The 141,611-nt window shown below is 55.4% G+C and overlaps 1 protein-coding gene across 7 annotated transcripts; it reads right to left on the bottom strand.

The window, feature by feature from the left end:
- Nucleotides 1-56,783: 56,783 nt before the first annotated feature.
- On the bottom strand, nt 56,784-132,314 carry MEF2D (myocyte enhancer factor 2D). 7 transcript variants are annotated; one of them, XM_082298849.1, is made up of 12 exons: nt 132,235-132,314; nt 106,605-106,673; nt 89,099-89,393; nt 82,813-83,016; nt 75,902-76,039; nt 72,121-72,331; nt 69,380-69,436; nt 65,668-65,858; nt 65,298-65,318; nt 62,011-62,140; nt 58,672-58,918; nt 56,784-57,164 (listed from the first exon to the last, which is right to left on the bottom strand). In XM_082298849.1, the coding sequence occupies exons 3-12, from the start codon at nt 89,150-89,152 to the stop codon at nt 56,834-56,836; spliced, it is 1,584 nt and encodes a 527-aa protein (XP_082154975.1). In that variant the 5' UTR covers nt 89,153-89,393; nt 106,605-106,673; nt 132,235-132,314; the 3' UTR covers nt 56,784-56,833. The 7 variants fall into 7 exon arrangements, with proteins under 7 accessions (XP_082154975.1, XP_082154980.1, XP_082154976.1 ...); XM_082298854.1 differs by lacking the exon at nt 75,902-76,039 and adding an exon at nt 75,634-75,768; XM_082298850.1 differs by lacking the exon at nt 132,235-132,314 and adding an exon at nt 131,792-131,895.
- Between the last annotated feature and the right edge of the window lie 9,297 nt (nt 132,315-141,611).

The following is a 141,611-nucleotide window of genomic DNA, read 5'->3' as shown; positions in this document are numbered from 1 at the left end:
CGTTACCCGTCTGGCACCGGTGCCCCTCGCCACAAATGCCATTGGCACAGCTCTGCACAAACAGCTTTTCAGGGCTTGCCTGGTTCTCCCGGCTGCCATAGAAACCCCTGTTCAGCTGAAAGTATATTAAAGGGTGGCGCTGGCCCTCGCGCTGAATTCATCACATTGTATTCCACCAGGGAAAAAAAGAGAAGAAAGCCCACCCCTTTGTGCCTCTGCCTTCGCTTTCTCTGTCCGAGGGAGATGGTCCCTCTCCGGTTCGTTTCGTGTTTGCAGTTGCATCCCCCCTCCCCAGGCATGGCACAGCCCTGGGAAGCACCACTCCACCCCACCAGCTCTCACCATTGGGTCTCCTCACCCTCCATCTCCCCAAACACCACCGAGGAAGCTCCTTAGAATAATTTTTAGGCTCCTTAGAATAATTTTTAAAAGCAGACATGAGAAAATGTGGGAGTAAATCCCTCCCTACTCCTCCAGCCTGCTCCTCCCTGTCGTTCCTCCCCAGTGCTGCAGACAGCCATAGGATAGAGGTGGAGCTGCAGCCAATGGGTCCCAACAGGGGTTTTCGGGAGGCAGAGACAGATTTGGGCGCACACATCCCTATCCTTACAGAACCAGGTTGGACAGGAAGTTTCCAGCTTGAACAGCAGCAAAAATGCCATGGAATACACCTCAAATATAGACAGAATTCTATGTGAGGCACGATTTGAAGAGGAATAAACTCGATTTTCCCCAACTGCTGAGCGAGCTCAGCCCCTCAACACAGGCAAGGCCCCGGCTCCAAAGCCTCTCCGAGCTGTGCAGAGCAGCTCTGCCCGCCCTCCCCAGCCCAGGGGGAGCTCGGGGCAGCACAGAGGTAATTTAGTCATTTCAGGCACATCGGCCGGCGCGAGCTGGGAGTCACCAATTCAAGCAGATTTCATGCCCTGCCACTGCCCGTATCTCTCTATCAGGGCGGCCAGCAGAGATCCTGCAACAGCATCCGTGGTAGATCTTCAGCCTGCCCTGCACAACTGAGCCCTTGTTCCACCACAGCCAAGACCCAGTGAACTCCACGTTCACACCAACAAGTCAAAAGTCCAACTGTGTTAGTCCAAACCCAGCACTTTGGGGTTATAACCTGAGCTTTCCCTCCCAGAAAGGGAAAACCTCCCTGTTTCTTGCAGAATTTGCTCATGTTTTTTAACAAATTCTCCTCCAGTGTCGTCATGTCCCATTCCGCCCCCACCCCCCACCCTGAGGATTTAATTTTGTTGGATAATTCCTCCCAAGGCTTTCCATTCCAGCAAAGAGGAATCAGTTTTGCTCAAATTGATTAGCTTTTGTTTTTAGCCAGAGCAGTCCTCAACCCTAAACTGACCTCACTCCTCATTGCTTACGCCAGCACCCACAGAGGTGCCTGAGCGCAGTCGCTGCCTCAAATCTGCCATGAAAGTATTGCTTAAATTTAAAAAAACCCTTGCACCAATTTAATTTTTAAACCATTTATTTTACCTCCACTGACAATAAAAGCAGAAAGGATCAAAGCCAAGCCCTTTTGTGGCTCGGGGTGCCCCTTCCATCAGCGCGCTTTGTTCGAAACACCCTCAAAGAAACTCTCATTTTGGTCAAGAGCCAATTATAAAAATTGGGTTGGGGGTTTGCTTAGCTTTAGAGGTGCAAAATTGTCATCACATCTGTAAAGCTACCAAATGGCCCTGCACAGGCGGTGCATGAGCAGAGGGAGGGGAGGGTGTGGGTGGAGGGGGTGCTCAGAGGCCGGTGCAGGAAGGCAGTTTCTCAGCTCAGGAATGAGCCCTCCATCCCCATCCCTCCTACGCAGCAGCATTTCCCCTTCCCCTGCCACATGCAGCAGCTCCAGGAGCACAGCACGGGCTTTGCTTGCCTCCGGCAGCTCAGCTGATCCCCACAGACACCCTGGGGGTCTCGAGGTGGAAAGAGGTTCCACGTAGCCCCACAGAGCCCCGCAGATGCCAGCAGCGGCACCAGCACTGCAGGAATCGCCTGGACCAAGCTGACACTGCAGCAGTGCTGGGAAGAGAGACTCAACGACCCCCCACCCCCCGCTTCAGACCCGCACGTGGGCAGCGGGAGCCAAGGGCCCATGCCATGGCCAGCCTCGCTGCCAGGACACCCCAGTGGTTTGCTAACCTCGTCCTTGTGCTGCAGGAGCACCCGCACCCACAACAGCCACGCCGTGAACCGGCACCGGGCAGCCCCCGGGGTCCCCCCGTGCCCCGGGGGGCACCGGAGCCCCCACTCGGGCCCATGCCGGCACACCGGCCCCGCTCGACGTCACTGTGGGGGGACCCTGCCACGCTCGTCTGGCCGCTCTCTGCCGATCTGCATCACAAAAGCCCCATTCTTGTGAACTTGGGCGACCTCCCGACCTCGCCAGCTCGGGGAGTGAATGGCTTTAGTCTGCCACGACCATCATGTCACTTTGATTAGTGCGTGAATAAACTCTCAATCCCGGGCTGGGGGAGGCAGGGCTGGCGGCAGCCGCCCCGCTCGCGGCCGCGGCATCGGCACCCGCAGTCCCGCACCCCGGGGCGGCCCCGGGCATCCCGCACCCGGAGCGCCTCTGCCAGCTGAACCACACCGCGGAACCCCGCACCCTGCCCTGCCTACACCCATCCCCACCTCACCCCAACCTCTCCCAGCACTGTCACCTGCCCACAGGACCTTCACGGTGAGCAGAGCGGCCAAAATTAAATGTTTAAGGATGCACAGGGAAATCCTGTCAGTGTTCCTTGTTACCTCAGTGCTCAAAACTCAGGCAGAAGCTCCAAAAGCATCGAGGGAAGGTCCCTGTGCAAGCATTGCTGGAGCAGACTGGGCTGGGTCCACCCGAGTGTCCCATCAGCAGCTGAAGGGGGTTGCAAAGGAGCCTCTGAAACATCCGACTCTCCCCAAATTGCCCAGGGAAAGGGCAGCAGGGGCAGCCACCTCTGCTCAGCCCAGGGCAGGATCTCCTGAGCACACAGATGCTCTGGGTCTGGGTGAGGCTCAGCCACGTTTCTGTGACAACAGGCAGCCAGTGCCACTCACCCAGAGGAGGGATGGGTGCTGTGGGGACACCTGGGTGCCCCAAGGATGCTTCCAGCTCATTCAGATCCAGCAGCCACAACAGCTCCACGGGAGTGGCTAAAAATCCCCCCTCCACCAGCTTCATCTAAAAAATCAAGCATCATCTGGGGGATCAAAAATTCCACAGGAGCTGATAGCAAGCTTTTGGGCAGGCAGACATTTGTGCTTCCGGGGGAAAACCTGGGAAATCTCATCTTTCAGGAGGCCCTGAAGTGCACCTCAATCCATAAGCCAACCCGCAGTACGAAACGAGCCTCAAACATCTGCTTTTGAGGAAAAGCTGAACTCCTGCACGTCCCTCCCACTCGCTGCACACACCACAATATCTAATAAACCCCGAGTTGCTCAACACCCATCAGACCTGCCAAAATATCACCATTTTAAGTCTAAAAATGCAAGATCTGTAGAAAAGGGTGAGGAAGACAGTAAATTAGGCCCTGCACGAAGGGTTCTACATGGGAAGCTAATGACCTTTTGTCTCTCCTGTCTGCAGACGGGCCTCATTTGCATGTATGCAGTTGGAATAATCTCGTCCATATTTCAAGCGTGTGGCTGCATCCCCGCGTCCTCCTCCAGAGAGGTTCCCTCCCGCTGTGCATGCCATTATCTGAGTGCAGCCACTTCAGGCTGCCTTTAAAGCCACCTAGACACCAGGCAGCCTTCTCCAGCCCCACAGGAGCCTCTCCCCGTGGAAGAGAAAGAGAGGTTTGAGGCCCCATATGTGGCAAAACGGAGAAACCCTGACATGGCACGGCTGGGGGACACCCCGAGCTGCGAGACCCCGACAGCAGTGCCCACACCTCCCCTCTGGGGAGCATCCCTGGGCTTTGGGGGAGCTGCTCCAACTAACAGCCACCCCTCTCCTCCTCTGGGGACCAAGGCTTTAGGCTGATCTCAGGTTTATGGAGCCCAAACATTTTACCGGATCCCTTTGCTGCAAACTGAAGTCCTGGCATGCCCTTTATTTGGTGTTTTGAGGATAATTTTGATGCAATTCCCAAAGGCCAGGTTTAAAATGTTGGAAGTGGAAAATCTGGGTGCCATTTGAGGTCTCTCCCCACCTCTCCCTCCTCATGTTGCTCCTCCTCGAAGCCTGGAGGCCTCTCAGACGAGGTTTAACAGCGCAAGGGGAAGCTGTGGCCCTGGCTGGGGGCAGCTGATGTTTACTGGGGCCAACGCAGCTCCTTGCAAAGTCCACAAATCCAGTGCCCACTCATGGTGAAGGGCAGCCAGGTGGCTGCGTTGGCAGGGGACACCTTGCCCAGCAGAGCCAGTGGCAGTTCTTGGCCTCCCCCAGCCTCAGCCGCCGGCCCCAGAGAAGGTTCAGCCCCAGCTCAGAGCAACCTGGGCAGCAAGAGCCAGAGGAACGCAGCGAGGGTCCCCGGGAGCACCCTCCGTGCCAGGGCCCTGGAACACTGAGCATCGGGGTCTCCCCACTTCCTTCCCAGCCCTTTCCAAGGCTTCCAGCAACGAAGATTAAATCTGTCCCGTTTATGCCAGGATGCCCCTCCACCGAGCCCCGAGAGCCGGGCTCAGCCCCTGCGGCTGTGCCAGCCCGGGCCGTGCGGGCACAGAGCGCTGCGCTGACAATGGCTCCTGGCGCTGGGAAGGCAGCGCCGTGGCAAACACAAGCCCTCAGACAGGCAGAGCTGTCAATCCGGCCCCGATCTCTCAAAAGATTGATTAAGGACAAAAAAAAACAAACAAAAGAGAAAAGAGAACTTATGGACATGAGCTGAGAGGCGGGGAAAGAGGGGAGGGGAAATGAGCCGGGCCAAGTTAAAATTCCGACAGAGAAGTTGCAGCTGAACTATAGAGTCTAGACAAGCATTCACAGCCCCGGCCCCGATTGTTATAGAGCCTCTATTGTCTTAATTAACCATTTTAGCTGCAATGGAAGCAGACAAACCTTTTCTTCTCCATCGCACCCCTCCTCTGCTGCACACTCATGCAGACAAACACCACCAAGTCAAGTGCTTTGATTTAAAAACCCCTCGGCATATCCACACACACCTTCTTTCGGGGCAGAGCTTTGCAAGGTTCGTTGAGAAAATCACTCGCCAAACAAGCAAGGGGAGAGGGGCGAGCTGGAGGTGGGGAAAAAAGAAATGCAAATCCTGACGCAACATGAATGGGAACAAATGGGTTGATTCTTTTAATCTCCTAATGTGCTTAATAAAGCATTATTGCAATGCAAATTTTATTTTAATGCTGTACATATTTTATTTGACATGCTGGTAATTTTAGTTGGCTGAACAATCCATTGCTTTGTTTTACCGAGTTATTTCTGTTTGGGGGGATATTTTTGAGGGTATCATGGGACCTCTGCCAACCGATACCCCCTGGGAATCTCTGCAGCACTCTCTTCAGAGGCTTAAGCTTAAAAAAATAAATAAATAAGAGGGCCAAATTCTCCTCTCATGACCCTGACAGAAATGCAGGAGCAATCCAGGAGCACATCTCGCCCCCCTCTCTGAACCCTCACGAGCTCCACAGCCACATTTCACTCATCCCACCTTGCCCTCCTCCCATCCCATCCCATCCCATCCCATCCCATCCCATCCCATCCCATCCCATCCCATCCCGTTTGGGCTCATTTAATGGGTTTAGTGGGAAAAGCCTGACCAGCAAAAGGTTCCCCTTGCCAAGGACACCAACGTGAGGGTCTGCCCAGGCAAGGCACATCTACACAGAGCCCTGGGATGCTCCAGCCCAAACCAAGGGCAGGGAAGAGCTTTCCATTCCTGAACCCAGCTTCCTCTAGGGTGGGTTTGGGATTTGTCTGCTCATGAGGGTTTCTGCCCCTTGGGAAGGGGTTTGCACGAGGCATTCCCAGTCCCTGGTCAAAGTGTTATTAATATTGCCCCTTTCCCACTGTAAACCAAAACTTGGCCTCTCTGCAGAGACACAGCAAAGCAGCAGCAGCTTCCCTGAAAGAAATCAGGGGGAACAAACATTTCGAAAGCGAACCTAGCCTTGAGTGGGGGGAATCTGCCTCATTTTATGCCACTGTGTCAAGGTACAAACCTGATTGCTAAAGAAAGAAATTAGTGACAATTATAATCATCGTGCTGGGCTGCAGCTCTCTAATAGAAAACTGTCACTTTGGAGGATAAATACAGCTCAGGAGCTCTGGGGGTGTGTGTGTGTGCCTGGGAGTGCTCCCGAGTCCACTCAGAACCGGGCTTTTTTTCAGGACAGCTGAGCCTGAAACAGCTTCCCACATGTCAGAAGAACTTTATCTTTTATATAAGGACAGAGGTCTTTACAATGAGGGTGCTGAGGCCCTGGCACAGGCTGCCCAGAGCAGCTGTGGCTGCCCCATCCCTGGCAGTGTCCAAGGCCTCGTTGGACAGGGTTTGAAGCAACCTGGGATAGTGGAAGGGTCCCTGCCCATGCCAGGGGGTGGGATGAGATGGGTTTTAAGGCACCTTCCAACCCACACCATGCCATGATTCTTTGTAGTGAGCCCAGGGATCTCTCTTCTCCCCCACGAGATGAGCTGAAGGTCAGAGAAAAACCACAGGAAGCACTTTAGGAGACACGAGGTACAGGTGGAGAAGCACAGAAAAGGGATGAAAAAGCACTTGTGGGGTCCCGGAGCTGGAGATCCTCACAGCAGAACCTGCAACCCCTCCCTGTGTCCCTGAACTCCCCCGGCCACATCGTCAGGGATGCATCCAGCGTCTCGTCAGGGCAGGCAGAGGCACAGCTCCCATGGTGGGGGCAGGGGAGAGAAAGGAGCCAAATCTTTTGCGAAGAGCTTGAGCGCAGAGGGAGAATTCCTTGCTGCAAGCCTGGAAATCCAGACCCCCAAATCTGTGTGGCAGATTTGGGAGCAGCCAGGAAGATCTCCCTGTCCTCCACTCAGGCCTACAAGTGCCCAAGCCTTTGCAGGGGAAGGTGTGGAAACCAGAGGCACAAAGGGGATCAGTGTTCGTCCCCTCACTCTGAGGAGCTGGGATCCCTCTTCAGCCAACTGCAGCAGTTCAGAGATGTGTCAGGAAGCCTTTCAGTGCCTGATCACCAGCAGGGAATGGCTGCAGGAAGGATTAAGGGGATTAATGTGGTCCAGGAGCTACTTCCAAGGGATTTGCCACATCGGAGGAAGCTGGGCTGCAGTGCAGGAGGGCCAAGCAGGGACCCTTGCCCTCACTGAGGGAGCAGGGAGTTTGTGAGTCAAAAGGGATCCAAAATACCTCCTGCCCCATAATGGTCCTCCCTCAAGACTTGCCACAGCTGTTCAAACCCACTGAGCTGCCACTAGTGCCCCCAGGATGCAAAGAGCAGCATTTCTGGGGAGAAAAAGCCAGTTCTGTCTACCCACATTCACAGCCAGGTCTGCAAACTGCTGAATTCCCACACACTTCATTCCTACAGGAGCAAGGACCACAGAGACTCCTCACTCTGAGCCGTGCTGGGGATGCCTGAGGGGCATGAGCCCAATGGTGTGAGCTTGGCCTGCAGCCACCCCACAAAGGGCTGCCAACAAGCCCAGCTGGCACATCCCTTCCCACCCACACCTTCTCCAGGCCGCTCCGACCAGAGCAAAAGAATTTCCTGATGGTCTTCCAGATGTGGAAATCCTACAGAAATGAGCAGGGTCACCAGCACCCTCAGTAAAACCTTTACTGCCATCCTCATCACCAGCCCGAGCCTTCACACAAAGAGCCTGGGCAGAGCTGCGAGCTGCAGTGCAGGACTGGCCATGGCGTGGACACCCACCACCCCCTGGACACCCCCCACCACCTGCAGCATGGCCAGAGACCCTCCATGCCCTCCTGGCTACCAGGCTGGCCCCTGCCCTGATGGCTCATGGGTCCCAGGTGGCATCTCCTCAGGCCCACGGGTGGTAACACGGCTTTTTTCTGCCACCCAGCTGTTGGCACTGTGCTCAGTGATGACCCAGAGGGGTGCAGGAGCGGCCTGGAGCAAGTGGACCAGCCATCATACCAAGGTCCAGCCATCACACCCAAGGTCCAGCTATTACACCAAGGTCCAGCTATCACACCCAAGGTCCAGCCATCACACCAAGGTCCAGTCATCACACCCAAGGTCCAGCCATCATACCAAGGTCCAGCTATCACACCCAAGGTCCAGCCATCACACCAAGGTCCAGCCATCACACCAAGGTCCATCATGTGCGTGTCCAACCACCACGTGTGTTCCACCCGTCCCGTGTGCACTCCAACCATCACGTGTGTGCTCCATCCATCACACACATGCTTGATCACGTTCATGCTCCACCCATGACGTGTTCTGCAGTCACCAGGAGCCTCCTCCACCCGTTACACACGCGTTCCACCCCGCACACACACGCTCCATCCATCGCCTGCACTCCCCATTAATCACAAGCATCCTCCAGCCATCACGTGCATCCTCCAACCACCCAGACCTGGCCACAGACAAGTCCTGTGCCCTGGGAAGGGGCTGGAGGGGCCCAGAGGATGGCAAGGCTGTTGTTGGCCCTGCACAGTGCACAAGAGACTTCATCTTTGTTAAAGCCTCCAGGCGTGCTCTTAATGTTACCCCTCTAATAATAATATTTCATCTGCCTTATCTGATTAGGTTAGGCTCATTTGATTTTTGCAAAACACCTTTAATCACCTTGCAAATTCCCCATCATTACAAACAGAGCCACCACAAACATTATCGGCAATCTGAGTTTTATTTTCAGCAATCTTTTTTTTTCTCATGTGCAAGAAAGACAGTTGTAAAAAAAAATAATTTTAAAAATATGAACAAGACAGAGGCTGAGAAAACATTAACAAGGCCCTGTGCTTTCTGCTAAAGTGCCTTCATTTCATTATCATTAAATTTGCCTAGTAATTAGATTTCGGTGCATGAATATTTTAAAAAAATGTAACAGACAGGCTGTCAAAAAAAAGCACGACAACATCAATTCGATAATTTTTTAGACAGAGACATTCATAAGCAATTAACACAGATTTCCTGGGGTTGGAGACTCTTTTTCTTTCTTTTCTTCTTTTTTTATTTTTTAATTTTTCCTATTCTTCCAGCCTTATGTTCTTCACCTGAAATTAAAAGAAAAATAAAATCACTGTAAACATCAGCACTTTCTGCCATTTTTCCCTGTTTGCTAACATGATTCCAGTGCCATTTTCCCCTCGCTTAGCATGCTCCAGCACTCCTCCCCCCGCCTCCCACCCCAGCCTTGCTAAACACGGGCAGGCACAAGGTTGGGTCATCCATCAGACCTCCCCACTCCTGCAGGACCAGATTAAATTAAGGTTGCATGAAGCTTCTGTCTTGATCTTCAGGCATTTCTGCTGAAAACAGTGATTTTGATCACTATTTGCATAATGTACAGTTACGTATTCACCGGGTCCCTAATTATACGATCTGTGTTCGACACCGCTCCAGACGCGGGGAGGCTTGTGCAGGGCATACCAACCACTGCTCGCAGCATTCCTGCTCCTGCTCCGGCTCCAGGTGAGCCCAGGACGATCCATCCCCGCCCCACGGCTCCCCCCTGCAGGCTGGTGCCACCGGACAGGGCTGGGCACGGCCCCGTTCGCCCTTCCCACCTTGTTTGTGGCTGACGCATCGGAGCGATGCCACTCCCTGCCCTATAGCTGCCAAAACAGAGCCACTGTCCTCCCATTTTCGCCCTCGGGGATGCACACGAGGCCCACAAGCCTCTCTCTTGCCCATCCTGCACATTTCCGACAGGATCAAAAGGTGGATGGAAAGCAGCATAGTCCCAATTTCCCCCCTTTTTCATCTCCTCGGCAGTCCCAGAAGAACATCACATGCCAGAAGGAAATCCAGCCAGGGGCTGTTTGCTGGGGTGATGCAAGATCTGAGCTGCTCTGGAGGGGGGAGTAGCACATGGGAGGTTTAGTCCATGCCTGGAACCAGCACAGAGCCCAGACCACATTTCCCACCCGACTGATGCCCAGGAAGATGCTGGTTGCCCACCCATGGAGATGCCCAGGAAGGAGCTGGTTGCTCACCACCAGCTTCCTGCACTTGCAGGGGGCGAGTTCCCGCTCCCTCCTGAGCTCTTCATTTGGAAAACAGCAACATTTGCAGGGATTTTCATAGAATCATGGAATGGCTGGGATTGGAAGGGACCTTAAAGCTCGTTTCATTCCACCCCCTGCCATGAGCCAGGTTGCTCCAAGACCTGTCCAGCCTGGCCTTGGACACTCCCAGGGGTGGGGCAGCCACCACCACCCGTTTCATTTCAGACAGAGCTTCCCAAGTTCCTGTGTTTGGTACTAATTCAGGTCCAACACCTGAAATACTCTGAAGATGCTGCACAGACCAAGCCCTAACTTCAGTGGAGCCCTTGGAACGCCGACAGCCTGGCCAGAGCCCGGTGTTATGTGTGTGCCCTCACAAGAGCAACATTTTGCAGTGAGCCGCACCCAGGTCAGCTCACCTGCAGACAGGCAGCCAAAATGACCTTTTCAGGTGTAAAAAAGCATAAGCCAGAGCTAAGAGGTGTGCTGAGAAGACAATAACCAAAACCCCAAACCCCAATTATCTGACCTAAACATAGGTGGATGTTTAAAACCTGTGTCTATGTTATTTTTTATTATTGTTATCATCAAGATCATCATCTCTGGCAAATTAGGAATACACAAAACAGCCACACACAAAGAAAATCCTGGACCTCGACTCAGGTCATGCCTTCCTAAAATCTCCTTTGCAATGTTTTATCGGCAAGAGCAGGGAGTAGAAGCAGTTGGTACAAGCAGCTGAAAGACCAAATCAAAAGCATGTGAGCAGATTAAAGAATCAATCTCTCCGTTTGATGCAGAGGAAATCCCACTAATTATAAAGAAGGGGCTTATTTCCTGGAGTCACTCTGTTTGAAGTCATCAAAACTAGTAATACTTAATTACTCTACTTTATGGAATATATAACATCGAGGCCCTTCGCCACTCGCCAGCCCACTGCTGCCATCGCTGGCACTGGGTTTCCAGGGGGCTGTGGTCATGTTCCTCCTCTACCTATGGCCTAATTTATTCAAATGAAGCCCTTAACAGCCCTCGCATGAGCCTGCGGGGAAGCATTTAAACGTGCTTTAAAAGGAGGTTATAACGAAAAAAACCCAGAGTGATTTAGCCCTGTGAGTTACCTGGCTATTACTGAGATGTGTGTGCGCTACGTGTGTGCCAGCAAACTCCTGCAGAATCAGGTATTGAGGATTAAACCAAACTGAAGGTATTTGCCTCATCCTAATCCTTCAAAAGGGAAGGGAGCTGACAGTGGTGTGACTGAAACATGGCCCTTCGGACCTTGCTGAGCCATCTCTGAAGGTCCAAAAGGGAGCTGCCACCTTCTGGTTCATGGACACATCCCAATGACATGCATGGATAGGTGAAAAAGCACAGTCAGGTGTCTTGAGGAAATGAAAGGAGGCACAGGATCTTCTCAGAACAGGTATGAAGATGTTTAAAATGGAGGACTCCCTGATTCGCCTCATCTCTCCAGGTGGCCGTAGGGCAAATCTGGTCAGGATGTGCTTTGCTCAAGGGCCAACCACCCCCGGTCTCCTCAAACACCGTGGTAAAGCTTGAGTTTCTGGCACTGGATGATTCACATGGAGGGGAATCACAGATTCCATTAAAAAGCAGCGGTAATCCCTTTTTTACAGGTTGAGAGAAACCTTGGAAAATGTTACCCAAGAGGTTCAGGCAGGGAAAGGCAAGTAAGTTCCTTTTTGCCATTCCTGGTGTGGTCCCAAGCGGATCTGAGTATTCCCAACTGCATTCCTGGCCCCGATGCTGCTCCCAGCACCTGAGTCTTCAAGCAAAGACATTCCTGGCAAGGGAGCAAAACCCACGGGATCAAAGCCCTCTCCCGGGATACCACGAGGTTCCCTAAGCCCAAAACTCTTCTAAAGGCAACCTCCAGGGAGCAGGTATGGCAAAGAGCTGCCCATTTCCATGGCTGGGGAGCACCAGGACAACCCAGGTGTGGGTTTGGCTTGCTCAAGTCTGGCTGGTTAGGAGACTTTTTCAATGTGCTCTTTTTCCAGCTAAGCTGGTAAATGTTGCAGGGGAGGGACAGGAACATGGCTCTTCCTTCATCACCACCTACACACACCCACCTGGGTCTGTGGGAGCTGCACAGACACCACCGTTACTAATGGCAATGATGAATCTCCTGCTCCATCCTGGAGTTTCTCCCAAATAATAGAGTCCAGCTGGGAGAGCACATGGAGATGTGCCTCTGTTTGAAATTCTGCACATACCATGGCATCAGGAATGTCCCAGGAATGCTGCTTTGGAGTCATGAGGCCTCACAGCCAGGAACTGTGGGTGAAAAGGGTTTGTTTCCCCTAAGACAGAAGGGAAAGAAATCTGCTAAGCCTAGGTTTGACCTGACTGGGTAGTGCAGCTGGGCTCAAGACTAGCTTGGCTGGCCTGAAAAATCCCTTTTAAGATGTCTGAGCTTTGTAGAAGCCCCAAGCAGAGCGTGTCTCTAAAAAACCCTCTGCCTGCATGAGGGCCCTTGCAACTCTGCTGCTGGTGGGGGAACAGGTGGGTGCTGAAGAGCAGCCGCAGGGCAGGGATCGGCATCTTGCTGCTCCCCCTGCTCTTGGCTGTGCCCTTCCTTGGTGAAGATCAGGCTCCAGAAAGGCCCCAGCACTGCTGGGCTCCGTGGGAGGATGGCATCCACACAGGTCTGGGGGATGAGAGCTCAGTGTCCAGCCTGGTCACATGTCTGCTCTGGGTCCCAAGGACTGCACGGCCCCACCAGGACCTTCCCTGCTCAGTGCTCTCCTTTGGAGAGCAAGAATCCACCTGGAGGGGCACAGCTCAGAGCTGTCTTTGCTCCATCTTTTACATGCTTGGGGGCTGTGAATCAAAATATTTCCCAAGCAACACAGAGAATTCCAGCATTTCACCCATTGCAGGTGGTGGGAATAGTTCAAGCAGGACCTGAAATAAAACTCTCACATTTCAGTCCCTCTGGAACTGAGAAACACCCACGACAAGCCTAGAGCTGATTTTTTTGCCTCATTTCTTCAGCTCTAAGATATCAAAGGAGAAAAAGGAACTGCTGCAAGGCGAACGTCCCTATCTTTGCTGGCTGGCAAGAGATCAGCCAGGAAGGAACTGTATTTTATCCAAAGAGGCTTTCTAGGGCTGGACACGTCCTCCCCTGTGATCTGTCATGGCCCAGGCATCAGTGAGGAGCAGACCCAGACTGCTCAGACCTGGGACTCAGCTCTGCATCTCCATCTCAGCCATGAGAGTGATGACCTGCTGCAGGTGGGAAGGAGCCTGGGCTGCGTCCCTCAGGGCTCTGGGCAGAAAGATGGATTTAAATCCCCTGGTCCTAGTTGTGTCCTAGGTCAGAGCTCTGAGCTGTTCTAACAGCAGAGCACAAACTCAAGTTTGGGGGCTGCTGCTTTGCACGCTGCCCTGAGGCCACAGGCGATGGACCTTTTCCCTACAACCTCAAAATGTGGGCTCAGGCAGAGGTGGGTGCTGGGCCTGAAAAATAAACACACCCACAAGACCTAAACCTTCCTGTAAGTCAAGAACAAGGGCTTAAATGCTCTGCTCAGAGGGGTGTGGAAGGGGGTCCCTCTCCTTGCTGGCTCTCCCTGAGGAAGGGGCGAGTTGGTCCCCACTGCCATCACAGAGCGAAGACCTCGCCGCAGCCTGGCCGAGGTCTGTTTGTCACTTTTCCTTCATTATTTGCAGTTTGTACACAGGCGTCATTAGGGATTCATTCGGTTTCCCTAGCAGCAGGCATTAGTCTGGCTTCCCTTTCCCCCTTCTCTCGCCAGCGCCCTTTATTTTTAGTGTCTTATTTACAGTTTGACAGAGTAACTGTAACCCTTGCAAGCTACTCCAGCGGCTTTAATCGGGGGAATAATGAGTCCTGTCTGGCGATGAATAGAATTTAGGGGACAGATTGTTCCACACTCGCCCGGTGGGGTAATTTATTTATGTGCGCACTTGTCAGGAGGAGAAAGGGACGGGGGATCTGTATGCACCGAGGACACTGCCGGCGCTGAAAGGGAAGGGAGAATGGAGCCAAACGCCCCAGATCCCGCTGCCCCCCCCCCGCCCCTCCGGCAGCTGAATGCCTCCGGTGGCCGTGAACTTGGATGGGCCGAAAGCCCCATTCCCAGGCCCTCGGCACGTCAGCGGGGCCGCCGGGCGGCTGGGCCGCGGCAGCGGGCTCGGGGCTCCAGATGGGTCCGGCCGCGGCGGGCAGCCCTCCCCGGCACTGCCCGCATAGCCGCGGCACGGGGAGCAGCCCCATAGCAACCGTACAGTAGCGGGAGCACAGCGGGGGTCTGGGAAGAGAGGCAAAGCCCTCGGAAAAATACAGGATGGGTCCAGACAATAGCTCTCTCTCATATCATAAATTACACGGCAGCAACAAAAAGCAACGGATCCTGCCCTCTCCCCCGCTCCCACAGCCCGGGCGCTCGCTGGATGCCGCTGGGCATCCCCGGGCATGGGGACAGCGGCACGAGGGGTTTCCGAAGGAGGGAGGTGGAGGCATTGCACCTCCCAGCCCACAACATCCCCTTCACCCTTTCCGTGTCCCCTCAATGCACATTTCCTTTGCTCCACAGCTTTTCTGCTTTCTGCCTCCCTGAGTATCCTCAGCACCAGAGCCGCCTGTTGCACCATCACTGTGGTCCTTCGGCCAGTGCTGACCGTGCCCAGGATCGGAGACAAGCAGCTGCTGGTCCACAAGCAGGACGCTTTCTCCTTCTTCTGCTCTCGAGGGGAAAGGCCCTTTCACTCCCTTCTTCCTCTCCCTGGCTCAAGGCCGGGAGCATTTTGCATCTAGAGTGGACAGCAGCAACGTCTCAGCTCGGTGTCTTCCAGGAGATGGTTGGAGCTGGACCAAGCTGCATCGCAGCCATCCCTGGGCTCCTGTGCAAAGCAGGACAGTGGGATCCACCAAGCTCCAAGGTCACCTCAGCCAGGAGATGGTGCCCATTAGCAGAGAGGATCCACCTTGCAGAGACACTGAGAAGAGGCAGGACAGGTGTGCAGGGGGTCCCTTTGCACCCCCAATGGCCAGGCAGCATCAGGCTAAAAGAGAGGGGGGGCTCAGGCTGCTCAGCCCCACTCAGATGTGGAGGTGCTCAAGCTCCACCTGAGTTTGTTGCTGATGTCCCTTAAACCACTCCCTGCTTGGCCCAGCTCCCACCTACACTTGGCAACTTTCCTTTACAAAATAGCCTCAAAGTTAGTCTAGAATTACATTTTCTACCTAAGTGAGGACAAGTTTTAAGTAGCCAGTGTGGCATCAGGACATTCCTGCTCTGGCAACACCCTTTTCACACCAGTGCAGCCATTTTGGCTGCAGCGTATTTGCCTTCACTGCTCTGTCAGTAGAGCAAGGAATGAAACGGCCGCAGCCACAGACTGATTCCCATTACCATGATGGTACAGAGCATCTTCCTGTTCCTGAAGTTTTGCCAGTTTACTGGCACACTGGGAGAGAGCTGGGTGAGCCACACGACTCTGAGTCCAAGCAAGCACCCAGACACACCTCACCCAGCCCAGGTTCCTCTCACAGGTGAGAGGGCTATATGGACCACGGGTTCTGGCTACCTTAGACTTCAAACCGTGGAAGCAGCAAGTTAGTGGGCAGCATAGAGGACCAAACCAAGCAGAGAGCACTGACATGACGTCTCCAGGCCACAGAGCACAGAAGAACTAATCTTCTCTGGACATCCACTGCCCAGAGGAGAACTCGTGTGATGGTCCTGGCACTTTGCCACCACGGCCTGGGACCAAAAGTGATGTGCTGGCTGCTTTGGAGCAGAGGTCTGACCAAGGGTCCTGCAGCTGGAGAGAGCCACCCAGCCAGCACAAGCACCTGAGCTGCACGTGGGGGTCTGGCAAGATGGGGACAGTGTCTGCTGAGACCCCCAGACAGGATCTCACCGCAGGGACCCTCCACCAGCCCCCAGCCAAGGGATGCTCTCAGCCCAAGAGCCGACCAAGGGCAGACCTTCCCCTTGGCAGAGAGGTTGAAACCTCTCCTTGCTCAGCTGAACTCAAGGCGAGACAAGAGTCCTTGCACACACTTCAGGAATGCAAGAAACGGTCTTTGCACCAGGAACCCGTCTCCTCCCTGCCGAGTGCTCTGGTGGGTGCACAGCCCAGCCCCGGGGCCCAGGGGCAGCCCCTGCCCCGCTCCGTTCTGCCGAGGGAGCAGCGCGGTGCCGATCCCAGCGAAACCTGCGGCACCACTGCGTCGGGCCTGGGGAGGGGGAAACCTCCTCCCGGGTACAATGACTGTCTATTCTGCTGATCACAAGCCTAATCCTCTTTGGTTTTTAATTGGCATTTGGGCTAAGCTGATTTAAACCTCTTCACCTTGTTGGGTCCCCCCTCCCCACTTCTTTCTTTTCTTTTTTTTTTTTTTTTTTTTGACCAAATAACAACGCTGCCATCACCAAGTCCCCGGCACAATGACAGCTTTGTGCAAGGGCGAGAGGAGAGGAAAGGGAAAGGGAGGGGGAGAAGGGAAATGTGCTGAACACACTCGGAAACAATGCGGAGTTTGTGATTCAGGCTTGACCACTGGCAAAGGAGCTGCTTCAGCTGCGCCTCGATAATAAACGCACTGTCCCTTCCCAGCACCTCTCCCCCTGGCCAGCACCTCTGCCTCAGGCCAGCTGCCCACCGGTGTGGGCTCTACCTGCCATCCCCATCCCTCAAGGGATGCAGTTTCCCCACGCCCCAGTGTGACCCACCATAGTGGTACCTCATCCCCAGTCTCACCAGTGAGTGGCCCACAGGGCGATGTGCAGTGGCAGGATGGGGATGTCCTGGTGTCCTCTGCACCCTGTTTGTGCCTGAGCTGGTGCTGTGTCCCCACGCCGAGGTCTGGTGCTGGTCAGCAGCCTTGGTCAGCCTGGATGGACGCTGGTGTAAATCAGGATCCACATCACGCTCCAGGCCAGGGCCTGCCAGCAGGAGCAGGGAGAGAAGGAGGCTGCAGTGGGATCAGCCGTGGTGAGGGGCTTCTGCTGAGGGTCCCTCAAGACAAGGTCCTGCTGGCAGCTCCTCACGGCTCATGGCTTTTGGAGGGTGGGGTTTTCCATACAACCCCCACTCCTGGGTTCATGTAATAATGAGCCAATCTGAGCTAAAACCAAACACAACAGAAACACCTTTATTACCCCCTTTCCATTTAACAGGCACCCCTGTCCCCAAAGAACCCCAAAGGAGCCTTTTGTTCCTGTGGATGAGACAGACACCTCTCCCAGGGCTTGGGGATTATGAGTTAACAAACCCATGAGAACAGATGTTAAACACAGAATAAAATCGAGATGTTTCAGACTTTGGGCCAAGTGGTCAGCAAGGAAGGTGCTGGTGACCATAAAGATTTTGGGTCCTCTTTTTCCCCACCACGGGGTCACCATGAGCTCTCACCTGTCTCCAAGAATTTGCCATAGAGACACTCAGCCCATCCTGGCAGCCTGGTGCCACACCCAGTGTAAGAGCTTAGGGAAAGTCTTTTTAAAAAAATTCAAGATTTTTAAAAATCCACTTACCAGGATATTCCCAGTGAACTCTCGCCAGGGCCAGATTTGTCAGCCAGAAAACGAGCATCACGTAGGGTGAACCCACATCCAGCCTGGCAAGAGAGAGAAAAGAGGATGGGAACACATTAAATGTCAGCCCCGTGTTCCCTGGCTGGATTACACCAGAACAGGGAGATCACAGCCACGCTTCTGACACGGAACAGAAATAAGGAAGAGAGAAGTCATCTGGAAAACTCTCAGCATCTTTGAAACTGGGCTGGTTTCCTAACCTGAGATGTGTCTGTGGGGCCTTGTAGGGAGCAAGAGGAGCTGGGGTCTGCTCTGGGGGAATTTGAAATGGGGGAAAGCTCTCGTTGCACCATTCCCTGCCCCTGCCAAGTGTGGTGCCAGCCAGCATCTCACTGCAGCCGTGTGGCAAAGCCAACTCCAAGTACTCAAAAACTACAAGCAGGACCAAAAACTATAAATCTAAGTCAAAAAAACACCTTCTTTATTCTTTCTTTGTCTTCTGGGAAGCTGTGTTCTCCAGGTTTCCCTCCCTGCCCAGGGCAGTGACTGCTCCACCAAGGCCCAAAGCCAAACCCAAGCCGAGAGCACCCTGTGGCCACAGGGATTTATCCCGGCTGTCCTGAGCACTCACTGTGGCCAAGCACAGGGAGACCCAGCAGCAGAAAGAGCCTCAGTGAGGGGAGAGTCTTGGCTCAAAGGAGGAGCCTGACGGGATGCACCCTGTGACCGCCACCCTCGATGCAGTAGGAACCAAGTGGCAAAGCTGATGATCATCAGCTGATCACTGATCATCCCTGCTTGAAAATACCAAAACCGAGCAGCCCTGACCCTTTGCAGCATCCTTACAGGGTTGTTTTATGTTTTAATAATATATTAATGTTCACTTTATGTACTTTCCATCTGTATCAATTCTGCCTCCAGATATGGCTACTCCCAGGCTACACTTGGATTTAGACACCCAGCGCAGAACTGACGTGGCTTAACCGAGGAAGGGCCGGAGAAAGAGCTTGTTCTCCTGTCCATTAGTCCCATAAATCACCTCTAACACTACAGAAATCAGAGACAATCTGATCCTGTGAAAATGCAGTGGTGCAAAGCCAGTGAGTGGCACTGGTGGGAAGAGAGCAGCAATGCCCAGACCCATCCTCTCCTTCCAGCTCTGACCATTCCTGCGCCCCATCCCAGGGAAAGAAACAGAAAAAAGGAAGAAAAAAAATCCCCCAGCACGGACTGAAGTTTATAAATAAAAGCAGTGAGAAATGGACTAAGTAGCTGCAGCTTAGCCCAAGAGCTAAGAGCCTTAGCGCATTTTTGCAAGTTTTAGGGAAGTATTTCCCATTCCTGACTAAGCACGTTTGGCAGGCAGAGTGGAGCGCGTGGCCGCACACCCTTCACAGCTCCAGCTAAAGGGCTACAGTGGTGACAGTCACCCCTTCCCCAGTCCTTTCCCACCTCACAGACCCCACCAGAGACCAGGATAGAGCCAAGCCAAGCCATGTTCCCCATGGGGCTGCCCCCAGCCGGGCGTGTCTGGGGCTCTGGAATCAGCCCACAAGCAAAAAATGGGATTTATTTTTCTTCTAGGGATAAATTTTGAGTTGGTTTTAATCTGCTTTCAAAATTCCTGTCACACCAGGGTTAAACTCACTCAGCATATTTAGGCTTTTAAGTTTCCAGGTCTCATGGCAACAGAGGGATGGGGAGAAATTAAAAAGAACAACAAACGTGGCCTCATAGAACACCAAGATTTTCACCTAAACCACAAACCTCTTGCAATGGGTCTTCAGAAAACACCCCAACATATTTCAAGTACTGCAGTAAAATTAATTGCTTCCCACCCCACCAGTTGTGTGAAGAGATTTTTCCCCTCTCTCAGATTAACCTGAGCACAATAACTTTGTGCCCAGAGATCACCTAGACCAGGGGAAGGCACTCATGCCTCAGCCCATCGCGCACAGGAGGGGATGAAGTCACTCTTGTTTCACATTGATTCTTCTCCCCTTTCTTAAACAGCCATGAAATGGTTTCAGCAACAGAAAAAATGAGGCTATTGAATTTTTCTAGTCCAAAAGAGGGAGGAGGGGTAAAAAAAATAATTAAACAGCTGTTTCACTAATGTTATCACAGTACACAAAGAATGAGACGTCATCGAGTGCATCTAGGAAAAAATTCTGCAGCCAAGCCTCAACCCCCACAATGTCCCCACGAGGCACGGAGGGCATTTTGAACAATAATTTTTAAAAAATACGGTCAAAAAAGATGATAGAGCTGCCTTTGGTGCCATTCCCACTGCAAACCCGGGAGACGAGATGAAAAGAGGCTGATTTTGGGGTGTGGGTTGGTGCCTCGCGCGCGGCCGGGGGGGTCTCGTGGCTGCGACGCCCCAGCGCCGGCGGGGAAAGGGAAATCCCAAATCCCCAGGGCCGAGGCCGGGATGAGCCCCGGGGAGCCGAGCGCCCTGCGGTGAGGCCGTGGCAGCCGGAGCACCGCGAGCAGGGCCCATCCCGAGCCATCGACGCTGCCGGAACGCTGCCGCCCGCGTGGCGAGGGCCAGGCCCAGGCAATCGGCCATTTTACACGTCAGCTGCCTAAAATGGTGGCTCCCACCTTGCGTTCCCCCTCCTGCTCCCGCCTCAGCACGCATGCACCCACAGGGAGGGGAGGGACAGGGCCGCAGCCCCCTGCACGCGAGGGCGCCGGGAACGGGAGCCAAGATGGAATTAGAGGGAGAAATTAAAGGAGGGGAAGGGGGGGAAGCGGGAAGGATGCGCCTCGCCTGGCGCGGCCTAGCCAGCGATGGTTGGCTTTGTGCGTCCTGCGGAAGGGAGAGGCAGGAAGGCCTCGAGGGGGGAAAAATGGGGGGAAAGAAGGGGAAGAAAAGGAGCATTTGGGTGAGGATGGCGAGGGGCAGGGATGCGCGGGGGTGCGGGGAAAAATCTTCCCTTCTTTCTTCACCGACCCCCCTTCACCCTCCCCGCAATCCCGCTTTGACTTTTCCCACAGAAGTAGCCAACCTCCAAGAATGCAAATGACATTCATTATGCAAATGCATGCAAATCAGGTTTAACTATCGGAAGAAGGGCTCGGAATTTCTAATGGGTTAACTCTTTCCTGCGCGGCCCGGATAACAAGAGCCCTCATGTCTTCCTTGGGGCTTTGTGCTTCCCCATCCATCCCGGGCACCCCGACCCACACCCCTCGATGGGCACCACGGGCCCTGGGGAGGAACAAAGCATCGGGAAAATACCAACAACAACAATAAAAACCCCACTGGCGTGGGAGCGGCTGCCCCTTCGTTGTGGCAGGAGACAAGACAAAGCAGGCTTAAGCGAGGAATTGGGGGGAAAAAATGGAAATGAAAATGGGGAAAGAAAACAAAGAAAGAAAGAAAAAAGAAAATAGAAAAACAACAACAAAGACAACAACAAAAAGGAACTATAAAATGAAAGAAAAATGGAACATTAAAAAGGAAAATAAAAAGGAAAATAAAGAAAAAAGGGAGATTTAAAAATAAATAGAAAAATAAAATGTAATAAAATAAATATTAGGTAAGCAAAAAAAGGAAAGAAAAGAAAAGGAAGGGAAGGGAAAGAAGAGAAGCAGGCCGCTCTTGGCAGAAGGTGAAACCCTCCGGTGGTGCAGCAGCGAAGGGTCCTGGCAGCCACAAGGGTCTGGCTGCTCACACTGAACCCGCTCACTGGGATGGCCTTGCAGCCACTGCCTCTTCTTTTGCTGAAAACAAAGTCACAAAATGCACCAAGATCCCCTTCTTCTTCTTCTTTTTTTTTTTCAATGTTTTCATTGAGGAAAAAAATTAAATTACAATTTCCCCCAGCGCTGGGTGAGCCCATGGGCCTCCGGGGAGGGAGGGAGGGAGGGAGGAGCAGAGGGATGGCAGTGGTGGCACTGGGGCCCCAATCCACATCCCTGTGTCCAGCATCCAGGGATGCTCCGGGCGTGTTGGAAACGTGCACGGCCTCAGTGTGGGACCACGGCCCCACTCCTCCAGACCTTTGTAAAATCCTGATTCCTGATCCCAGCCCCAAAAATGAGAAGGCCCCAGCACTGGGAACTGAAAAAGGAAATTCCGGGTGGTGACCTGGTGCTCACTGAATGTTGGGATTGCAGGAATTATGAATATTACAATGGGCTGTAAAGAGAAGAAATAGATGCATGGCAGAATTCTATATATTTTATAGCAAGTTTGTATTGATTCACGATAATAAAGCACTTTAGGATTATTGCTGTGTTTTGCCCAAGAATTATTCCTCATCTGTTCCAAAACCTTCTGATTTTTCTGTTATTTTCTATACCTCGTTTTACATTTGATATTTTTTTCCCAATCTACTCAAAATGTCTTGTTATTTGAGCTGTGAAGTGCAGCAGCAATAATCTGTGCAAGAGCAAAAATTTCCAAAATTTTAGGGCTTTGGTTTGAGACACCATAAAAATTATTGGTTTAGAGTCAGTTTGCTGTGCTCTGAAATGTACGAGCCCAGAACTACTGGTCAGTTAAAAAAAATAAACCCTTTTATTTCATTAAGCTGATTCCAGACTAATAAGGCCTCTGCAGAGGGTAAAATATACTTGAGGTGTGCAGTTTGGCAAACCCCTTTCCCTACTTAAAAAAAGAAAAAAAACAAAAAGAGGAAAAATTACTGAATAATGAATAATAGGAATAATATTAAAAAAAAAAAAAAAGCACCAGTGATTTGGATTTCTTTATGTTTTCTGGCCTCCAGCCCGTAGGAGCAGGAGCCTTGCTGCGCTCCCCTCATCCTGTTTTGACTCCAAGCCCCAATTTCCAAGTTCACACATCATTCCGAAACTGGAATTGGCTGATTTTTTCTTTTTTAATTCGTTATTGGAAAATATATTTTAAAAAAACCAAACAAACAACCAAAACACATACACACAAAAAAAGCCCACCCTCCCCCCCTAAAAAAAAACCCAAACAAAAAAGTAGGAAAAAAGCCAAGTGCTGTGCAGGAGAGGGGCTGGAGGGTGCTGGTGGGTGCAGCCGTGCCCAAGCATGGCCGGGAGCTGCTCATCACTGGTGACCAATACACAACTGCATTATCCTGGCGTGAGGCTGACAGGACAAACCCCTCAGACGCTGCCTCACGAGCACCCAAAGAGCACAGAAATTGTCTTTTCCCGGGACAGTAAGGAGTCAGGATGCATTAACAAATACCTGGCGTCACGGGCATCCCCGGAGCTGCGGCAGGACGGGCCTCGGGCTGCAGGACACAAAACCAAGGTTGGGTTTTAGCACAATGTTGGCAAAGAGCGGTGCAGAAATCGCTGGTTTTAAAAACTCCAAGTGGAGTCACGTGAAAAGGGGTTTGGCTCCATCTCCAAAAGTGATTTTAACATTTTTGATGGGTTTTCTTTATTTAGAAGGCCTCCTGTTCATTCACCTCTCTTTGCCTTCACCTCCCTTCTCTATCAAGTTTCACTGCTCATGTCCACATCTGTTTCAAACCCGTTTGTTCTGGTTTCCCCCCATCCTTGATGCACCTCTTTGGCCCTGGAAAACTCCTGACGACACCCAAATGCAGCCTTTGGGCACAGGGTGGGAAAAGAGCTGCTGTGGGCATTTGCAGCTTCTACATCACCCCATGAAAAATGCAACTTTCCACATGTTTGAATCCCTTGTCATTAGAAACCAATAACACACCCTGGGAGTGTTTATCCACGCAGGGGATGGAATGGACCCTGGCGGCTTCCACAGTAATTTCTTGTGTGGAGGGACCTGCAAGCTCTCTGGAATGAGGGAAAAATGGAGGGGTTGAGAAATTACAGTGGAAATACATTTATTGAAAATATACTGTGGACAATAATTTCAAGCGGCTTCTCAACCAGGTGCAGGGGCTGCACATCCCATGGGAAATAAGCAACAGGAACAAAGTGACCCCATACAGCCACTTTCTTCCCCGTTTCTCCCACCAGCCACTTAAAAAGCCACTGCCCAGTCTTTGCCAGATGCCAAGAAGTTTTCTGCCTCAAAAGCTGTGTTTTCCTCCCAAACCCCACGTTCCCTCCTTGGCTGAGGGTGTTTTCCAGGCGAGACACTCAGCAGTAGGCTTTGCATGGCCATGCCACGGGGAAAAGATGGGTTGGAGGAGGTGCTGCTGGTCTTTGAATGAATCCAGTACCAGATCATGAAAAATTAGCAAAGGCAGCAAGAAAACATCCTGGACAGAGACACATGGAAACACCACATTCCTGTGATGGCCACAAAAGCGCAGCAGAAGATACCACCGGGGATGAGAGTCCAGGTGCCCCAAACCAACCTTCCCAATGGAAAAGAGCCTTTAAAGTCCCAAAGCGCTACGGCAAAACCTCTTGGTTGCCCTACCAAGCAGGATGTGGGGTGTTTTAAGGAAGCTGTGGGGTTTGGGAATGTTACAGGTAGCAGAAGGATTCCCTCCTGCACGCCCACACCGGCACCGGTGCTGCCAGGAGTCACCTGGGGATTGCCTGACACCAAGCAGCAATTAAAGCGCTTTTAGGGAGAATCCCAACTTTTCATCACTCATATGAAAGCCAAGAGGAAAAGAGGAATTTTGCAGGAGCCACTTAAACAGTCTTGTGGCAGTCGGTGCTCGTCATCTCTCAGGATGCAATGGGATGTGAAAGCATCCTTGGACCGCCAAACAATTTCCCATGGAATCACAGAGAGCATTTGGCTTTTGATTATCAGGCCTTAAAAATGCAGGAGGCAGAGGCTCTCGATACTGTTATTTTTGGAGGGCTCCTGATACTGTTATTTTTAGCCGGTTTTAACTCATCTCACAAGCCCTTTTTTTACAGCCAGCTCACCAACCTTCCAGGGCCAGATTTTTTTTTTTTCCAGACTCCGCCTGGGGCTGCCAACATTGCTCAAAAAAAATCACCCCCAAAAAACCCCACACACAACACAAAAAATTCAATCCCACCACCCTTTTTTTCTAATTTTCCCAAAGAACTGGGAGGCGTGAGCACTCGAGAGTCAAATTTGCCCAGGACCCGCGTTCCCTAAGAAAGCAGGGCTCATTCGCCTTCCACAAACTCCGCAGTGGCAACAAAAGTCCCTTTCAAGCCCTTCCAGACGCAAGTCCTTCAGCTCAATTAGTCAGGCACACAGAGACACAAAAAAGCCTCCCATTCAGGCTAGTGGCTGGCTGTGGAGGACAAGGGCGAAGAAAGGATCTTTCTCCCACGCTTTCACTGGGTGTCATAACAAGCAGAAAGCCCTCTTACGGGGGGATTATTGGAGATAAGAGTCCGATGGAGGGGCTGGGGCAGGAGCTAGGGCTGCAGGAGGAGGGGAGGAGGGGATGGGGCTGGGGTTGGAGGTTGCAGCTCCCAAGGTCGGCTGAGCACGGCCGCTGACGGCATCGCGCTCCATCAAAAATGTTTTTAAAAAAATTACAATATTCCCCCCACCCTGTACACACACGCGCAGAATAATCCCGGTTCTCCATGGCAACCTGCTCCGTGGCCATCCCTCGCACCAGAGGAGGGAGGCAGCTTGCTTTCACTCCGGCATCTCCGCCAGCTTGTCCCAGTGCTGGCACAGCCTCAGCCGAGCTGGGCAGAGGGGCTGGGCAGGCTTCCTCCCGCTCCCTCTTCTCCAAAAATCAGTGGTTTTCTAGAGCAAAGAGCATCAAGGAGATGCACAGCTCCATGAGAAAGCTCTGCCTCCAGAAACGCAGCCAGCCCTGCTGATGCTCCTGCAGATGGGTGGGTTTAATGGTGAAAAGACCTTTTTTCATTAAAAAGACGAAGAAGAAATAAAAGCTGTGTGTGCGTGTTAGTGGGTTTTGTTGTTCAAAGGCAAAACAAAGGGGAAAAAGAGAGAAGAATCTCCAGGGAGTGGAGTTTGTCTGCAGAATTGTGGGGTGGGGCAGTGGCCCAGGGCCACCCGTCCTCCATGGTCCCTCTCCAGTCCAGCGTCGCATCCCGAACCCTCAAACCTCCCCCAGGCCAAAGAGGTCAATTGCTGCACCTTCTGGCCAGGCCCCAGCAGGGAGAAAACTCCTCTGGATACTGACAGTGCCCTGCAGGATTAGTTGAAGTTCCTGAGTGAATTACGTGCCTAATTCCCTTGAACAATCCAAGTTATATTGTTAATTCCCCATCGCTTTTCCATTGACTCTATATGTGACTGTGCAAGCCAGTGCCCCTCCAGATCTTTTCAAAGATATGATTCCTCTCCCAAAAGCAGGATGACAGAGGCAAATTCAAAGCAAATGCCAGAAAATTTGGCTTTTTTCCCTCCTGCCCAGACCCAAGCCCCTGCCAATTGTGGCTGTGGGACTGTCCCCACTCCCAGCACCATGGAGGAGCAGGTGACAAGAACATCCAAGTTCAGCGACATTTTACAAGGATCAGGGAGGGAATAGAAACTCTCCAGCTCAGGAACGGAAAGCCAAGAAACTCTCTTGGAATACATTATCCCATAATTGTAGGGTTTCAAGCACTTTCCTCCCAAGCAGCTGGTGCCTGCTGATGCCAGAGGAAGGTTATTTGGCTCAGACACATTCCTGCCTGGTTCAGCCCGGGAATCCCTAAAACAATCCACTCCTATGAAATACTGTAAAAGCTGAATATTTCACTCAACCAAAACAGCAGAAATTTACTAAAAGACGGAGGGGGAGAGACAGATGAAACAAAGCAGACTCCTTAGGGACAACCCTTCCTCCTTCCCAAAGAGCACTCTGAGCCTCCAAAAGGGTGAAGAGGATCTGGGGGACCCCCTTTCCCTTTCCCAGAGCTCGTACACTGATCCAGAAAAGCTTTTGTGTTTTGGAGGTTTTTTTCAATAAAAGATGAGCTTCCAGCAGGCAGGAACTTGCTGAAGGTCGAATTAAACCTGGTTTACCTGCCTTGACCTGAACAATGCAAGGCCACAAGATGAGCCAACAGCCACCTGGAGCCACACAGGGCTCGAAACCAGGCCACCCCACCACCAGTGAGTATCCAGTCTTTTTCATTCCCGACACTTATTAATCAGCGCTTTTTTTTCCTCTGAGAACCTGCATTTTCTCCCTATCCCAGAGCAAGCTCCACCTCATGTCCTCCACTTGCCTGTAAAAATGCATCACACGAGACCAAGCAGTTAAAGCTAGCAGATGCACCCAATATGGATGCTCCCTCCTCCTGCACCAGCATCCTGGCACTACCCCTTTTGTCCCTGCTCCAGCAATATGAAAACCCCTGAAAGTGGAATTACAATTATTTTTACACCTAGCCTGGGCTGTCAAAGTCAAAGCTCAAGCCATGGCCGTCGATGCTGGGTGGGGATTACACAGCTTTAGCTGTACAGTTACAGATGCCAGGTCCAAGTCTGCTCGCAGCTGTAGCAGGATAAATCCTGGAGTTATACAGTGAGCGAGAGATTGTGATCCACTGATAACCAGAGATGGACTCAGCCAGGAGTGTCGGTCCAAGACCTCCCCATCAGCCTTGCAGACTTCAGTACATACGGACACTCCCCAGCCAGAATCCCAGGATTCGGGGCATCCCCCTCCACAGCTGGCACGGGACCCCTAAAACAAAATTTCCCATCTCTTTTCCTGCAGACCTACCCAGGCCATCACAGCCCTGCGGACAGCAGATCCTGCCCGCGCCCAGAGGCCGCCACCCCTTCCCCAGCTCTTACAGCGAGCGGGAGCGAGCGGAGAAGTGCCGGGACTCACGCACACGTCCCTTTCTATATCTGTCCCTGAAAATCCCGCCGGGGGAGCCGGAATGCGGCCCCAGGACTATATTTAGGGCCCCCCCCCCGTCATGCTGGCACCACTGTCACACAAGCCTGGGCCAGCACAGCCTCCCGCCGCCGCGGCGGGCAGTGGGGAGAGCGAAGCTGCCAGCGCGGGCGGCGAGAACCGCGGCTCCGCTTTCACATCCAATCACCCCGGCTGCATCTGAGCGACCTGCCCGCTGGCGCCCGTCTCCTCCCAGCAGCCTGAAGACCACAGAGCTCATCATTTTCCTTCCAGCTGTACCCCCTCGGGGCACTGTCACCCGCTCCCCCCGGGCAGGGTGCGGGAGAGCCATCCGGTCCCGTTTGCTGGGCACCCAGCACCGCGTTTGCACCCTGGGATGGGCGGGGTAATTCAACAAATCCCCTCTCCTGCCATACAGAGATCGGCACTGGCCACCCCAAAATCATCCCAGGGTGCTGCAGAGCACCTTGCGAAGTGCCGTGCAACGGTGGCCAGAGCCCATGGGCAAAGCCACGGTGGGGACAAGGACAACGGGATCCTGCCTGCACCCCTCCTCCAGTCTGTGCTCCGAGACGGGGGGCACCGGGGCCCAGCGCCCACACGGTTAATTCCGAGCATCACCCCAGCCTCCGTTCCCACACAGCCGCCACTTGCTGAAATTAAAGCAGGGCCTGATCTGATTCCTATGGCGGCTTAGCGCGCCCACTCAGCCGGTTTATCATAATCCCGACATAAAAATCGCTCCCTTGAAAACGCTCAGGGGTTTGAAGCCCTGATTGTTTGAAGAGGAAAGACTCTGTTCTCAGCACAAAGATGTGCTCCCCTCTCAGCCCCAGTCCGGCAGCTGGAGGCTTCAATCAGCGTTTCTGACCCCATGGGTACCCATGGCAGGAACTCTCACGCTTTCCTTGGCACAGAGATCCCCCCAAACCCAGCCTGACCAGCTGGGCCACGCGGCACCCCAAGAAGAGCAGAGCTTTGAGGACTGGTGCTGGGAACAAGTCACCGCTGGCTGCCAGCCCTGCTGCGAGAGTTTCTCTAAAAACCATCCCCTCTCCCTCCAAATCCAGCTGCAATTGCTTGTAGGATGGAATTATATCCCTGTATTTCAAAATTCTACCGATCCACACAAATTTCTCTCATATCAGTGTGATTTCTTTGTGGTGGCACTGCAGTGCTATTCCACACCTGCCCAACGCAGGGTGCATGGGGCCATGCCGAGAGGACAAGGGGCACTCCATGGACTAGGGAGACCTTGAAGGGCTTGAGCCATCAGGGCCTCCTTTTGTTTTCAGTTTAAAACTGTAAAAGGCTGGCAAAAAAATTCCTTCAATGGGGAAATGTCAGTTTTCCTCAAACACCACAAAATCATGATTTTTAAAAAACATTTTTTAACTACTTTTCATCATTTGGGGCTGAGAATTTTCAAATATGAAATGTAAAAAAATATACATATTTTATCCATCACAAAATAAAAGTTCTCATCCCCTGGCAGTACTGACCAGCACAAGTATTTCTGCCCTTTTGCCAGTCCCCCGACCCACAGCGCGTCGCTCGTACGATGAGAGTGGTGCAAAAGGGCTTTGGCCTCAGCAACAAACTGTTCTGCTGCATTTCTGCACTGCCAACGTAAGCATCAAAGACAGAAGCTAAAGGGGATCTGCTGAGTGAAATTAATAATTTTCAACAATTATATTTGTATAGGCTCGTTGTCCTCAATGGCTCACTGAATCAGGGAAAAATTAGTATTGCATTTGCTCCCTTTTTTTTTTCCCCAACTCCAAACTGCTGCTAAGCAAGAGAAGGGATGTGGAGAGCTGACACCTCGCTTCCAAACATGCGAGTGTGTCTCCTATTAATGTCTCCAGCAGTTATGTGGCCAGAAGGGAGAACAGAGTAGACAGTGCTGAGTGTTAACCAGTCAAATCATAGTGTCCAAGTAAGCTTAAATGGCCACATGTAAACTGCAATTTGGATCAATGTCACGCAAACACACAGGGCTTACTGCTACTGCACTCCAGGAGTAAACCAGGGAGAAAAGGAAAAAAAAATTAAAAATCAGCTGTTCACAAGACTATTCCAAAACCCTTGGAGAGAGCCAAGCTTGCAGTCACACGGACAGTCCCGCTGCTGGAAATGGTCACCCCCCACAACAAAAACTCAAATTAAAAAGAAATTCCACCCAGCCGAAGAGCGACGTGCTCCGAGAGCACCCACAGACCCCAGGGACTACAGCAAAGCTTGTGGCACCAGGAACCCCAAGGGACCCATCCAACGGCAGAGAGGCAATGAGTGGCTGGAACTGGTTCCCATTTCCCTCCCAGGCTGGGAGCACAAAGGGATGGGTGATGAACATGGAGGTGCTTTAGCCCCACAGTGTCACCATGTCCCTGAATGGTGGTGGGAGTCACAAGCGTTCTAAAAGGAGCTTGTTGCAGCTGGGAATGAGGTGCACAAGCTCCAGAGAGCCAGGTTGGGCCTGGTGGGCTTTAAACCCACCCTCTCCATCACCGACCAGCACAGGCACCTCCTGCCCCTGGCTCCAGGCCCTCCACACATGGTTTGCTAAATTCTTGGACGAGTTTCGTCCTTGTCCCAGTTTACATCCCCCCACTCCTGCTCATGCCTTTGTTATAGCCAAGAAGTGACACCATCAAAATCAGCCTATGGCAGTGCCGCACGGAGCAGGATTGGTCACCCAGGAACACCAAAAGATGCTCACATAGCACCGCTCCCAGCCCCTGATTGGAGAAAAGGCACTTTTCCCCCTCCTTGAGGGAAGCCAGCGGCCAATGGTGGATGGCACATGGCAGCTTCCCAGTGCTCACCCAGAATAAGAGTCCCTCGTCCCCCTGGGGAGCCACCGCACCCCTTCACACCCGGACTTTGGGCCACTGCTCGGTGCCAACGTCTGCCCACAGACACATCCTGGTCCATCAGCCTGGCCGGAGTGGCAACCACCCAGCTGGACTAGCAAGAGTTCTCCTGGCTCAGTCTGCCTGGGAAGGATGAATGAGGAGAGCTCCATGCGGTGACATCCCGCTTTGTCACCGCTTTGTCACCAAAGCCAAGGGTGTCCAGCTTCATCCTACGAGATGCTCAGGGTGTGAGCATCCATGGAGGATCTCTCCCCTTCCTTGGCGGGTGCTCCCCCTGTCCATGGAGCAAAGCTCCTGGAGCTGGTTCTCTGTTGCCCTGTCCTCTGCAATGTCCCTCTCTTACCGGGGTCAAACCACCTGGCCAGGAGAGCAGCACTTCACTCCCCCCAGGGAGCAGCAGCAGGACGGCAACAGAGAACAGGGAATCAAAGAAGAGCTTGTAAAAACTTCCCTAAATCCCTGTCACTGTCAGCATGGGCTGCGGGAACAGCACCAGGAACAATGGCAGCACCCAGGTGAACCTCAATGGGAAGATGGAAAGAAGGTTTTCCCTAAGCTTTCCCCAAGCAGATCATTACAAGAACTCCCAGTTAACACATGCACTAAATTATTCTGAATTACAGGGCCACGGGTGAGGGGGAAAAATATCTTGTTTATTAATTTCATGCAATCATATGAGCAGGATAAATCTTTCACGTCACACCCAGCACTACAGCCCTTCCCTGAATGAAGTGCCGGGGACAGCTCCTTCTGCCCTCTGGGTTTTTTTAAAGATCCCAATGAGCACATGAGCGCAACGAGCGGGTCCAGCACAGGTCAAAAGTCAGCTCATTTCTACATCTCTCACAAGAGGATTTTCATAAAGTCACAAAGCTATAATTGCTCCTTTCCAAAATTAGTTCAGGTGCCGTCACCCACATTAGCTCTTTATTATTATAAAGTCTTTTTTGGTTTGGTTTTTTTTTTTTTTTCCTCCTTGGAATCACTGTTTTGATATTATTTTATCTTAATCCGCCATGAGATCTTTGTGTTCTTCTAAGCAAGATCAAGACACCTTTTCAAATAGGTTGCTGTGTTTTGCAGGTGGCATCTCGGGCACCCAGTCTGACTATTAAAAGCAAGTGGGAAGCACCTAGTTCACCTTTTTGACCCAAAATTCCCTTCTACGGTAGAGCAGATTAAAAAATCCCAGTTTCCATAAGGAAGAGGTTGATGCATAATCCATTAAAGAGGGATAAGAACCAGCATCAATTTGCAGAGAAGATAAATTAAGCAAAATCAAGTTCCCCAATGAGTCTCGTGTGGTTCCACACACAAGTGTTTTATATATATATATATATATATATATATATATATATATATATATATACCTTCTGTAAATCCCCAAATTAGAATCTTGAGTCCATTCAAAGAAACGTTCATAGACAAAGGGTTAAAAGAAGAAAGAAAGCGTTTGGATAGAGACACAAGGGAAGAAAAACAAAGAAAACTGCAAGAAACCATTTTCCAAATCACCATATCCTTCTTTCTAATACTGATATCAAGTTATAGCTGTCAGGGAGGAAAATATACGTATCTGTATAACAGATAGGGAAGAGGGGGGAGGGAAGGTAGAAAAAAGGAAAAAGAATCCAGCACTCATATTTGCAAAACAACCATTAATAAACATTGCTCTGTTGCTGCTTTATTAAACAGATAATCCAACACAGTAATCTGTATTGATTTATGGATTCTCTGATGCTCTACGACTGGTTATGCAATGAAAGTTCATCCTTGATCTGTAGTCTGGGTCCTGGACTTAACTAATTCATAATCTGATTGGAAGTTTTACTTTGTTAATTCAATTACAGTTAACGGCCGAGGAGAGAGCGGCAACATCTTTGTCTTTCTCAACACAGACGGTTTCTTCCCATGCCCAGAATCAGTAACTCTTAAAATCACAGGAGGCAAATAGGTTCTTAAAAAAAAAAAAAAAAAAAAAAAAAAATCCTACCTCGGGTTTTAATTCCAGTCTCTGAAAGTTGTCTTTTCCCCCATTTTTTCCGCCTCTCATTTCCTTTCTCTTCTTTTTATTTTTTTTTCTTTTAATTTTTTCTTTTCCTTCTCTTCCTTTTGATGAATTTCCTTTCTTCTCCACATCCTCCTCAGGCGTGTAATGGGGTTATTTTTACTTTCGGTTATCTAGCTTTATGAAGAATCGACACCACTCATACAGCTAGATAACCAAAGATAACAACCAACCCCTGGAGTCTACAGCATCAGCAGGAAAAAGCCAACCTCCTCTTCTCCAGGGGTCCGGGGGCACGTGGCTTTTAAGGAAGGAACGAAGGAGGAAAACGAATAAAAAGAGATGCAAATATTAGCTGCCAGATCCGTAATATCCTCGCACAGCTACAGCCCTGGCCCTGTTCCCGCAGCCCAACCAGCCCAGGGCACAGAGTCCTGAGCATCACTGGGACAAGCAGGATCAGGCCCCTTGGAAACACAATTTGGAGCAGAATTACAGGATAACCATGCAAAGGCTGCCTATTTTCTGCCGAGTTTCAATTTATTTCATTTGCAAACCAAATGATATTCTGCAGGTGCCGAGAATTAAGCCCACATTATTTTTAATAACTATCAAATTAATGCATTCAAACTGGTAATAATCAAAGCAAATATAATTTGCGCCCACAACTTAAAATATGCATAAAAGACCAAAAGGACATTTCCCCACCCACAAATGCATTTAACGCTCTCTAAACAAAATGACTGCAAGAAAAACCTGCCGGTTAATATAAATAGTAACTTGTAATGCTTTGGATTCAGCCAAGATCTGGGGGAATAGCGATGAATAAACACGGAAAACACAGAGGAAATGATGAAAGGGATGGAAGGGAGGAAAGAAGGAAGGCAGCGACTCGTGCTCGCGGCTCAGGACCCCGGCCCTGAGCGAGGACCGCGCATCTCGGGCAGGGACCGGGACCCGCATCCCTCCGTTCGTTCAGGGGGAGAGCGCAGCTTTCCCCCAGCAGGGAACCGCATCCCTCGCTTTCCTCTCCCCGTATCCCTCCGTCCTTTCTTCTTTCGCGGGGAACACGCATCCCTCCGTCCTTCCTTCGGGGGCTCTGCTTCCCTCTATCCTTCCTTTCTCCGGGGGTTGGGGGGGAACCCTCATTCTCCTTCGCCAGAGTGACCTGGGTCCCTCCACCCTTCCTTCCTCTGGGGTGGAACGTGCATCCCCCCGCCGTTCCTCCGCTCCAGGGCAGCCCGCATCCCTCCATTCTTCAGGGAAGGAACCCGCATCCCTCTCCCTCCCCGTGGCGCCCCGCATCCTTCCCTCCTGCCTCCACCCGCGTCCCTCCCCTCGCCGAGTGACCTGCTCCGCTCCATCCCTCTTTCACCTGCATCCCTCTTTCACCCTTCGCGCTGCGGGGAGGCGCGGACCCCTCGCTCCGCCGAGACACCGCGGCTCCGCCGCCCCCGCCCGCGCCTCTCCCGCGGAGCGGAGCGCCGGCAGCGCGGGGGGCCGGGGCCGGGGCCGGGGCCGGGGCCGGGGCCGGGGCCGGGGCCCTCGCGGCGGCTCGGGGGCCCTCGCGGCGGCTCGGCTCGGCTCGGCTCGGCTCGGCTCGGCTCGGCTCGGCTCGGCTCGTACCTGCTGCCCGCAGCCGCTGCCCGCAGCCTCTGCGCCGGGGGGAGCGGCGCGCGGCACTTTTCATTCATGCTTTCACACTCCCGGCCCTCGCCGCCGCCGCTCATTGGCTCGGGCCCGCCTGACGTCACCCGCCCCGGCTCCCACCCCTCTGCAGCGCTCATCAGTTCATCAATGGGCTGGGGAGGGGCTGCGCGCACACGCGCGTCGCCGCCACCCGTCACCCCCACCTGTCACCCCCATCCCCGCCATCGCCCTCCCCATCACCGCCCCCCCACCCCCGCCGCCGTCCGTCACCCCCGCCTGCCCCATCGCCGCCACCATCTCCGCCATTCTGATCGCTCCCGCTCGGTGCCACCACCATCAGCACCTCCACCGTCACCCTCAATCGCCATCGTCAACATCACCCTCATCATCACCATCATCTTCATCGCCACCCTCATTACCATGGACTTCCTCACCCTCAGCACAACGACCCTCATTACCATCGCCATCGCCGCCACCCTCAGCACCACCGGCCAGCACCCATCGCCAATACCCATCGCCAACACGAAGCGTCTCCTCCACCAGCCGTGACCATCCTCCCACCACCCACCTTCCCGAGCTCAGTCTCCCTGGCTTCCCTTTCTCGGGGAGGGGAAGCCCACTCCACGCCAGTGCCAGGGCCTGGCCGCAGTGTGCAGATCCCGGATGGAATCAAATGCTTTCTTACTTCTGTAGTTGTAACCCCGCCATTAATTACCCTTTGATTTTCCTGCTATAATACAGATCCCATAAAAAAAAAAAAAACCACCATGGTTTTTCCTTGAAGAAGAACAGAGTTTTGGGGCTGGGTTTGTTCATTTTCTCTTGAAGTTCTCTTTGCCTTGGAATTTTTTTCCAAGTGGAAAGCCAGTTGGGTTTGGGTCTGTGAGTTTGGGCTGGGAAGTTACTCATGGCCTTTGTCTCTTTCCCGGAGCCGGATTCTCCCGCTGTCACCACCAGTGCAGCCAGTCCACCCTGTCAAGGGCCTCTCTTCCAGTTGCCCAACTGGGAAAATGGGAGCCCACTGGGCTGGCCCCCATCAGGCCCAGCACTTACAGCCCTGCCTGGGAGTGGGGAAAGGGGGATGTGGAAATAACCCCAAAATATCCTGGCCCCCTTCGCGGGGCTGGGGCTCTGCTCCCCAGGACTGTCGCTGTTCCGCCGACAGCCCCTCCCCGTGGCCTCCAGCCTGCACAAAAGGGTTTGGGGGTTGGTGTGTTGCACCTTTCCCCTTTCCCTTCGTCCACTTCCAGACTTGGGTGGAGGGAAAACCACAGATTTCGGGAAGACTTTGTGGGTGCTCACGCGGGGGGTGGAGAGGGCTGCAGCACCCATTGGAGGCACCCAGGGGTCCCCCCACCTGCACCCTGTTCTCAGTTGCAGCCTCCAACTTCTTTCAGGCAAAGGGCCCGCCCCGACCCCTCCCGGAGCCGCTCGCACCCCGGGGTCGGCGCTCCCCGTGAGTTCTCCCTCCGTGGTTCCCCAGCACCCACCTGGGCCACGCTCCCCACGCCAGCGACTTCTCCTCCGTGGGCAGAGCGGGACCGGGAGTGAAGCAGCGAGCGGAGCTGGAGCCGGGGCTCTCCTGGAAGAGAAGGCACAGAGGGGTCGGTTAAAGAGGCAGCAGCGCCGCTGGTGCCCACGCAGCCCCCACGGCGTGGGTGTCCGTGGAGCAGCTCTGTGGGGTCCCGGCGGGGCCGGCTTTCACCATTCCCCACCCTCACTGAGATGGGATTTTAGGGACACAACCGCACGCCTGCCTCTCTTTTTATTCTTCTCTTTATTAAATTCACATCATTTTTTTTTCTAAATTTCTATTTCAGTCCTCTCCTGAAATTATAATTATTTTTTTAACCTGCCAAAAGAAGAAACACGACGAATTTTGAGATTTATCCTGCAAAAGACTGCAAAGACAAGGATTTCGCTATCAAATTTGGATTCACCGTGGGATTACCCCTATGACAGTGCATTTTTATTTCTAATTTATTTAATATTAACATCGCATTAGAACCAGCCCGATCTGGGAGGATTTAGGGGAGGACACGAGCGATTTGCAGAAAATGCTCGGGTGTGTTTTGAGTGTCTTAACAAATAAAAACCTGCTCCGTGCTTTGCTGTCTTTCTGGGAAAAAAAGAGAATCCAAACCGCAAGGAAGCAGAAGGAGCCGCCGCCGCGATCTCGGGATCTCCCCTATAACGGCAGATTTGAGGATTTCCAGCCTTAAAATTTCCACGCACACCAGTGCATAAATAAAAACTTAATTTTCGGGGGCTAAAAACGGAGCCGAGCTGGGCAGGACCTGACCTGGTGGGTACCTTGCGCTTTTTTTGCAGAGCCGTGAGCCCACGTACGACCCGAAAAATAGCCCAAAAGAAGCCCGGGTTGATTTTTTTCCCGTGCACTCTTTGAGCGCAGCTGCTTCTTCCCTGCGCTGAGGAAGGAATCAAGAACAGACTGCAGGGATGAGGCTTTTTAAGACCAAAACAACAACAACAACAAAAAGACAGTAAGAACTAAAATATAAGTTAAAATAAAAATTAAAATTAAAATAAAGATTAAAGCTTCCTCGGCAGGAAAAAAAAAAAAAAAAAAAAAAAAAAGAAAGCCATGCGGGATTTTCCATCGGCGGCAGGACCGGAACACCCGAGCCCGCTGCAACCGAGGGGCGGATTTCGGCCGGGGCATCACGTCTGGCTTCAATAACTTCTAAAAAAAGCTCTAAACCCATTTAAATTGGGTGCTCTCCGCGGCCTGAGGAGGGGGAGCCTTAGCGGGACCACTCCGCGGCAGGAATTTATGGGGTTTGGGGGTACTAATGGAGCAGCTCTGACCTTGTTGGGGCGGGGGAGAAATCTAAGAAATGCCACACGAGCAGAAGTTCGCGAGGTGGGGAGGAACCGTGCCCCCTTCGCCCCGCACCCGCTTGCGTTCTGCCGCGGACGGTGGAGGAGGGCGGGCGGAACCTTTGCTCTGGGGCTGTTTCCACGCGCGTTTCATTCACTGGGATTTGCTTATTCCCTAGTGGGGATCCAGCTCTGCGCATCCCACCCCTCCCAAAATCCTATTCAGGGATGGGAGTAACCGGGCCCTTCTCTCCCCGGGTCACCCGTGTGCGTGTTCCTGCAGCCCACGCCCCGCGCCCCGGCCCGACCCCCGCAGCACCCCCGGCCACTCCCGCGGGGAAGGCGCTGGCGGGAGCGAGGATTTGGGGGTGCCTCTCCCTCCCCCCACGCACGGCGAGCATCCCCCCGAGCAAAGCACAAAGCCCCGTGGATTGGCGGGGACGGCAACAGCGAATCGGCGGGCACGCGTGGAGCGGGGACGAGAACCTGGAATGGCCGTGTCCTGCCAGGCCGCTCCCACCCCCTGTCCGAGGCATAGTGGGGGATCGCAGGGGGGCCTCCGCACCCCAAAACTGGATTCTCGAGCAGGGAGAAGGTGAAATAAGTGAATCCCTCACCCAAAGTGGATCTGGGTCACCCGCAGACCGAGAGAAAAGCACGGGGAGGGGTCGGGGGGACGCGCTCGGCCGTCCCCAAACTTTCTTAGCTCGGGTGCCGAGATGCCGCGGGACGGGAGAAAAGGGAAAAGGGAGGGAAGCTCCCCCTGCCCCCGGGGCTTTGGGAGAAACTCCGACCCCGCAGCAGGCCCTGGTTGGACCCGCACCCCCAGCCCCAGGCAGGAGCTGGACGCGCTCCACCCGGCCCCGCAGCGCTGCGGCCCCCAGCCCATAATAAAGACGCTTTGAGAGTCCTCTCCCCCCTCCGCCCCCCGCCCCCCTTATTTTTTTTTTTTTTTATTATGGTTTTCTCACCGAGTCCAATAAATCGCGCGGCTCGTCTGGCCTCAGACGTGTTCAGCAACCCAAGCCCCGCCGCTTTTGTTCCGCCAAGTCTCACATTGTTTGTCCGGCTGTGCGGGGCCGGCCCCGCGCGGCGCGGAAGGCTGCGGGGGGCTCCGCGGGGGCTCCGCGCCCCGGCCCGGCCGCGAGCACGGGGCGGGGGTGGGTGGGCGATGGTCGGCCGGGAGAGCACGGCCCGGCCTCCTCTCTTTCTCCCGGGTAACCCCGACTTCTTCACCCACCTAGGGGTAGCTGTCGGCCGGGAATGCGCCCGGATGGCCAGCGGGTCCTGCCTGCGTTGCCCTCCCTGCCCTGCTCACCAGCCTGGGCTGCTGCTCTTCCTGCATTGCCCTGTCTGCCTGCCCTCCCTGCCTGCCCTGCCCTGCCCTGCCTGCACACCTGTCTGCATTGCTCTGTCTGCCTACCTGCTCTCACTCACCCGCTCTCTTTGCCTGCCCACTCTGCCCTGTCCTCACCTGCCCTGCCCTGCCCGCCCCCGGCCCGCTCCGGCCCGGCTCGCCCCGGCCCCACCGCCCGCGGGTCTTCGCGGTGGCCCCGAGCCCGGAGCCGCCGCCGGAGGAGCGGGGGCCGTGCCCGGCGTAAGGATATATAGGAGCGGCCGAGGAGCCTCCACGTAGCCGATACGTAAAGTGTACGTGTGAGAGTTAAAAAAAGTTGGGATGCAAATGCGGGGCCAGCTCCATCGCGCGGGGGGGCCGCCGGGGGAGCTTCGGGGTTGGGGCGAGCTGGGAGCCGCGCTATTTCCAAGCTTCCTTAACCTCTGGATTGCTCGAAATCGATCAGCAAAGCGCAGCAAGCCTGGCAATTAGGAGCTCATTACCATATATGCAAATATGGCAACCTCTCTCTCTGCAGCCACGGAGACGCGGGGCGAGAGAACCGCAGCAGCCTTTGGGGGTGGGAATTGGGGTGAGGCGTGCGGGGGAACGGGAACAAGGGGAGAAAAAAGGTTATTTGAGGGTATTTGGGTGGTTTTAAAGGAAAGCGGCCGAGCCGCGGGGGCACAAAGTGCTCGGGGGGCGCAGACACGTGCGGCCGGGGCCCGCGTGGCTGCTCCGAATTTGCTCCTTAATTCAAATAAATGTTTTCTCCCTTTGACATAAACTCCCGGCGAGCAGCACGGCCCGGCCTGAGTGGAGGGGTTCCTCCTCCCGCTGAGGACCCCCTCCCAAAACGGCGCGGTGCCCTCAGCACACACCGGGAATAACCCGGTAATTCGGGGACACGCGGAGGGCCGGGCCGGGGCCGGACCGCTCCAGCCCCGGTCCGAGGGAGTGTTTTAAAGGTAACTACTGACTTCTTGCATTTTTTTAATAACAAAACCCCCACCATAAAGCGGAGATGCCCGGCACACGCGGTCGATCGCGAGTTCCCCCTTGTTACCTGCTATTTTATAGACATCGCAGGGTTTTTTTTGCTTAATAAGCACAGATTAGGGGCAAAGTCTCCCTGGCATTTCCTGAATGCTGATTAAAGCTGGGGGGTCACGGCAGGAGCAGCGCAAGGAGCGCGTTTTTCCGCTGTGTCGCTCGGGGCGGGCATCGGAGCGTTTTCCCCGGTGGCGTCTTACGAAGTTTCCCCCGGCTCTGGGCTTCCCCCCTCGATTTGGGAATTGACTTTGTTTCCCTCCTTCCACGAACGGTAATCACGGCGTATTAAAAAATAACGCCCGTTTCAAGTTGGGCTCCGATTTTCTTCCCTTCGTAGGATTATTTTATTTTTCCGCCTAATAAATAACATTTTCTCCCTTTTGCCCGCCGTTCAAACCCCCAAATAACGAGAATGGACTCAAAATCAGGAATCAGTTCCTCACGCTGAGTGTTCTGTGGTTTAGTTTAAATGATAAAAATATAGATTAAAATACCCAAAGTGAACAAAACCTCCCCAAGGGCTCCGAGGGGGAAGGGGGTGGGGGGGTGGCTGCAGCCCAGCCCCGGGGGCACCGCAGCGTCCCCGCAAGCCCGGCCGTGCGCCGGATCCGGGTTATTCCTGCTGGCAAGTGCAACAGCCGTGGAAACAGAGGGAATTGCGGGGGTCTCGTTCCCTCTTTCTTTCCAGTTTTAAAAATTAATTTTAATTTTATTATTATTTTTTTAATATTTGGGAAAAGCCTTTTTCGGCAGTTGCATTCCCACCTCGGCAGCTGAATCGCTTTTCCCAGCCCTGTCCGGCTCGCTGCTCTCTGCATTCCTCTACCCCATTCCTCTTTAATTCTCGAGTCACCAGGATGGTTTTTTTTAAAATTCATTTATTTACTGCGAATGGCCAGAACCGACGAACATCCTGCGCGGCCGCGGGCGGAGGAACCGTGTGTTACCCCGAGCATCTCTGTCCGTCCCGTTTGATATTTTAATTTTACTTTTATTATTATTATTACATTTCGGGATTTCAGCCGACGTTCCTGCAAACCTCCCGTGAGTTTGGAAATGCAGGAAACGCAGAATGGAAAGGAAATTAAAAAATTAAAATTCCCTTTCTGTTCCTCCTCTCCTGGCAAATTCGCAGCTATCAACGACCAACGAGATGAACAGTTTTCCCTTCAGAAATCCTCACTGCAGACCCGAGAGCCTCTGGCATCGCTTCCCCACCCGCCAGCGAGAGCGGCGGCTTCGCCCACCAGATTATGCTAAAAAAAAAAAAAAAAAAAAAAAAAAAAAAAAAAAAAAAAAGTGGATTATTATTTTTCCCCTCCTTATCCCAAAGTAGCAATTAAAGAAAGTGGGAACCTTTGCCTTCCGCCAGGACAGACGTTCATTTTTGGGTCTCAAAGCGCCTCTTTATTTTCTCTGATACTGAACTTTAAAGAGGAGGGGTTGGAGCAAAGCGATAGAGAAATTCATCCCATTTCTTTCGGAATTCCCTCGGCAATGCTGGCTCCTCCAGTGGAAGGCACGCAGCCTTTGCCTCCAGCTCAGGAGCTTTGTGCCCGTCTCATCTCACATTTATTTTTCCAGTGCCAGGCGCTGCCACAGGGCATGAAAAGGGGCGTTGGTGCCGCAAAACGGGCATTTTAAACTTATTTTTGAAGAGAGTTTCTGCTGAAGGCAAATCCCGGGCTGCGGCGGCGGGGGCGGTCAGTCTCACATGATCCAGGAGGATTCTCACCTCGGAAAGCGGGGGTTTTCGGGGGTGGGTTTCCCGGGGGAGGCAGGCGGTCAGGCACCCGCGGGACCCCCGCCGCCGCCCTCAGCCCCGCGCTCCTTGCGCGCAGCGGGGGCCGCGGAGGAGCCGCACGCCCCTTCCCCCGCACGGAGCCGCGCAGCTCCTGCACCCATTAAAAATTGAAAAAACCCTCCAGAAAACCCAAAGCAAACCAGCAATCCCCCCCAGAAGGGTCTGCCTTGCATCGCACAAGGGGAGAGGGGAGGAATGCCCCCCACCTGTGCAGCCCCCCCGGTTTTATTCCAAGGAATCTTCACCAGGCACCGCAGCGCTGTGGCTGCAGCTCTGTCCCACCAGCCCCGACCCCACCCGTAGCCCCCTGCCGAGGTGAGACCCCGGGAGAGGCCACGCACATCAGAGTGGGAGTGGGGGGGCAAATTCAGCAGCAGCACCCCCAAAACTGGTCAGAAGCCCCTGGGCCGTGCATAAACCTGGGCATGCCCTATCCAGGTGTACCCTCCTCGTGTGCACTCTGTCTGCATGCCCCTCATCTGTGTGCCCCTTATCCATGTGCCCCTTATCCATGTGCCCCTTATCCATGTGCCCCTCATTCGTGTGTCCCTTATCCATGTGCCCCCACCCATGTGCCCCTTATCCATGTGCCCCCATCCATGTGCCCCCATCCGTGTGCCCCCATCCATGTGCCCCCATCCATGTGCCCCCATCCGTGTGCCCCCATCCGTGCATGCCCTGTGCAGGCTGCGTGTCCCACACGTGTGGCACGTGGAGCTGCACGCGGGGTGGGAGCACCGCGGGATTTCCCCCCACCTGCACACAGACGCACCAACTCCATCCACCCGAGCAGCTCCCGGCTCCCTTCACCAAGGGCACCTGCAGGGAGATGCTCTCCGTGCCCCTGTGCGTGTGGAGGGGCAAAACAGCCTCTGCACAATGCCCTACCTGCAGCCCTTCCCCCCTTGGGGAAAAGCAGTGGGTGCTCCCTGTCCTCTCTGGTGGGTGCTGGACACCAGCGAGCACCTCTGAGGCCGTGCAGGGTGCGGGGAGCTGGCAGGGCCCCAGTGTGGAGCAGCCTGCAGCTCTTCTGCCGGGGTTTTTAAAGGAAATTCCCTCCTTTTTTGCCAGCCAGCTCAGAGAGGCTCGGTGCGGGAGATGAGTGTAAGAAATCCCACGTATGGGTCAAAGAGGATTTTTGGCTTTTAAAGGGTTTGCACTGAGATGTCCACAAAGACTCGTGGCTTTAGACAAGCCGTGCGTTATTTTCCGTAGACAGCATCCACAGAGCCGGGCGTGCGTGTGGCTGCTGCCGAGGGACGTTCAGATCCAGGGTTTTGTACGAGATTCTCCCAGCAGTCCCAGTCACCTCAAAATCTGGGGTCCAGCTGCCTGAGCAGATTAGTGGTTTGTAGGTTCAGGGGAAGGGAAAAGGGTTTGGAACTGGGTGGTTTCTAAATAAATGTCTTTGTCTTGGTGCCAACCTCCACTCCACGGATGGCTTTTTTCTGCCTTCGCTGGGCACTTTCACTGCTGCCTGGGCCATGCAGTGCCACCGCTTCCGCGTCCTGCAGACAAAGAAAATGCCAACAAAAGCTGCATTTTGAAGCAAGTGGGTGCACGCTGAAGGACAGCAGCAGAGAAGATCCGAAGCCATCCCCAGGCCTGCAGGGCTGTGCCAGCCGTGTTCAGGCAACTCCTGCCTGTCTGCAGCCTCTGTCCTGGGCACCCACAGCCCCCATGCTGGGCACACACAGCCTCTGTCCTGGGTATGTGCACCCTTTGCTCCATCCTTGACTAAGACCCCCACAGCGAGAAAAACCCTTCTTGCCTCAGGGCTGGAAAGCCTCGTGGCCTCCTCCTGGCTCTCCCCAGCAAGTGTTTCCTACCTCAGGTGGAGGTTTTAGTAATTCAGAATATTTTAATAGTTCACCCCAAAGGCTGAACTGTGCTCGATGCCTTCAAAGGCACCCATGTAACCCAGTAGCTTCAGAGGGGAAGGGGCTTGAACCCTGAAAACAAGCAAATTCATTTGTATCAGACCGTCTCAGCCTCAGATGTGATGTTATCCTCAGCTTCAGCTCACCTCCAAACCAACATGAAAAAAAACCAAACCAGGAAAACCTCACAACCCCACACCTAAACTGAATACCAAAATTCCCTCTTTCCATACTGGCAGGCAGCTCTATTTTGTCTTGGTAAAATTGGGTGAAGTATCCCCCCAGAACCTACCCTGGCTCAGCTGCCCAGAGCCCCCTGTCCAGCAGGTGCCTTTTCTTCTGCCTCAAAGGGCTTTGATCTGGACAGCTCTTTTGGAGAATGGCTGTTGTAAGGGATGCCTGGCACGAACACGGCCTGATTACAGCCCAGCTCGTTAAAAAAATGTTCCCTAGGTATTGAAGGGGATAACAAGGATATTTAAACATTCCCAGCGTGCACCTTTAAGCGGCAGAAAATAAGGGAAATTGCTATCGTTTAATTCAGTATTGCTCCTTTTGAACTCCCACTGGCTCTGCCTGCAATTGTTCCTTTGCCGGAGCCGGGAGCCGAGGCTGGATTATGGCAGCACCGGGGCTGCGGGTCCGGAGGGCTGGGAGGGCTGAGCACAGCAGGACCAGCTTCCCCACATGGCAAAAGGCTGGTGGGGCTGGTTTCCATTTGGATTTTGAAAGATTTCCCTCAATAGCCCAGAGCAGGGTCTGGGTTTGGGGCCCACAGCCCCAGTTTGTAATTACTCTCGTATTTTGTGTGCGCCAGGGAGAGGGTGGAGCAGCATTTCTTTTTTGTCTGTATCTCTGAGGAAGCTTTTTCCAAAGCGAGAGCAAAAAAATCCACAGCTGGTGTTGGTGGATGAGACACTCAGCCATGTTCTGGTAGGGGGAAAAAAAGACAAAGTCTAATTTTAGATGTTCTGAAATGCTTACAACATGCATCCCTCCAACGGCCTGGCACGGGCGCCAGTGGTTATTTCCACCCCGGCAGAAGGAGAGAACAGGGACCTGGGATCTGCTGTGCCTTGCACTGGGCTCTCCCCAGGTGACCTTGAGGGATCTCCCTCCCCTCTGGGGGCCTTTCTGCCCTGGGCAGCAATATTTACAGAGAGCAGCTGCTGGGCAGAAGAGACAGGGCTCCTCTCCTTTGGGGCAAATTTCTCACATTTTGGCTTAGCCCCTCCTGGCCAGAACTCCTTTGGGAATGTCTTCATCCCCCCAAAAAGCAGCTTTGGGAGCCCCGCTGATGAAAACCCAAGTCATGCTCTGTCAGGCCATTGTTTGACAAGAAGCTCATTGTTTCCAAGGTCTTTTTCCCTCAAGTCCTGTGTCACCCCCTCCCCTCTTCCCCCAAGGTCCCGGGGGTTCCTCTGCCAGCCCCGTGGACCCCAACCCCATTCACCCCTCCCACACCCACTCCTCTCCCAGACTTTTCCTGCCAACCCTGGGGATTTTGGACCCACACCCAAACAGTTCCTCATTTTCCCGTTTAACCCCAAAAGAGCCGATCTGCAGCAGCACCGTAAGTAGGGGAGAAGCTTTTGGGAGAGCAAAGCCCCGGCACTCCCGCCCCGAAACGGGGAATGTGCCATGGAGGCAGGACAAAGCGGCTCAAAGGGCTCGGCGGGCTGCAGCCCCCTGCCCGAGCCAAGCCTTAGGGGAGGGTGAGGGTCTCAGCTTACCCGGCCTCTCATAAAAGTCTCCTCCATTCTAGCAAATAACCTTTATGTCCAGGGACTTGCAAAGTTTGCTTTCTCCCTCCAGGGTTAGTCACAGCAGGAGCGACAGAGAAAGCAACCGCTTGTAGGAGGTTCCTGCGCATAATAACCTCAGAGGAGTTTAGGTCTAAAGACTAAAAGGCTCTATTTACTTTCACTGACAAGGAACAATCTAAGCAGATGTCCTTTGATGGGATTAGTTATTAATCCTTGAATCATGGGTAAATGGGAAAATGATCCATTATTTTCTGCAAAATCCTTCACTACTTTAGATTTCAAGGATGGGGTGGATGATTGTTAGCAGAAAGGTCTCGACCTGTCTGTTTTGGCCATTTTAAAATGTATTTTTGCAGTTTGTGCCGTGGAGCGTGACTCTGAAATAAAATTTAAAAAAAAAACACCCTCAAGAAAAAGGGGTTTGATTCCACTAACAGCCGAGAACAATGCACTGTGTCAGACACACAGCAGTGATGGGCCCAGGCACTCCTTGGATGAACACCGTGAGGTTTTTAATATTGATAGTAGTGGCAACAATAGCAATGAAATTAAAAATAAAAATTAATAATAATAATAATAATAATAATGCCATCTCCAAAAGCCCGCTCCCCAAACAGCTTTGGTAACTCCACCTAAACGTTAAATCCTCCTGACATCTCCGTGTCCCGTCAGTGGCAAACAGCAGCTCGGTGGGCAGGTGTGGCTCGGTGTCTGCTGGGCATTCCGTAAATAGCCTCTGTAGGTGGGTGCAGTACGTGAGATGAGGGAGGGAGGGGGAGAGCTGGTGAGATGCTGGATTGGCTCAGGGGATTCATTTCCGCAGGGGTAAATCCGTGCAGACACCTTTTGGTGCGAGGGGAGGTGCAGCAGTCGTCCCAGGGGCTGGGTGGGAGAAACGGTCCCGCACGGAGGGGCTGGGGGATGCACCAGCCACGGGTCACCCCAGCCACGGATCAACCCCCCGTGGATGGCAGAGAGGAACCGGGAGCTGGAGTGTGCCCATCCCTCGGCACTGTGGCCACAGCTCAACTTCCTGGAGTGAATATTAACAGTCCCGAGACAGCCACACACCCCGAACTCTGCCTCCGAGTCTCCCATGCAGGGAAAGCAGGAATAGATTCCCAATGAATAATTTACTCCGCTTTCTTTTGATTTGCGTTCTGATTGTGCACAGCAGTGCAGGCTCGGAGGGGGAAACATGTTCTGATTAAAGATTTATACTGGGCCTATAATTTTGTTGTTGTTGGTTAAATCTACTTCAAAGTGTGAGTAGGGTGGGTGTAAAATAAACACTCTGGAGCAGCCGGGAGCTTTTGGGCTGTCTCGGGGTGTGAGTGCACACACCAGTGGTTCCACAAATACAAACTGTGCACTCTGGAAAGGCGCTGTCCACGCATCCTCCTCACATCAAATACACTCAAAAAGAGATTGAAATTACCTCTATTCCCTCAAACTACTGACTCCGTGTTCCTTCTCCTGAGCTGAAAACACATCCCAAAAAATAAGAAATATAAACTCAGGCTTTATTCTTTTACTATTCTTTTAGTACTCTTTCACTTTTCTTTTACTACCCTTTTTCTGTTCTCTACTATTCTTTGACCACACAGAGAATAGCTTCTGGCTGCAGGGAGTGATTAGACCTGGAGCTGGAAGAGGCTCTAACCAAGGGAGGAACCAAACTTCAGCTTCCACCCTCCTCCGTTAATGAAACTTGGAAATACAGGAGAGAAAAACTCCAGGTCCTTCCCAGGCTGCCAGCTGAGTGAGCAGGGCAAAGGATTTTCTCTTTCTTTCCTCCCTTTTTCCCTGGCTGCCACATCCCTGGCAAGCAGAGGCACTTCCCAGAGCAGCCAGAGAGCACCTCCGGCACAAAGGGAGCACGAGACAAACAGAATCATCCACCATTCCCAAAAGTGCCTTTGATAAACCCTCAGTGTTGCCATCCCCAGCTCCAGTTGGCCAGGGAAGAGCGAGAGCTTTGTCCAAGGGGCCTGGCTCCCGCAGCTCCCAGCCTGCTGCTCGGAAAAAGCCAATTGCGGGAAATGGCGTTTTCAGCAAAAATGTTCTGGGGGGTATTTTGGGGCTGGCTGGCAGAATTCAGCCAACAGAACACATTGATATAAAGCCCTGCAAGGAGAAGCCCCTCAGAGACGGATGGCTTTGATCCCACTCTTCAAACCATCTTTTCCCATGACTGGGAAACTAATCCCAGGGAGTGCTGGCAACCCTGAGGCTTCCCCAAACCCAGGGATGGTCCAGGTCCTTGCCTCACTTGCACAGGTTGGAAATCTTGCAGGCTGCTGTCATTGTCGCGGTCAGCAAAGAGTCAGGGGATGGTTTGGGTTGTGAGGGAACATAAAGCTCATCTTGCCCCACCCCTGCCATGGGCAGGGACACCTTCCATGATCCCAGGTTGCTCCAAGTGTCCAACCTGGCCTTGGACACTTCCAGGGATGGGGCAGCCACAGCTTCTCTGGGCACCCTGTGCCAGGGTCTCCCCACCCTCACAGTCAAGAATTCCTTCCCAATAGCCCATCTATCCCTGCCCTCTGGCAGTGGGAAGCCATTCCCTGTGTCCTGTCACTCCAGGCCCCTGTCCGAAGTCCAGAGCCTCTTTAGGCCCTGGAAGGGGCTCTAAGCTCTCCCCGGAGCCTTTTCTTCTCCAGGCTCAACACCCCCAGCTCTCCCAGCCTGTCTCCAGAGCAGAGGGGCTGCAGCCCCTGGATCATCTCCGTGGCCTCCTCTGGACTCACTCCAGCAGCTCCACGTCCTTCCTGTGCTGGGGCCCCAGAGCTGGAGGCAGCTCTGCAGGGGGGTCTCAGCAGAGCAGAACGGAGGGCTGGATTCCCCCCTCACCTGCTGTCGATGGTGCTGCGGATGTGCCCGGCACAGCGTTGGCTTTCTGGGCTGCCCATGCACGTGGCCGGTTCATATCAAGGCACATCTCTGCGGTTTTACTCATTCCCACGGAATTCATCCCAGGCTGAGGAGCTCCCCAACCACGCAGCCACGAGACAGTGAAAAAGAGGCAGCCCAAACCGCCCCACGCTGCAGCCCCGGGATGGCCCAAAGCCTCGCACCCCCTCGAGCCCCCATTTCCAGCCGCCCCGGTAGCGGTGATTGACAGCTGTCAATCAGCGCCGCGGGACGCTGCGCTCTGCCGCCACCTGGCGGCCGCTACGGCGAAACGCCCCCCCCACCCCCCAAATCCGGACCGGGGGGGGGCATCGGGAGTAACTTGGCTTTGAGAGCATTAAAGGAAATAAAGCGTCGGGGCTGAACCCTGGGGGGTGGGTGGGGAAGGGGATCCCCCCCTCCCCTGCATCAGTTTGGGGTGAAAAGGTGATTTTTGCTGGGAGTAACCTCTTGGCCGGGTTTAGTTGAAATCATAGAAACATGGAATATTTAAGGCTGGAAGAGGCCTCCGAGGTCATCGAGTCCAACTCTTCCCCCAGCACTGCTCAAGTCGCCACTAATGCAAGTCCCCAGGTGCCACATCCACTGTTAAATCCCGTCAGGAATGGTGGCACCACCACTGGGAAGTCTGCGCCAGTGCCCGACCACCCTCTCCATTAAGGAATTTTCCCAATATCCCACCTAAAACTCTCCTGGCACAACTTGAGGCCGTTCCCTCTCCTCCTGTCCCTGTTCCCTGGGAGCAGAGCCCGACCTCCTCCGGCTGCCCCCTCCTGTCAGGGACTTGTGCAGAGCCACAAGGTCCTCCCTGAGCCCCCTTTTCTCCAGGCTGAGCCCCTTCCCCAGCTCCATTCCCTTCTCTGGACATGCTCCAGCCCCTCAAGGTCTTTCTTGTCATAAGGGACCCAAAACTGAATCCAGGACTTGGGGTGAGAGTCCCAGGCCCTGCTGCCCTTCCTGCAGGTACCAGCCTCACAGCATTCCCAAGCATATCCTGAATCCAGAAGTACCCAGACAGGCTGTGCAACCCCACCCCAAAATCACATCCTCAGGTCACACTTGCTCGACATTCTCACTGGAATCCCCACAGAAATCCACCTCCAGCTGGAGGGAGGCCCCGGCCCAAAGTCAAGCCCACGTGGTTCTCATTAGGCACCAGGGGATGGTCCAACCCCAGCAGGAAAAGCTTTGGATAGGAAAGGCAGTGCCTGACCGGTAGGGAGACTGCGAGGGCCTGTGGGAGCCACAGCATGGGATGTTTGGGGTATCTTGGGGTGTCCATCCCAGCCCAGGGACTGCAGGGAGGCACCAGAAACTGGGCAGTGGGAACCACCATCTCCACCAAGAGCATCCCAGGACATCTGAGAGCATCCCAGGACAGCCATCACTCCGCCTTGGGCAGCCTCTCCACCCAGCCAGGGGGGCCCTGCTCCTCAGCCTGGCCGGATCCTTTACAGACACGGGACAGGGACAGGAGACTGAGAACACCTGAGCAGGACAGCTCAGGGCTCACCCCTGCTCCTGCATCCCTGCAGCTGCTCCAGGTGTGTCCCACTGCTGCGCAGCCGGGTGAGCTCCTGCCCATGTGGGAGTGGGGACAGCAGCAGCACCTGCAGAGACCAGGGGACACCGGAGCATCCCCACCCTACCAGGACCTGGAGCTGGAGCCAGAGGGACACCCTGCTGCACCCTGCCCTGCAGAGAGCAGGAAAGAAAGAGCCAGAGGCATGGAAAATTATCAGAAACGTGTATTTTTTTTCTTTTTAATAGTAAACCTCTTTACAACAAATATAGTGAAAGAGTTTCCAAACAAAACTCATAAGAATTTCTCATGGTAATTATTATTATTATCATCATTTTTTTATATATTTTTTTTCTTATTGTGGAATATACAATAACGCATCACCATACAGCACAAAAAAAGGAATATTGAAAAAACGAAATAGACGTCTCAACCACGTGCTGCAGTCCCTGGGAAGGAGCCACTGATTGTCAAGGGAGCAAGGACGGGAGGGAACGGGGACAGGGAGGGGGGGATGGCGTCCCCAGGGCGCGGGAGGTTCTCAGTCAGGCCAGACCCCGAGGGTGCAAACACTCCAGAGAAAGATGGAATTAGTCAAAGATCCCGGTTAAAACATTACAAGCTCTCGACATAAATCCTCCCTCCCCTCCCACTGCTGCTGCTGGGCTCCCACTGCCTCGCCCCGGAGCTGGACACGGGGCAGGGAACGCCCTGGGCCCTGTGCCCGGCTGCGGGAAGGGCGTGGCTGCCCCACGGCTGCCCCGACCTGCCACCCATGGGCGCCGAATCCCTTGACTCGCACACACCCACACACACACACACCCACACACACGGGTGGAGGAGCATCAGGAAAAAAAAGAGGTTAAAAATATATATATATATATATTATAGATACAGTTTCTCTTTTTTTTTTTTTTTTTTCTCCTTTTAAATTGCTTCTCAAAACAATAAATAAAACTCCTCGGGGGAAGTGCACGTCCTGTTTTGTTTCTACCTGTGCAGCACCCTGGGGGGAGGATGCAGAGCTGCCTGTGCCGGTACAGACGGGCTGAGCGGGGACATCCAACGCACCATCACACAGAGAAGCTGACGGGGGGCATTTTATGATTTTTTTTTTCTTTTAGTGCATCATTTAAAGGGTCTATTCTATTTTACAAAGGTTTTTGCAGACACCCCAGAGTTTGCTAACACCTACCTGCTTAACTGAGCTACGGGGAGCCAGGGGAGCAGAGGGGATGGGGGACAACGAGGACCCGACCCAGAGGCCATGGGGGACAGGAAGCGGGAGCAGCAGCACGGCCACGATGCTCCCCACCTCTTCAGCATCCTACTCGCCTGCAAATGCTCGGAAAGAGCCGTGGGGAGGAGGGGAATCACGGCCCAAGCTGGGCTGCTTCACCCCTCGGCCTTGCAGACGCCAGGAGCCCACGGGGGCATCCCAGCACGGTCTCAGGAGAGCGCGTTTCCCTGGGAAAGGATGTTCCTGCGGCTCTGGGGGGGTTCACGCCCGGAGAGTGAGGAGCTGGGCCAGTCTCTACATCTCAGTGGCACCAGCACGAAAATCTCGCTCTGAGAACCCATCTGAAGAGAAGAAATCCCTCACTGTCCCCCAGCACAATGCTGGGGGGTCCCCGTGGTGGATGCGGGGCTGGGGGGGGGACAGCAGCCGCCCATCCCCACCCAGTGACGATCGGGCTGGGGATATTGTAAAATCCTCAATTCCCGGAAAACCATCCCAGCCTGTCAGGAGACGATCCTGGCGCAGCCTGAGTCACACCACCCTCTTCTGGCTTAAGGAAAGCACACTCCAAACAGGCATCGCTCCAGAGAACGGAGCTCGGGAGGAAGAAACTGGAAAGTAACTGGGGTTTCCACTCGCTGGGGAGAAGAGGGGAGTGGGAACGACCCTGTCCACTGCTCCAAGGTCCCCGATTCCTGGCCTGAGCGCAGCTGAGATCCAGAGCATCCCTGCACACCAGGGACCTCCCTATTTGCAAGGCTCACTAGAAGACACTCCTGGGTGTCGCTGGCCCCTCCGGACCCACGGGGGACACGCCGGCGTGTTGGGAACCCTGTGGAAAAGCGGCCCTGGTACGAAGCCATTGCCAAGTGGCTGCTCCTGTCCAGGAGCCTGGCAGGGTCCGGGTCTGGGACATGGAAACTTGGGGAGCAGGGAGGCCCGGGGAGGGGGTGCACGGGAAGAGCCAAGAGGGTTAAACAAGAAATCACTGTACAACTCGGCCATGTCCAAAGTCAGTATTATTACAATATACTCTGACAAAAATATAATCTCATTTCATATCAATACAACAAAAAAAACCCCAAACCAGTTTTCTGTACTGTTACCATTGCTAACAGATTGAAACTCGCTATTTACAGTTACAGTAGCCAGGTAAAATACTACAGGTGAGAGACCAGAGAGAGGAGGGGCAGAGGGACAGAAGGGAGATAAAATCACCAGGGGAAAGGGAAAAATAAAGGGGGGAAGGCCCTCTTACATCCCGAGCATGGCTTCCTGCATTGGACAAGGAAGGGTGATGGATGGAGGTAGTGAAAATGCAATACTTGGTTTATGGGTCTGGCTGGGTTTTTTTGTGGAAAAGAAACAGGAAAAGAGAAAAAACAGAGAGGAAAAGAAACAAAAGTGAAGTGAGAGGGGCAAGTGAATAAAAAGATGAACATGGGTAAGGGAAACCAGAGCAAACCTTCGGCTGAAGCCCACTGTTAGAGACTCTCCCGCAGCCCAGGGAGAGGTGGATGGGGATGAGTTTTTGCCACTTTGGGAGGTGAAAATACCCAAAACAATCTCCAAATTGTGCCCTCAGCTGGAGGGATGGGAGGCAGGATGTGGCACCCAGGACGGCACAGCTAAGGTGCAGCTGGGAAGAGGCTCCTGCCCCACCTGATGGATGCTCTCCCCAGGAGGGTGGAGGGGACCCCCAGAGCACCAAGTGCCCCTCACCCCCAGCCAAGCTCTGGGCCGGCAGCAGCAGCTCACAGCCTTTTCCCCAGAACTGGTGACAAACTTCCCGATTTGCACCTGAAGGGTTGGGGGGAATCCCCCAACCAAGCAACACAAGGGGAGAAGAAAGTGCAGGAGATGGAATTTTCAAGGAAAAGGTGGGGCTTTTTGTAAATCTGCTTTTCCCTTGGTTTGCTCAGATTATTCTGGGGAGGAAGAGGGAAGTGAAAAAGGGGGAAGGAAAAGAAAACATGTTCTTCCTCTTCGCCCCGCTTTCCCCCGGGCCCACACGTGGCCCGTTGCCACCAGCTCTGGATTTAACACTTCCATTGCCCTCAGACCCCAACCCTGGCAGCGGCCTCAAACACACGACAGCAACAAACCCCTTCCCCAAGGGACCCCGAGGGACTCCCTGCCACAAGCACAACCCCCGTGGAGGCACAGGGTGCCCCTCACACAACCACAGCCCACTGCTGGACTCCCCCCAGCACCAACCCCCTCATCCAAACATCCAGCACAGCCAGGCTCTCTGCTACCCCCCAAAACAACCCCGAGCAGGGGGTCACCCTGTCCCCTCGCTGATCACCTGATCCCAGCTGATCACCTCCACAGCCCCCGGAGCGGGCGGGACCACCCCCATCGATCTATCACCATCCTCACTGCGCCCCAGCAGCTCTTCCCAGTATTTTAGGTCCTAACCATCATTTAGGGTCCTGCTCCGTCCCCAAATCTCCTCCAGGGGTGGGCAGGTGACTTCCCACCCCATCCTTGCTCCTACAGCTGCCGGCAGCAGCGTCACCTGAGCCACACCCCGTGACCTCCCTTCCATCCTCCTCGTCCCCGCACCGCGCCTCGGCCACCCCGAGAACGCTCCCTCCGCCTCTGCCCCACAGCGCTGCTGCCCGGCACCACCCCACACCAGCCCCGGCCCCCGCCGCCGGCACCGACACCCCAAAAACAGCTCTGCCAAGCCCTGGGAAAGACCAGCCTTCCCGGGACGGGGGTCACAGCCCCCACAACGCCGGCAGCTGCCAGCCCCGCAGCTCGGCCCGGCGCTGGGCACCCCGCGGGCAGGGCAGGGCAGGGGGCGATGCCGCTGCCCCCACCCCGGCTTACCTGTGGCGGCCGCGGCGTCCGGTGCGGGCTGGAGGATCCACAGAGAGTTTAGAAGGTAAAGATCAGAAACAGACTTTGGTAAGTAACCACACGCTTAGAAAGGAATATATCAGTTTGGAAACATCTCAGTGCATACTTCTTATATGAAAATATACACAAATGTATTTCATTCTCCAAAAAAGGAACAATTAAAAACAAAAGCAAACTAGCCCAAACACAATATATTAGCTGTTTTTTTGTTGGTTTTTTCTTTTTTTCTTGTTGTTGTCATCCTTTAAAATCTTTAACGCTACACTTTGTTCAGGTTACACTTTTTTTGTCTTTTTTTTTTTTTTGTAAATGTTTTTTTTTTCTTCATGCATTTTACACCTTTATAGCCTTTGAGAATAAATAAGCTCCATTTTGCTTCCACATCTCTAAAAACTGCAGCATTTTAACTATCGTCGTTTAAATCGTGCAATTTTTTTTTTGCAACACCCCTTTTTAAAAAATGGAAAATATATATATATTTTAAAACTAAACCCTATACAACGCAAAAATTCCAAATTAAAAAAAAAATTATACACAATTGTAACTGTCAACAGTACAGATGAGCACAAGAAATAAAATTAGATCAGAACATATTTATAGAAGCACAAAGGAGGGTGTTGGTTTCTTAGATTGTCATTCTTCTCGTTGTCTTTTGAAAATTAGGAGGAGTTTACCAGATACTACAGTCTGGGGGGAAATAAAGGATAATGACCTGGACAAAAAAAATAGAATATAATAATAAAATAACCCCAAGCCCCCAACAAAATAAAGACCCCGACAAACAGCCCCCAAACCCCTTCCACTGCGACGTGAAGCCAACGCCGTGTCTGACCCAGGGCATCCCCGCCTCCCCACGAGCCGTACTTGCCCGTGGCACCAGCCCAGGGATCGTCGAGTCCGCGGCCGCGCTGCTGCAGATCCGCTCGGCCCAGCCCGGAACGGCGCCCAAGCACTGGCGCCTTCCCCGCCAGGCAGATCTAAACCTACGTAACCCAGAGCGTTTGTGTCTTGGATTTTGTGTTTTCCAGGCTCTCAGCTTCCAGGCAGAAGTGTGAACTTGGGAGTCAGGGCATGAAGTCAATGAGCAAAAATGTTTTTTTGGTTTTTCCCCCCCCTCAGGGTTGCTCTGCACCGACGGCGTCGAGTGCCGGGGGGTCTCTGCTGCCGCCTCCTCGCCGGGGTGTCTGGAGCAAGCCGCTCTGCTGGGCCCTCCCGCCGCACCGCTCCCAGCGGGGCAGACCCCGGCTCGTTGGGTTGAGTTTCTTTTTGCGAAGAAAAAAAAAATAAAATACAAAACGAGAGCGATGAGACGTCGTTATCCCGCCTAATTTCCAAAGCAAGGCCGTGCAAAGAGCTCAGGTGCGCGTCCGGTACGTCCGGCATCACCAGGTCAGGGCGTCAGCATGGGCAAGGAAGACCACGGTCCGCAGCATCTCTCCCGCTTCCCACAGGACAAAGAGATGGAGGGAGGGAGATCTGCTTCTGCCGCCGATGCCGCGCCGGCATTCTGGAGGTGAGACCCGAGCGTGTCCCTGGCACACGGTGGCACCCGCTGGGTTTGGCTCGGGGAGGGGAGACAGGGGGGGATTTAACTGCACAAAACCTGCCAGGGTTTCCCCACCACCACGGGGCTCCTCTTGCCTACCCAAGGCCTTTCTGGAGCATGGGAGCAGGAGAGGGAATTCCATATCTTACCATTGAAAAAGAATAAAACCATCATTTGGGAAAGCCTCTGTGGCAGCAATTTGGTATTTTGAGGTTTGGAGGGAGGGATTTTATCTGGCAAGTGTCTCCATGCCTTGATCCACAAGCAGGATGTTGGTGAGGAGCGGGTACCCAGAACGCTGGCACCGCTGAGCACCCACCACCCTGATCCCTCCGCCGGGCCTCCACACACCAACAGCTACTAATTTTCACCCAATTTTGAAGGATTTCCTCTCCTCCTCCAACCACTCCCTCTAGGCCGACCCTGCTCATTTCACAATAATCATCAGTCTTGTTTTTCCAATTAGAAACTTTGTGATAAATGCTTGGTTTGGAAAAGTTCATAAAACCCCATACATTTGCTTCTGGTTTGCCCTCATCCCGGGACATTTTTATGCCATCCGCCTCATTCCAAGGCTGAGCTGGCAGAGGGATCCAGGAGGGGGATAAATCCCACCATGACTCAGCTCCTCTCCCTTTCCTCTGGCTCAGGGCAGAGCTGAACCCAAGGCAGCTCCCAGCTCCTCCACGGCCCCCCAAGGCCAGCCAGGCTCCAGCTGCCAAAGCCTGGCAAAGGTGGCATCCAGGCAGGTTTTGTGCCAGTTTGGGACTGCGAGCCCAGGGGTGAGTGGGGCTGGGGTGTCCCTGCACAGGGTGACGGGGCAGCAGGCTGGGAGGGGGACGGGGGACCGGCATCCCTGAGGAGAGCGCCTGCAGGGAGAAAGCCCATCCCTAATGGCTATGCCAGCCAGGAACGGTCCCTTCTCCTCCAAACCCTCCAACCATGAGCAGGCTGATGCATTTTGGGATCAGGGTGCTGACACCCATCCCTGGGAAACTGCCAGAACAAGTGACAACATGAGGAAATTCCTTGGTTTTTCCTTTTTCCTTCCACTAAATCACTGCTCAAGGCTCAAGCAGATTTTCCACACAGCTCACCATTGCCTTTTGAGGCCTAGAAACCTTCAGGCAAAATCTCATTAGGATAATTACTTCAGTTGCATTCTTCGGTAAAAAAATCATTTCTTCTCGTTTTCCTGATTTAAAGCTTTGGCACATGTGGAATGGGTATGCATTTTTAAAATGCTTTTATGGATGTTGGTTGCTAAAATCCACAATATGCTCTGAAAACCAGCGCTAATGCATCCCCTCTCCACACACCTGCTGTGCCAGGTGGAGGCAAAGCATTCCTGGGGAATGGGAACCCCAGTGTTCCAATGACCCTGGTCAGAAACAGTGCAGTTCCCTGCTCTGGTAGGAAAGGTGCTGTCTGCATCTACTTCTCATGCAAACGGGATTAAGCCTTAAAAGTCTGCCTCTTACTCCCCTGATGCAGCTTTCCAGGATCCAGGAGCCTCAAACAGGCTCTGGATGTGGCTGCTCCCTGTTTCATATCGAAGCCGAGCTCTCCCAGCCGCCCTCTGCCTCCCTTCCCAGCTGGTTTAGGAAAATTGGTGACGGAAAACCCTTTTGGAAGAAAACCTGTGCCTACCAAAGCCCTTTAAGCTTCTGGAGAGCTGGATCATGCCTGAACTGCCCCTCCCTGCACATGGACCCAGGAACACCCGGGAACGGCCAGGAAGGTGCATTTTGGGGGTGCTCTGTGCCCCGTCTCCCCCCAGAGCCCATCCTGCCGCAGGCGCTCTGCCTTAGGGATACGGTCCCACTTCCCAGGGGGTCTCACCAGCCAGTGGGCATCAAGTGCCCGGCCCGCCCGCCTGCGGGGGAGCATCGCCAGGGGCTGCTGTTTTTGGTGAGGACACGGATATTCCATTCCAGCCCCCCATTCCCACACACCTGGCCGTTCCCGAGCCCGCGGCTGAGGAGCGCCGTATGTACTGCGTGCGTCGCCTGCTGCGCTAGAATGAATGCCTACAAAATCCTAAAGCTATTTCTCAGGCAGTTTATGATAATTTCCCCCCACCCCAGCCCATCCCCATCACCCGTTTCGCCCCTGTGCCCCCCCGCCCCTCCCGCCCCCTCCCCGTGGCCCTGCTGGAGCCGGCGGCGCTCCCAGGGACGGCGGGGACCCGTTATGTGACCCAGGTATCCAACCGCATGCGCTTTACGGAGGGGCTCTCCCCCTCGGGCTCGCTGGTGGGTCGCAGGAGGCCCAGGGATGAGCCGAAATCGGGGCGGGCGGGATCGTCCCGCTCACTGCTGCCTTCGTAGGAGCTGGTGTTGCTGCTGAGGCTGTCGACGGGCGAGCGGCCGGTGGGCTCGTGCCGGGGCTGGTGGGGGAAGGTGCTGAGCGGGGTGGCAGTGTTCCTCTCCCGGTTGGGCGAGACGGGCTCCGACTTGATGCTGATGTTGGGGTTGGTGTTGACAGTCAAAGTGGTGGTGTGGGACAAGTGACTCCCTTGTCTGGGCATCCAGAAGGTGAGGGGAAGAGGTTGGGAGAGGAGGAGGAGGAAGAGGAGGAGGAGGAGAGCAGAAGGGGAGGAAGGGGGAGAAAAAGATGGAGGAGGAAATAATTGGAAATCTCTCATTATTATCTTTTTGGCGGCCTTTTACCCTCCAGTCCACAGAATTCAGAACCTGCACACAGTACAGATGAATGAACCCATGATTATAAACCTGACTGGATTATTAATCTGGATTCATAATTGGAATTATGACTTGAGAACCAGAATTGTGACTCCAGAATTCATAACCTGGATAGTCACCAGGACGCATCATGGCCGAGCTGGGATCAGACCCTGTGGGCAGCATCCCTCCTTCCCCAGCACCCTGTGATCCAGCCCCAGTCCCACCCCCCGTCCCGCAGCAGTGACACAGAGAAGAGGGACAGGCTGTGACACCCTGTCCCACGGGTGTTCTACAGCTCTGCCCCAGCATCCCTGTGGGCTGCACGGACCCGGCAGAGGGCTCAGCCAGGTGGTTTTGCTCAAAACTGGGAACCTCCTCAGCCTCTACCACAACACAAAATTTTGTCCAGGCTTTCCACACATCCTACAGCCCCACTGGTGCAGGAGGTCCAGGCAGCTACTGAGGAATCTGCTGCCTGCCCTGCCTGGAAAACATGCACCAGGCAGTGAGGAAATGCACTGAACTCCTACACAAAAACCCGATCCATCCATCCACCCCTCTGTCCATTCCTCCACCCATCTATCTATCCCACCCCTCCATCTGTCCATCTATCCTTCCAGTCCTCTATTCATCCCCCCTTCATCTCTCCATGCATCCATCTGGCACTTCATGGTGGAAATGTCAGAGTCTTTGACTCAGTGACTGGGGCTAAGTCATTGACCCCCCTCTTCAGTTTCTGCCTCTCTTTGTCCCATGGTCTCAATGTAATCACAGGCAAGTTGCTTAAATCTTTATTTTGACTAATTCTGTGTGTGGATGCTTTATTCCAGACTAAAAGCAGATCCACTTCAGAAAACCTGCTCTAAGATGCAAGTGTTTGTATTTTCTGCCCTGGAGCAAAGCAATCTATTTGCAATACTAAAAGCCACCTTCCTCCTATACCAGCAGGGCACAATTCCAGACACCTTATCCTGCAATGTCCATCCCATCTAACACTGCCTCTGGCTGGTTCAGCTCCCCCCATGTGAGTGCAGGGACCAATCCCACTGTGGACAGGCAGGAGGACAAGGCTCTCTGAGCATCCCCAAGTACTCTGATCTCAGCCAGGGACTCTGGGTCATTCCTACAGCAACAGGGACATCCCCAAACTTCACAAGCAGCTTCTGGGTGGGCACACAGCTCCTGTCCCCAGCATGGACCCACCAGGGCCTGACACTGGGAGTCTGGAGAAGCCAGGGAGTAGTCATGGCTGGGGCTCTGCAGGTTTGGCACCCTCAGAGGAATTCCCCATTTCCCTTTTTGCTTTTCCAACCTCGGCTGACTGGCCCCTTGTGTCACTTACATTAAGTTTCCTAGTGACACCGGGACCAGGTGCTGCTGCTGCGGCTGCTGCTGCGGCGGCGGCGGCTGCTGCTGCTGCTGCTGCTGTTGTTGCTGCTGCTGCTGTTGCTGTTGTTGTTGCTGCTGCTGCTGTTGCTGCTGCTGTTGCTGCTGCTGCTGCTGCCAGGCAGAGATGTTGCCAAGGGACAGCCCTCCAGGTGAGCTGAACGCCGGCAGCGAGGATAGCTCAGCACTCGTCAGCTGATAATCTGGAAGGGAAGGAGCCCTGCAGTCACTTCAATGTCAAACCTGCCCCTGCAGTGCCCCAAGCACTGAGAGAGGATGGAGACCCGCAAGAGACACGAACACACAATGCATGGAACATCGGCTCGTGCTGTGAGGGGCACAGGGATGCTGGCCAGAGGACACACCTCTTGGAACGGCCTGCCTTGGAATCACAGAACCAGTTAGGTTGGAAAAGACCTCAGAGATCCAGTCCAGCCTATGACCAAACACTACGTCAACTAAGTGCCACAGAAGGGATATTTAAAGGCCATCTAGTCCAACATGCAGGGACACTTTCCACTATCCCAGGTTGCTCCAAGACCTGTCCAACCTGGCCTTGGACACTTCCAGGGATGGGGCAGCCACAGCTTTGCTGGGCAACCTGTGCCAGCACCTCACCAACCTCAGTGTAAACAATTTCCTCCTTACATCCAGTTGTCTTCCACCCTCAAGGCATGAGCTGCTGGCAGGACCTCCATCCTCCACCCCCCACAACACCCACCAGTGGCCCTGCCCCCAGGCACAGCAGTGGCCAGGGCAGCCCCGTGATGTAGCCATGTCTGGCTCCCCGCAGGAAGGGCCACGGGCATGTGAGACACCCCCAGAGCCACCTCCAGCTAGGTGGACAATGCACGGACACACTTCCTCCTCTCCCGGGGCAGCGAACCCTGGCAGCTGACACCCACCTGTGCCTGGGGCACCTTCACCCGTGCCCGGGACAGCCCCACCCGTACCTCAGGCATCCCCACCTGTGCCTGGGGCACCCTCACCTGTGCCTGGGGCGTACCTGGGACAGCCGCACCCACGCCTGGCACGGCCCCACGCGCGCAGTGTCCCGGGTGGCAGCAGGGGGCGCTCCCCGCCTGCCATGGGGACACGGAGCTGTCACCGCGTCCCCTCCCTACGGGCACCCCACGCCCCGGTGCCCCTCCCCACTTGCAGGGCAATGCCTTTCCCATGCAGAACCTCGGGAGCATCAAAAATGCCACTGGAGCACCTGGTACCAGGTGGGAGTTTCACAAAGGGTGTGAAAGCCAGGGAGGAAGGTGCTGCTCCTTCAGGAGATGGTCAAACCTTGGTCAGCCATGTCAGCCCCTGACACAGACACCCATCAAACCCTCCTCGCACCCTCTCCTCCCCCTTCCTCTCCAGTTTTGGGTGTCTCGTGGTTTCGGCTGTCCCCACCCCTGCAGCACACACAGAGGTGGCTGTGCCGGTGCTGAACTGCTGCCAACGCCACTGGCAGATCCCCGGCACACCCCACCCGATGTCCTGGCAGCGGGTTCCCTGCTCCACACCATCCTCCACCCCCTGCACCGGCTGTTCTAGTTTGGGAGCTCCTGACACTCACTGCTGACGGTGGCTGCCCCTGCAGCCCCCACCAGGGCTTGAGCTGGAGCCACCCCAGATCACAGAGCTGGGAATGGTCAGGTTTGACTGAATCTGGTGGCAGAGCTAGCACAGGAAAGGGCACTTAACTCTGGCCAGAGGGCAGCTCAGCACAACTGCAGCACACACAGAGCCTGAAATCCAGATAATATCCACCCAATTAACAGGTGAGTCCTGGGAAGAACAACTGGCAATGCTCCAGGCTGGGAGTTTGCTCAGGGCATCTGCACCCCTCTGCCACCTATGCCATGATCACTTCTGCAGCATCACAGAATCACAGAATCATTTGGGTTGGAAAGGCCATCCAAGATTATCGAGTCAATTGTTCCCTCAGCACTGCCAAGGCCACCACTAACCCATGTCCCCAGGTGTCACAGCCACATGTCTGTTAAATCCCTCCAGGCATGGTGACACCACCACTGCCCTGGACAGTCTGTTCCAAAGCCTGAACACCTTTTCCACATAGAAATTTTCTCCAGTATCCCACCTAAACCTCCCCTGGCACAACCTGGGGCCGTTTCCTCTTGTCCTGCCCTTTGTTACCTGGGAGCAGAGCTGATCCCCGCCTGGCTGCCCCCTTCTGTCAGGGAGTTCTGGAGAGTGAGAAAAGTCCCCCTGAGCCTCCTTTTCTCCAGGCTGAACCCCCTCAGCTCCTTGTGCTCCAGACCCTTCACAAATCAAGACAATTCCTATCCAATTAACAGGGCAGCTCTGGTGGAACTGCCAGGCTCAGAGTTTGCACCCTGCAGTGGTGCCCCCCACACTCACCCCCAGAGCAAACACCTCAGCACAGACACCACTGGCACTTGGGCAGGAACACGGCTCTACCCATGGTCAGCTGTGAGAAAAAATAACTACAGAGAGCCGAAATTCAGGCCCCTCCACCCTGAGCAGCGGCACAGGGCTCAATTAAAACCTATTTTGGGTACTCTGGCTGTGCCCAGCCTGGCTGGTGAACCGCATGGTCACGCAGGGAGAGGAGCCTCATCACGCACAACCGGCATCTTTGGGGCTACACCTACTAATTAGGAGAGGGAGTTCCTAACATGCCAGTTCTGGGTTCTTCCAGACAAGCAGCTTTTTACATTTTTGCAAACTTTTCTCCGAGCCAGAGCAAGTTACACAGGCAGCCAGCAAGTCCTCAAAGTCTTGGTGGAGGTCTGACAGGTGGCAGATGAACAACCCTTCTGTCTGTGCACACTTGTGCGCACTTGTGCGCTGTCACTGTCGCCTCGGGCTGATTTCAATCCACCAGCCCAAATCAGATGGGCCTATGAGCAGGCTGGTTTGCATTCTTCCCAAACTTTTGGGGGCCTATGCTTGTTGTCATTAAGCCCCTATTACGACATCCCCTGAGCTCTCGAGAGCCCGGGGATGGGTGTAGCTGTAATTAGCATCCACTTGCACAGTGCAATGGCTACATCAGCCCTCTCAGCCCTTCTGGCTATGACAATGAGTTCTCACCACTTAATATAATGAGTTTCCCCTTGATTTTAAGCCTGTGGAGTCCTTGGATTCAACCAGGTCTTGCAGCGGCGAGTTCCACGAGCACCACTGCAGCTGCTTGGGGAGCACCAGGCACGTGCCTGCAGCAGCACATTTCCCTCTCGGGTTAACTGACCCATCCGAGAGCTCTGCCCTGGCCACGTCTGACCTGTGTTAGAGCTCTGCCCTGGCCATGTCTTACCTGTGTTGTACGCTGTGGGCATGGCCGAGAAGGGCAGCCCCTGTGTCAGCAAACTCGGAGTCGCCACGGAAACAACTGGTGTGGTCAGAGAGTGAGTTGCCTGAGAGACACCCAACCGCTGTGTGTTTTGCTGCGGGAGCAAACAGGGAGGGAGTTAAAGCCCAGATGGTTAGAATCAGTCGTTCTCGTGGGTTGTGGCCCCCCAAAACCCCCTGGGCATGCACTGGGACTGAGCACGGAGACTGTGGGATAAGCAGGATTGATCTTCTGGCTATTCCACACTGCAAAAAAGCAAAGTACAAACCACACCAGCTACTGACACTCTGGACCTTGTGACTTTCATCTGCAGGTCACGGCCTTGAGTCCCCTTTCTGCCCGGGGCTGGGCTTCACCCACCAGGACCAGCCATGTCCCTGTGTGCATGGAGGGGGAATATCAGCAGGACGTCCGACAATTCCTCACTGCTGTCCAGAGGCTGCGTGTGAGGCTTGCTGAGCTGCCAAGGAGTGACAAAGGGACCAAAGGAAACCAAGACCAGCCGAGACAGCACAGAGCTGACGCCTCCTCCCTGCAGCTCCAGTGGCCAAAAACAAGCCCCTGCCTCAAGGGAAGCTGAGGATGCTGAGCATTGGCCTCAGGATTTTAAAGGGACTCTGGCATCCCTAAACTCGAAGTCCAGTGCTCGGCATCCTGCCGGCTCGGTGCCCTCACAAGGTTTTGGTGACTCAGGTATTAGCAGGTCCACTGTGGAAAAATTCTGCCCTTGGACCAGTGCACACCAACCTCCCCCCATGGTTTTCCAGGCAGTTACGTGGGTGGATCTATAGGTCAGATTCAGCCCTGTTTACAAGGCAGATAATCTGGGCTGTCTCTGTTGATCTGATTTAAATCAGACTCAAGAGGCTTGACTCTAATCCGAAGCACCCCAGCACACGTCACCCTGTGAAGACTGGGGCAGTGCCCAGCTTAAATCACGCCTGGCAGGAGGCTGGCTGGGACACAGGGAACAGCCTTTCTGTGCCACCGAGGGCTCCCAGGGCCTTGCAGGGCTGGGCACAGACTGTGCAATGCTTCCCCATGGCCACGGAGACTCTCCTGGGACAAGGCTGGAGGCTAAAACCCTGCCCTGGCCACCTCTGGAGGGTAACAGCACCCAGCTGTGCAGGATTTGCTCACCCTGCACCCACACACTGCCCAGCCCGCAGGTCCCTCCTGTGGCCCGGCGAAGGCGATTACCAGGGCTCTAATTGCTAAAGCTGTGGGGGGCTGTAGGAGCGGGTTTTCCTGGCACGCATCCTGCTGGCAGCCACCCTTGGCCGTGCCCACTGCTGTGGGTTAAGGACACGGCAAAAAAAGTCTTCATGGAAGGTAAGACACAGCCCTGTCCCTCTCCTGCCTGCACCAGACCCTGAGCCAGCCCAGTGGGATGCAGCCCCCACAGCCCCATCCCTTCTGCCCCTCTCTTCGGGGCTCTGCAGCTTTCCTGGGAGAGCACAGGCACAGGGACGAGCATGGCCGTGCCACAGGGCTGGGTTGGTGAGACACTGGCTGGGCAGGGGGTACCAGCCCCACAAACCCCCTTTACACTACAAGGCGAGTGTGGGGATGTCAGCCCCAGCTGCACTGGGGGAAGCACCCCGATTTTCACCCCAATCCATGCAGGAGGAGGTGTGCAAGCTGCCCCCCACATGGTGCCACTCACACCCCGTGCCCACAGACAACGCTCCAGCTGCCATTCCAGTCGGTAACACACCATGCAGCATGCTCCCAGGGTGAATGGACCCTGCTGCCCCTGGCACATTAGGAGTGTGCAGAGAAATGGGGGAACACCTCTTGGAATCCTCTAAGGGAGCAGAGCATGCTCAGAGCTGCAGGAGCAGCACCGAGGGTGGCAGGGCTGGGGCTGCGGGCAGCGGGGACGCAGCGGAGGGGCCACTGACTCATCCTGCAGCCGCCTGGAAAGAGGTGGGAGCTGCCATTTGGAGAGAGGATCTGGTGTGTAGGTTGAGCAATATGGAGGGAGCAAATCTGGGGAGAAGGTTAGCAGAGCAGGGGGGCATCTGCACCAGGCAGCAGGGATCTGCAGGGACAACACTCTGCAGTCCCCTTCCTGATCCAGCAGTGCCAAGGTCCCTGTCCCACCCTGGCCACATTTCGTCACCCTCCACCCCCCTCCTGCCACCTCGGTTGGGGCGAGGATGTTTTTCACTTCTGGCAAAAACCCAGCAGGTTAACTCAGACCAACAATTAGAACTGCAAATGCCACCCCAGTGGATTTTTACCAAACACTGCTTCAGTGTGCAGTGCCCAGGGAGTGCCAAGGGCAGTGGGATCAGGAATGAGCAGATGGGGAGGTGGGGAGTGACTGCTCTCCCTCCACACATGGGGAAACTGAGGTACAGAGATGCTGGAAGGGGGCCACTAAGCAAGAAGGGTTTGGGGACACAAAGAGCAGCAGAATTCATGCCTGCCAAAGCTCTGGCCCATCCTTGCCCTGGCCAAGAGTGTCTCCTTGCAGGCTGCCAGAGGGATTGGCTTACTCCTGTGTTTTTGGAGAGCTTTTCCCCAGCTGCGTGACCTGCATCCCACAGCAGCTCTTGCCCTTCCCTTGCTGCGCTGACCTGTGGCTCATCTGCCCTGCACCAGAATAGCAATGGAGCAGAGTGAATCTTTGCCACAAACAAGGTGGCATTCACTTTGCTGGCAGGGAGAGGAAAAAAAGCCATAAAAATAACACGGAAAACTGCCCCATGCACAAGGGAGGTTTAGGGAGTGCACCAGCCAGCCAGTGGATTTACACAAGCTTTAAATAATATCCTTAATATGGGAAGAGCCTGATTTACTCCCATCTCTCATGTGCTGGCAATGGGCCAGGTCTTCCTGTGCTGTAGCTGTAGTGGCTTCAGTGAAGCCCCATGGGCAGGTCCAGGGCAGTGGCAGTGCCCAGCCCAGCTCCACAGTCCCCGAAGGGACCCTGGCTGACCTTCCCAGGGGGACCAACACAGCAGTTTTGGCCTTGGTGGAGAAACAGGCGCTTTGCAGCTCATGTCAGCCCCTTCTTTTCCATAGGGATTTTCCTAAAAGCATGTTTTTCTTGGGATTTACTTTCTGCAGCAGGACTGGATATAACGCTGGTGCCCACATCCCGCCGCATTCCCAACACAGAGCAAAGGAGCCAGTGTCCACCCCCTCTGCGTGCCCCATGCCTCGCCAAGCCAGGGCAGGACCAAGGGGACAAGCAGCCCACGTCCCACCACACCGCCATGCACACTCAGCAGGGAACTCACCAGAGCCAAGTGGTCCTCGGTCTGTCCGTGGGAGAACAGGGAGAGAACCGAGAGGCACCGTTAACTCAAGCACCCCATCCCCGCCGCGACCGCGCTCACTGGCACCACACCCTCGCCTCCGTGGGGCAATACAGGTTAGAGTGGTGCCCAGCACAGGGTTTGCACCAGCCAGGGTGGTGCACGCAGGAATCCAAGCTTTCCTCCTCAGTTCTCCCCTCCAGCATGGCCCCAGCCAGTTTCCACCACTACAGCACAGAACAACTGCCTGCATCTGCATCTGCTCCAGCACCGAACGCCCCCGCAGCCTGTCCCCTGGCAGGGGATCCACTCCCAACCCACCTGGAGTCCCAGCAGACCTGTGGGCACTCACCAGATGATGCATCAGCCCCTTCCCGCTCTGCGAGGTGATCACGCGCAGGTCCGGCTTGCGGCTGTTGGCGGCGAGCTGCGTGCCGTGCGAGGGCGGCGGCGGGGACTTGGCCGGGATGATCTTGCCCAAGCTGCTGCCATTGGACACGGGAAGGAGACCCGGAGAGGCTCTGGCACTCACGTAGCCATTTCCTGCAGGAACACGGGTGACAGAGAGAAAGGAGGTGAAGGCATGGCGACGGCTGAATGCACGGCGGTGGTGAGTGCACGGTGGTGAAGGAGTGGTGATGGTGCACACATGGCCATGGTGAATGCACGGTGGTGAAGGAGTGGTGATGGTGCACACATGGCAATGGTGAATGCACAATGGTGAACACATGGCCATGGTGAATGCACAGCTGTGGTAAACACCATGGTGAGTGGTGCCACAGTGGCATGCTGACATTCACAGGCCCTGCCAAGCTCCATGAGTGCTCCTCCTTGTGAGAGAGCAGCACTGCATCCCCCCAGACTCCCCAAAACCCTCCTGCACCCCAGCAGGCTCACCCTGCAGGATGAAACCAGGACAGGCAGCGGGCCCCGAGTCCCCAGCACTCAGGGCAGCTCCTCAACCCTGCAGGAACTCCCCATTGTTCCTGCAGTAACACCCAGCAAATCTCAGAGCCTGATCTGCAGCCAGGCTCTTTCCGTGCTTTGGCTGGGCACCGCAGCCCTGCCAAGATGGGTAATTACTGGTACATTCACTTTTAAGGTCTCTTTATGGTACTGGAGCAGTGAAAAGGGGCTGTGGCAGAGTGAGGCCTCAGTTCACTGCTCCCACTGCCCCTTTGAAGATCTAAGGTTCCCTCCTTCTCCTCCTCCTGCTGCCCCACTTAAGGATTTTATGTGCAAAGAGAAGGGAAAAAAAAGAAGAAAGGAAAGGAAGAAAAAAAAATAAAAAGGAAAAGATTTGATGAACATCAGGAAAGGAATAAATTGGATCAGATTACTGTTCTGATGAGGGTTGGTTTTTTTTCATGAATAGGCCCCAAAGATAGAAAGGCGTTCAGCAATCACCAGGATTCAGCCCTCATATTCATTGCACGTTAGACCGGGAAAAATAGGTCGCTGATTGCATTATTAATCACATCTACCATTGCGCTGCATCTGCATTTCAGCAGGCGGCTGGTGGCACTGACGCTGCAGCCGCAGCGCGTGGGGGCCGAGCGCCAGCCGCTGCCTCCCCAGAGCTGTCCCGGGCTGGACACAGAGGTGATGGGCTGAACCAGGCACAGGGGATGGCCACACTCCCAGGGAGCAGGGCTGATCCCATGGATGGCCCCGGGGATGGGAGGTGCTGCCCCAGAGGGTGCCTGGGAGCCGCTGTCAGGGACACCCGTGGTGGCCGGGCTGCTGCAGGCTGGCAACTCTGGCATCCATGTCCCTGATGGAGGGAGGGGTCCAGCTTTCCTGTCCCCAGCAAGGTGTCCTCCCAGTCCCAAATCACCGTGAGCAGCCGTGCAGAAGGCGTGTGCCTGGTGCATCAGGCCCCAGCACCTCCGCGCACCAGGAGCTGCTGGAATCCTGCTCACAAGGCCCCTGGCTTTCAGATTCATTAACAACGAAGCTGCAGAAATTCCCCACGTGACCTTGGCTACCCGCAGTGCTGGTGGCCATGGAAAAGCCAAAAGAAATGTTAAACCCTTTGATATTCTCCTTCCCAAGGCAGCACTGGCACGGATGCACACAGGGCTCTCATGGTGACTCCCTGTTTGAGGCACACCATGTTATCTGTGCATCACCTGGGGTGTGCATTGGGGTGGCTCCCTGTGCTGGAGAGGAGCTGGTTTGGGTTCCAGTGCTGGCACTCTCCCCCAAAAATGGGTGGCCTTGGGCAATCCTGCTGCTGTCATTGCTGTGTCCACCCAGCATGGATCTGGCCACCCCTGAGAGCCAGAGAGAGAAGGGCTACACTCCCACCAGGACTTCCCAACCAAGGGCGCCCACCAAAAAAAGTCTAAAAGTGGAGCACTCTGGGCTGCCTTTGCACCACCCTGGTGTGAATTTGAGTGGGGACAGTCAGGGCTCAGCATCCCGCCACGGACCAGGAGGGGCGGACCGGGTGCTGCATCCTGAGGGTGGCACACGCCATGGAGCGTGGGCAGGATGCAGGGATACAGCGACATCGCTGCAGGATCCGGCCAGAGGCACCCGCAGCTGATGACTCAGAGGCAGCAGGTGATCACTCAGTGCTGCAGAGACTGCAAGGGAGGAGGAGGAGGAGGAGGAGGAGGAGGAGGAGAAGGAGGAGGAGGAGAAGGAGGAGGAAGAGATATACCAGGTATTTGAAAACTGCAAGCTCAGTGCCAGAGCCAGGACCAGAGCCACAGTCCCCTCTCTTAGCCAGGAGGGGAGCCCCAGGGAGGGCGGGGGGCTGGGGACAGCAGGGGTCCGGGGCTGGCCACAGCCGGGCTGTCCCTGCTCCTCAGGCCCGTTTCCTGCAGTGGCAGCAGGAACGCAGGGAATGCTCCGGTGACGTCAATGCTGACATTCACGGGCCCTGCCAAGCTCCGCACCCGCCATGGCTGCTCCGACAGCTGACATGGGGGCGGCTGCACAGAACGGGGGCCGCAAAGGGGCCTGGGGGCCGCGGCACGATGGCCCCTTCCCTCTGCCCTCAAGGATCAGCCAAGCTCCGTGTTGGGTGCTGGGAGAAGCTGGGGAAATGCTGCCCCACAAACCACCCTGGCAGGTTTTGCTCTGCGAAGAAATCCTTCTGGCACTGGCACGGCTGCTGCCCGGCACAGGGAAATGGCTGTTCCTGGGAGTGGCCAGAGCGCAGGGGACATGGTCAGGTGGCCATGGTGCTGCAGAACCACAACTGGACCAACCCCACCCGCACAACCAGTGGGACCCGGCTCCAGTCTGGTTTTAAGTGGGGCAATGTGGAATTCCACACTCCTCCTCCTCCGTGCCGTTGGCTGGACACCCACTGCAATGAAGGCCCAGAAGGGGGGAGGAGTCAGGCTCCAGGAGCAAGGCTGCCTTTGCCCTGGGATGGATGGCATCCGCCCTGCCAAGGCTGGGATCACTGCCAAGCCCAGTGCCGATAGCAGCAGCTGCTTCCCAGCAGGACCCAGGGCTGTCACTGGTTTTTGGGCTGTGCCTACACCAGCAGTGGCCCAACATCCTCAGCCTGCAGACAGCAGAGGCAGATGTGGGGATGGAGATATTGTTAGTGCATTTTACAGCTGAGGAGCTGAGCCACGAGGCCTGAACCTCATTAGCACTGAGGCTCTCGCAGTGGAAAGGGCCCTTAATGAGCTTTTTTAACTTGCAGTGAAGTTCCTTTACAGGGCCCAAGCGCAAGGAGGAACTGGGTATTAATTGATCACCCGAGGACGGCGGAGAACTTTGTGCAGCACCAGGAGCTAAACCCAGAGCTGCCCAAATCCTGGTCTTTGCGGGTCACCTCCCTGATCTGCAGCTCTCCCCGAGATCCAGGGCAGATGGAGACTCTTTGTCTACGGGGGTCTTCACTGAAACAAAGGCACTGGCCTGGAGCTCCACATGCCAACCCCTCCCACTGCCAAGAGCAGCAAAATCTTCCCCAGAGCTGCCCTATGGATCGGCAGTGCTGAACAGCAAAGCAAAATCCTATGGGATGTGGGGAAACAGAGGGCAGGAGCATCACATGGAGGCAGGGCCGCAGGGCTGAAAGGCTCCTTACTTACCCACGGGGCTCGGGCAGGCTCCGTTCGTGTTGTTCAGGTCTCCCCCAAGCATCGCCCCTGCAAAGCAAGCAGAGAGCTGGGATCACCATCGATGTAGAACAGGGTGAGCATCCCTGCTTTTGGGGGGCAAGAAAGCAGGGAGCACAACGGAGGAAGGCAGAGGGAAAAAAGCAGGACTGCCTTCCTGCGGAGAAAGTGCTGGGCAAAACGAGCAGCATTCCTGGTGATCAGGTTGGGAAACATTATCCAGGCAGATCCGTTTCCTTTGGGAAGGAGCCAGGTGCACAGGAGCCTGTTCCAAAGGAGGCAGCTTGGAAAACACTGCGGCTATTTTATTCCAAGCCCCCCTTTGGGGGACACGGGGCCGGTGCTGCCGGGGAGGAGAGAGCCCCAGCAGCATGACGGGAAACACAATCCCCCCTGTAATGTTCACACCGAATGGAAACCATCCCACACTGCCAGGACGCCACAACGATCCAGACTCCCGTGGTCCCAGTGCTTGCAAAGCGCCGACGCTCCCCACCAGGCCGGGAAAAACTAGACCTTTTTATTCCCAAAAACCAGAACATTTTGCCTCGCCTGGAAGAAGACTTGATCTTTTTCTGCCTTGTTATGAAGTTATTTCTGAAAGCCACCTATTCCCCAGCCGGGGCTGCCTGACCACACCGCGGGCAGCGATTGCAGCCAACAGCCGGCGCGGAGGCTCCGGAGCTGTGACCGCAGTCAACCCGGAGCCCTGGGCTGGCGAACGAGGAGCCTCTGATGCCAAACCCCACCTCTAACCACTGCCCAGCTCTTCTCAACCCAGATGGGGAAACCTGAGACAGAAACTATCCAGCCCATGGCTCTCAGCTTTGGGCTTGCAGTGAGCCCCTGAAAGCCGGAGGAGGGTGGGAGGGCTGAGCTGCTGCCGTGCAGGGAAGCACAGCTGCTCCCCATATGGGAGCAGGATTGGGAAGGGCAGTGGTCCCAAAACTTGCGCAGCCTGAGAAAGGGTGAAGTGACCCACTAAATGTGGCGAATGTGACACCGCAGCACCCTCCCCTCAAGGGATGGGGATGCAAAGCCAGACGTCCCTGTGCCTCCAAAGTCCCAGAGAAGGGACTCCACCAGGATTTTGCAGGTGTGCCCTGCTGTGGGACCCCACTTGCACCCCGGACTTTGGTGCCTATGCTGCCAAAGAAGGCTCACCACCTTGGGTGAGTGATGCCAACCCCGCACCCAGCCCTGTACACCCCCCCTTGGCTGCCCTTCTCCCACACCATCCCCGAGCCAACAGCACCAGGCACTGCCAAGGCACCCACCCAGTGCTTGCAGTGCATTTGCTTTGGAAACAACACAACCAGCTCCGGTGCAATGCTAAAAAAGATTTAGGGGAAAAAAAGGAGTTTTTCTAACATGCAAGGCCCTGGCTCCTATAAACAGGATTTCTTCCGTGTCCCAGGCAGCGAGTGAATGAGACACAGATGGCCGGACTTGGAACACCTCTGCACTCACAACCGCAAAATGATCCCCCTCAAACGAGCAGTGAGTGAGCTGGAAACGGCGAGCCCCCAGAGGGGTCTGCTTTACCAGGAAGCCTCTTCTGTTCTCAGCTGAGGGGCCTACAAGAGGGCAAGAGATCCCTGCAGCCAGAGCGATGGCTGCCTGTGCCCAAGGAGGGCTCTGCCACCCTGCCTGGAGTGAGATGCTGCTCCCTGGGACCAGCCCTAGAGCAGAATGACCCCTGTCTTGCAGGTCCGGGGCCTCATCCTGACACCTGAGTACTTCGAGGCACCTCAGAGACCCTGCGGTGAGAGCAGTGAGCAAACAAGCTGTCTCTGAACCACAGCTCCTGCTGCATCCCAGCCAGGCAATTCCTCCTGCTCACCCTGACCCACCATACAACCTGCTTCTGGAGGCACCTCCCAGCCAGCCCTTCTCTCCAAATCCACCCCCTTTGCAAACCTCCCCGGAGCTCTCAAAGCCCCAGGGGCCACAGCTGAGGGCTCAGACATCCGAGTGGTCACTGGCACCAGCTTTGCCATTTGCAGCCCGGGCAACTGTGACAGACCATCTGCGACATCCAAAATAGCGGGAAGGGGCTTTCTGCACACTATTATTATTTATGATCACACTGCAGGAGAGCCGGGCTGTGCTCACACATCGTCCCTGCCCCCCTCCCCGCCACTGCAGGGGACACGGGTGACAACTCCTCTCCCCCACCCTGTCCTCTGCCACCCACCGCCGGTCCCTGCTGGAAATGACTGCTCCTCCGATCTGTCAGCAGGGCCACATGAGTAATCGCCCGCGACCAACTGCAACCAGCACGGCCCGACTCGCAACAGCCCTTTTTAGGCAACAGTCCCATGTCACCGGAGTGCCACTGGCGAGCAGGATGCCGGCAGCCACCCCCAAGCCCGGGAATGGCGCCGGGTGACTCATCTTGCACTGCCCAACCTTGAAACAGATCCCTGCAGGAATCCAGCTCTCAAAGAGACCTAGGTAAGGTGGGGAGGTTGCCCTCAAGTTTGGGGCCAAGGCACAAGCAGAGGGCATCAGTGTCTGGCAGGAAGGCAGGAGCACACACCAAGGGGCGACAACCCTTCCAGGATGCTCCTGCCACCGACAGGCGCTGGAATGCGGACCCCTGGACAGGGGATGGAAGCAGCAGGGGTGTCCCCTCCCTCCAGGGATGCCCCATGCTCAGTGCTGCAAGCCCAGCCAGGCAGGAAGGATGAGGAGGTGGTGGTGTGGCTCACCTGCGCTGGCTGGCCGCTGCGGCAGCCCCGGGGACACAGTGTTCCTCTGCAACGCAGGCTGCTGCGGCGACAGGAGCCGGGGGTCTGTCAGCGAGGAGGTCACCAGGGACTGGGTCACCAGCGAGCTGCCCGGGTTGCTGAACTGCAGTGTGTTTTGGTTGGTCACTGGCACCGTCACGGGCATGGCGAAGTTTGGAGCGGGCACTGTGGACTGAACAGAGAGCAGGGGGTAAAAGGGAGCCAAAGCCGAGTTCCTGCAGCACAGCACAGCTGCTGACCAAGGGGGCACAGTCAGGTCTCCTCAAACATCCACTGCTGACCAGTGCTGCGCTTGAACCCACACTGACACCTTGGAGGGATGCACCAGAGCCCAGTTCCCCACAGGGGAACACCAGGAAGAGCAATGGGCCATCCCCCTCGGACACACCAGAGCTCTGCAAACAACTGTTTTGGCCTCATTCTCAGGCTGTATTTATTTACCCCCTGTATTTTCAGGGCAGCCATGAAGGAGAGGCTGGGAGCAGCCCAGAGCATGAAGGTGGGCACCAGCCTGGTGATCTCCCCACCACTGACAGTGGCCAAGCTCAGCACTCCCCTTCACCCCAAGCAGCTGGCAAGGATTTCATGAGGCCGTTCCTCATCCAGCAGGAAGCCAGCAGTGGATCCCCATTCTGGGCTGGCACTGCTGCTGGTGGCCGAGCACCTGGGAAAGACTCGTTTTGCTCCACAGAGCCTCTGGGTGACTCTGGGATCCATCCTGGCTCCTCTGGGAGCTGCTGGGAAGGAGCAGCTGACCCCAGGGATCAGGAGCATCGCTAAAGCCCTATCCTTGGCTGCAGGTTGAGGACCAGCTTCACCTACCAGCATCCCGTGGGAGCCAGACCCGCTGCAATTATCCCAGCCGTTTGTCTTATGTCACTGATTTGCTCTTCGTTAACAGGAGCTGGCACCTGCTTAGAGGCTTTAGCAGGGGCTTTGCTAAAGTCCCACTTCAATTTGCTCAGGGACGGAGAGGGAGAGTAGCCCAGCACTGGATGGGACAATCACAGGGCCAGAGGTGGAACCCTACAGGCTGCACGAGCGAGGGAAGAGGGAGCCGAGGTCTCCCCACTGCAGCTGGTGCATCTCCCCGCCGCCCTGCAGCCCCCTCTCCTCCAGAAATCTGCTCCTGGATAGGTCCTGCTCCTTAGGTGAGAGAGGGGGATGGGAGGAAGGAGTAGGACAGTGCTCACCCACGCCTCGCTGCCAGGAACTCTCCCCACCTGCCTCCCAAGGGCATCCTGTCCTTCAGAGATATCCTGCGGCCGCAGCCAAGCCGCGAGGACAGCGGCTCTGAGCCTGCGCCACGGCACCGCTCCTGGGGCTGCCGTTCACAGGGACAGGGCTCAGCAATTCCTACACCACCAGGGAGAGCTGGAACACGGAGCCCTCCCTCTGCTCAGCCCGCGAGCTCATCCTGCACGGCAGCAGAATCAGAGGAGGAGGAGGAAGGTTTCTTGGGCGTTGCACGAACACCGGAGCAGCATTGTGTAATAAATCACTGCCAACGCGTCCGTGTGCGCGCAGCGTTCCCGGGGAGGGAGAGGAAGAGCTAAAGCTCCTCCACACCACAGCACGAGCAAGGCCGTGGTAGGGCCGTGAGCTGGCTACGCCGGCCGGAGAGCCGAGGTTTGCCTTCATCCAGCTCCACCCCACTGCACCTGCAGATGAGCGTCAGGCTGACGCTGCCCCAGCACACCCCGGCCGCCCGGTCCCCCCGCCCCGCAGAGGGCACAACGAGGGACACGGCGCTTGGCACGTCGGTCCGAAGGCTGGGGGAGAAGATGCACGCATCAGCCAAAACCCACCATTTCTGCTCTCGTTAGAAGTGAGGGCAAACACCAGAGGCAGAAGCCCGCCGAGGCCCTTCGTTAGCAGACGCGGCTATCGTTAGGCTGCCCCGGCCACCCCGCTGGGTTAGTTCTGGTCACACACAAAACCAACCCAGCGGTTAAAATGGAAAAGCGTCTTCTTCAACTGCACACACTCCACCTGCACCGCTCGGCCCCTTGCTGCCAGGGAGGTTTAGTGGGGGAGCCAGATGCTGTGCCCTGATGAGGAGCCACCCGGCACTTGAATGCCACCTGCCGAAAGGACTTTTGGGCACGGACTGTCCCTTTGGGTTGGCACGTCTGGATGATGGGGGGCCTACCTGGGGCCCTCCCTTTGCAGCAGACACACTTGATGCTGAGCAGCCCCTGCTCACGAGGGTGTTCTGCACTAAGGACAAAGCTCAGGTGGCTTTTGAGCCTATTTTCCACCAGTGGCAGGGCTTGTGCCAGGTGTGGGGGGGTGCACGTCCTGCTGGGAATCTATTCCCACCCCACTCACACCCCGGTAGGGTGTGGGAACCTGCATCCCACTAGTGAAACCGGGGAGGCTGAAGTAGATCCATGTCCTGACAGAGCTAATCCTGCCCTGAACCCCTCTCATGGGGCTGGGCTTGTCATCACAGCAGAGCTGCCAGAGATCATCACCGCCTGCACCCTGCTTTCCTCCACCTCCTCAGCCCTCCCAGGTCTCAGGGCAGCCTCCCCACGCCCTCCACCCTGAGATCTAGGAGATTGAAATGCAGATTTTGGGATCCTTGCGAGGCTCGTGGAGCAACACAGTACTGAGTCAGCAAAATAAAACCTGGGGATTTCACAAGGCCCAGTTCTCAAGAAAAGCCAGAATTTTAACTTGTGGGGGCTTGCAAAGCAGGCAGATTATTTTGGGTGGGGCTGTGTGTGTCACTTTTGCTGTGCTGCATCCACCCCTGGAAAAGGAGCCCCCCCCTGCTCCCGCAGCATTAATTACGGCTGCAGTGACTCGGGGCTAATCCCCTGAAGAGCTGCTGCCTGCATCAATAGTCTCTGCTCCCTTGAACTAACAACTAATTTGAAACGTGTCCCCCTCCTCCTCCCGTCTCCTGACACAAATCCCTTTCAGCACTGTCCTGATGCCACCCCGGTGCCAGTGACAGCTCTGGGATCACAGGCTAAAACCTCCCTGGATTTCTGCCACGGCCACCAGCTGCCCTGAGGGCTCGGTGGATTTGGGGGGAATTAACGTGGAATAGCCCAAACCAGGCTGAGCTTTGCAAGGATGTGAGGGATTGGCACCCGCCACCAGCTCACATGAATACTGGGATCTTAACCCAGACAAAAATCTGTTTTTTTGGGGAAAAGAGGGTGGAAAAGGAGGCCCTAATCTGGCCTCAGTAGAGGTATTTGCAGTAGAGGAGAGGAGACGAGCAATACCCTCCTGCACTGGCCAGAGCCAAGGAGGGTCAGGAATGCCAGAATGATTTTCCCAAGGATGGGAAACAGGAAGGGCCCTCAAGAGCCAGGTGCATTCAGGGCTGCAGGGGCTGTTGGCATCGGCTCCCAAGGCATGGCACGGCTCCGAAGCAAAGCCATGCAAAATCCACCCCCCCGTCACCTGGAGGCACCGGGGAGGGGACCAGGGAGCTGCAGGCCACCAGCTACTCACTGCGAGCCGGTAACTCTGCATCATTTTATCAAACTCCTCATCAATCTTTTTATATTTCTCTTCCGTCTGCGGGGTCAGCGCAAACACTTCATCCCCTTCCGGGCTCTCGCACTCCCTGTGCTTCTTGTTCAGCGCCTGTTACGTGTGGGGGGACACGGGGGTGTCGGGGAGGGAGCGGGGGACGAGGTTGGGGGGAAGTCGAACAGAAGAGAAACAAAACAGAAAAGAACATATAATGAAGGTTTTCCAGGCACGGGCAGGTACTTACACCGTATCGCTTGAACAGGATATCCAGATCCTCGCTGCCTTTGCGGTATTTATCCTCCATCAAGGGGCTCTGGTCTATGGAGTCGTCGCCGTCGGGCTCTGGGCTGTCACAGCCGTTAAAACCTTTCTTTCTTAACGTCTGAAAACACAACCGGAACAGTCTGAGATCCGGGAGTGGAGATGGGGAACACGGGCAGGTCCCCCCAAGAACATCCCCTGGCCTGGATGGACTTGCCCCTGTACAAATCAACACCATCACCCCAAGATGTTGCTGACCTCTATGGGGTGAAAAAGTCAGGATACAGCCCCTGGCTTTTGCCTCTGATTTAGGAGTTACAGCATGAAGAGCGATGGAGAGAAACTTCCTTGGTTTCAAAGGTTCTGGTTACACTGGGACTGAATTTGGCCCTGCATGAACTCAGGCGTATTTGTCACTTCAAGTGCCACAACATCACAGTGGGGAAAAAAACCTTAACGCTCTTTGCTGTCCTGCAAAAAACCAGGGAAACCCTGCTTACAAACAGCCAAATAGGAAAGTAAACCCCAAAATTATAAGCAAATTGTCAAATTTGTCAAAATTTCCTGACAAAATGATGAGTGGCATTTGCCAAATGCAGGAGTGCCACAGGAAGAGCATCACATGACAGGGCATGTGGCACGGTGACAGCTGTGAGCCCTGCTGGGGGTGACACAGGGGGTGATGGCAACAACACTGGGCAGCAAACCCCACACCAAGACTGGGCTCACAAACAGGAAACGGGCACTGCTACATCGAGGTAACGAGGTGAGACAACCACTCCTCATTAGGAGGAGCCCGGTGACCGCAGAGCACGGTGACACCCTGAAGTCCTTCACTGGTATTCAGCAGCCAATTGAGATCCACTTTGAATCCCTCTGTTTCCAACATTCCAAAAGCAATTAGGCATTATGACGGAACCAGCACTTGCCAGCTCTTTTTTTTTTTAGAAGTCAAAGCTACAGAATTTCCTGGAAGTCTTGATCCCTTTTCATGCCAAATTCAGCAGGGGGAAAAAAAAAGTCTTGACAATTCTCTGTCTTCCTAAACAGCAACAAACATCTCCATTCTGAGGCCAAAGCCTGTTTGGGAGTGGCTCCTCAACTACCTGCGAGCTCCAGGAAACACAGGGCTCCTAGGGGGAATTTTGCTGGAGCGAATAAAACCCAGGATGTCTCCAGAAGGGTTGGGAATGCTGCGGGCGGGATTTGCTCGGCACCGCTCCGCACACCGCGCCACAGGGCTCCGCTCTTCCCGCAGCTCGGGCTCGGTGGACCCTTGTGCCAGGCAGCCACGGCCAAGCAGTGGGCACCACACCCACCCCCAGCCTGTTCTCCATCCAGCTGAAGCTTTTCACAATATTTCCCATTAAAATGACTCCTTCCTGGGCCTTCCCAGGCACCATTTTCACCCTCGTTACTGGATTCAGCTGCAGAGGAGAAACGTTCTCGTTCACATACAGCTCCACAAGAGAAGGACCAGACTCACTCCTGACCGTGGTGGCAGCTGATGCCCTGTTTAGTGTCACCAGTAATTCCTGATACCTAATAATTATTAACTAATTACCTAATAATAATGATTTGGAATAATTCTTATACCTAATATTAATATTATACTTAATAATTCCTGGTATCCCTAGTTCCTGTGTTGACTCTCTGCAGAGAGAGGCAGTAGGAATCAGAGTCACTGCCATGAATGGGAGATTCCCAGGGCTTTTTCTGCAGTTTCCCGAGGATCTTTCCGTATTATTTTTCTATTTTTGTACGTGTCCTTGTTTGTTCTCAGAATGGCCCAAAAGAGGAAGAGGTGCTGCTAGTGGGGAAGGAACAGCGTTGCCTTTTTTTTTTTTGAAACTGCTTTTTGTGGATTTTTTTTTCCAAAACCTTTTGTTTCGCCGACGCAGCCAAAAGACGGAAAGTTGAGCTTTTCTCTAAATAAAAAAGTTTTTCCTTTTTCTCTTTTAGAGGCAAAATGGAAAAAATTGTTCCATGAGCAGTGAAGCAAAGAAGCTGGGTTTCCTTCAGGCACTGGAGAAACTCTCTGGTGTCTAACAAGGGGCTGTGGCCATCTCGCCACGACTCCCTTTGCAGGGGCTGGAGCTGGACCCCTCGTCTCTGCCCTCCCATCCCCGGCTGGGAATTAGGAAGGTAATCCCTCACATCCCTGAAAACTCCTGTCCTCCAGCAACAGCTGGTGGCAGGTTCAGAAGCTGTGGGGATGAACGAGCCACCACCATCCCCCAGGACCTCAAAGGAGGGAACCTCACAATGGGATTTTTCAAGAGGTCTCAGCCGAGCAACAACATTCTTCTGTCTAAAACCTGCAGCAACGCTGCTACCAGGGAGGTTTTTAGGCAGCTCCCAGGACCCTCAGCTCTGCCCGTATTTGACACCTGAACCAAGCACAGGGACAAGCGAGGGGCCGCAGCCACCAGCCACAGCATTTTGCCATTTCTAAGTCCACAGAAAATCATCCTGGGGGTTGTTCCCTCAGTAAGTCTGTCAAGGAAAGCAGTGGAATGGGGTGGATGTGGCTCTGCTCACTCAGACCCTGAAACAGCTCACAGCATTGCCCCTTCACATTTCCCAAGGTCTTTCTCTGTGGGCCTAAGACATTTGGTGTCCCAGCTTTGCCTTGGTCTCTTTGCTCTCCCCAGCCACCAACTTTATAAAATCAATCAGAACTGCAGTGTCTGTGAGACCCACAGTTCCCCGCCAGGGTGTGTCCTCAGCAGAGGAGCTGTGAGGGGCAGCTGTGGTGCTGCCATCCCTGCTCCAGCAGGAAACCTGCCAGCAGCCCCAGGAAGCATCAAGCCACTTGTGCATGGGGAAAAAAATCCTTCCTGGATGCTACAAGCAGCAGAAGCGTGAGCTGGGATTGTAAACCTGAGAGCTGCGACTGTGACCCCCAAACTGGGACGGTGACCCTTGAGCTGGGGCTGTGACTGGTAACAGCGAGGGGCTGCTGGAGCTGCAGGGAAGGGGACGGCGACAAGCTCCAGAGCTGGCAGGGCTGAGGATGGGGCTGATCTGCAGCACGGTGGGACGGGAAGCACCGGCGGCGGGGAGGGACCGGGGCCGGAGTCGCAGCAGGATACGAGCCAAGGCAGCGTGGCTTGCAGCAATCTGCTGCTCAACGAGAGGTTTGGGACAACAAAATGCCATTTCCAGCCATACGGGCGTTGGCTGCCGGTTCTTTCGGGGTTGGTTTTTTTTTTTTTTTTTCAAAAAAAATGTGTGTCCCACATTTTTAGCTTTTTGTCAAGATGATGTAAAAGGAAAACAATTCTGCTGGAGCGGGAATCAAACCCAAAGATTCCTGTTTTCGGGATCCCTGCAAGGTCTTTTAGAAAAGAACTTTCCTCTCATTCCTCCTCTTTCTTTTTGCCAGGGAGAAAACAGAAGATGCAAAGAGGTTTTCAGGAAACCTTTCTGTCATTGGGCTGCAGCCAGCGGAACACAACCATTTTTCATATGGAAGAGATTTAAAAGCAATTCCTTTCCAGCAGAAAATTTTCAGAGAAAACGAGGGTGAGAACTTCCCATTGCAAAAATCCACCTCGCTCATCACCTGCCCCTCTCCCTGCCACACTCAGGTGCCCCCCATTCTATCAGGACCCACTGCACATCCTGCTTTTCCAGGCAATATTCTCAATTCCATGATCCCAGCTCACATGGGAGCAGATTTCCAATCCGAAGAGGGGAAGAGAGCAGCAGGAAATGCAGAACATGTGAGAGGAAACAATGCTCAACCAGGATGCGGCTGACTTCCCTTAGAGGAGGGACACTCAACCACTCTGGGCTTTGGGGAAGTCTGGATGAGGATAAGGATGAGAAGGAGGATGAAGACATGACACTGGCAGCTGCCTCTGCATTTCACCACCTCCTGCAAAATGTCTGATTTAACACATCCTGGGGAATGACAACCCCAGGAAAGAGAATTAGGGGAAAATCAGCCCCTCCAGGACATTCAGCCAAGGAAAGGGCAGAAACGGCTGTGTGGCTTTAATTGGCTGCGGAGCATCCTGGTGCCCGGTGAGCTCTGCTCCGTCCAAGTCCCTTATCAGGAACTGGCACATCAGCCAGGCTGTGAGGAAACGAGAAGCGACAGCAAGGACCAAAGCCGGCGTGATCCCAGGCTGGGCGTGCACGTGGCACCCAGCGTGCCTGTCTGGGGGCTCAGCTGGCCCCCGCCTGATTAAGGAAACCCCCCTCTCTGCACTAGAGAGATTTTCTCAGACTTAAAAGCCTGCAATAACCAGGACTTTGCCGGGCACAGGGAGGCTGCAGGGGTTGCGTGGCTGAATCCCACTCCTGACAGCTGCTGCCGAGCCCTGGCACAGCTGAAACACAAGGGTGTCCCTGCAGGGAAGGGTCCCCAAAAGGCAGCTGGGGTGTGGAACCCCTCTTGAACTAGGGCTGTGCATGCTCATCATGGAGCAGCTCTGCCTCTCACTAAATATCCAGGGCATAAACCAGTCAAGGACATTCCTGCACAGCACAGGATGGGGTGCCCCCAGTCCCGCCCTCAGATGCACCTCCCCAGGACCAAAAAACCAGGAGATCTCATGTTTACTGCTGTTTTAAAACAGAATTTGGACACAGCAACTTGTCCTGCCTTGAGCTGTGGTACCAGTGCTTTTGGCCCCAGGAGCCCCCAGCCTGGCAGTGCTCAGCTCAGCTCAGCCCTCTGGGGCTGCCGCTCGCTCCCCTTCCACCAGGAAAACAAAATCAAGAGGCTTCTGCCTCAGCTCCTCCAGGTCCTGGCTGCTCCTCATCCTTCCTGAGATGCTGCCAGAGCCACTCAGGGCTGAATCCCTCAGCAGGAAGGGGCCACGGGTGTCACAGGGAAGGTGGGTTGATACAGCAGCCCCTTGAAATCCACTTAAAATCGTATTTGGTGGCAAATTCCCAGCCTGGGTTTTCACGATCTCTAAATGCTCCATGTGGGGAAGCTTCCAGAATGAGAAGATACTTTTTGTGAGTCAAGTTCAACTGGGAGCCACCAAGAAACATGAGATAAATTGGATTTGTGTGTAGTGGGGACACAGCTGGGCTGGTGGAATCTGACCTGGGAGAGGGGAAACGGAAATAAGCACCAAGAGCAGGAACGGTCTCCTGGGGGCATGGATTTGGAAAACAGCAAAAATCTTAGAGCAGCCCCAACCCTGCTCCCAGACAAGACAAGGATGAGGAGGGATGCTTGAGCAGCCTCCAAACCTGCCTGCACCCCAGCAGGCTTTGCTCCATGACGTCTCTGCCAGCAAGACATGCCGAGCCCGGCGTGTTTGGGCTCTTTTTCTTGCCATCCACCAATATCCTTCCGCTCCCGATGTTCCTCTCCTTGGCTTTGGATGCAGATCCAGCTTTTCATGTGGTGCAAACACAGTGTTTCTTTGGGTGCCAAGGACTGTGTGTAACTTGTCGGCTTGGGAGTGTTTGCATCTTGGACCATAAGGGAACAGAGAACGCTGCCCAAAATGTTTACGGTATTTTTAGGCCAAGACAAATCTGTTCGATGCTGCGAGCGCCGCAGCCTGAGCATCCCGGAGAGGCTGCGCTGCTGAGCACGGCAGGGAACCGCCGGCATTTTGCACAGTGGATGGGCATTACCTGGCTCAAACAGGCCAAAAAGGACATCTTGGAACCATTTTGAAGGCCCCTACAAAACTGTGCGGTGGCAGAAGAGTCTCCAAACCCCAGCAAGGGAAGGCAGATGATGCCAGATGCTGCCATGGCTCAGCCATGGGGTGAAAACCTCAGGTCCAAATCTCTCAAAAAAACACATTTTACAGAGCATAAAAAAGAAAAGCGAGATTTAGGGAGGGGGCAGGCTGGGTTTTTTCCCCTTCCCCTTCATGAAATCAAAGCCTTGCTGGCCAAGGGGCACCAAAGGAATTCAAAGGCAGAAGTAGAAGCCCAATTCCTCCAGCACAGCAGGCCGTGTAGCTCCACTCTGCCACCAGTGGCTCTGAGGGCATTAACTGATGCCCATAATGCCACTAATTACAAAGCCAAGCCCTTCATTTGCCTGTCTGTCCAGGTTTAATGGCAGCTGCCCCCATGCAGATGACCCCGCAGCTCCATCTGCAGTTACTGCTGAGGGAGAGGATGTGACCAACGACCGAGGCACTGCTGGCACTCTCCTGAGAGCCAAATGTGCCCCGTGCTCGGGCCCAGCGATACTCTGCCACCACCAGGGACAAGGACAAAGCTGTGGAGAGGGCCAGGAAGGGGGCACCAACAGCACATGGCAGCTGAGCATCTCCTGCAATGCTGGCAGGCTGGAGGAGAGCGGCCTTGAAGTGAGCGCAGTTTGGGCATGGTGCCACTGGCAGTGCTGGGGATGGGTCAGGCTGGACATGGTCAGGCCACCCCTGGAGACCCACAAAACGCAGCCAGACAAGCCTTGAGCAAACCCACCAACCCATGAGCTTGGCCATGCTTTGAGCAGGCCCTGGACCAGAGGCACAAGGCCCATCCCACCTGAATTCCTCTGTGATTCAGCCGCTGGTGCCCTCCCACAACCCCACTGTGCCTGTCTCAGTATCAGGCTGGGGCAATGTCACCAGCTGTACCAGGCACTCCCAGTGCAGCAGCCCCAGGAGCTGCCTCCAAATCCATCTCGTTGTCTGCCTGGACCACAGCAAAGTCCCACAAAGGAGTAGGCTGAAGTGCCCACAAGGCATTAGGTCAACACACAGCTCGAGACAACTCCAACTCTACCACTCAGAACAGAGCAGTTTTATAGGTTGGACCAAAACCATGCAAAATCCATCTGGCACTGAGTGTGGGAGATGTGCTTGCTCCATCCCCACTCCTGCAGCCAGTATGGGACCAGACTCAGCCCTGGCTCTACCACAATGCCAGAGCCGGGGCAAGGATGGGCGGCCTCACCTCAATGATGTCGGCGTTGGTCCGGCTCTCGTGGGGCTCGTTGTACTCGGTGTACTTGAGCAGCACCTTGTCCATGTCGGTGCTGGCATACTGGAACAGCTTGTTGGAGTGGTTGAAGATGATGAGGGCAATCTCGCAGTCACACAGGACACTCAGCTCATAGGCCTTCTTCATCAAGCCAAACTTGCGCTTGGTGAAGGTCACCTGAAAGCAAGGACAGCCATGGTGAGAAGCTGTGTCCATGCTGCCACAGACCCAACACCTCCCAGAGAAAAATGGGATGACCACTGGAGGAAGAGCAAAAGGAAGGGGAATGCAGAGGGAATATTCTGTCTCAGTTTCCCCAGTTGGACCCAACCCCAAGCTCTCCTCTCTTGCCTCCCTCTTCCAAACAGTTCATATTGCTGCCTATTTCGGGATCCTCCAAAGGCAGACACTTCACAAGCACAAAGATGATTATCAGCGTTGGAAATCACATATTGCCAAATCAAGAGAAAATAAATTTCAGCAAAATCCCCAGCAGGGCTGCCATCTGTCCGGGGGCTGCGGGTTTTTAAGTGGAATATTCAAGCGATGGAGATCTTGTCCTTGCTTGCTGCAGCTGCACTTCGAGTGCCCAACCCTGGGGGCCACAGAGCTCGGGCCTAGCACCCCGAAACTGCCCAGGGTGCCCACCCCACCCCTGACCCACTCTCCTGCTCACCAGCCTCCACTTACCTCGGGAGGCTACACTTCCCCAAGGGCACCCTGAGCCCTTGTACCAGGGGCCCACCCAGCTGCCACCTCCGTCTTGCTGTCCCCTTGTGTAGCCTCACTGGGGTGTTTTCCCTCACCGCTTGCCCAACTGGGGTCCCCGTTCTCCCCGACCCACCCTGCCCCGAGCTGTCACCAGAGCTGTTGGCTGACGAGGCAGCTCCTGCAGGACTGATCCTGGAGAGCTGGCTGGGGGCTGGGGCCAGGACTGGGGCTCGGTGCTGGCTCCAACACCCGCTCCAGATGCCGGGCAGACGTTGGGCTGCTATTCCCAGCCCACGCTCAGCTCTCAGCACCACACTCCTAACAGGACCCAGCTGGTAGAGAGGGAGCTGGTTTGGGGCTCCCTGTCCCGGCTGCAGTACAGACAGCTGCTGAGGGTCCCCCACCCTTCCAGAACATGTGGCACACTGATGGGGAAGGCACAATGCTTTGCCAATGCCCTCTCAGCAAGTAAAAAGCAGAAAAAAAAAAAAAGAGGCAGGAGGTCACCACTTTGTCCTAAGCATTGCTCTGGGGGCAAAGCAGCCTTCGGGGGAAGGGCTGGAGATGAGCTGAGATGCCCTTGGGTGCCCAGAGCTGCTCCCTCTCCACATGGGAGGGCTCAACTGCATTCTGGGCCTCCACCACAGCATCAGTTTTGCTGATTAAAACTGAACAGCTTTAATTCGCAGGGCTGAGGGAGCAGAGTGAACGAGGCTGCTGCCATCGCTCAGCCCGTCAGTGGCATCACAGCCACAGTCCAAAGAGCTCAACAGGGAGCTGCCCAGTTCACAGCGATGGTGAGGAGCAGTGCCACCGTGATGCCACCAGCAGCACCCAGCATGCACCCCCAGGGTCCCGCATCCCTCGAGACAGAACCGTGTCTCTGCGTGTGGCAGCAGGGCAGAGCAGGGGAATCTGGGCACACTTGGCAAGGGGAGCTGCTGCCCCTCCCCGCCATCTCCCAGAGATGATTAAGCAGTAACGAGATTCGGCTCTAATCGCCTCATCCCCTGGAAAGTGTAGGGCCAGCACCCTGTGCTGCCGTGGCCACCACGTGCGCTGCTTTCGCCACGGCCACTCGCGCTGCCAGCGCCGCCCCAGCCCCGGCGCACTCTGATGCAAACTGAGGTACTCGAGGGTCAGCTCCTGTGCCATCAATAACTGCCCCTCCCCACTAGCATCCCGGACTTCTCAGCCACCCAAAACCTCTGCCACGGGGCTGCTCCCAAGACCAAGAGCCGGTCTGTGGCCGCACTGTGACTTCATGTGGGACCCAGCTGCGGTTCTGTTCCTGCAGCCGTGGCAGGACAGGCACTAAAACCACGACCTGTCCCCCTCCCCAGCACGCCCTGTCTCCCTGTCGCTCTCCCCAGCACGCCCTCTCTCTCTGTCCCTGCCTGGACACTCTCCGGGCTCTGACTCACCCTCCAAGCAGCTCGAGGAGCCCCTGAGAGGAAAACACGCAGCGTCTCCACCAAGACAGGGGGAACAGCCGAGGGTGGTTGTTCCTGCAGCTGCTGGTGCCAGGGACACCTTGCCAGGCACCACAACAGGCTCAGCCACCGAGATTGGAGGCAATGGGGTGAGGCCGAGATGTGTGAACGGTGGGGCGGCTCTTGGCCTTGAAGACCAGTGACAAGCATGGTTTGGGTTTTGCCCTTCAGCAGTGAAGAGTGTGGGGTCATCTCCCCCAAATCAACCAGCAACCTGGGCAGAGCTGAGCAGAACACAAAACACCAAATTATCCCTCTAGAGATGAGGGATCTTCCCTCTGCAGACAGGGCACAGCAGCATCCCTCTCTACTGGCACCCCTGCACCTTGCAGAGAAAAGCAAAGATTTGCCACCATATCACACAAAAGCATCACCTAACACCGCCTTGTGCATCCACTCGTGACCCAGGCCAGAAACCCCAAACCTTCCCCTGACGCCGTGCACGAGCCTCATCTAGAAGAATTAACCTTGTAAGTCTAAGAGGGTAATCAAATCTCATGCTTCAGGGCATAAGCCAATCCCCAAAGGGGTCAGGAAGGAATTACTGCCCCACACTAGCAGGGGATTTTTGCCTTTCTCCTGATGCAAACCATATTGGCAGTTGCCAGAGTCAGCGGCCTGGCCCTGAAGGGCTGATGGCCTGATCTGCTGTGGCAAATCCTCTCCAGTAATTCCTCTAATGACATTACTTGCTCTCCTCCCCTGGTTTTGGCTGCTGCTGTAATTCACAGAATCACACACTCGTTTGGGCTGGAAGGGATCTTAAAAGCTCATCTTGTCCCACCCCCTTGCCATGGCAGGGACACCTTCAGCTAGACCACGTTGCTCCAAGCCCCATCCAACCTGGCCTTGGACACTTCCACGGATGGGGCAGCCACAGCTTCTCTGGGCACCCCGTGCCAGGGCCTCTCCACCCTCACAGGGAAGAATTTTCTCCTAATATCCAATATAAATCTCCCTCTTTTCAGTTTAAAACCATTCCCCCCTTGTTCTGTCACTCCAGGTCCATGTCTAAAGTCCCTCTCCTGCTTTCCTGGAGCCCCTTTAGATCTCCATGGAGCCTTCTCTTCTCCAGGCTGAACACCCCCACCTCTCCCAGCCTGGCTCCAGAGTAGAGGTGCTCCAGCCCTCAGAGTATTTCCGTGGCCTCCTCTGGACCCACTCCAGCAGCTCCACACCCTGCTGGAGTCTCCATGTGGGCTCTGGTCTGTGCCCCCACGGAAGGCAAAACCTGGGACACGAGCAGGGTCAGACTTGCTGATGCCATAGGCTCAGTGTGAGATGCATGGGAAGAGCTTCACCTGTCAGCAAAGGCTCTGGAGAGCCCCTGCTCCAGCCTGAGCTCTCCCTGAGAGCCACAATGCCTCAGCAGCCCCAAGCCACGAACTTGGCAGCACAAGTGAAAACACAGGTGTCAAAAGCAGCTCTGCCTCCACCTCCTTGCACAACCACTGGCGAATCCCTCATTCTCCAGGGCATCCCTGCACCATTCCCACTCCCCATCCCTCCCTCTCCCGACAGGCGCAGGAGCCGTAGGAGCCACCCGGGCACGCCAAGGACGGTGTGCGCTCGCCCGGCGCAGCTGGGGCGGCCGGCCCTGCCTTCCAGCAGCAGTGCCCCATCTACAATTCACCAGCGCCCAGCTGCTCCGCTCCCGAGAGAGCGACCGTGCCCTCTGCACCCAGCCGGAGCAGGGGGGCTGCCGTGGGGGCAGGGGTGGGCTGAGGATGCTCCCAGACGCTGGGTTTAAGCCAGCTTAGCCGGCAGCCTGCAGCCACAGCGGGCACGCACGCATGGACGCTCCTCAGCGCTGATCCGCAGCAACAGCAGGAGAGGGAGGGAAGGAGAGGGAGAAGCAAGAGGCAGCTCTGGGGAGACCTCACAGCAGCCTTCCAGCACTTAAAGGGGCTTATCAAACGGACAGAGAGGGACTTTTTACATGGGCAGATAGTGATGGGATAAAGGGCATGGTTTTAAACTGAAAAAGGGGAGATTTAGATAGGATATTAGAAGGAAATTTTTGCCTGTGAAGGTGGGGAGGCCCTGGTACAGGGCGCCCGGAGAAGCTGTGGCTGCCCCATCCCTGGAAGTGTCCAAGGCCAGGTTGGATGGGGCTTGGAGCAACATGGTCTAGTTGAAAGTGTCCCTGCCCATGGCAGAGGGGTGGGACGAGATGAACTTTTAAGATCCCTTCCAGCCCAAATCATTCCATGGTTCTATGAGATAAAGCAAGATGGGACATTTCTGACTCTGGGGAGTGGATCCTGGCATTGCACACGTACAGTGTGGAGCAGGAGAGCAGAGCAGGAGGGTTCTCACCCTCTTTACAGCTCCTACCACAATGGGTAGAACAGATCCCACTGCCTGGAGCAGTCCTTTATAATGAAATGTCCCATTTCCTGGTATGTCCTTTTTTCCCAAAGAAAGGGAGCTGCGAAAATTGATTGCAAAGCTGTGCTGGTGACCAATTAAACAGCTGCTGCTTTGCTGACACCCAGTTTGATCAGGCTGGTTTCTGGGAAGCAAAGCAAGATGTGCTGCACTGGGGCGGGGAGCAATGCTCCCGTGCTGGGTTTTGGAAGAACCAGCCCAGCCAGGGATGCAGCTACTGCCAGGGGAAAACCAGTGTCCCCCAGCCCAGGGAACATCACCTGACATCAGAGATGCACTAAAGCCCTGACACACAGCCACGCAGAGCAGCTCCTGCGGCCGAATCCCACCCAATGCTGAGAGACCTCAGCAAGGGCCTTTACCTCCAGCCTGTGCCGAGGAGCAGCTCATCCCTCAGAAACAGTCCCATCACTCAGCTGCTGCCTCTGCAAAGAAGTGCCTCTTTCCTTTCCCAAAGGTTTATCCAGCAGGGCCAGGCTGTGCCAGCCCCCTCCAGCATTACCAATTATTTTCCATTCATTTGAACTTCCAGCAGGGCTCCAGTCACTGCAGAGCCCTCACTCCCCTCTGCAGCACTGCCCTGTAAAATACACTCCAGATCCTTCAATAACCCCTAAGGCCGTGTTTCCTCCTCAAGATGGACATAAACAACCCCAGGAGCAACTGGGACATCAGCAAGAACTATTTGATGCCCACCCTGGCCCCCACCACCAAGTGAAGCTATAATGAGGAAAACCTGCCATTTCCTATTGTTTTGCTGAGGAGCAATAAAGTGGTTCATCCAATTCTGTTCTTTGCCACTCTTTAAGGATTAGTAATATATCCACATGCTTTTTTACTGTTTTTTCTGTTTTTCTGGAGTGCCAAGTGGCAGGAAAGAAGTTGGCAGGTCATGCTGGGGTGCGGTGGTGGCTGGACTAAAGGCAGAGGCTTGGATCTGCTGAGCCAAACTCCAGGAGCACAGAAAGCAAAGGGAAGTCTTGTGGTTATGGGAAATACATTGACAGAATCATCCCAGAGCAAACCTGGGCTGGCAAAGTGCTGCTGCTCCACCACTCCAGTTTAAGGAACATGGAAATTTGGGAAAAATCTGCTGGTTTTTGTTTTCCCTCTGAGATACATGAATGCATTCCTACACACATGCACATGCGTGTGTGTCTCGGGCTCGGCTTCAAGAGAGCCCAAGGAAAAAAGCCCTGGAGTCATGTAAGTTTACAACTGAGGAAAAAAAAGGAATAATTTGAGTTGTTTGCGTTCAGCAAAATGGATACTTGTTGTGGCTGTTTTTTATTGAAAAACCACATGGAAAATGTCAACTGAAATATATTTTCTGCAAGACAAAAATAAAAAAAAAGGGGGGAACTAACTAAGTGGAGAAGATACTTTCTTCTGGAAAAGCACTTAGATGGAAATGGCTCAAGGAGCTCCAAGGCGAGGAGCAACGCCTGGACGGGAGAGAGCAGCGGGGCCGTTTGCCTGTTCCTGGGATCCGCCTGGATCCGGCCTCAGCACCAAGTCTCGCCCATCCCATTTTATGGATTGGGAAAAACACAGCACTGGTGGCCCAAAATGGGATAGAAAGGGGTCATTTTGAAACATGACCCTTAAAATCCCCAACGGGAGGAGAAGGGTGAGGTGAGGGAGCGGGGAGACGCAGCACTGACCTGCCGATTGCGCTCGTCCGTGATCCGCTGGATCTGGATCTTTTTTCTCCCCATCTTCTCCGGAAATCCTCACCGCACCCGGGACGACTTTGGCTCAGGGGAGGGGAGAAGCAACCCCGCTTTAAAACGCTTTCATTAAAGAGCGTGGGGGGCTTTTTTCTCGGATGGAAAACAAACCCAAAAAAGCCAAAACAAAAAAAAAAAAAGAGTTTTGTGTGGCTCCGTGCTCAGTTCATGGTACCGTTGTGCGCGGCCAGATCCAGTGGGGCTGAGATGTCAGCAGCTGCTCAGAAACCTGCACAGCAAGAGAGACAGGAGTGAGACACTCTGCTCCCAAACCCCATCCAGGACCCGGCACCCTCCCGGCATCCTCCTACCGCCAGCACAGATCCCACCCCCAAGGCCAGGGTGGTCCCTGGTTCTTCCTCCCACCCAGCTGTGGGGCCAGGAGAGCTGCAGAGAGATTTATCCAAACTGCTCTCAAAGAAGCCCAAGGATGGAGGCCAGGAACACGCGTGCCACGGGACACGTGTGGGCCGGGCACTGCGACGCTCGGCGAGGAGGAGGAGACGGCAGCAATGTGCCCGTGAATCACTATTCCTCCGTGACACTCCAGACTTTTTTTTTTCTCTTAATAAAGTCATAAGCAGTCGAGTGGCTGGTGATTAGCTCGGGCAATTTAAATCCGTCTCCAGTTTCTGCGCTAATCTTCAATTTGGAATTTTAAAATGTCTTTATTTGATTACTTGAAAGAAACCTTATAACCAGGCACAGAAACCTAATTCTTATGGGGAAAGAGAACTCCGAAGGCAGCCGAGACAGCCTGGCCTTCCACTGGGCTCAGCCACAGCCGGACACTGGCTGTTTCCATGGATCTGGGGGATGCGATCAGCTTGGGGGTATTTTGTGCCCTCACCTCTCCCCCCAAAGGGACGAGTGCTGCAGGTCTCAGGGGACTCCCATGGCTCCTTCTGCAGCCTCCCCACAGTAACCTGCATCCCCCAGTGCCAGAGGCTGCATCCAGATGTACCAGGGTATCTCCTGGCACAGCCCCCCAGCCCATCTCACCCTCCTTCCCAGCATGTGCTGCACTATACGTGTGGGGGGACAAAGAGGGAACCTCAGCCAGTTCATTTTCCACAGGTATGTTTTTCTCCCTGCTCTCTCTCTGAGCAGCTGGATAACAGCAGTGATAACATGGCATTTAAGGCGAGGTGCCCTGTGCCAAGACCCAGGCAGAGGGAAAAACCAGTCCCAAAATAGCTTCCTATCTGCCTCAACTTGGCAGTCCCCAGCCCTCGGTCTTGTTACAAAAAGCTTGAAAAAAACCCACTTTTTCTCCCAAACCATCATTCCAAATCCAAAGCAGCAACCACACCCAACCCGACCAAGCTCCTCCTGCTCCTCTCCCACCCCAGAGCACCCCCAGACCCTGCTGAAGACCTTGGTCCCATCCTTAGTCCCCTCATCAGGCCATGCCACAACAACAAAAAAGCTCCAATAGTCTCACTCCCACACTTGTTTTTGGGGTTCACTGAGTCATGTGAGTCACTTCATCTTTTTCTCTGCTTTTCTGGGGGTAAAGTTATTCATCGTGCATCATGTTCTGTGGTTTCAGTGCAAGTTCAAGGAGCCCAGAGGAGAATGGGGAGACTTTTCCACATCCTGACATCCACAATTTGCCCTCCAGGGAGGATAAGGTATGGGGAGGCCAGGAAGAAGACCAAAGAGACAAAGGGCAGCAGAACCTGGTTTTTTTACACATAAATCCCACCAGTAAGACTCTTTGCAAGGACAGACCATGCAGGGATGCCATTTACTTCTTGAATCATTATTTCCCAAAACAGGTGCATGTTTTCCTCCCAGCAGCAAACAGGAGCAACCGCACAGCTGTGAGGAGCACTGTCACCATGGGGAACACTGAGCCAGTGCCAGAGGCGTAACTTTGGCTGCTGCTCCCCATCCCAGGACAGGTCCCAGAGCATCACCAGTTCCAGAGTACCACTGGTCCCAGAGCATCGCCCGCTCTGGGGCATCAGCAGTTCCCCAGCATCGCCAGTTTCAGGGCATCCCTGCTCCAGCCTGCACCATGAGAGCAGCCCTCGAAGGCTGGTGATCCAGGAAGAGCCAAAAGGAAAATGAGGATTTTTATTTCATCCACCTGGAGTGTCCACTCGGTATTTCCCTCACTGTGAGCCCACACAGGAGAGAGTCCACAGCCCCAAGGCTCAGAACCAAGGTGAAGAAACTCTGGAAGAGGAGGAACTTTTTGTCAGGTTTGCTTTGCTGCTTGTCCCTTCAGAGTTGCCGTTTCTTTAAACTGGCTGAAAAATAGTCACCTTCAGCATCTTCAAAACCACCAGCAGCAGCACAAAGTAGCAACAGCTCTCCAACCAGACCCAGGGCACGATGCTAATTCTTTCCGTGTGCTGCAGCTCTTGGACAGAGAAACCCTCTGAAAGACAGCAGATTTACTGTCCAAACCAGAGAGGAACTCTCCAGAAGCAACAATAAACACTGGAGAACAACGGGCAGTAAATTTAAACCGAGTGAAAGGAAACATATTTTAACACAATTTCGTTGTGGGACTTGTTCACAGGATGCTATGGCAGGCAAAAGCTCCACAGTGCTCAAAGAGATGGGATGTTTGTAGGGATGAGGAAAAAACCCCGGTGCTGCTCATCCCTGCCCTCAGCTCCACATGAGCATGGGAGCAGTGGGACTCAAACCACATTCCTCTCCCCAGGCCACAAACACACCCCAAGTGTTTCAAATCAAATCCCCTTTTTCAACCACCAAACCAGGTTCCTCCTACTGCTCTGAATCCCGACTCTGCACCCGCAGCGCCTCGGCTGGACGGGGAGCACTGTCCCAGCCTCAGGGTTTGCTTACGCCGCTGGATGAAGTTTCCCACAGGAAAAAGGTGATTTAACAGGTTTTTGCTCGTCATCATGGGGAGAAAAGCAGCTGCCATGTGCTGCACTTGATCCCTCTGCCCTGCACGAGAAGGAAAACACCCCACCGGGAGGGCAGCCCTTGGATGGGATGAAGAGGAGGGACGGAGAAGAGCACAGCATGTTCACTGCCCTCCAAATGCACCTGACAGAGGAGATTTCAACCCCCTCCCTTTTCTCTTCATGGAATTGGGGGTTTGGGGCGAGTTTATTTCTTTTTAGGTTGGGTTTTTTCCCCACCATATTTTTAAACCCAGGTATTTTCACATTTCCTGCCCAGGTGGCTGTTTCAGAAAGTCTGCCCACTGGCTCGAGTTTCTGAACAGCAGCTGGAAGAGCAAGAAACCTGGAGAGCCGCCCTCAACTCTCCTGCCCCTCATGCTGGCACTGCTGCTGTGGCTCGGCCCCAACCCTGGAGGATCCCCTCTGCCCCTGGAGCTCCCTCTCCTTCACCACCAAATTGCTTTGCCTCCCTGATTGCCCAGCCCGAGGCATCGAGATCACCCATGACCCTCATCCGTGATCAGGTGGAATTTAATCACCTGAATGCACACATGGCCAAGCACCCAGAGCACAGGACTGCTACAAGGAGCTGAGCTCCTCCAAACTTCTAACCTTCGGGGTCTCAAAGGATTTCATATACAATAACCCCACGTATTAAATCATCATCTCCTCCTTCTCAGACAGCAGCTTCTTTCTTTCTCCTGAGCCTTGTTTTCCAAGGAAACCGCCAAGCATCCCAGCTACTACACCCCAACAAGGAGGGCCCAAGGGCATGGAAAGGGACCTACAAATCTGCTGGAAAGCAAGTGATGGGTGGTGCACTGGCAAAAAGCCACCCTGACCTCTTCCACTCCCAGGAATCTCAACAAGGATCAGGGAATTCTGCATCGCCCCAGGGAGGCAGCGAGCAGCTCTGGGATGGAGGCAGCCACCAGCACCCGCTCCCCCTCCCCACGCTCCGCTCGCACAAGTGTGACTATCACAGCAATTAGCACACATGCCAATTAACTCCGAGCAGGTGCTGGTTAACTCTGTGCTGAGTAATTCATCCCCGGCTCCCAGTAAATTGCTCCAAATTGGAGAGACAGGCGAGAGAGCAGAGTTAGCATTTTGCAAATGGGGGAAGAAAGAAAAAGCACAGAGGAATCTCAGCTGGGAGATGTTTTTACAAAACAAGGAATTTGGGGGGCTGAATCCCCAGCTCCAAGAGCTGGGGACACAGAGGAGCTGATATCTCTTTCAAGTCTTTATTTCTGGATTTTTTAATCTACTGTGCAAATTCCTGATCTATTTCATCTATTTCTAAGTGGTTTCACCTTTGCTTTGCACAAGCAGCAGTGTGCTCTGCACTGCTCCATAACTTTTCACTGTTCCATTCCTACTGAGCCCCACGTTTCTCTCGGCACGAGCAGGGACACTGAGAGTCTCACATCCACTTTCTACGACCATTTGCTATTTTTAATATACTTTTATTGCATCCCTTTTTAGTCACTCCTTACTAAAGTTAGCTCGACACACCTCCCCTCTCCAGGGCGAAGGAATTCAGCTGCCCTTCCTTAACGCCCGCCTTGCAAAGCTGTGTGCTCTCAGCACAATGTCAGCTGAAAGAAACCAAACCTTGGCCATGGAGCTGCAGAGGGAAGATAAAAAAGATTAATCTGAAAGCTTTAGGAAAATAAATAAAGGCAAGTAAAAGCATCCTTTCCAAAAATGTATTTTCCTTTGGAGCTCTTTGCTTTTCCCAGCATGTGGCACCGTGCTCCCCAATCCACTCGTGCCTGTGCAGGAACACACAGCAGAGCCAGCGACACGAGTGATGGCAAAACTGGGATGGGTTCAACGTGGCACCAGTTCAAGGGACATTTCCCAATCTCCATCCCCAAAACAGGCCCTGTGCAATGGGGACGTCCTTGGCTGCAAGGAAACCTGCAAAAGGAGCTTCAAAGGACATCTGGAGGCTGGGAAAAGAAGGAAAATGCTGCCCTGCAAAGATGCAGCTCATCTTATGGAGGCACAGAAAGTCCCAGTTTGAAGGGAGAAATGCAGGTGACAGGTATGGCAGATCACAGCCCAACCCAGCAGCTGCTCCCCCCAGGCTCCCAACGCTCTCACTGTGGGACCAAGATTTGCAGAATGCTCCCAAAGATGCATTTTTCCTTAACTTGCTCCATCAAGTCAAGGGGCTGGCTGAGAGTAAAGGGAGGGTCCTCCCCACCACTATCCACCCCCAAGGAACAGGGCACCTGACACGACTGAATTCACTGACCCCGGCCCCAACACATTTTGGGGGTGTCAGGTTTATCCACATACAGAAACGACAGCAATAACGTCCCAGTCTTGCAGCTTCTCTGTGGGAAAAAGGTCATTACAAGGGAGCTTCGGCACACAGCCAGCAGGCACGTGGGGTACAAGGTGCAGGGTGTTACAGAACCATAAAATGATCTGGGTTGGATGGATTCTTAAAGCTCATCTCATCTCACCTCTCTGTCACCTACCCACAGGGAAAAGTTTCTTCCCAGTACCCCATCTAACTCTGCCCTCTGGCACTGGGAAGCCTTGTTATATCACTCCAGGTCCTTGTCCAAAGTCCCTCTCCAGCTCTCTTGGAGCCCCTTTAGGCACTGGAAGGCGCTCTAAGGTGTCCCCAGACTCTTCTCCAGGCTGAACAGCCTCAGGTCTCCCAGCCTGTCTCCAGAACAGAGGGGCTCCAGCCCTCAGAGCATCTCCATGGCCTCCTCTGGACTCACTCCAGGAGCTTTGTGTTCATCCTATTCTGGGAACCCCAGAGCTGGAGGCAGCACAGCAGGGGGGTCTCACCAGAGTGGGGCAGAGGGGCAGAATCCTTCTCCCTCACATGCTGCCCATGCTGTGGGGTCAGCTGGGCACAGCACCGGCTTACCGGGCTGCCAGCGCTGATGGCTGGGTCATGTCCACCTTCTTGTCCACCAACAACTCATCCTGTCCATCCACTCACAACAGGAGAGCCCAGGTGAGGAAATGCTGCTGTGCTGCAAAGCAGCCCCTGAGCTCGGCCTGCCATGGGAAGTGGTTTACACCCACCACGCCGAGCCACTGCCGAGCCCTTCGCTGCCCGTGCTGAGTGGGGCCAACGGGCCAAGTGAGGGAGGGAGCAACGATGCTCTCGAGGTGGCAATGACAGTTTGGAGGTGGCAAGAGCAGCCCCTCGCTCTGCTGCATCGCTCCTGCCACAAACCTGCAGCTTCTCCCACGAGAAGCAGCCGCGCTGAGAGGCGACGTGGCCGCACTGCCCCAGCAGCCCCCAGCACAGCTGTGACTCTCCACCTGCCACAAAGAGCTATAAAAGCAATTGCAACTATAAGCTATAAAAGCAACTGCAGCCGAGGTGTCCAAGCCTCACCTTGAGGATACCAGGTCCTGCACCGACACAGACCAACAGAATTGCTTCCCCACCCATGACCAGGGCTGGATCCCATCCCTTAAGGACATGGATTTAGCTCAAGTCACCTCTTGAACCCGCCTGTTTAACTGCAGTTCTTGCCTTCCTGTTTCCTTTCTTGCTGCCTTTTGTGAGTTAATTGTTGTTTTTTCAACATATCCTCCATGCTGACACCAAGGACTTTTCATTTCCTTCTGTGTGGTTTCTGGATCAGCAGGACTGACTTCCTTCTCTTTTGCAAAGCCCCCTTCCCTAAAACACAGTGCCTGTATTCATGTTAATGTTGCTCTTCCTCCCTGGCAAAGCCACTGGCATGGTGCTGGCCATCACCCCTGCTTTGCTGAGGGATGGGGGGCAGTGCTGGCAGGAGCAGCTCCAGCACCCCAGGGGAACGTGGTACCCAGGAGGAATGCAGCACCCACATGGGGACATCCTTGGCAGGAGAGCAGGCAGCAAGGGCAGGTGCCAGCGTGTCCCCAGCCCCACTGCACGCACCGTGAGGGACTCCAACTCGCCAGCTTAGCATTGTTTAGCACCTCTTTATCTCCAAACCGAGATCAAAACCGCACAAACATGCTCGAGTCTCCTCCAAAGCTTCTATTCTGGTTTCAGGATGATGCTATCTGGGTTCCTGTGTCGAACCTCCAGATGCAGGCAGGGGGAGGGGAGAGGAAGGTGACCGAAACACGGCTCCAGAGCAAATCTCCTGCTCAGAAATGCAGCTGCTTGACCCTCCCTGGGGCCAAACCTCACTCACCAGGCAGGTGCCAACCCAGCGCTGAGCTGTCATCCCTCCTGCACACCTCACACCCACAGCAGGGCCCCGATCTCCCTGGGATGGGCAGCCAAACCAGCACTCGGCTCCTCCTGCCTGCAGGAGGGAATCAGTCCCGCCAGCTGCAGGTGAAAACCTCGGGAACTCAGGGGAGCAGGAGTGAGGCTGGATTCAGTCAGACCCCCAAGGAATTTGAAAGAGACACATATATTCCTGACCCAGATTCAGGCACTCTCTGAAGAAAAGCAGATGCCAACCGTGCAACCAGCTCTGCTGAGCTGCAACAAAACCTCGCACCGTGCCAAGCCCCGCAGAGGCTGAGGAAAAGCACGGCCCTGACACAACGCTGGAGAACCGGCGTTTGCTGTGCAAGGCTGGGTGAAAGAAGGGATTTAGGGGCAATTATTAAACTGGGGTTATCTCATCCCCTGCAATCTGTGTGCCGGTGTGGAGTCAGACAACACCCTCAAGAAAGGATGACAGCGCCAACATCAGCACAAGAACTGGAGGCAGCACCCAAACCAGGAACCCTGGTCCCCTACACCCCAAATCACAGTTTCAACCCACACCACATGTAGACAGGGATGCCATCACATCCAGCACCACAGGAACACATCCTGGACTGGGGATGTGTTCTGCAGAGGCTGGGTGACAGCAGGTACAGCTGGTGACCTTCTCTACACTGCCGGCATGGCCAAAGACAGCAGAGGCTGGAGGGGACACAGGGAAGGGAGGCTGGGCAGGAGCTCCAGGAAAAGTCACTGCCAAACCCACGGCCCTGCTTGGTGCCGTTCAAAAGTCAACCAGGGAACCCTCACCCAAGGTAAGGACACATTTTCAGGAAGGAAAAGCCGGCAGGACCAGGACAAGTGGGGACTTGCAGCCCCTCACACCACGTGGCTTCCCAGAGAGGCAGCTGGTCCTCTCTCCTGGAGATGCTACAGGAAGGGAGCGGCATGGACAAGTCACTGCAGGGCTCGGTGCTAAACCAGAGGGCTTGGACAGTCTCCTGCTAAAGTGACCTTCAGAGCACCCTGAGAACAGCAACCAAAGGCTGATGCAGCTGCCAGAAAAGCCTTGTGACCTTGAGCAGCTCCCTTGGCAGTGGCATCCTCGCAGCAGGGGTCACCCATCGCCCTGAGCCCGGCTATGGTCTCCCAGGTGGCTCAGCAGCTTCCCCAGATGTGTGTATCAAGGCTGGGAACCCTGCATGTCCTGGGGGCTCCCCAATACAGGCACAGCATCCCCTTCCCCAGCTGGCACCACCTGCTTGCACAGGGCAGCCCTGCGCCATCTCCATCCCCATCCACCCTCCATCCCCACCTACCCTCATTCCCAGCCACCCTCATCTCCTTCCACCTTTCCTCCCCATCCACCCTCCATCCCCAACCACTTTCATCCCAATCCACCCTCCATGCCCAGGGAGGAGCAGCCAGACCCCCAAAGCTGTTCCCCTTCCCCCATGTTCTCTATCCATCACCAGCTCCAGAGTCAGAGACTGGGGGTAATTTTTCCCTCTGCACTAAGTAGGGTTTTCTAAATGATGGGAAGTGAGAGCCCATTATCCGGCTCCATTGCCCACCCCCACGGCTCCCTGCAGGGCATGAAATAACCACCTGCCAGCTCCCCGGAGCCCCGCACCGTGGCAATGAGATCGCAGCTTCCCCTGTCACTACTGTCAGAGCAAAATTTAGATACCTGGTAATGAGGAGGTTTAATATGACAGATGAGAGGTTGACTCATTAAAAAAAAGAGAGAGAAGGAGAGGGAGCTGAATTCGGGGTCGGATCCTGCACTCAGCAAATCAGGAGGCTGTCACGGCCAACCCCGCACTGGTGAGGAGCAGGAGCAGGAGCAGTTCTCAACCCCAAGCCAGCCCCATACTGGGGACTTTTGCTGGTGCTAAGGCCACAGGGAGGAAAGGGGAGGCATGGAGGGGGTGAGCATGGCTACAGCTTTTGGGGCCATCCAGTTCTGCTCCCCATGGAGCTGCCTCCTGCTCTGGGGTGGGGGGATCTGAGCCCAGGAAAAGCCTCAGCACCCAAGGGCAGCGATGTTTCACTTTGAGGGCGTTTCTCTCTTAATGAACAGCACAGCAACATCCCCAGCATTACCTCCAATCTCCTTGGCACCCCCATCCTGAGGGTGCACCCATCCCCCAGTGCAGCCCAGCCAGGACCCTGCTGCCAGCACCCTCACTGTGGGTCACCGCCACCACTGTGGTCACCAAGGACACTGATGACTTGTGTGTCCCAAAACACAACACACCCAAGGGGGACAATCACTGCCTTCAGCTCCAGCACAGGAGGCAGGGTCTTAGCATGGGGACCCAGTGGGGCTCCCAGGGGCAGCTCAGAAGCATCAGGGCAAAGCCCTCCCTGCTGGGGATTTAGGGGTTCTCCATGAAGGGGACAGGACTTCCCCCAGCAGCAGAGGGGACAACTCTCTCCTCTTGGTGGGTTTTACCCAGGGGAAATTCCATGAGACCTGACTGCTGCTCCAGGCCATCCGTGAGAGCAATGGAAGTCCACAGCAGCCCCACAGGACACAGCTGAGAGTGAAACTGTCCAGGGGAAACTCTGCTCTTCCCTCCTGTGTCAGTGGGATGGGGCTTGGGGATATGTCCTCTGCAGCCAGCCTGGGGCATCCTAGTACCCTTTGCCCAAGGGCACTGTGGCACAAATCATGAAATCCTAGAATGGTTTGGGTTGAAAGGAAACTTAAAACTCAATTTAGTTCCAACCTCTATCCCAGGTTGCTCCAAGCCCCATCCAACCTGGCCTTGGACACTTCCAGGGATGGGGCAGCCACAGCTTCTTTGGGCAACCTGTGCCAGGGCCTCCCCAGCCTCATAGGGAACAATTTCCTCTCAATATCCCATCTAAACCTGCCTACTGGCAGTGGGAAGTCATTCCCCCTTGTCCTGTCATTCCAGGCCCTCGTCCCTCCCCATCCAGGTCCAAAGCCCCTCTCCAGCTCTGTTGGAGCTCCTTTAGGCTCTAAGGGGCTCCAGGGTCTCGCCAGAGCCTTCCCTTCTTCAGGCTGAACAGCCCCAGCTCTCCCAGCCTCATCTCCAGATCATCTCCATCTCCAGCCCAGCCACGTGTTCAGGGACTCTGTGCCCCATCCCCACCCAGGAAGGGACACCCCAGAGCAGCTTTGCAGACCCTCCAGCACCCAAAGCCCAGTGCGGGCTCAGCCTGGGAGCCAGGGCTGCTGAGAGGCCAGAGGTTCCCAGTGCTACCCCGGAACTCAGCCCTTGAGCACAATCCTCCCTCCCAGTGCATGACTTCAGCAGCGCCATTCCCAAAGGCTCAGCCCTTTCCCAAGGACCACCAAGATCTTTCAAACTGGCCTCTCACAATCACTTCTTTGTTGGTTTCACACCCCCAAGCACTGGTGAGTAACAGCCGTGGTGCCCAAAGTCACGGGGCTGCTGATTTTATTTACATCTACCGACTGCTGACTACATCCATGCCCAAGGCAACCATCGCTTCCGTCGGCTCCCAAGGAGGCAATGTAGAAGCAGATGTTGCTCCTGCATTGCCCCATGCCACACTCTCCACCAGAGTTACATGTCTTGAGCTCCTGGGAAGGAAGCACCAGGTTCCCCAGGGGCTGCAGGGTCCAGCACTCATCTGGGGTGCAAAGGAGCTGGTGAAGCCAGGAGCTTCCCATTGCTGGGAAGGCCATGGTGGTCACCAGCTCCACTTGACCAGGAGAACGATACGAAGCAAAAGATCTTCATTTGTCACTGATATGGCAATGCTGATTACTGTGAGGGTGACACCATAGCAGAGCTCACTAAAGAAGTCCCTTGGAGAGATGGATGGAAAAAATCTGGCCAACACCAACAGGACCAGGCAGGCCCACGCTGCTGCCTCCATCCCAGTGCTTGGACTCCACCATCACAGCTCCAACCTGCCCCTGGCACTTCCAGCCTGGAAACAAAGCCACAAAAATTGTCATCCTGGCCATCTGCCTTTCTCAGAGGTGGACATCTTTACACATTCCCCAAAACCCACTTTTTTCTGTAGCCACAGGCTCGTGCTCGGCGCACACTGCCATACTACAGCTGGAGCTCACCACCAGACACTGCTATTTCATTGAATAAAGCAAACAAAGGCCCAAACCTAGCATTAGTTATCTGGGACTGTAACAGCACCAAAACCAGAGATCAAGGCCCTGGGCATGAGAAGGTGTCCCTTGGCCCCAAGATCTACAGCTGAGGAGGAGCTACCAAAGCCTACCAGGAGGCACAGACCATGGTCTGGCTTCCACTGAACCCCAACCCAACTCACTCTAAGCTAACAGGAGGAACCGGGACAAGATGCCACATGGCAAAACCAGCTTTAACTTCCTCTTCCCCTGCGCTGCCTTGAAAACACAGTGTCTCCGAGCCGGCACACAAGTAACATCAGCCACCAGCAACACTCTGCTATCCAGAGCCCAAGCAGGGCACCACTGGAGCATCTAGGGTGCCCAGAGCTGCTGCAGCCAAAGCCAGGCTGGGGAGAGATGACTCAGGGCTGCTGGGACCAGGGGGTGTCCCCTGTGCCACAAAGGCTTTGCCATCGGCTGGGACCTCACCCCGCTCCCCAGCTCAGCCACGGCTTGTACCCGCATGCATCCCGAGCCACATGCCAATGAGCCAGAGGGGTGAGAATCCAGCCCCAGCTCATCAGGCAGCTCAAATCCACCAGGACAGCTGGGTCTCAGCTGTTGCTGCTCACTCACAGGACGCACATTCTTGTCCCAGGCACACAAATCCTGTCCTCCTGCTCCCCAGCACCGGCTGGGCCACCGCAGTGAGGCCATGATGTCTGCCGACCCCACGGAAGCCACTTACAGACCCACTGGGTGATGGTTCCCATTGAGACAGATTCCTCCAGAGCCCATCCCAGCACACGTCCTCCAGGAATAGCATTTTGTCTTAAAAGGGGATTTTTTAAGCCCAAACCCTGTGTTTCAGCAAGGGGGATTCAGGTGGTGGGGGAAGGTCCCCAACCAGAGGAGCCCTTCTCTGGCTGCACCAAAAGCCATGTGCCAGAGGGGTGATGATTTTGGCCAGCCCTGGGGATGTGGATGTTGCCCACAAGCCCCTCAAGGACATCCCAGAAAAGCATGGAGGTGACGCTCAGGAGAGCAATGGGGATGCCCAGACACTGTGGGAAATGCCAAAATTCGGCACTTTCCAGAAGCACTATTACATCCTGGGTCTGGCACACTCCAAAATGCCATGCCAGAGCATCACTGGCACTTGGCTACAGCTGAGGCCAAGGGCTTGTCACTGTTCCCAGCCACATTACCAGAGGGATGGCAGAAAAGCTGCTGGGATGCTCCTGCTACACAGAGGAGATGGACCCCAAGGGCTTATAGATAAGAGACATTGTGAGTGCAGGAATGTCACGGATAAACACCAGTCACAATTCCTCTTGGAAAAGGGAAAATATTGGGGAAGAAAATAAAATACCATAGTTTTTTGTCAATAATCCCCTTGCAAAAGTGGGAAGAGAAAAAGCAAGGCATGAGTTAGTAGAAGGAAATTAAAATATTTCGGTCACAATTTTTGCTGAAGGGTGGGGATGTAAAAATGTATCAATAAAGAGTTGCCCAAATGGGTTGTTTGCCCAAAAGACGAGGAGGAGGAGGAGGAGGAGGAAAGGGCTCTGCAGCTGTTGTTGCCTAGAGCAATACTGGGGGCAGCCACTCAGCTCCAAAAGCAGAAACCTTGGGACCCTGTAGTGGCTCCCACAACAGAGAAGACCCCCTTGTGACAAGTCCCCTCCAAGTCGAGCAGAGGGGAGAACCCACCTCACCCACCCCCAGCAATGGGTAAAGGGCTGGGTTTAACCCAAAGCACACCCAAAGCTGATCCTCCAGCCCGATCCATGAGCATCGCAGCCAGGGCAGTGCACACCTGGGAAGGGAAACACTTCTCCCTCCCTCCCTCCCTCCCTCTTGGGAAGGAAACACTAAAAGTACTTCTGAAGGATGCCAACCCCCTTCCTAAGGGCTATGCACCTCCATTTTCACAGATGTGGATATGAAGATTATCAGCATTATTAACTGTTATCCCAAAGCAGCAACAGCACAAAAACCCTGAAAAAATCAAACGGAAAAAGCTTTTTCTAGGATGAGCCAAGCTCAGCACTGGTCCCAGCCCCACCACATCCATCCCCACCACATCCACCCTGGCCAGGCTGGGCTCTAGAGCAAAACAAACATTTAGGAAACAGTCAAGGGAGGAAAAGGAACTGGACAGAGAGCCCCAGTGTGACACTTCTCCTGACGCCCAGTGCCTGGTACCTGGCTCACCTCCGGTGTGGCCGCAAGCTCCTGCCGGGCATCCAGCCCCGGCCGAAAGGATCCAGCACCAAGCAGGAAGGTGTTAAAAGCCCCCAGAACCAACCTCTGAGGAACCACAATAAATAACCTCTGAGTAAACACAGCGGCTGCTCCCCATTTGCCTTCCTGTTTGCTTTCGCAGATCCGGGCTGGGACGGCCACTTCCAGCCGCTGGCCCCGTCCCGGCGCAGCAGAGCTCCGGCCGCGGCACCGTGCCGGCAGCGGCACCCTCTGAACCTTCCAGTTCCCTGGAACCAGCCCTGCCGCAGGGGACCGTGGGCACAAGCTTCCCAAAGGGATTTATCCCCGGGACAGGCACCGATCCTACATCTGAGTCCGTGCCTGCTGCCTTTTCCTTCCTGGTCTCTGTTTGTTTTGATTCTAAAAAAGGGGAAATCCCAGCTCACCCACTCCCCATCAGGGAGCCATGTCCCCCTTCTGTGCCTCAGTTTCCCCTTCTCTCCAGCATGGGAGCCCAACATCACTCAGACCCTCCACTCCCTCCCTGCCCACCCAGCCCTGGAAAAAAAGCAACGGGTCCTGATTTACGGGCACTTCTGTGCTTTACCGCGAACACAAAGGAGAGGGAAAAACAACAAGCGGCAAACTCACAGCGAGGATCTGTGTCAGGAGCAACAAGGGGGTCCGGGGCAACCCCCCCTGGCAGAGCAGCGCCGACCGCGGAGGCTGACAATAGATAAGGGTCTAAATTCGGCGCTGGGCTCCGGCCCCGGGCTCTGTAAGGCGATCGGGGTGGGGGAGCGCCGGGCTGTTTATTTGGCTCCAAACTCCGCACCGACACTGCAGCGTCACCCGTGTTTAAAATAGGAAGGAACGAAAAGAAGGGGGGGGGGGAATAAAAAATAAATAAAGAAATAAAAAGGGAGAAAAGTGCATGCACACGTTGAACAATAACAACAAAATAAAAAAAAAAAAAAATCAAGAGAAAAGGAGCCGGGGGCGGGGGGAAATAAAAGGAAACCCAGTTGGGCTGGCGAGGTTTAAAGCGACGCCTGCTTTAAAAAAAGAAGTTGCTAATTTTAACTCTCCAGTGGAAAGAGTGAGAGGTACTTACAGGAGACAGGGTGGCTGCGTCCTTCTCCACGGCTGCTGCGCGCTGGCGGCCGGGAGGAAGCGCGGGATGGAGCCGCCATCCCCGCCCGCCGCCAGCGCGGCCGAGGCACCGGCCGGCCCCGAGCCCCCCAAAACCCCGTTCGGGGGCGCCGGGGTGCACGGCGGCGGCTGAAGGGCAGAGGCAGATGCGGAGGCAGGAGGGGGTGGTGAAGCCTGTGGGGGGAAGGGAGCGGCCTGAGCTTGCCAAAATCAGCGCCCGGGCTCGCTCCCTCCACCCCCCAAACCCGGGGACGCGGCGGGACCGGGACATGGGGAGTGGACGCCGCAGGACCCCCGGGGAGGCATGAGCCAGCTGCTGGGTCAGATGACATTTCTGCGCGGACGCTTCTGACCAAGCTGGCTTTTCCCCAAGGGAAAAGGGCTTTGAAGACATTTTTTTTCCCCCCGCCAGTGGCAAAATAGCGGATGAGCTCAGAACCCAAAGCGCAGGGCAGAGCCGTGACCAGAGAAGGCCACCCGGCTGCACGGGGACTGGAAAGGTGACCTCCAGCAGCTCAGCCACATTTCAGCTGCTGCAAGCGCAGCAGGAACCCACTGCTTTACCAAATTCAGTATTCTGTATCCAAAAGGGGCAAGAGTGGGGATTTGGTTTTGGTGCACCCACCGGCTGGATTTGACAAGCTCTCCCTGCATATCAGGAGGATCTTGCCAGATGCAAAGAGCCAAGTGCTAGGTGAGGTGGCACACTCACACCTTGAGCACGGTGGGAGCCTGGAAGTTGCAAACTCCAGTCGCCAATGAACGTTCAAGAGAACACAGGCAAGGCCTCAGATAGCAGAGGAACAGACCTGGTGACCCAAGGGCTCTTCCCAAGCAGCTGGAAATCAGCCCCGGGCTGCAAAATCTCACCAGGCGAGAAGCAGGGTGGCACAGACCCTGCGCGCGGGGACGGACACGTGATTTACCAAGCATGGCTGCAGCAAGACGATGCGACCGTCTTCAGGACATGAAAGAGTCAATTCAATTAAGGTCACAGGCCCTAGAAAAGTTTTCTGTCACAGAAGAAGGTTTGCCTGGTGCACCTCAAATGGGGCTGGCCTCAGACAAAATGCCTATTGATCGCAGGCAGCGATGCTGCACGTCCAGGACGCGAGGACGTGGCTTCACTGGGATTAAATCGCCCAGTGCCGGCCGTCACAAGCTTCCGAGGCTGGGTCGATACTGCTCCTCTAATTGCTCGGCTCCTGTCACTTGCAGTCCCCAGAGATGATTTTTGAAATCCTCCTCCCCAAGCGCACCACTTGCTGAGCTGCTCCTCGGAGCGAGCAGTTCTGCAGTTGCAGAAATCACTAAACTGCTCCTCCCCTGCTCAGAACTCTGCACTGGCACCAGTGGCAGCACGAGGGCTTTGCGGGAGGACACTGCCAACCCAAACCCCAAGAATTTGTGCAAAACTAAAAAACAAGGAGCTGTTGTCACTGGTCAGGATGGAGCTGGCGGAGCTGGGCATCGTGTCTCCAGCAGCAAGCAGTGATGTGGGGGAGAACGCAGTTACTGAGAGATCCTGACACCGCCCACCGCATCCGGGCTGGGGGACGGAATGTGCACGGTCCATCGGGACCGCAGTGTTTGGCAGCCAAGGAGGTTCCTGCCCTCCACGCACACCCCACAGCAGACAGACCCGTCGCCCCAACACTCCATGGAATCATTCACTGCACGGAAACACTGAGCTGGTATTCATTTGTGCCCAGAGCAAGTGGACCAGAGCTGGTCCCACAGCAGCCGCGAGACCACTCCCGGAGCACTGCACTCAGCTCAGCCACAGCAGGACAGACCCAGATGAGCCCTCCAACCCTGCTCTCCTCTGGCACACCATGGCCCATTGCTGGCACACACCAAGCACCATTGAGACAGCAGGGCCCTTCTGCTGCACTCACCCCGACGCAGCCTGGGGAGCTGCTCTTGGTTTCTATCAGCAGATGAAGCCCTTGGTGCTGAGCTTGCAGAGGACGCAGTGATGCTGCCCCCATCTCCCACCACCAGGCCTCCAAATAAATTACCTGCCCCCTCTCCAGCACTAAAAGTCACCACAACCCCACAAAACGTCTCACTAAGCAGTGGTGACAGAGCCCCCTCCGTTCAGGAGCTGGGGGCAGATTATTTTTAAAAATCTTCCCTTTTATTGATTTCACTCTCAGGTACAGAAGATGCATTACATGAAACCATAGAGCCCTCATAAAGCAGCCCGCGGTGGTGTCTGTACCACAACCTCGCGGCAGAAACAGGAGACACAAACATTTACTGTAAGAGCAATAAACAGGCCAAGAAGGTTGAAAAGGAAGAAAACCTGGACACGAGGCCCTCTCCCAGCGGCACCTTATTTCAGAGGAATGCAAGGGACAAAATAACAACAGGTTTGGCCACAAGTCTTGTCCACAACCAGGAGAAAAAAGCGCAGGAAAACCCTCCTTTGCACTGATACATGGCTGTGTTGCAAAACACCCAAAGAGCCCCAAATCAGTGCTGTGGCTACAGTGGGGAGCCATCAGAGCTGTGCCAGATGGGGAAGTGAAGGGCATGATGGGCACTGGAGAACAGCAATGGCACCCACTGTTGGGTGCCACCTCCCTGCCCTGCTCTGGGGGCTCTGCTGCCACACCAGGACCCCCGTGTGCAGCAGCAGGTGAGGGGGCACAGTGGAGCAGGGTGTTCCTTGTGCCCTTCCAGCACCAGACCTCACTGTTCCTCCTGTCACTGGAGCAGGGCTGCAGGGTCCGGTCGGCACCACTGTGGGAGCCTGGGACCCTGAGCTGCATCCAGCTGCATCCTCTGTGGGACCCTCTGCTCGGTCCCAGCCTGGAGCAGGGGAGACACATGTGGCCAAGCAAACCCAAAGGGGAGGCAGGAATCCAGAGTTTGGGATCTCCCCCATACCTGCTACACAGCCTCCTGCATCTTCTGCTCCTGCCAGGAATGAGCTGCAGCCACCGCTCCTCAATCCAACTGCAAAGACAATGCAAGCAGCCATCAGTCTGAGGGGCCAGAGGCAAGGACAGGACTCCCCACACACCCTGTCCAAGCACAGCCAGATGGAAGGAACAGCGAGGGGAGCCCAGCATCCCCTGCAGCCCTGGCTGAAGGGACAGGGGCTTCAGGGTCCCCTCCTGCACTGCCCTGATCCTGAACATCACTGCAAGGGCCACGCAGGCTGGGTGGGACCTGGCCAGGCACCTACAGGGATCCAGAGAACCAGGAACCCTGACGCTATGCAATGTGGAAAGCATCCCAGTGCAACCAGAGGGAAAGAAATTAAAAGGAGTTCAGGAATGAAACAAATCATAAACTAAAAGTTAACATTAATGAGGGATGCGGCCCAGGCTGGCAGTGTGGCCAGCAGAGAGGTGCTCGAAGTTGAGGTGAACTTTGTGTTCTCATGCACTGACCGCCTGCTCGGACACTCTCCCGGGGAATGCACACAGCCCCGTGCACTCCGCCCGAGGAGAAACCACCACGGCCCAGAAGGAAACGCAGCTCCTGAATTCATCCCACTCACCACTGGGAGATGGGAGGACACCCATGGGGCAAAGCCCAGTGGCTTCAGCCAGCCTTGTGCTGGTCATCTACCACTGGTCACAACCATCTGGCACTTGTGCAGAGCCCATCACCACAGCACACTCCCACGAGAGGAACAGTGCTGAACAAAAGGGAAACTGAGGCCCAGAGGCCAGCACCCACTCTCCAAACGCACCGTGAGCTCCCAAGCTGCAGCCTCACCCCCAGCACCTGCAACAGAGCGAGGAATTGTGCTCAGCTTTCCGGCGTCCTCATCCTCCGCTCCAACCACAAAACCAGCCTTCCTCCCCCGGCTGCCTCCCCTCCCACAGCCAGCTCATTTCCTGACATTACAAAATTCAGCCTGAACAAAGCCGGAGCGAGCAGCGCGTGGCTCCGTCCGGGGCTGCACCTTCCTCTCGCTCCCGAGGAGCCAAGCACAGGGGACACCCCTGAACAGCCGAGGTGCAAGCGGCTTTCCGGCCTCAAACCTCACACCACTTGGGCTGTGGTCCTGCGAACGGACCAGTCACAGGGCTTCCCTCATCAGCACAGACAGATGAGTCTGTCTTCCACAACAGGGGAGCAGCGGGGACAAGGATGGGGGGCTCCAGCTACCACCTCACTTGCACCCAGTATGCCCAGACCAACCTGTCACCCCCCAGGACCACTCCTTTATTTCCCTGAATAAAAACAGAGTGTCCTACAGAATGACTGACCACTTGGGGACAGGGACACCCACAGAAGAAGCACCACCTTGCAAGTGCCACGCTCCCAGCCAGGACGAGGGAAGGTGGTGTTTAATGCAAAAGGTCTCTCAAGTGGGTTCCTGAACCTCCTCTTGGTGTCCAAGCAACTCTCACTGGTCTCAGCACTGCAGTGCCTTGTAGAGCTGGTGGCAGAGCCACGTGGGGACCGGGGACCACAGGCTAGGCTGAGTGGAGGATGTGGTTGAGGTCTGCACCCAGGCTCTGCTTCAGGAGGCTCGGGGCCAGCTCTACAGCCCACTAGGATGCAATGGGGGACATGTGGCCAAGCAAGACCTCATATGTCTGTACACAGAGTTGTTTCCTCTCAGTGGGAGATGCCGGTAGACAAGCCAGGAATGTCTGCTTCCACAGGCTGCAGGATGCCCACGGTGCCGTGGGACAGCCGGTACAGCCACACAGTCACCACTCACAGACTCTTGCACTGACAGAACTGCCCATGGCTGGCTGTTGGCAGCAGCCGCATCCCTGGGTCCCACAGCCCACCAGGCCATCAGGACGATGATTTTTGGACAATAGCTGACTCCACACAGCCCTTGGCTGTGCCACAGCCCCCAGATCACGACACTTAATGGCAATGCCTTTGCCAACCCAATCTGGCAGAGGAGCTGCCCCTTGTCGGGGCAAGGTGGGCAACTCCAGGGGACCAGGATTAGTCTTGGGGTGTTCAGCCTGCAGGCAGTTGTGACATTGCAGGGTTGCAGCCCAGTGTCAACCAAGACAGGGATGAACAGCACACATGGGGGGACAGTCCGGAGGCCCTGGTGCTCAAGGGCCTGACCCCCTCCAGCCCAACAGCTCCAGGGCTGCTTCACACCCTGCCCAAGCTGCAGAAGCGGCTGTCCTTTGGACCTGGCGGTACATCCAGCACCAGCGAACCCCAGTGAACCCCCAAGCCCCCATTTTGCAACATTTTGAGCTGGTGCAAAGCCCCCACTCACTGGCCCTGCCAGCTCCCTTGTCTGTCCATGCACACCCTTCGCCCCGGCAGGCGAGCATCCTGGCACTGCTCCCAGAAACTCTGAGTATTTCAAAAGGTGACCATTCCACCTGCTGCTGCACAGTGAGAGCAGGGCTGGGGCTGGGTCAGGCCACTGGCAGCCCCCAGGGCTCCTGTGCAGTCCCCAGCTCTCACCCCACCACACACCTGCCTTCGAAGTCTTCTTGTTATAAACAGAGAAATGCTGCCCAGGGAAGGGGAAAAGTATAATGTTTTCAAAATGTTCTGTTATTTTATAAGCTGAGGGGGAAAAAATCACATAGGAGAGGGATGGAGGCAGCAAAGGCAAGTGAATTCCCCTGAGTGGAAAAAGAAGGGGAGAGAAAGGGGTAAAGACAAGACAATCTTTATGTCCAGCTTTGGGGTAGAAATGCTGAGCAGGTGCTAAAACTGTTCCTGTTTGAAAACCAAAGCTTTGGTTTCACCAAGTAACAAACCAAAATTCCTGAGGGCAGGAAAATGAGGGGAACCTCCTGGGACCCCCATTTTTAACTGATGCAGTTAGGCTGGCACAACCTGCCATGCAAAGGCAGCAGATGCTGGGAGCTGCTCCAACCTGCCTGTAAGGATCCTGGAGGATGTGCAGGAATGGCTTTTGGTGACTTCCCTGGATATCTGCTCAGCTGGTGCTCAGCAGCCCCTGTGCCACAGCCAGTCTTTGCTAACACCCTCAAACACATATATACATTCCCACATATATAACTCCCCGAATATATATATTCCCATACATATAACCCTCCCAAAATACAGATACTCCCATATATGTAACCCATCAAATATATCTATTTCCATATGTATAGATAAACCCCCAAATATATATTTATTCCCATGTATATAAACCTCAAATATATACAACCCCTGCCTACATCATCTATACATGTAATATCCCCAGATAAATAATCCATGGCCACTGCCATGGGGACTTCCAAGCACAGAGCTGGAAAGTCAGGGGGAGATGGACAGGCAGAATAACCAGCTCCAGAGCCAGAGGGGCCAAGAGGGAGGCGCAGATTGTGGAGGGGAAGAGCAGTGACCGCAATCTCTCCTTCCTCTTTTTTCACGTTTCCTCAGCAATGGGCTCGGGGCTGCAAACATTTGGATGCCAAACCCAAACTTCCCCACCTCAGGCTCCCAACCCAGCTTGCTGCTCCTCTACCAGGTGCTCATGGACTCCCGCCCCAGACCAGGGAGACCCCAGACCCCATTTCCCAGAGCTATGCTATGTCAGTCTCAGGGAGTCCCAAAAACAGCAAGGAGCAGACAAAGTAAAAAAGAAAAAAAAGGACTTTCTCCATTTTTCTCCATTTCCCCAGCTCACGAAACTAAAGCATCTCAGCCATGGCCAATCCTTCAGTTTGCACCCGCCACTGGGAATATCCCCAGGGTTTAATTAGACCTGTTGAGCCTTTTCCAGTTGGGTTTCCTCTGGCTTGACATCAAGAGGTGGGAAGGAACAAACTGGAAGAGATCCCACTCCAGGCAGGAGCAGCAGGCAGGATGGGCTGGCAGTTAAACACAGTGAGGAACCCCAGCTCCCAACCATCCACTGCTGCCAGAGCCGGCACCCGAATCACAGCAGCACAGCACCAGGGGCGTGGAAAGGGGGACAGGTGGGAGCCAGGAGGAGGAAATCCACCTCCAGTGGCACGGGATGCTCGGCTGCCCAGCGTGACAGTGCAGTGGTGAGCAATGACCAAGAACGATGGCGCAAGCCAGCTGTGCCAAGGGCACAGACGCCACAACGTGCGCTGTGGGACCGCCACCACCAGAGCTCCTCCGAAGCCTGCACAGGGATAGGGTGGAGGTACCCCCAGACCAAGGCAGGGCAGGAATTTTGGGGGGGTCACGCCCCTGCTCCACCAGGTCACCTTGCAGAGGCATTGCCTCACAAGGGTCCCAGCATGGAACCAAATCCAGCCCCTGGATTTGGGCAGGGGAGCCGGGAAGCCTCTCCATGCTCCCTGAGCCGCGCTCCAGGGAAGGACGGAGCGGCCGAGCAGCACAGCTGTCGCTGCAGGTGTTGCAACAGCGGCTGCTGGCCCTGCCAGGACCTGGGGGACATGAGGGGATGTCGGGGGGGTGGCGCAAGTGCAACCGTTGGAGCCACCGAGTTTCGCTCTCGCTGGCTGAGTTCCCCTTGGGCAGCGGAGATGCAGAACTGAAACCCCCAGCTGTATGGACGTGGGGGCGGCCGGAGGTGCAGGCGCGCTGGGGACTGGCACGGCTTTCGGAGCAAAGCCACGCACCACCACACCAGTGACCAAGGGGCGCTGGGGGGCCGGGGGGGAAGCATGAGACGAGAGACAGACGGGCTTCCTCTGGCTCACAGCGCCCATCTTGCTTCTGCCCTCTCTGCACAGCTGGGCCACCCGTCTCCTTGCACCCGGCACATCTGGTGGGAGCAGAAATACCCCTGGGCATGCAGGTACCCACACCTGGGCCAGCTCCAGCTGGCATGTCCCCACTCCGTGAGACTGTCCAGGGGCTGACTGCTGCAGGACAGTGCAATACCCGTGCACCGGGCAAGTGCTGGGCAGCAGGACCATGACTGCCTGCATGGAGTGGTCCCAGCACGAGCAGCACCACCTGCACCTCCTAGCACAGGGAAACTGAGGCACAGAGAGGGGAAGCAAACAGCAGAGCTGGACACACAGGCATCCCCCAAACCCCGATTTCCTCCCCCTGAGCAAGCCACTCACCTCCCTCCTTGTCCCAACCTGCTCATGCAGCAGCACTAGGAAGACCCCAAAACTGACCCCAAAACCCCGCAGGACATCACGGGGGCTCTCATGAGAGCACAGGGATGCCAAGATGTGGGTGCCCTGTACCCCAAGCACCCAGTGCTTGCCCTCGCCCTGGTGACAGTGACAGTACTTCAGGCCACATTGCCACCTGCTGGCACCAGCCCTGGGGCCCGAGGGCAGTAGCACCTTCCCTGATGGGACAGCAAGTGGCTCTGTGCTGGGTATCAGGTCCGGGTCCAGGTTCGGGTACAACAGGCCATTGCCACATCCAGTCAGAGCAGCCACCACTCACTTTCCTGAACTAATTTTATCCAACTTCATGGCAACCTGAGACACTGCATGTGCAACCCAAACCCATCCTAGAGGTGCCAAGAGGGGCTGCGGGTGCCCCCCACCCTGCTCACACCCCCCATATTCTCTGGGGCACCATGTGAAAGGCCCCAGTGCTGCTCCAGGGGTGCAGGAGACTTCACAGCAGCAGTGACAGCTGCTCCAGATCTGCAGTTCCAGCTCCTGCTGGCATTTCCAAGGCAGAGGTAAAGCAGAGATGGCACCATCATCTGGATTTCGCCCCAGACTCCCCACAAGCCTTCCTTATGCCCCAACAACCTCTCCTGTCTGCTGCTGCCTCTCCCCAGAGGCCACGGATCCAATTCCCACTTGTCTCTCAGGCCATGCTTTCCCTTCTGTCACATGGGGGGACAGATCCTCTGCCACTGCAGCCATCCATGTTTCCCATCCACACAAACCCCACAGGAGGCACGGGGCAGTGAAAATCCCACCTGCACACGTGCTGACATACACCAGCAATTCATCCCTGACACTCCGTGGCCACTGACCAACACAACCACCCATGGGTTACACAATCAGAGCCAGAGGAAAATCAACAGAGTTTGGTTCTTCAACACACACATGGAGAGCCGCCACTGTCCCTGGAGGGCAGCAGGTCTGGGGGGCCCTGGCAGGGGTGACGGGCACAAGGAGCAGGTGGGTGATGTCGGAAGGGACCCCACCCACAATCTCATCCCAGCACACCTGTACATACATCAGCACCAGCCTGGCCTCGTCGCAGGTGGGGTTCACGTGTTCACAGCACTGACGTGGATCCACGTGAACAGCTCATGGAAGGCACCAGGAGCTGCTGTGTGTATGCCCAGCATGGGCAAAGCACACAGAGCCCTGGCAAGCAGGTGCCAGCTCCCCTCACCTCCCGCTTTGGGAAGGATCCTGCATTGGGCAGGTCCCCAAGGACCCCGTGGGAGTTGCTGCAGGCAGACACAGCACTCTTTCCCTCCCAGAGCCGGGAGCCCGGCCGGTCTGGGTGTCTCCACCCCCACTGGTGTCAAGGCCAGCTCAGCCCCAGCCCCAGCCCCAGCTCTGGCTCTGCCAGACAGGTCCAAACTCCAGGGCCACCGGGTGAGGTGTGGCCGAGCAGCGAGTGCCAGAGCCGGGTGGCAGGGAGGACAGGAGACAATCATCATCACTAAGAGCAAAGCCCAGGCCCCTCACGGCCTTGCTCTGCCATCACCTGAGTCAGCAACTGCCAGCCTGGGGACCTTCATCATTGCCACAGCCTCGGCAGGCAGCTCAGGCTGCCACCGGTCACTCGGCCCGGACTCTCCCCATGGAAACCAAACAAACACGATCACCCATGTGCAAAACTTCCAGCCCATCCATCTCCCCGCTCTGACAGATGGTAGCAGGTCCTAAGACACCTCTCAGCTGCAACTGGGTGACGTGCTGGGCTGGCAGAGGTCTTTCCCAGCATGGGCTGGCAGAGGTCTTTCCCAGCGTGGGCTGCCGGATGATCCCCCAAAATCTCTTCCAACGCCACTGCAAAGGCAGAAGGAGGAGGTGGCCACTTGCGAGGTAGGGGGACCAGGCAAACCTGCACCTGCCCCTTGCTGCTGTTCCCCATTCCAGGGAACGAGGACAGATCCTGGCCCAGCCCCATGGCCCCTGTTGGAAGCTGAGAGCTTTTTTTAAGCCTGTTTATAAGGGCAACTTGCAAACAAGAAAGAAAAGGGAGCTCCTTGTGGGGAGGAGAGGGGCTCCACGGTCAAATGCCGGCACCTGGGAGACTCACACTTAATTCTGGGTTGTGCTACAGCCCCTCCGGTGTGTCCAGAGCGGAGCCAGCCACGGCCAGGGCTGCTGCCTCCAGCACCCTTCACCAACCCCTCCTGGCCCCACTCCAGCACCCAGCCCACCAGTGCCAGCCATGGACAGCAGCACCCATCAGGCAAACCCCTGCAAGTGGCTGGAAAACCACCTGGCACAGACACGATCTGAGCCAGAGCCAGGGCTGCCCGGCCTTGGGAAGCAAAAAGGGTGTTCACCCCACAGCCACTGTGCAAACCCTGACCCCTCCATACAAGCTCTGAGTCCAGTGGCTGAGCACGGCTCTTCACTGGCTACAAAGGCAGGACTGCATCCAGAAGAGCAGGTGTCACATCCTGACGGAGCAAAGCTTTGCTACCCAGCTGCCTCTGAAAACCCAGCAGGGGAAAACCCTGAGCCGGAGACAAAATCATCCCTGGTGTTACCCAAATCTCCCAGTTCAAGCCCCAGCTCCCTTCACATCCTTGGCAAATCTCCGTGGAGAGGGTGTCCACTCCCCAAACTTCAGATCCACTATTTAAAAAAAACCCAAAACAACAACAACAAGAAAAGATTAAAATATTTCTCCCCGGTGAGGTGCAGAGAAACACTCGCACATTCGGTGCCATCGTCAGCAACTCCTACACCACCCCCCACGTACGCCATTGCAAGGGGGAAGCAGAAGGGGGTTTATAGGCACCTACAGAGAAAAAAGAAGATTTCTGCGTAATTTGGTTAATCAGTCAACTGAATAGCGTGAATCCATAGGAGACTGTCCTGCCCTCCCCAACAACTCGGTGCCCCTTGGGGCAACAAAACCTCCATGGCCGGTACAAGCATCACCTCCCTCTAACAGAACCACAGCAGTGACCCTTGGAAAAGTTCCAAATCCCAAATGCAACTCCCAGTTTGAACATACTGGCAACAGCAAATGCAAAAAAAAAAAAAAGGTTTATCAAGTCTTGGAATCAGCAGAAAAACTCGTAGTGCTGTCAAAGGGGACCCAGCAGAAGCCCATGGACCTCAGCATCCTCAGTGGTTCTTCCCCTCAAAACCCTTCAGTCACTGAAGCAAAATTCAGAGGGAAGGGAAGGGAAGGGAAGGGAAGGGAAGGGAAGGGAAGGGAAGGGAAGGGAAGGGAAGGGAAGGGAAGGGAAGGGAAGGGAAGGGAAGGGAAGGGAAGGGAAGGGAAGGGAAGGGAAGGGAAGGGAAGGGAAGGGAAGGGAAGGGAAGGGAAGGGAAGGGAAGGGAAGGGAAGGGAAGGGAAGGGAAGGGAAGGGAAGGGAAGGGAAGGGAAGGGAAGGGAAGGGAAGGGAAGGGAAGGGAAGGGAAGGGAAGGGAAGGGAAGGGAAGGGAAGGGAAGGGAAGGGAAGGGAAGGGAAGGGAAGGGAAGGGAAGGGAAGGGAAGGGAAGGGAAGGGAAGGGAAGGGAAGGGAAGGGAAGGGAAGGGAAGGGAAGGGAAGGGAAGGGAAGGGAAGGGAAGGGAAGGGAAGGGAAGGGAAGGGAAGGGAAGGGAAGGGAAGGGAAGGGAAGGGAAGGGAAGGGAAGGGAAGGGAAGGGAAGGGAAGGGAAGGGAAGGGAAGGGAAGGGAAGGGAAGGGAAGGGAAGGGAAGGGAAGGGAAGGGAAGGGAAGGGAAGGGAAGGGAAGGGAAGGGAAGGGAAGGGAAGGGAAGGGAAGGGAAGGGAAGGGAAGGGAAGGGAAGGGAAGGGAAGGGAAGGGAAGGGAAGGGAAGGGAAGGGAAGGGAAGGGAAGGGAAGGGAAGGGAAGGGAAGGGAAGGGAAGGGAAGGGAAGGGAAGGGGCTTGCTGGCTCAGAAGCCAATTACAACAAATGGAAAGTGTTTTGCTTTTTAATCTGGTGATTTTTTTAGCTAATCTCTCCTTTGGAAAAGGACGATCGGCTCACTGGCAGGACGCTGCCAGGGGGATATAGCACGTGTGCAGTCCTGGCTGGAACAGAAACTCAAGCCCTTGCTCTCCATTCCTGTCCTTTTTGGGTGGATTTATCCTGTTTTTTTTCTCAGAGTGACTGTGCAGGGGCAGAGAAACAATAGCAGAGCTTTGGGAAACTTCTGAACAGGGGATTTTACTGTGTTTCTGTCTCTCTTTTCTGAAGAGGGGAGTTTTCTACTTTCAAAACACTCTTTTCACTTTGAGTTTTTCACCAGTTTGCACAGGAGGGTTTGGAGGTGGGAAAACCCTCCCCAGCCCCTGCGACCCTTCTGCTTCTGTGGGCTTTGTCCTCCTTGGGAGAAAAGCCAAGTCCTATTCCTCACCTGCCCAGAGATCATGGAATCACAGAATTATAGAATCCTTCCAGTTGGAAAAGACCTTTAAGGTCATCAAGATGATGCTTTTCCTGCTGCAAAGGAAGTTCCATTCTGAGGAAGTTCATAAAAATGAGAAGTTTTAGAAGTGAAAAGGACCACGCACACCCAAAACCAGGTTTGTTTCCTTCTCCAGCCCTGGGCAAGACCTCAACAAGATCCAGCAGAAGGGGAAAACCAGACCCAGCAGTCCAGGAGAAGACAGGACCCTCCTCACCCACGACCACCAGACAGCCCACCGGAGCTGGGAACCAGCTGGAACCTCTTCACCAATCCAGACTCTCCCAAGCATGTGGAGAGCCAGAGCAGGGAGGAGGCTGTTGGATGCCATCCCCAGAGCCCATAAATTACAGCAGGGAACAGAGTTGCATTTGCCCTACTTCTTATCTGTTTGGAAATTGCGCTGCTTTCCCAGCTGCAAAGGCAGCTCTGTTCCCAAGAATTTCAGCAAAGCCATGACCTCTTTCCAGGATTGTACAGTATATGGTGGCGGGGAGCCAGGGCTAATTATAGGCACAGGAAAAGGGGAGAGAGGCATTTGGAAAAGCTCTACCTTCCCAGCCACAGGGAGCGGGGCAGCCCAGCCCCAGCCAAGCCCCCGATGGGAGCACCCCAAAGGGCTGCAAAACCCAGGGACAGAGAGCAAATTCCAGGGATCCAGTCCTCCTGGACTTCACTATCCTCATTTTCTGGAAAGATGAAAGGCAGCATAAATCTCATCTCACAACGCTTCACAATTCCAGTGTGCTCTGGCATAGGGGGGAAGCCCCTGGGGGGAGCGGGACCGCCGCTGCCCCGGCACAGGTCGAGTGTCGGCACAGCACCGCCCCAGCCACGGCAAGAACCAGAGTCTGAGTCCTACACCATCTGAGCGGGTCGGGTTCCCTGCAGAGACCCCATCTCCCAAAGATGAACGATGCCACAAGCCCCTCAGCGTGCCCTCGTGCCCCAGCGCTGCCCAAAAGCACGGCCTGCAGAGATGCTCCCCAACCTGGAGGCAAATAAATGTGCATTAATTTAAACGCCAGCCAAGGCTCTTGGGCAAAGCCACGTGCACAGTTCATTGTCACTTGCTGAGCAATGTCAAAGGAGCCACCTCCCTCCCCGACCCGCTGCAGAAGTGGACAAGGACATGGTGACACATGTGCCCACGAGACCTTCCGGTGGGGAGGAGGCTGGGCAGGAAAGCACAGAACAGGCAGCAACTCTTTCAGCCACCAGGCTCCTCTCCAGAGCCACATTTCTGCACAAAACAAAACCTGGGGAAGGTAAAAATCCCACCTCATGGCTTTTTTGAGGGAGAAAAAAGAAAAGCCAGGAACCTTCTCGTTTGCCGCAATGGTTTTCATTTTCCACCAAATTAACTCGAGTCTCGACTCTGGCTGCCGGCAGATCCCCTCCCTGCCTGCTCGCTGCCGTGTGTGCCTGCGCATGTGGGAATGTGTGGGTGTGTGGGTTTTGTTTTGCTTTCTTCACCGGCTCTGCAGACCATCTCCTGCTCTCACCGATCGCAGCCTGCACAAGGCTCAGCCCTGCTCCATTATCCGGCAGGGTGACTTCCCACTTCTCCAGCTACAACCTCATGCAGGGCCACTCTCTTGCTCCAAGAACTTCTAGAAACATGGTTTGCGGGTATCCCAGCCCTCGGGGTGCTGCAGAGCTGTTGCCGTTGCCAGTCACTCCGAGAAGGTCCCTGTGTGGAGGGGAAGGTGCCAAGGCTGGGTGCTGCAGAGTGCGGGCACGGCTGCGCCAGGCTGGGACAGGGGACCGGCAGCACCAAGCAGGGACCAGCACAGCCTCCCAGCGAGAGAGCGCCTCTCACTAAAGGAAGGAATCTGCCTGCGCATGCCGGCTCCAGCTGATGCCCTTTTCTGAAGCCCCTGTGACAGCGGGAGGGGGGTTCAGTGCACACCGAGTTTGACCTGCTCCTGGTGAGACCCTTGAGATCAGCTCCAGCCAGCTTCCTGGATAATAGCCCCGGCTAAAACCTTGCCCTTGGTGCCTGGCCCCAGCGCTGCACGCGCTCCCAGAAACACTCCAAAGGCTGACCAAGCCTTGGTACAAACCAAAACCAGCACTTTCTACATGACACCCCCCCCTCCCCAGCTCCAACACTCCAGATGGGCACACCAAGGAATGGAGGGGAAGATAAACAGAAACAACTTCCCCACAGCTCACACCAAAGACCCCGGTACCGCCAGCGCCCAGCACCCGCGCAGCACCTCCCCGCTGCAGCAGCGGGACAGAGCGCGGACACCCATCCCCGCAGAGCCGAGCCCACCTCACCGGCACTGCCGGCACGTCCCGGCGGAGCACACGGCCTCGGCAGGGCCAACACAGCCCCTTCCCACCCGGCTCGGCGCGCGCCGCCACACACGGCTCAGCCCTAACGGGATAACAAGCTCACAATGAGATCCTAATGAAGGATTAGCGAAATACAGTTTAAAGAGATTAAGGCTGGGTGCAGCACTGAAACTTTTTTATTTATTTAATTTTTTCCTGAGAGCCCGGCAGAGGTGAGACACAGATTACAGCCAACATGGATGGACCTGGCATTCGCTGCTGCTTCTGGCGAACTCGGGATGGTTTTTGCATCACTCTCGTGCAAAGCGCGGCCAGGGCTGCAAAAAGGATGGAGGAACACACAAAAAATGGCTCGTGGCGCCTGCAAGCCCTGCCCAAGACACTTCACAGCCAGCCAGAGGCTTCCTTCATCTCTCCCCTCCCACACCAGTCCCTTCCCATCTGCATCCCAGCTGCGCCCGATGCTCTCAGTCCCGTGCTCTCAGTCCCGTTCGTAATGACTGCTGATGTTATCCGCCCGAGCCGGAGCCTTCCAAGGAGCCCCAGGGAAGCAGGTACTCAACTCTCATTCAGGGAAAGTTATTAATAGTAATTTCTTGGCTCTACACAAACAGAGCAAGAAGTCAGCCCTGGCCTGGGAGAGCTTGGCGTGACTGCCAGCCCCACGTGCTCCAAAAGGTCAGGAGTCTGGTTTGCCCCCAAATCAAACGAGGATGTTTAAAATAGAAAGCAACACATCTGGGGCTGCTTTTTGGCTTGTTTTGACCACTCATATATTTTTCTGCAATCACCAACACCACAAATTTTCTCCTCCCGAGAAAGGGCAACGTGACTGTCACCCCATCACGGGAATCCAGGAGTGGGAATTTGCTAAACCAGCCCCAAGAGTGCTAATGCCTGGGGGGGAATGGGCAAGCAAGGCTGGTGCTGGGGGACGGGACTGTCCCATGAGCAGTGGGGCAACTGCTCAAACCCACCCCTCATTTCAGCCAAGTCCTCCAAAGCTACACGACAAGAGGGAGGTGCAGAGCTGAGAAACATCCCTGTTGAGAGACTACAAAACAAATCAAATGAAGATGTTTGGAGTAGATCCAGATGTTTATTAGTGACGCACATGGAGGTATAAATAATTATCCGGTAGGAATTTTGTTCACAGGCAGCTCTCCCTTATCTAATCAGATCTCAGTGCAACATGGCCCTGGCCTCCCCGCACTTAAAAAGTCTTGAGAAAACCAGATGCAAAATAAAAAAACCTCACTAGGGGCACCAATTTAATCCCATTAATCACTGGATACTGGGAGCAGAGCTGCCAGCACTCAGATCTCATCCAGGCACAGCTCAAGGGAGGATTTTTTCCTCCAGCAGGAACACTGGCAGAGGGTCAGATCCTGCACGAGGGTGCAGAGAAGGGCCAGGAGCTGAACCCTTGCACGCTGCCCCATACCCAGCACCAGGCACAGGTACAGTGGCATCTGTGAGGACAGGAGCCACCGTGGCATTGGCTGGGCCCCTCCACACCAGTGCAAGGAGCTGGGAAGCTCTCGCCTGTAAGAAACCAACTGCTTAAAATACACTGGCCAACAAACCCCTCCCTTGTCCGGCTGCGCGGTACTGAGCGGCCTCTCCAGCACCCGGACACTGCAATTACCTAAAAATAAATGGACCACAAACCTCGAGAGGCCAAATGGCTGAGGGGGATGAGGACGGCAGGGAACGTGCCCCAGAAGCACCGAGCCTGGCAAGCTGGAGGGACCAGCAGCCGTGAGCGGCTGTCGCGGCACCACCACGAAGCCCAAGCCAAAGGGTTCACATACGACCAAAAAACAGGTAGAAAAAAGGCTTTAACAGCTCAAAAACACCACCTGGGCTGATTTTTCCCAGCCCTTAGCATCACCTAACCCATGGGAGGTGCCGGCCCACTGAGCCACACCACCGCCTCCCGCATCAGCAGCCCCTCACCCTGCCAACCCCCCCGCCAGCATTTCCGATGGTTTTCCAAAAATTTAACCAACCCAACCCACCATAGGCGAGGCTGCAGAGGGTTTTGCAGAGGCCAGAGAGGAGCAGTGTTGGAAACTTACTGTAGGAAATTGGCCGCTCGGCTCCAGCTCCTTGTCCCTACTGGTGGGAAAGTCTATAAATCTCTAATAAAGAAAAAAAAATCCCCTCCCATTTTATTCCTTCTCTCCCCCCTTCCCAAGGATTGCGAAACTGAGAGGGCAGCCGGGGCTTGGATTCGCAGCATTGCTGAGTTCCTACAGAGTCTGGGCTCCCTGCCACCAGCAACAGCGGCTCTGGGGGTGTGGAAAAAGGGAGGGAAAAAAAATAAAAAGAAGAAGAGGAGTAAAAAAAAAATATAAAAAAGTCCTGTTTATTTTGGGGGATGAGAGAGAAAACTTGCACTGCACGAAGTGGGGTGGAGGGGGAGCGAGGCTCTGGCACTCCTGCAGGCACCACGCGTTTGGGAATCAAAAAGGCTCCGTTAAAACGCCTGGATTTTGGGTGGGAATCTGAGCTTGCAGGGGGTGCTCTTTCCCAGAGTGTACATGGGCAGTAAGCAATCTCGTATAGAGCGAGGCAGCACCTCCCAGGGCAGCTGGACCCCCTCGAGGGCACCCATGGGTGCCAGCTCTGCTCTGCCCTGCCCTGACGCGGCCCTGGGCGCTGAAAGGGGAATTACTGAAGACAGACTGGAAGAAAAGCCTGCTCCAGCCGTGACCCAGATTCCCCTCCAGCCTGATCCCTCACTGAAGTCATAATCCTTGGAGGGCTTCTGGTCCTTTTTTTTTTTTTAAATACATCCCTGAGTGTTGCCATGGTGACAAGGGGGATGCTATAATTTCAGCATTATAGACTTCAGCGCGAGAACAGGAGGGAGAAGGTGGTGGAAATATGGATGAGCTGCACTGGTAATGCATTTAGGGAAAAAAGAATTAAAAAAAAGAAAGAAAGAACCAAGGCAGCACCTTGGCTTGGGCAACAGAGACTGGAGGCGCAGGCCCGTGTCACAGCTGAAGGGATGCAGGGGATCATGGATCATGGAATGGTTTTGGTTGGAAGGGACCTTAAAGATGGTCTCGTTCCAGCCCCTGCCATGGGCAGGGACACCTTCCACTAGACCAGGTTGCTCCAAGCCCTGTCCAACCTGGCCTTTGGCACTTCCAGGGATGGGGCAACCTAGGCGACCTGTGCCAGGGCCTTACCACCCTCAGAGGGAGAAAATTCTTCCCAATATCCCACCTAACCCTGCCCTCTGTCAGTGTGAAGCCATTCCCCCCTTGTCATGTCACTCCAGACCCTTGTCCAAAGTTGTCTCCAGATCTCTTGGAGCCCTTTAGGCACTGATGAGGGCTCTAAGGTTTATCTGGAGCCTTCTCTTCCCTGGAATGGGGACCTGCTCCTGTCCCTCAGCCAGAGTACCTACTTTGGGGCATCGTTTGGGCAGCAGCTTCCCTGGGCATGGAAGCTCCAGACCCTGCAGGGCTTTGGGGGATGCAGGCTGCCACCCTGCCAGGACACAGCGACAAGTCCTAAATCCCCCAGCAAACCTTGTGGAACCTGAGGCAGCTCTGAGCAGGAGCACCCTATTTTGGGGTGGCCTTAGCCCAGCCCACCACAGCTCAGCACCCAGCCGGTGTCAAAACTTTGCTAAGAAGCAGCTCCAAAAGAGCTGCCCTCCCCTTTTTACCTCCATTTCCTACCGCCTTTCCTCTCCACCTGCTTTGCCCATAGCAGGTCCTCATGGTATCCCACAGCAAGAAGGATGTGGGAGACCCTGAGTTCCTGTCCAGCTCCCAGCTGGAATAAAACCCACCACTGCCGGTGTTTCTGCAAGGGCATGAGATACCTCTGGGTGTTCTTAACATCGCACTACCCTGGTTCAGCCCTAGAGAGCCCCTGGGCTGGTGTCTGTGAGTTTTCAGGCTGGTAGGTGACCTGTGACCCCACAGGAGGGATGAACCACAGCTTCAGACCCTAGGGACTTCAAGCTCTCCTGTAGCACAGAAATAGCAAAACTGCATGAACAGAAGCCAAACCAGTTTTAGCCACGTTTCCACCCCACTCGCACCCCTTCCCGCCCCATCGCCGGGCACTGAACCGGCACCTGCTGTGACGAAAAATTTCCGAAAGACGCACAAATAAAAATAAGATCATACACAAACACCTCTGCCCAAACCCAGACCAACGGCCCATGACCCCACCACAAGAGCAATGGGCTCTTAGGGACTCATGGGGTCCCAAAGGAAGCCACACTGCCCCGGGGGATGCCAGGTCCACACCACACACGAGTGGGGAGGTGAGAAAAAGCTCCGGTCTGGTGTGCGGTACCCGGCACCGCGTCCTCTGGCCATGCAGCCTGCACCCCTCGGCCTCTCTGAGGGGTGGGAGACAAATCCTGACCGCAAAACGCAGGTGGCCAGTGTCAGGGGTGCTGAGACATCACTGTCTCAGTCCTGTACCAGGCCTGGGCACGGCTCAGTGGGGATCTTCAAAGGGCACCGTGATGCTGGGACAAAAGGGTCTCCTGAGCTCTAAATGCCTAAATAAAACCACAGCACATCACTGCAAAAGTGGGAACTCCAGGTGCGGGGTGGCAGCGGGTGCCAAGGACCCCCCACCAGGACTCAACACGCTCCTTCCTCGCTGCAAAAAATCTTGTATAACCCCAGTGGAAAAACTATTTCGAGTGTTTTGTTTCAGTGCCTGAAGAGGAGCCAAACCCCCAAACTACCACCTTCAGCATCTGACCTGTCAGGCCTTGGGCCATCGAGTGCTTTCAGCAGTGCCCCGAGCTCCAGATTTAGCCTCAGAGGTATTTATCTCTGAGAAGCTAAAACCAAAGCTGCATTTGCATAACAAAAAGACCCCAATGCTCGGTGCAAGTGCGGCTGGCAGGGGAGAGGACATGCAAAGCAGCAAAGGCGCTGAAGGTCACCCAGGCGGATGCTGAGCTCGCAGTGGCTGGTCCTCTCCACTGGAAAGGACAAGGCAAGAACATCTTCCCATAAGGAAAGCATCTTCCCAACCTTCCCACTTCCACCTCGTCCAGTTGGAGCAGCTCTCTCCAGCACAAGAGCAGGTGTGAAATCCTGCTTGCTAAAGCACACACTCACATCTCGCCCTAAAGCTGAAAGACCTAAGGGCAACTAACAGGATTTTTCCAAACTCTCTGAATCTGTGTTGAGAGCTGGGCTCACCGTTTTCCTCTCCCGGCTGCCAGTGGCCTGCGCGAGGACAGGCAGCTTCATCCCCTCGGGAGCAGTGCCTGTGGGGAAGCAGGGGGCGAGGAACCCAGCCCTTGGCCTTTCCCCAGCAGCACCCGAATGCAGCTCCCACGACCCCTGCGGCCCCCAGGAGCAACCAGGAACTCACCCCACCGGGACCCCCACCCGTCCCGCGGGAGCAGGCGGACGGCACAGCAGCTCCGTGCTCAGCTGTCTGACACACCAGGTCAGCACCTGCTGCCACGCTGTGCCTGCAGCTCAAGCCAGCACCTGTGCCCTTGTTTTGGGACAAAGTCCCTTCGGGAACTGGCGCCACCCGACTCCCCGTCTCCTCCTTATCTCACACCGACACACACGGACTGAATCCCCTCCTGCCCTGCCATGCTCACAGCTCAGTCAAAGCTCAACCGTACCAAAACCCCAGGGGGGTCACACCAAACCCCATAAAGCATTGCCGTGCCCCAGGCCGCCCCAAGAGCCAGATGTTCACCTCTCCCCCCCGCAAGGAAATGCCAGCTCTGGGAAGAGGATTGATGGAGGAGCAAGAAGCAGCCACCAGCTGCCGCGGGAAGAGCCTTGGCTGCCTTCGCCACCAGCATCTTGCTCCAACCATTTGTTCTGCTTCTATTTTCGAAAGCGCTGGGGCTCAGCGCTCCGCAGATCCCAGCCTCCCTCCCAGCCTCCCCACCGCCGAGCGAGGCGACAGATTTCTGCTAAGAGGTAGCGCCGGCTCCGCTCCCCATCTTGGCAGCGGCATCCACGCAGGGCTGGGGATATTTTTGAACGAACAAGCCGAGAGGTGCTAGTTTTCCCGGCGGCTCGTTGCCGGTGCGTGGGAAGGACGGCCATGCCGAGTCAGGGAAGGTTGAGGATGGATCTGTGATCGATCCCTGTGCCTAAAACCCTGAAGATGGGGCGGCGAATCCTCCTAAGTCCTGCAAAGCGAGATGGCCAGTGGCACATGGAGCTCTCTGGGAAAACATCACCCAAGGGACGAGGCTGGAGATGAGGCCTGACTTTGGCTGCATCCCAACCCCCTGCGCCCTTCCCAGGAGCCCCCACGCTGGTCCATGCTCTCAGAGGAGAGCTGGCATGCACACACTGTCCATGTGATCCCAAGTGCTGCTCCTCACTGGAATACTAGATGGAAAGCTGCCCCATGCCCACGTCCAAGTAAGCCCTGCCTTCAACCAACCCTTCCACATCCTGTTCCAGTTATTGAAATAAATCTGCTACTATCACAGGGTTTTCCTAGGGGCAGACATGTCCCCAGGGAACATGTGGTTTATCCCCTGGGATAAACCCAAGGGTTGGAATGAGATGATTTTTAAGGTCCCTTCCCACCTAAACCATTCCATGAGTGTGGTAACTGTGCCTGGAGGCACCTCCTCACCTCCATGACCTCTGCAGTGGTGCCTGCACCAGAGACGCTTGGTGACACACAAACGCTTTCCTTTCCCCCATGGTTCTTCCAGCAAGTTCTGAACCAGTCCAAGCACCGCATGCCAGGCTCCGTGTCCGACAGAGCCAAAGCCAGAGCTCCCTGCAGGGGAATTTTAAAGGCCAAAAATCCACACACAGTTCCCAGCAGGAGGAGGGTGCTTGTGGCAGAGCCAGGCTCCAGCAACACCGGGATTTTAACAAGCTGTGGGGTCTTCAGCCACTCCAACCTGCCACCCATCATCGAGCTGAGCGGCACCAGGGTCCCCACCCAGACAAGGTGTCACAGGTGCCACAGGACACCGCAGCCCAGGGATGGACACCATTCCCAGCCACTGGCATTCGGACAAAGCAGGCTGTTCCTCCCAGGGCTGGCAGCTCACTCGGACGCCAGCAAGAAGCCTGTGGGTACCAGCTCCACGGGGACATTTATCACGAGATTTAGACAAAGCACGACAGCTCAGCCCTCACCTACAGTTACACAAACACACAGCCACTCTATGCCTCCGTATACCCAAAATGGGTGAAAACCACCCATTTCTTGGCTGTCCCAAACTTGCAGAAGGTCCTTCCCCATGGGTGTCACCACGGACCGAGAGCACCCACGCCTGGAGCCCGATCCCTGCCATTCCCTGCCCCAGCCCCTCATCACAGAAGTTTATCTCCTGCTCCCAGCACTGAGCACAGCGGCTGCGGGGCAGGACGGTCTCGGTGACTGTCTGTGCAAAATAAAAAAACGCTGGTCGGTCAAAATAATTTGTCCACATTCTTTATTGTAATTTTTTTCTTCCCTGCCAGTGGAAACTCCTGCTCCGGCACCATGTCTCAAGGTTACTGCTAGGGGTGGGGGAGGATTTCAGGTTTTACAACTGAAAAATTCCAGACAGAAACCCAGAAACGTTGCCAGTTTTTTACTGAACAGAAGTTCTTTATCCAATTAATTTAATTTATTTAACTTATGGGGTTTTTTTACACTTAATGCAGCAGGTTTAAGCAAACTCTGTTTTTTTCAGCCCCTCAAATTCTGTCTGCTTTGACAGAAAATTCTCACCGATGCCATGAACATTTTCCATTCTCAATTTCTTTTCTAAGGAAAACCAAACCAAACAAATCCGACCCCACATATTTTCCCCGCCTGCACCACATGGGACGTGTTCCTGGGTATGGTGCCTAGCAATTTTTCCCTGAAGTCTTCCAATAATTGGAAAGGAAAAAATTTAAGAGTAAAAAGAAAAAATTCATCTTCAAAATAAGGAAAGAAAAAAGGTGCTTTCGAAAAGGATGGAGGAAAGTCACTTTGTTCCAAAAGGCACTTCCATTTAAAAAGGAAGATGAAAACTTCCAAGCAGGGCTATTTATAACCACTGCTTATATCCATCAATAACACCTTGCACCTGAAGCTCCACCACATCCTCCAGAGCAGGTACCCCCAGGCCCACAGCCCCAGCACCCCTGGGGCCGTGAGCTGCAGGATCCATCATGCACGAGATGCTGATAACCCCCTATGGCAAGAGGAGAGAGGAGAAGAAGGAATCCCACTAGGAATCCTAAAATGATCCCTTGGCAGCCCTGGGGTGGGCTCAGGTCAGGGACCTGGCCCCGCAGGCAGGTGCTGCTTCCCAAATCTCATTACTACTTTTTGGGGATGGAAAAAAAGGTAAAAAAAAAATTCGTGAGCCATGGATTTGTCCTGCCTCCTTCCAAAAAAAAAAGGCTGATGCAACAGCAGTGCTGCAGTGGGAGGTCACCCTTCCCCACAGCCCCCAGCCCCCCCTCCATGCCCCAAGCACCCCAGCTGGGGGGGGCTGCAGGCACCTCCTCCTGGAAGCGGTTTGGGGTTTGTGCCGGACGCTTGCTGGAAGCTGTTTGAAGCTCTGGAAAGAGAAACGATTCCTCCTCCTCCTCCTCCTCTTCCTCCCTGCCCAGAAATAGGTCATTTAATTACCCCCTTTCCAACCCCAACCACCAGTGACTCAGGACAGGAGGTGGGAGCTCTTCCACCCTGCGCCGGCTCCTGCCCAGCAGCAGCCCAAAGCCACTGTGCATGGCTTTGACCTTGAGCCATTGTGCCAGCAGGACCGGGCTGGGAGGGCACAGCCAGCACAGATGGCAGGGGCTCAGCTCCCCACCTCTGCATTCCAGCTAGCGCTGGTCACTGGAAGCAAGGAGGGTCGGGCCACGGGTGCTGCCAACCCCCTCCATGCGCAGCCACGGGCAGGGCCGTGTGCCGCCTCCGGGAAAACCAAGGGCTAATTGCACGTTGGGAAATCCTACGTGTCCTGCTCGGCACGGAGGGAAACGCGCGGCCCCGGCACGGTCCGGTCCGGCTGCTTCGGGATGGGACAGTACAGTGGCTCCTGGGTGGTGGCTGGAGCCTGACACAGCCCAGCACAGGCACCATCCCGCCCTTCCAGCTTGTCCTCACCGCGCACACCAGGACACCCGCCCGGCACCGCTCCGGCCACTCGGGCTTCGCGTTTGGCAACGAAAGAGCAGCACTGCATGCCCGCTCCGCTGGGCACTGGAGGGGCACGAAGCTATTTAAAGTCCACTGGGCACCATGGCAGTACTCAGCATTGGGAACAGGCCCCGACAGCTGTTCCAGCATTCCAGCAGTCAACCACAACCAGGACATCTCACCGTGACCAGGCCCTTCCAGGTGACACGGATGGTGGCAGCAAGGACCCACCATGCATGCATGCACCTCATCGCCCCCTTTTATATAGGGGTGGTGCTCCCCTATAGCTCAGAAGCAGCCTGGGTATCATGGAGCAGTTGCTGTGTGCCCCCAGCCTTGTCATGACCCAAGCGAAAACAGGTCACGTTTCCCAAAAAAACTCTTCTCATGCAACTCAGAGACCCAACTCCCCCATCTTTTGAGCCCCCATTTAAGAGAAAGCAAACCTAGACCCCACCCCCCAAAATAAATCACTCCAAATTGGAGTATTTATCAAACCCTTGCTCTCCACATGGATACTTTTTTTAGGATTTTTTAAAGGATGCAGGTTCCTGTCTGTTTTGCAAGCAGTGGGGAGCTACAACAGGGAGACACCAAGAGTGAGGGGAAAGGAAAAATTAAAGAAGAACCACAAGCAAAGCAAAGTGGAGTGCAAGATGCAAACCGACAGATCCGGGGAGGCAGAGCTGCTGGCAGGCAGACGGTGAGATCCATCTTGAAAGCAAAAGCAAACTGCAGCTCACACAGGCAGAGGGAAAAACCTAGAGGTCTTCAGCACTGCCTGAGCTCTGATCAAACAAAGTGATTAACAAATTTCAGCTTTTTATTGAAAGCGTCTCTAATTAGAGGAAAAAAGGAAAGGAAAAAACCAAACCAAACCCCTGAGAGTCACATCGAGTGGTGAAGTCCCAGACAGTGTTGGGGGGCTGCAAGGGGGTGATGCACCCCACAGTCCTGCTGGCACATGGAGGGCAAGCACAGCCAGGGGCACCCAGCACTCACCCCATGGCACCAGCATGGCCACACATTTCGGTGCCTCCCCAGCCTTCCTCCTCCTCCCCCTCCTCCTCCTCACTTGCTTTCTGCACACCGCGTCGGGCTCAACAGCAGAGCCAAACCTTCCCGGGAGCAGGACTGTCATCTGCAATAGAGTCACCTCTGAACTCGGGACAGCTCAGCCTCCAGGAACTGCCAAAATAGCGATAAAAATAAGAAAGAGCCCCTGGCCTGAGGAGTTCACCCTCCGAACAGATGGGACGGCGGCGGGGTGAGGCAGGGGGATATTTTTAGCTCTGGTTGCAGATGGGGAAGTCCGGCACAGCACCAACACGGCAGCCCCATGGCCGCCCATGCAGCTCGCCATGGCTTGGGTAACCTCCGTGTGCACTCCGAGGTATTAACAGGATTTAATGGGATGCTGCCTGCTCACTTCCTGAGCCTCAGGCACCACCTTCCAGGCCAGCTCACACCAGCACAGCTCCACATGGCATCTCACCACCACTGTCGGGGGCACCCAGCGAGGCAGCAGTGGTCCGGGGGAGCGGAGTCAATGTCAGCAACCCACACCCCTCTCCCTCTTTCCCCTTCATTCCCAAAACGGCCACCTCCCTGCAATCCATCACAGAGCAGAGATGCCACGCAGCACCCCATGGCGGGTTCCTCCCAGCACGCTCCAGGCGATGCCAACCTGACCCTGGGAAGCACTCTGGCTTGGAAAAAAAGAGGCAAAAGCAATTTCTGCCCCTCACCACAGATGCTTTTTCAGGTTCAAATGACTCGCCCAGGGTGCCAGACGCATAGCCTGTAGCTGAGCCCTCCACACCTGGCTGAAGCCCTCCTGTTCTTTCGGGATGTGCCAGGCAGCATCTCCTCCCACCCTCACATCCATCCTTCCTTCGTGAGCCAGGGCCTGCACCAGCATTAACACCTCCCTGCCAGGCAGCTGCCGGCACCCGTTCCCGGCACGCGCCAGCACCGCGGCAGCTGGGTCCCACTCCCGTACTTTTCGTCCGACACTTTCGGCTTTGTTCTCCCTCTCACAAAGCCGCCGTGAGGCTGCCCTGGCAGCACGAAGGGACCTTGAAGTGGATGCGGTTTATGACCATATTTAGGCTCCTTTATGTTGCCAGTCACAGTAAAGGGCTGCAGCATTAAATGAGACTCAGACCCCACTTGTTTCACTTGGCAGCCTGGGAAAAATCCACCCCGGGTGACTCCAGCACCGTCCATGCCTCCGCCCTGCCCGCTCAGGGACAGCAAGAAATAGCAACAGCCCTTTCCAGCTCTGCAGCTGCACTTCCCAAGAGGAGCCAGGAGCCCCTTAGCAGTGAGGAGGGGGGGATTAAACACATTAACCACCTCTCCCATTCCGAGAACACCACCAAAGCATGGGGAAGAAAAGGGACATGCCCAAGGTCACCTACTGACAAAGCCAGCACTTCTCAAGGTCCCAAGAGCCCCCCAGCAGGAGTGAGCACACACAGGGACGTGACTGCTCGGCATGAGGAGCCCCCATGCTGGTTTGAGCCAGGGGAGAGCCCAGGCAGGAGTGGAAGCCCCGAGCCACCTGACATGGGAGCTAATGCCCCTTCAACATGAGCACGTTAAATCCCTGCTGTGGCAGAGGCACCAGTGAAACCCAAGCAGTGGCCCCCACCACTGCGGGGACACTGGCCACCTGCTCTGAGCCAGCACAAGTGCAGATGCCTCGGCTTGGCAAAGCCGTGACAACTGCAGGGGCTGAAGGGCAAGGTGGTGGGGGTGGAAAGGAGAAGCCATGAGGCCCATCCAGAGGTCCGTGACCTTCAGGAGCCCATGGCAATGATCCTGAGGGCAGGGCAAGCAGCATGCTTTGAGCTCCAAAGGGACAGGGGCAGCTCGGTGCTCCCAGGCCAGGGCCACCAGCACCGAATCGGCTCAGAGAAGGAAAGAATGTACCCAGAATAACCCTTACCTGCACCCAAAACCTGCACCCCTGGCCTGATGAGCATCCCCATCACGCTGAGGCTGGCATGGCCCCGTCCCCAGCGGCAGCAAGATTTCAGGCTGGCTGTCCTGGGACAGTGGTTTGAGAACACCCACCTTGGTGAAGCAACACCAGCCCAAAAATTCATGCACAGCCACTGCGGGAGAAGGGACTTTGGAGGGACAGGATCAGACCTTCCTGGCATGGGGGAAGGTAGAGGTGCTGAGCTGAAGTGCCAGTGGAATTTGCACCAGCACAGGTGTCTCTGTCCCTGCCCAGACCCCTACCCGCAGCACGGGGGAGTCACCAGCCAAAACCGTGTGGCAGCTCCGACACTTGTGGAGGATGAAGAGGGGGCGACAGCCCAGCTGATGGCCATGCAGAGCTGGGGGTACCGTGGGGCTCCACGGGTGCAGGGGGAAGAGCTGCGTGTGTGGCACACACGCGTGTATCACTGACCGTGCGCTGCTCTTGTGCGTGAGGGGAGAAAAGGAAAAGAAACAAAAAAAATAAAAACCAACGACAAAGCCAAAGGGGTTTGGGAGCTGCAGGAAAGGGATAAGCTGCGGGCAAACCGGCGTCGCAGATGCCGAACAGCCGCAGATGCTGGACGCCCTGTCACCGCATCCCTGCTCAGCATCGCCGGTCCCTCTGGCCAAGGAAGAGCTCGACACCCCGGGGAGGCCGTGGCAGTAGTGACGCGGTTTGGCCCCACCACGATACCCTGCTCCGGCCGCTGTCGGATGGAGCTGAGGCGCTGAGCCTCCCCCGGACAAACAATCCCAGCTGTCGGCTCCGGAGCCGGCGCACGGCCAAGGCATGGGCGCTCCAGGACTCGATTTACCGCCGGCTCTCCCAAAATCTGCTCTTGCCAATCAAACCGCAGCCGCCACCGGCACCCGAAGCCTCGCCGGCGGGTCCCCCCACAGCCCCGATGTCATCACCCTATGTCCTGCCAGGGAGGGCACTCCCCAGCCCCCGAAATCCACTGGGCCCTGCTTCTCCCTGGGTCCCGCCAGGCCGCAGCGAGTCCCATCCGGGGGTGGACGCAGTGTCGCGGTGGGCTCGCGGTCTGCCACCACGGGGGTCCCACGGGGACGTTGCCCACTGCCCCGGAGCGGAGTGGGCACCTCCAGTGCCGCCCATCGGCAGCACCCAGCGGGACCATCCCCGTGTGCCGCACCCGGCACCCGCATCCCCCCCGTGTCCCGCGTCCCCCCGTGTCCCGCGCCCCCCTCACCTGTCCCCGCAGCGCCCAGGCCGAGCCGCCACCTCTTCCCCTTCCTCCCGCTCCCTCCTTCACCTCTGCACCATTTTGGTGACGGTTTGTTTTGAAGCCGAGGGGGGAGGAGGGAGGAGGGGGGCGCGGGGGGAGGATGTGCCGCTGCCGCCGCCGCCGCTGCTCCCGCCCCCGCCCATCCCCGCGCCTCGGGGCGGCTCCGTGCGGCGCGGGGGTCGGGGGGGTCCCTCCGCTCCCCCCACCCCAAACACAGCCGGGCGGAGCGGGGCTCCGCGCCCCCCCTGAGGCCGCCCGGGGAAGGGGGGGGGTGGGGGGGGCATTCTCGGAAGTAGCGCCAGAATCGCGAAACGTTAAAAGAAATAAAAAATAATTAAAAATAACAATTAGAAGGAGAAAAAAAAAAAAACCGACAGCGAAGAAGCGCGAGAGCGGGAGGGACCCACCTGAGCGGGGCGCGGACCGGCCGCTGCCGGGGCTGCGGCGGAGCCGGCGGGGAGCGACCATGGCCGGGCCCGGCCCAGCGTCAGGGGCGGCGGCGGCGGCGCGGGCGGCCAATGGCCGCGGCGGGGGGGAGCGAGCGGGGCCGGGGGGGACGGGGTGGGACCGGGGCCAAGGGAGGCTGAGCCGGGGGGGAACCGGGGCCTACCGGGGCTGAGCCGGCAGCCGAGCCAGGCCCGGGGGTGCGGTGAGCAGGGGAGGGGGAGCACTAGCCGGCGGGGGAGGTGGGGGGGAGAGGGGGGTGCGCTGAGCCCGGACCTTCCCTCTCTCACCCTCAGGGCCTGGCCTGGCTCCACTCGTGTTCCCCAGGGTGGGCAGGAGTGTCCAGCCCAGCCCCGCGGCCGGAGCAGCCGCCCCGGGGTGATGGGGGCATGGTGGGTTCTGCCCCAGCTTCCATGGGGGGTCGGGCTCAGGACAGTGGGTCAGTGGGGTCCCAGTGTCCCTAAAGCTGCACAGGTGACATCAGCTGCCGGTGAAGGTCCCAATTCTGCTGCCAGGATGCTGGCTCCGGCAATCGGAGGCACCAGCACAGAGCCCTGGTGGGTGCGATGCTGTCCCGTGTGCCCGGACACAGCCCAGGGGCTGCTCCTGCCCCTGCCGGCCTCACTGCACTGGGCTCCCCGGGCTCCCGGCCCTGCCCCGGCCCTTCCCACAGCGCCAGATCCTCAGCCGAGCACACGGCACCAGCCCTGGGCTCCCTGCGCTCCTCGGCAGCAGGGCCGCAGCACCCGGACCCTGCTCCAAGCCTGGGTACTACATTCGCAACTCCTCCAGTAGCCGCAACCCAGATAAATCGCTTTGTGCTACCCGCGAGAAATCCAACAGGTCAAACAGTGACGCCCACCTCCATGCCAGGACAGTTTGGGGCTGTGAATTGGGGCAGGAATCTGGTTTTTAGGGGGTTGGGTAACTGGTTCTGTTCCTGTCTCACCACCATGTCCAGTGCCACTTCTCCACAGCCTCAGAGCAGTGTCAGCAGTGGGCACAAGCATCCTTAGGGCTGGAGGCATGCAGCCTACCCATCTACATCCCAGGTCTGCACTGAGTGGCATGGTGGGGGCTGGTGATCTCACTGGATGAGCTCTCCCACCACTGGGAATGCTGGAGCAGAGCCATGTGGCAGGGCTGGGGGTCAGCATGGGGCACAGGCTTTCCTTTCCCAGGGACGTGTGTGGCATGGTGGGCCTGGGCAGGCTCCCACGTGCCGCTCAATGCAGTAAAATAAAAATCAGGCTGGTGTGGGACTGCTCCTAGCAGAAAAATACTGGTGCCAGGGATCAGAGCCTCCACGGTAGATGTTTCATGGTTCCCCCTGACTGGCAGAATGCAACCCCCCTTCCGTACTGGTGACACGGAGCCGGCACGAGTCTGGTGCAACTCCAGCACCCCGTAAGACAGGAATACCAAGTGATGGCTCTGTCACATACAAAGCCACTGTCCCAGCTCAAGGGGGACTAGGGGCCAGTGACAGGGATGTCCCAGCCCTGTTGGGTCACATTCAGCTGAAACACCAGGAATATGAGCACTCCCAGTGTCACTGGAGCACAAAACCAGCACAGGGGAGCTGCCGGGCATGGGGACAGGTGTTTTCACCCAGATGATGCCTGTAGCCATTAATGCAGCAGCACGTGGTCCCCCTGCACTGGCCTCCACGACACAGGGCACTGTACAAGCCCAAAACACCCAGTGTTCTCCCCAAGGGCCTGGGGTGACAGGGCATGGGGCTGGGGCGTGCTCCCATCACGGCTGTTCGTCATGGCCAGCTCTGCCCTGAGCCCCATCCCAGGCCGGGAGGGCAGGAAGAGGTTCCCCAATGCCAGTGACTCAGCTGAGGGGGTTGTTTTGCAACACGCTGGGTGTGGGAGGCTCCTGGTGTGTGGAAAGTAGGTGGGAAATTATCCAAATTATCCAAGGTGTGTGGTGAGCTCAGGGCCCGGGGAGGCTGGTGGGCACAGAGCAAGCCAGTGGGTGATGGACCTGCACCTGGAGCTGGGGTAGGGGGTCCCACTCTCAGCGGGTGCTTGAGGCCGGGATGGTGATTTTGGGATGAGCTTCCCCAGGGTCTGGTGCCCATGTACCTTCCTCACATTGATCTGGGACAAAGAAAGCAAAGGCACAAGGGCAAGAGGTAAAGATGGTCTCAACAGAGAGGCTGGATCTGACCAAGCATCACTGGGCACTTCGGCTGCCACCACCCCTCTGACTCAGTGACACAGTTTCCTGCTGGCTCCTTCCCCCATCCTAATATGTATTTCTAGTGGACTTTTCAGTGTGTTTGGCTTTTTGGGGCTGTTTGTTGTCAGTTAGTTATTTTATTATATTTATTGTTAGAAATAAGGCTATTTTTAGCACGCTGTTGGTTTAGATAGAGATGGGATTAGTCATCTCACCAAGAGCTGTTTGCAGTCTCTCCTCAAGGATTCTCTGGGGTTTGTTTTCCAATCAACTGAGATCATGTATCCAAAGAAATAAAAAATAAAAATAGTCAGAATAACACGCAGCAGCCGCGCTCTGGTGCCTCTCTGTGAGTTACGGGATGGAAACGAGGGAAGGATCCAACCCAGGATATTTATGAGACAAAGACAAGAACATTACTATGAACCTCAAAGTATTTTGGAAAGTCAGTTTGAGCTGCTTTTTTTTTTTTTTTTTTTGTCTCTTGGGAACCGAATGCTGAGTAACTCCCTTCCCACACCAGGCTGCTGCTTTGTACAGCTGGTGCGCAGCCTCTTGACAGTGGAAACTGCGTTCCCTTGCCCTATGCCAGGGGGAAGGAGGCAGGACTCCTGGGTCTTCCAAGATATGCAGCCACCTACACCCTCAGGCTATTAAAAAAAAAAAAAACATAAAAGGCACCCAATAACCTAAAGTGGGAGACACTTGTTCTCTTCCTGCACAGAGCACAGGGAGGGGAGTGGGGTGAGGGCTGGGGGCAAAGCCAAAAGGCTGAGAGCAGAGTCTTGTATTGCAGAGCAGCATCTCCACCCTCCTTGCCACGACTTTTTGTCTCTCTCTGCCAGTGTTCCTCCTTCTGAACCAAGTGGGAGCAGAGTTCCATGCCAGTTTTGGGGAGACCAGTTTGGCTCTTAAAGATTGCGGTTGGATGCAGGGAGGAATCAAAGTTCGTGGCTCATCTCATCGCTCACTGGCGTGGAAGTGCTACTGCCAGCTTGTCCCTGGCAGTGCTGGTGCCCTTGGTATGCAGAGCTGAAAGCAAGGGAGGGGGATGGGGGTCCTGTCATGCCACATCAGCTGGACCCTGGCCCGGGGTGGGGGTGATGCCCTTGGCAGTTGCACAGCCCATCTCTGGGGACGGGGAGAGGAGCGGAGCTGTGCACGCAGAGGCACTCACGGGGTCAATCCCAGCTCTCCAGCCCCGGGCCGAGGGACAGCCCCGGTGATCTCCAGGGTCCCTGCCAGCCCTGTTCCTGGGGCACCCGTGACCTGCTGCCTGTGCTGGGGTGACATGCCCAGGGCACGGCACAGCCCGGGCGCTGCGTGCCCGACCCGCGCGAGGACAAGAGTGGCACACGTGTGGTGACAATGCGGGGGGGCCGTGCGGGCAGGGAGGAAGCGTCGCCTTCACGTGGCCCCTCGGGCCCCCCCGCCGCCCACCCCGGCTTGGGCGCGGGAGGAGGATTATTTTATTTGCCCTCGCAGCTGGCGGGGGCCCCAAAATATGCTGATGGGGGGAACACCGCATGGAGCGAAGCTGCCAGCGATGCTCTCGGGCGACCCTGCAAGGCTGGGTGCGGGGTCTCTCCTGCCCCGGCCGTGCACCCCCGCCGGCCGCCCGCTCCTGCAAGCGCTCCCTTCCTCCCTGCCCCCCTTCCTCTCCAAGTCTAAATTCTCCCACAGCGTCCATTGACGTCCTGCCTGCGTCACCGTCTCCAGCACAACCAGACAGCACGTGGGAGAGGCAGGTTAAAGCGGCAGGGCCCTGGGAGGGCTCCAGCTGCGCACCCCGGCAGCGGGGCCGCGCGGGGAGGGGGCGCGCCGGGAGCGGCCACCCCGCTGAACCCCCCACCCAGACGGGAGCCGGGTCCTGGTGCCGCCGGGAGGGGTTTCCTGGCTCACCCCGGGGGGAGTCAGTGCAGGCTGGGAGAAGATGAGGCTTTTTCTCGCCCATCACAGGGCTTGCACGGGAGTGTGAACACATTTTTGCTTCCAGGTCCATGCCGCCACCCTCCCCTCCTCCCCGCCGTGCTCCAAACTCACCCCAACGGGGACCAGGAGCTCTGTTGGCCAGGGAAGGCAGCGTGCAATTAGACGTGCGAGCTCTCAGAACCCGCTCCCAAAGCCAGAGCCAGACTCGCGTGTTTTTTTCCCGGCTGCCGGGCCCCCAGCCAGTCCTTGTGCCTTCACATCTGGGTTTTGCCTCTGCCCGAATTACGGTGCAGCTCAGCTGGGTCCTGGGGGCGGGGAACAGGGTTTGCACGCAGGGGAAGTGCCAGAGCTCTGCCAGGGTGTGGGATGCAGTGAGTTTTGCCAGGGCTCAGGTGTGGGGTGCAGTGAGTTTTACAAGGGCTCAGGTACCTTCCCTGAAGCCCACTCATCATTTCTGCCCCAGGAAATCGTCTGGCAGCTGCAGCGCTGCAGGACATCCCCTTGGCCATGACTCAGGGCATCGGGGTGGGCAGGAGAGCACCCCCATCCCAAAGCACAGCCCTGCTTCCTTGCTGTGTCCGCGCTGCAACCCGAGGGGCTATTTTTGTCCCTTTTCTTCTATTTATTGTGCCAGAGTAGTGTGCGGTTGGAGAAGGCTGTGGTGTTTGCTTTGTGATTGCTTCCTTCCCGCCCATAACCTTTTGCCTTAAAACGGGATTCGCCCTGATCCTGGACCCAAGGCCGGGAAGCCTGGGCAGCGTGCCACGGGCGCTGGCACTGCAAGGCTCTTGGGGGACAGAGATCCCTGGCTCTGACCCTTATTTTGATGCAAAGCTGAGTGCAAAAACACTGCCCTTCAGCTCCCCTGGGCACAAACTGCAGCCCTGAATGCCCTGCCCTCGAGCATCCCCAGCTCCTGCCCAGTGCCTCCAGCAGCGCCGGCACTGCCACACTCGCACCCAGCCTGTGGAATGCTCAGCTTCCAAAGGCAGACAGATGGGTGAGTGGGAACAATCGTGGTGAGCCCTCAAACAGGAGCCACCACGAGAGAGGGGGGAAAAATTAAAATAACTCAAGTTGCAGAAAGCAGCCACCCTCAGTGGGGGCCACCCGTTGTGGGCGACAGGCAGAGGCAGCCCTGCACGAGCATCCCCGAGGCCAGCAGCACTCTCACTGGGGATAGACCATCCTCATCCTCCTTGACACACCACTCAGGGCACCGAGCCAACAGGAGAGTTATCCAGTCCTGAGCCGGGCTACCATGGCTGCTAGGCTTGGAGAACACCTGATAAATTGGAGGGGGTGGGGGAGGACCCCACTGCTACTGCAAACCATCGGTGTTGCCTCGGCCTGGCCACTGGTTAGGACTATTTGCCAGCAACCCCAGCATGCTGCTGCCTTCACCCCGCTGCAAGGGTGGGATCTGCTCACCAGGGCTGACACTCTGTGGGGTAACCGCCAGGGTCAAACCCTGGTGGGAAATGCCCAAAAGAGAAGGACTTGGGGCTGTTGGAGAATGAGAAGCTTGATGTGACCTGGCAATACAAACTGGCAGTCAGTGCTGTCCCGTATGTGGGGCTCATCCCACAGCATGGGCAGCACGTAAATGGGGGGTTCTGCTCCTCTGCTCAGCTCTGGTGAGACCCCACCTGCAGAGATGCCTCCAGCTCTCCGGCCCCCAGCACAGGAAGGACATGGGTCTGCTGGAGCGAGTCCAGAGGATGAGATACTAGAAAGAATTTCTTCCCTGTGGAGGTTGATGAGGCCCTGGCACAGGGTGCCCAGAGAAGCTGTGGCTGCCCCACCCCTGGAGGTGTTCAAGGTCAGGTTGGACGGGGCTTGGAGCAACGTGGGTTAGTGGAAGGTGTCCCTGCCTGTGGCAGAGGGGTGGAACGAGATGAGCTTTAAGGTCCCTTCCAACCCAAACAAGCCTGTAATTCTGTGATTCTGCAGGCAGCAAACCTAGCTGGGGTTTGCTGGTCTGTGCTGGAGGTATCCAGCTGGGACAGCAGCAGCTCCTGGGGCAGAATGGGCACAGCAGAACCCCCCCCCATCTCCTGCTGCTGGGGTTTCTCAGCTAGGTAAGTGTCTTTTAGCATGTTTTAGCACCCCGGAGGCTTAAGCCCAGCACAATGCTTATCAGCTAATGGACACTGGGAGCATTTTGGAGCACCTTGCAATTTTAAATTAACTTGCTCTCTCCTTTTTTCTTCCCAAGCACAAAACTGCAGCCCCACTCTGGTGCAGGCAGTGGCTGCGGCAGCCAGTGGGTAGAGCTGCAGAAGCTCCCCAAGCAAGCGTATCTCCTCCGTGTGTAGGAGTAGTTGCTGACTGGGAGCAGCCCAATTTCCAAGAACTCCCAAAGTTACAAGCCTTCACATCTTGCTGAATCAGTGCAAGATCCAGAGCAGCTCCATGCTCAGCAGCTCAGAGAAAGCAAGGATCCGGGTCTCTGCAGACAGAACCTCAGTGCTGAACACAAGTATCTCCATCCCCTCCTCCTCGAGATGCTGTCTGTGATTCCTGCACACACACCTGGCCCTAATGAAAGGGCCCGGCGCCTCCCCATCGCCCAGCCAGTTAAACCTGCACAGACTGAGCCCATCGCACACAAAAAGCCTCTCCTGGGTGAGTTCCTTATCACCCGTGAGTCAAGGCAGCCTCGCCGCCGTGGGTCCGACCCATCCTTGGCATGGATGGGAGGTGCCCGGGGCTCCGCACCGCAGATCCGGCTGCCCTGCACCAGGAAGGGAGGCTGGATCCCTCCTGGCCGCGGCCCTGGGGAGCGTGACCCTCCGTGAGGCTGCGGCCAGCCTGCCCTCGCTGCTGCTCACTTGATCCCGTCTCCTCCCCGCCTAATCCGCGCTCCCCTCCCGGTATCCTCTGCTCCACTTTAATGCCAAAGTTGGCCGGCAGCCACTCGGCTCCGAGGACGAGGACGCCTTTTTTCCTGGTTATGCAACGCACGGCTGAGCTGTTTGCCTTTCTCTGTGAGGAGTTTTGGGAGGCTGGGCTGGCTACCCTCTCTGGGCAATGGGCAGGTCCTGGGGTGTCCCAAATGGGGATCGAGAAGCTTGCGCGCTGGTTCCCCCCCTCGCTCTGCCCCAGAGGCTGCTGTCTGTTCCTAATCCATTCCCCTTCTACTCTTCCCGGGCATCCCCCAGGGTTCAGCCCTGCTCCCTTTCCACATGGCTTCTCCATGCTGCAAGAAGAGCTTTCTTCATGCTCACAGCGTGCCTGGCACAGCATCCCATCTAACCCTGCAACAGCATCCCAGCAAACCCTGCCACAGCACCCCAGTGAGCCCTCCCAGTGAACCCTCCCACAGCATCCCAGTGAACCCTGGCACAGCATCCCATCTAACCCTGGCACAGCATCCCAGTGAACCCTGCCACAGCATCCCATCTAACCCTGGCACAGCATCCCAGTGAACCCTGCCACAGCATCCCATCTAACCCTGCCACAGCATCCCATCTAACCCTGCCACAGCATCCCAGTGAACCCTGCCACAACATCCCATCTAACCCTGCCACAGCATCCCAGTGAACCCTGCCACAGCATCCCATCTAACCCTGCAGCACCATCCCAGCTAACCCTGCCACACCACCCTAGCTAACCCTGCCACAGCATCCCAGTGAACCCTGCCACAGCATCCCAGTTAACCTGCCATGGCATCCTGACTAACCCTGCCATCCCAGTTATCCCTGCCAGCTCCCAGCTGGGATCATCACCAACCCTCAGTGTGGCAGTTCCATTTCACGCTGCGGTGCCATGGTACTGCTGACACTGAGTCTCATCTTGGTTCTTCACATGAGTCAGAGCACTGCGAGCCCCCTCCAAGCACCACAGGGCACAGCCCCAAATCCCAGCAACCCCCAGGGCCAAGTTCCCCCAGCCCAGGACCTCACCTCACTGCCTCTCCCTCGAGCCAAGGCTCCAGCAGCCCCTTTCAAGTGATGGGTTTATCTGCTCCACCACAGTCCCTCTTCAGTGCTGGGAGCTTTGGAGATAAGCAAGAGCTCAGGAGAGCTCAGATTTAAGGCTCCAGCTGCCACTCCTGGGGATGCTGTTCCCGGGCTGCCACACACAGCAGCATCTGTGCCATGTGCTGGGTGGTCAACTGTGCCACCAGCTTACTTTGGGGTAGACCTGGGATGCCCGCTGCCAGTGCCCAAGGTGGACAAGATGCTTTCAGCCACGGGTGTGGGTCCCAGGCCTTCTCTGCTGCAGCCTGGGACCTGCAGCCGAGGCTGCCGTGCCCTTCTGAAGCCCACCCTGGCATAAAAAGCTGCCAAAGAGCCTCTTCCAGGGAATGAAACATCCCCAAATCTGGCTGCTTTGGAAGGCATCTGTCACCAGACCTGGGCCTCTCGACATCCAGCAGCCTCCCTGCACTCATCAGGAGCACACTGAGGTTGGGGGAGGAGGAAGTTTGGGACACTGAGGACACTTTCTTCCCTGCTCTCCCCTTAAATTATTCTGCCACATATAGTAGATATTGGTGCTATTTTTAGGCCTTGCTTGTTTAATTATTGAGAAAGATTTTGAAGGATCTCTTGAAGGCAAGGAGACAAGCACCCGGGGTGCTCGCTGGATTTCCCTTCCTGAAGCACCGGGCAGACAGCAGGGCCCTGGCAGTTGCCACCTCCCCTTTGCCACAGGAATCCTCCGACTCCAGCTCCAGCCTGCTCAGTGTTTGCCTGCAGGGCTGGATGTGGGGATGGAGGGAGCAAGGCCAGGCTTTGGAGCTGCTGGGTGATCGTGAGGAGTGTGGCTCAGGGGCCGAACCAAGGGACAAACCCTGTCCCCAAACCAACGCTTTTCTGGTGCAAGGGACTGTGTCGGAGCTGGGAAATCCTGGGTCACAGCTGACAAAAACCAGTGCAATCCCAGCACCGGCTTCCACTAGGAACGAATGTGGCCCAGAACTCACCATTTTTATTTTTAACTGAACGGACACTTTTCTTGCTGAAAAATGACCTTATTCTCAGCTCGCCAAGCAGAATTGCAATGGCAGGATTTTTTTTAAAACCAGTTCCTTTTGTGTTTCCACTTACAAAAAGCCAGAGAATGGCCTTTATTTGAGATTAAAGGGGTTTGGTCAATTTGAAATCCGCTGAGATTTCAGCAAAATGGTATATAATGAAGTAAGAGCCAAATCCTCAACTGGTGTCCTTTGCCCTGGCTTCAGCAGCTTCGGCTTTCCAATACCTCT

Source organism: Coloeus monedula, assembly GCF_965178545.1.
Source record: "Coloeus monedula genome assembly, chromosome: 29".
NCBI classification, from domain to species: Eukaryota; Metazoa; Chordata; class Aves; order Passeriformes; family Corvidae; genus Coloeus; species Coloeus monedula.
This window is presented reverse-complemented; position numbering and strand designations above follow the sequence as displayed.

Excerpts from the sequence above, each read along its gene's own strand:
- MEF2D (XM_082298849.1), bottom strand. The coding sequence starts at position 89,152 with ATGGGGAGAAAAAAGATCCAGATCCAGCGGATCACGGACGAGCGCAAT. Across the intron at positions 65,319-65,667 it reads AGGGGCTGATGCATCATCTG|ACCGAGGACCACTTGGCTCT; the intron begins GTGAGTGCCCAC and ends TCCCACGGACAG. Across the intron at positions 57,165-58,671 it reads GTGTCACTAGGAAACTTAAT|ACAAGGGAGTCACTTGTCCC; the intron begins GTAAGTGACACA and ends CTGGATGCCCAG.